Source organism: Pelecanus crispus, chromosome 5 (assembly GCF_030463565.1).
Source record: "Pelecanus crispus isolate bPelCri1 chromosome 5, bPelCri1.pri, whole genome shotgun sequence".
In the NCBI taxonomy this organism is placed as follows: Eukaryota; Metazoa; Chordata; class Aves; order Pelecaniformes; family Pelecanidae; genus Pelecanus; species Pelecanus crispus.
This window is the reverse complement of record NC_134647.1, coordinates 21,703,382-21,813,684: the sequence shown is the minus strand read 5'-3', so window position 1 is coordinate 21,813,684 and position 110,303 is coordinate 21,703,382. Positions and strand designations below refer to the sequence as shown.

The 110,303-nt window shown below is 39.6% G+C and overlaps 1 protein-coding gene across 1 annotated transcript; it reads right to left on the bottom strand.

The window, feature by feature from the left end:
- Window positions 1–353: 353 nt before the first annotated feature.
- CSRNP3 (cysteine and serine rich nuclear protein 3) lies at window positions 354–87,730 on the bottom strand. Its single transcript, XM_075711336.1, has 6 exons — window positions 87,654–87,730; window positions 74,334–74,497; window positions 26,110–26,280; window positions 10,320–10,579; window positions 2,940–3,236; window positions 354–1,397 (listed from the first exon to the last, which is right to left on the bottom strand). The coding sequence occupies exons 1-6, from the start codon at window positions 87,728–87,730 to the stop codon at window positions 354–356; spliced, it is 2,013 nt and encodes a 670-aa protein (XP_075567451.1).
- Window positions 87,731–110,303: the final 22,573 nt, after the last annotated feature.

Below are 110,303 nucleotides of genomic sequence, written 5' to 3'. Positions count from 1 at the left end.
AGTATCATTTTTAACAATCTTGCACAGGCCCGACAATCAAAAACGAACCTTTGATTCAGATAGCTTGGCAGGTTTCACATACTTTGATAGGTAGGCTACTTTGAAATATGTTGGGTGTGTATTTTACTTACACGTTTTATTTTTATCAAAAGACAGTTTGATTATTTTTATTTAAATCTTTACAAGAACTGGTTTTGTGCAATACCACTGCCAGTGTAGCTTGAGAAAACAAAATGTGTCTGGAACATTGACTATAGTCCAAGTGTCGTCTACCTCTTAAAAAAGTAAGATTCTAGGAAATCCAGTGTGAGTGCATTTTAATACAGGAAGTCAGTCCTAAAATAATTTTAATATTAAACAGGTACCGTTTCTACCACTGGTGATTTGATGCACTCTTCGTGCAGTCTGCTCTTTTCTGGGAGGTTTAGTGAATTCTCAGCAGGGTGCTCTTGTACACGACTGTCGCCATTCAAAGCTGAAACAAAGCCATCTTGAGAAGGACCTTTCAAGTATGAGTGAAATTCCACTTGAGGGTGACTTGGCCTATGCTCAGTGTATAAACTGTTACATGGAGCACTGCTATCACCTTCAGAAGATGAGCAGCAAACAATCACTGAGGGGTTTGCAGAAGGGTAATGAGGGCTGCTAAAAGTTTCCTCTGATTGCCGTGTGTAGTCAACAAACTGTTCTGAAGTCATGTTGTAAGGCACCAGAGAAAGACTACCGTTCTTGACAGCATCCCTTTCTGAGTAAGTCTCACCGATCTGGTTAGCCGTGCCAGCAACATGGTTCTCTATTTGGTAATACAGATTTGAAGAGTTAGTATAGTATGAGGCATTTTTAGAGTGGTTTTCATGCACAGCAGTTCCATCAGAGTAGCAAAGGACAGAAGGAAGAGGCACCATATCAGCATGGGAGCCCATGCCTTCTACAAAATCATCTGCTTTTTCTTCCTCCTCATCTTCCTCCTCATCTTCCTCTTCCTCTTCATCATCATCTGATTCACTAGGGGCTAAACTCTGTGTGCTAGAATCTGTAACTCCACTACAAAAGCTACTCCCATCTTCCTCTTCCTCCTCTTCCCCTGGGCAGTCCAAGTCCTCGGCTGACTGAGAATGCATAACCGCAGCCGGGGGTTCGGTTTCAATCTCAAAATTTTCTGCAATTGAATATTCAACCGGATGGGGTCCTGGACTCATAGAACTAGCGTGTGCACTTATCTCACTGTGGCAGCCATTTAGTGCCGGAACTTGCTGCTCTCTATTTTTCTCCAATTCAAGTTTCATTATTGTGTGCAAAAAGTGAGTCCGTACACGGATAGGATTAAATTCAATTCTACCTGCTGTATTGCTACACCCTTCTTTAGTGCAACCGCATGGAAAAGACATACGATCCACCTTTTAAAAAAAAGAATACAGATTAACAATACGTAGCATAAGCCTGGTGATAAGACAGAACCTAGACAGCCTAGAGAAATACAATAGTGAAGTGGGATTCACCTTGAGAAGTACCTGTAAGAATAGTCAAAGCTAACAATAATTCAGAGGGTTAGCCCTGGAATTTAGCACTACTGACAGGAACAGTAAGGGACCCATACACACAACAGTGTTGCAGAGTAGGAAAAATAAGTTTCCGTTCCATGGGTGAAAGCGTTGCACAGTGGAACAAAAAAATAGGTTTTTTTCTATTCATGGATCTGCTACAGCTTTACATCATGTTGTACTCAAATCCAGGCAAAAGCATTACCAGAAAGAGTCTTAATATTTGCTAAAAATCATGGAAACTAGAAACCTATTGAAACAAAATGAATTACATATAAAAACCTTTATGAAGTTGCCAGTGGGGACACCTGACCATAGAAAGTAGGAATAAAAACTCAAGTACATTTTAAAAGATATTCCAGTCAACTGTAGATGCAATATTGTAAGCAAGCTCAACAGACTGTGGGCAGAACTTACATGTCTAATAATAGCCATCTTAAATTTCTAAAAATGTGACTGAGTCCACAAGTCAGACAGTTCAATTAGATACCTTAAGGTCTATGATTTTCATCTACACTACAATACTTCAACATCAAATATGATGCAGAGGAGAACCATGTAACACAATCTAGTACATCTTCCCCGCATGTGAAGATGAAAACAGCAACAGCAAAGGGAATATATAATTTAGAATAGCAGAGAAAGTTTAGCTTGAATTTAAGAAATGATGAAAAATGCATTCAGGAAGAAATCAACTCAGCTGCATAACAGCGACTCAGGAGAATTAGTGGAAACATCTTTTAGGGAACATTTTGGGACAGTTACAGCTGTGCCCAGGACACTATGTAAATGTACAATATGAAATACCTTTTCAATCTGCAGAGGAAAACCTACCTGCTATATTATTAGCAGATGTATTTTTTTATTGCCTACATGCAAATTTGTCATGCATGCATTTTAAGTATCATGCATGTTAAATAAAGGACGGTACCACAGAGTTTCATTTCTTGTTTCTCACTGAGTTTGGACTATAATTCACATTTGGACAGTATGCGAATTGTCTCTAAAATGAAAGGTAATATCCCTTCTGAAATCTGCAGGCTACCGATTCTTCTGTTGTCTGCATCTGCACATTTAGATAAAGGCCAAAGAGGAATACGAGGAGCAGAATATTTGTGTAAGAAAGAACAAAAAAACCCCACAAAACCCAAACCCCTAAACAACGTATGTGCCTAAACCAAGCACAAAATAAAGATGTTTAAGGAGATTGTATTGCACACTATATACTCTTACACCTGGGCCTTAAAAAATGGTTTGAGATCCACAAGTGTTATCATTTAATAATTAACTTAATTAATTTCCAGTAGTTATAACTTCCACAACAAAACGTACACACGTGTGCGCGCACACACCCCCTCCCCTTGATAGTTATTTAACGACAATAATATAGACGCTTACCTGACATTTTATGCCTGCAAGACTGCAAGTGCAAGTTTCTGGATCACAGAACACACGGCAGTCGCAGCCACAGTCCTCTCTGGACAGGCGGATGGCCCGCAGCTCGTGTTTTTCTTCCACATCAATCTTCTTCACTCCAGAAGCTCGCAGCAATGCCCTTCGCTTTTTTGTCGGCAGGGGTTGTAGAAAGAAGTACTCATCTACTTCGGTGTTGTCCAGATCAATATCATCATCAGAAATGTCATCCAGCGTCAGCGTATTAGCTTCTTCAGATTCCACTGTACCGTTCTTTGTCATCTGTTGCATAGAACAATTAACAAAGTCCTTAAACTATACTCACACACACATATATACGTCATAGATGTAAATATGTGTAATGCATTATGAATGTGGAAAGCTGTATGTAAAAATGCTGCACGACTGCCTGGAAGTTCCAGAATATGATTTCAGATGGGGTGAAAAGGCAGTTCTTTCACATTTAACATTTGAATTAAATACACATTTTTAGTTTCACGTTTGTCATGAAGCTTATGTATTTTTTTCTAAATTCCTAATTTCTTATATGTTCTTTATGTCCTTTACCATTTGTCATTGTCTGCCAGATCTCACGCCTTTCTAAAATTCTAGTCTTTTCTATATTGTTTCATAAAATACTTTCTGAGCGCTTAATTGATTCTAGTTCCTGTCCCTGGGCTCTTTGAAAGTGTTCAATATCCCTTTTGAGATAGTAATTATACCGCCAACACTGTTTCAGATAACAATGCATCACAGATCTGTAAAATGGTGTATTTTATGTCCTATTCACTATGCTCTTCCTCTTTAGCCTGACAAGTTTGATGTTTGTACAGCTGAGGTCACAAAGCAGTATTTCCACTTAATCATCTGGGCAGATGCCTATATTTGCTCCTTGAGTTGACAACTTTAGGCCTGGAGGTCACTTAATTTTTGCCCCTTTCTACCTACATTACTTCATGTTTATTTGCAATGTATTTCATAGCGCTGATGCATACAGCTCTTCTGAAGTTCCTTCTAGTCCGCTGTGGTCCTGAAAATAACCCGTTTAGCTTCGTGTTGTCACCCATTTTAGTACTTCACTAACCAGTCCAGATTATTCTTAGGTAGTTAATGAATGAATGAACTTAGGGAAAAAGGAAATAAACTGTTAACCTCTTGTGGAAGATCTTGAGAAAGGCTTTAGAGGATTCATGCTCCTCTCCTAGGGATATGAATTTTTGAGCCTCTATAGATACAGGTATCCTAGCACTATATTATTACCTACGTGTCGCCTAGCTCTCAAACCTTTCAAAAATTCTTTCAAAATTAAATGGCCATGAGCATCAAGCACAAACATCCAGGGCCACTTTCATAACATAGCACACTTCTGTACCACACTCCTGTAACTCATCTCATATAGAAAGGGGTGTATATATTCAAGGAGAAAAGAAAAAAAAATTTCTGCACTGAAGGAAGGTTAATTTTTTCCATCCATGATAGAGCTCACTGGTTATATCCACCAGATAACACAACTAAAGGGTTTATAAAAGTTCTTGTACAGAGAAAACTGCTTGAGAATCAAAAGAATATCAAATAGTAAAAAAAAGTTCAGAGATGATGACACTCACTACAAAAAACGTATTTTCTCAATCCCAAGTTACTCAGAGCATCGTACTACATAACTGCACTTGCTTTACGTTTGCTATTTAGTCAAATAATAAATCTCTTTTCTTGTATTATTGTTCTATGAAATAATTTTGCTTACAATGGAAAAACAAAAAAGCAAGATTCCCAGTGTTCATCCCGCTCTATGTAATGTTCTCAATTAATGAGGCTGCCAATTTACACTAGCCAAGCACCTGTCTCATACTTTTGTAAATAAAACATGATGCAACTACGTGATAATTATACGCCGGTGAAGTCTCAAGTGTCATTTGCATTAACAGTTTCATCATGGGCATCACCATGACCTCAGAAACATGGCCCCCAGTGAATGTAATTTGAATGCTTCTTACCTATAGAAAAATAGCCATTCAAATTCTTTCTCTGTTTTGCCTTATTGCAGAAAATTTCAGCTTGGCCTGTTATCCCAAATAAATTTTTAGGCACCAGCTTTACATACAGATAAAATACTGAAATCGTATAACTACCGTTGCCTGTTCCTTGTTCATGTCAATGTTTAGACATTTAACAATTATCACTGTAAAGCTAACTCCCCTTTTTTCTGCTACTAAATCCTGTCATCTCTATCTAGCTACGCTTCTTATGTGTAAGACAGCAGTCCTGAATCTTACTCATTCCACTATTTCCGCTTTTATTATATTGCCAACTGTTTCATTTTCCCATTTATATTAACAGTTTGTCCTTTCCACAATCTTTTGGACTGTAACTGTCATTTATGGCACTACTGAATTACTTGACAGTGAACTACTGACTGCTTCCTCTTTTCTGGAATTGCAGTTTTGTGCTTGTAACAACTGTGTAAGACAATCACAGAAAAAACCTTGATTATTCCTGACTTGTAGAGTCAGGTTAAAAGCAATACTCTTCCCTTTGAAGAAGAGTCTCAGTGTCATGACTGGTAGTCCTGTGTACGTGTGGACATTGCAACTGCACAAAGAAAAATTCCCCTGGGATCAGTGATCATCCTTTCTTAGCAATTCAGCAGCGTATTCAGTTCATGCAGAGGCGTTCTGCCACTTCCACAACTCCGCGTTAGAGGCATTATTGTTTCCTTCTCTTTTCAGTGTATTCTCAATCTTTCTCCATAACTGCAGCCTTCAAAGTTTAGTGCCTTCATTTTATTTCACGTTTCAGTTTACTTACCATGTCTGTTATCCCTGTAACATTCAAATCCCTTTATGTGCATACACTTCCAACTCTTTCTTCATCTTAAACACAGGCATTTTCAAAATGTCCTCTCAAACTTCCTTCAGATTGTTTTCTTACTCTATTTTCTATTACTCACTCACTGTACGGTGGCTAGGAAAAGGGGGTAATAGCTCCTTAATCAGTTCTGCCTGGCCCTGGGGCAATGGAGAGATTATTTACACCAGGTATTTCAATGTAGGTTCAGTAAGGTAGGAAAGACAACATTAGAAGTCATCTTTTTTCTGTATAATCTACAGTGAGAGACAGGTAAATCCACAGAGTAATTAAATACATCTCGAATTAGCTGTCTGAAGCTAGTGGGAGGGAACACTCCGCTGTACAAGCAACTCAGCCTGAATATTCAAATCCAGAACGGCATCCTTCATTTTTTTTTTAAAATTTTTCACTTTTTGTTAGCTAGGTACAACTAAGTACAGTGTATTTATGGTTCTTTGCTTTTTTTTTTTTTTTTTTTATATAATAGGAGAATGACATACCTAAGAATTCTGATTTCTCTAGTTTTAAATACACAAGGGTCAAACCACTCCTTAAGCAGATCACTGTTATTTCATTGCCTATCAGAATTTAAGTTTGAAACTGGGGAAGGGGAAGAATTCTAATCCTTGCTTCTGTAATCATTTTAGTAATTTACTCAATTACTATTTAATAAAAATTAAGTTTCAGGGCTCTTACCCATGAGGTGAATGCTGTAACTGCTCAGCTTACAAAGGCACCTATAGTACCATACCGGACCTGTCATGTATTTCTCCTGCTTCTCCTGCAAATCTGAACTGCCTTGCTACACAGCGCAGAGCATTCAGGAATGGATTCCAGTCACGTGCTGGATGCATCCAGCAGCCTGTGAATTCAAATGCCTGGGCATCAAGTGGGATTAGACAGCAGTTCGCCATTTCAAAGCACCTTAGCTCCTGACTCCTTTGCTGGATGACTTCCTTGTTGTCTCCTCTGATTTTTTTTTTTCTTCTCAATTTTGTCACACAAAGCACAAAGGAACTAATAAAATGAAAGATTTGAACATTTCTCAAACAAGTAATTGGGTAACTACAGAGGGAGAAAGATTATCAAGAACCATCAAACACATTTTCCAATACAGAACTTCAGGGGAACATTAAGTTCTCTTGATTGTCATAATATTGCTCATCTGAATTAAACTTGATATGTAGATGAGTAAAATTTCTCTCATAAAGCTAAAGGTTAATGTCATAACAACAGAAAAAAGGCAAGGGCCAATGAATATGTGACGCCTTTGGGTGAAATTCACTTCAACTCTCCAAAACATGAAAAATTTAGGTTAGACACCTTTGCCTGCCCTAGCTGGAAATTATTCCTTACAATTTCCCCACACAGGAAACCAACTGTGTCCATAGACCCAGAAGCCTTAACATCACTAGGGTCATGCTAATCATTTTAATAGATCTTAATTTGAGGAGACGTTATGAGTAAGCAATAAGGACTCTTCCATCTAATTTATTGTGCTTACTCATAATGTTTTCTCAAATGACAACATATTAAAGTAAAGCCTACCTTGTGCCTTTCATCTTGACAAGATGGCTTTTATGTCCAGATTGCCATTAGAATTTTCACACTCTGCTGCTAAGAAGTGTTTATGCCACTGTCAGCAGTGTTTACACCAAACTGCTGGTGCTAAATGGCTAAAGTGACTTGAAGATGATTGTAAAATCTTTATCTGCTTTTAATTAAGAGAAGTTTCTTATTTGGCTCTTTGCTTTTAGCAAGTAAAATAATAAACAGCTAGCAAGTAAAATAATAAACAGTATCTAATATTATGGAGACTCAATTCCAACATATTCCTGTGTTTGTATTTTTTTTAACAAACTGTACAAGACAGAACGCTTGCTACCTACAGACTTCCATATTTTAATCCAATGCAAAAAATTAAAACAGGGAAACCGAAATTAAAAACCACACTGAAAATGTTTGCATAATGGTTTTCAAACAGAAAAACCTTTTTGAGCAAACTTTGCCCTACTTCATTTTCTCATTTTCTTCGTTTTTCTGTGCAGATGTACAGTAATTTAGATGAAAATCCTGATTAGTACATGTTCGTTAAAGATCATAATCCCTGTTATTGTTGCCTTAGAACTCTACAGCGTCTCCTTTTTGTGTTCATTTAGAAACCATGTGAATGACCCAGCAGCTCTCCCATCCCTGTAATGGGAAATCAGCAAGGCCCAGTTGCCTTAAGCAAATAAAACATGCTCAGTGCTTTACTGTGATTCTTCACTATAATTCAGTGAGTCCTGGATTTGCTTTTGGGAGGGAAAGTGGGGTTTTCTTTTATTTTTTATCCCAAGTGTATAATCAGAGATGCAACTCAGCTTAGAGTTTAATGATCTAGTTCAAAAAGGAAGTTTTCTGCTCCCTATGTTTTTATATATGGTCTAGAGTGAATTACTTTACTCTAGCAAAAGATTTAACACTAGTAAGATGCTACAATTTTTAAGCCACTCGCAGGATTCTGAAGACCTAACCACAGTTTCTTAGTATCTGAATGGAAACTCTGGAGTCAGCTTACCAGTCTCAAAACATGCTAGTAAATTATTTCCACATCAACTGCTGAGGATCAGTGAAGAAAGACTCCCACCACTGCTAAATTAAGTGCAGGGGGAAAGGACTTCTCTATTTGGTAAAAGGAAACAATTAAAATTAGGACAGAGGGAGGAATGCAAATCGGGCTTTTGTTATTCACTGAATACTTATGAAGAGATTTTGCAGGAACTTAACAGTCACAGTAAAGATTACCATCCACTCAAACAAGCGACTGGGGAGATGGAAGAACACGTTGTATTTGGAAGAGGAGCAGAAAGTAGAGTCTACGTCCCAAAAAAAGAGTGGGCTGGAGTTAAGTAAGTTAATGAAGAAAGGAGATCCATCCCAGTCAAGAGAATTACTCAAGCCAATCTCTACTCCATACAGATGAAAGCTAAAAGGCCTCATACAATCTTTAGCGGTAAATAGGACCTGTGATTTTTCTTGATGTACTTCCTAGCTATAAAAAGAAAAGGAAACGTGAAACATTTGCATGCCTTACTATTCTTTACTCACTCCACTGGGGATTCCTCTCTTTAAGCCGATTCCTGGAAGTCAAGCCAAGGGATTTACACATTGGTTGCACTGATTGGTTACACTGACACAGCTCAATTCACACTTGATGCTCTGAAGATCCTGTGATGTGAGATGTTTAGAGATATAATCTCTGCCTAGTGGTAAGTCACTAACACTCTAGCCTTTGGTTTCAAACCTGTCTAAATAGCCATCTTAAATTTGCCTTTGTCCTGCACGGTTTTATGTTTGTTTTCATTACAACAGTTCAAATTTTATGACTGTTTAAGAATCTATTTAGCTATTCCAATAAAAAACAATTAGGAGACTGAAAAAAGGAATTACAGTAATAAAGGTCATATACACTTCTTCAGGAATTCAGACATAGAACTCATGAACATAGTTCATTCTATGGGAAAAATGCTGAAAGGCATTTCTTAAAACTTGGAGGGTGCCAGTTTGCTCTGGGCAACTAACTGTAGTAGTATCTGAAACAGAGATAGAATATCATGAAAGAAGGGGCTAGGGAGCACAGCAGTTTGGTTACAATTCTTAAGTACTGTTCACTTTTAATTACAGGATTCATCTGAAAAAGAGCCCAAAATACATATAACACAAGCCATTTTACAGGAAGCGTTTGATCCGCTACAAAAACATAATAAAACCAGAAGTTTTGCCACCAGTTTTAAAGAGGCAGAAGGGACACTTCCAAGAACACAATCCCCATCTCTATTCTCCTCTACTCAAGTACCGTTTCTTTCCTCTCCTATGCTGTTTTTAAAAAGACATCTTCAAAACTGTAGCCAGGATCTGTTCTCAATAGCTATGCTGATACAGCCAGTTAATTTGTCTGACACATTTCTTCCTTAACACAGACATCCTTTGGTATAATATTAAAGACACACGATCGTAGAAATTGGTACCCTGAAAAAAGAAAACATATTTAGTATTACTGTTTCTTACTTTTTGCCAAATTTGCTCAAGTTGGCCATGAAAATAAGCTATTTCGCTTTCTGTACTTAGGATGTCACCATTCCCTTGTCTAATAGGGCATTGTGCAAGGGCTCAGAAGGCTCATTCTCTTCCGGGCACTTCCAGACTTCTGCTGGACACCCTGTTCAAGGCTACCTTCCACCACCCTCTGCCTTTGTTTTCCTCTCTGTAGAAAACAGAGAGTAAACAACCACCTCCCTGCAAAGCACTTTGAGGTACGCATCAATAAAAGCTACAGCAGCACTTGGTAATACTGAACAAAAATATGTCTTCAGTAAAATAAAACAAAAAAAGAAAAGAAAAATGCCACTCTGAATTGAAAACGGAATGATACAAAGGAAATGGTTTTGTTTAAAACACACATGTTGGGCATGTATAGCTCTGACACTGCTTATTTAAATAAATAAGGCAGGGATCAGTGTCTTGAATAATTTTTACCTTTAATTTTAGAGAATTGAGTTTTTCCTCCCTTAGATGCTCTCTTAACATCTCTCGGTGAAGCCTCTCCTGTTCCATCGCAAACTCTCCGAGTGTGTACTGGCGCACACTGTTGTGGCGAGTAGACATTCCCAGGGTGCTTCCCCCTTGGCTGGGAACACTGGTGAAGCCTTGCCTTCTCGTGAAGTAATACACCGTAACACAGTTAAAATGGACATTTTTTGTTCTCTTCCGCTTCTCTCTCTTCAGGATTGAAGAAGCTAGAACAGATGCACATTACAATATGAATGATAACGTGCAGCAAATTCGTCACTTGTGTAGTTCCATTTACCTTAACAATACCTACGTACACACTAAAGTTCAGAGGTGTGCAGTCTAAATGAGTAGATAACATTAGAAATATTTACTGTATATGCAAACCTAGAAGCCATTACAAACTGCTACAATCGTGAACACTATTGTGTACTTTAGAAGTGAAATTCTTGGCCAGGACAGTTGTGTTTTCCCATCGCATTATATTTTATCCTTTTACCAAGGAAGCAAATAAATCCCAGCAAAAGGAACTTCTTGCACAGTGTCACCTCAAAGCCAGTGATCCTCTGACTTGCTCCTCTTCAAAACCCTGTGAACAGAACAACGCTGCGTATGACAGCAGTGAGAACAGCAGACCCATGTCTCTCACAGGTCTGTACACACTGTTACTGTTCTATCGCAAGGCTTAGCTGTAGACATCTGTAACTACATCTTTAAAGCATCGGATCACATTGGCAGAAAAGATTCCTATCTCTTACAAATGAAAATGTGAGAAATTAGTGTTGTAACAACTATAAAGGTAATATGTTTAGTGTTTCAGGCTGTCTCAGAAATGTGTATCATCACCACCACCACCACAGAATAATACAGGAATAATGCTGATTAACAATCAGAACCGCTTCCTTTTTCTTTACCTTCATCCTTCTTTCTGCTGCCATCCACTGAATGCGCACGCACGTGCGTGCGTGTGTGTATACATATATATACTCTAATGTGTAGAATTTTGACAAAAAATTAAATCTAGTCTTTTCTCATTCTTTTCTGATTCCCCTCACACTTGTGCTCAGTTTTTCTTATACACATATACGGTATCATATGAAATGGATTTGTTTAAAAACAAATGCCAAATTTTAACTCTTACATATTGTTCTTTTTTCTACAGACATTTAATAACTCCTTGCAACAATACTGATCTATTGTTTCTCACTGGTAACAGTGGTGAGCCTTTAGAGGAAAAAAAAAAGACACACAATTGCTAGAGAAAGGTAAGAGACACTCCTTGATTTTTAAGATGAACAGCCTGATTTAGTTGATTTATTGCAAAATGGCAATAGGATGTTGAGAACGGAGATAATCAGTCATTGCTTTGCAGTTTACAGGCAACAATTGGGCAGGTGCGAAAAAGAGACCTAACTGCCAGAATTCAGACAGTAAAATGATTTAAAAGGTGCCTGACCACTCTCGAAAGACTTGGAACCATTCTATAAAAGCAGTAAGAGCAACATGATGTACACTGCTAATCCGAAACTGCACTGTCTCTAGAGATTGGAAGCACTTGGCCTTAAGCCTTTGTTTCATAACAGGTCTGGCTTATTGTCACAGTTACAATACAGTTCATTCTCTAATATTATTATGTAGTGAAACATTAATCACCTCAAATGTAAAAACCCCAAACTTGTACATGGAGTAATTCAGTCAAGAAAATAGCATACTCTACCTAACTATATGAAAAACAAGTGTATTAGAAAATATGGTCCTGTAACCAAATTACAGACAGTATGCCCTACTGACATAATGATAAAACTGTTTGGGGCTCAGTAAAATACTGTAATAGTATTTTTTTTCCTAAATACTGATAAGCAGCTAAAAGTATGGTTTATTATATAAATAACAGGCACTTCTCCAGACATGCTGCAGGTATGTTAGATTATAAATATAAAACAGATAAATAAGCTCAGGTCTTATATTCACTTGCATGCCTTCAGTGAAGGATGTTCCAAAAAAGGTGTAGGATGTACACAGAGGAATCAAAAGACAAGTTCTGTTACATTAGGCATGTTTAAACTTACATCCAAGTTTAAGCAAATCTCACATCAACAGAGCCTGTCAAAAATATTTATAGGAAGCTTTTAGTTGAGGAAGAGCGTTACTTCGTTAAAAGAGACTAGTTGATAGAGGTGTGTCAATTTTGCATTATATTAAATAATGTTTTAATGTACTGTTCTTTTTCGTATATACCACAGTTTCAAAACAAAACTATCTTTAATAAAACCAAGTTTTTAGAGTTTAGAAGATGGGGTAATTTTGATATTGTAACATTCTCTTTCAATTTAGCATGAAAGCAAATACTGAGTCGGAACCTGCACTGCCTATATGCTCTTACACACAAGAAAGTGCATATTAAAAAATCCTGCTTCTGCTGAAGGAGGTGTCTAAACCACTCTGGGATGTATCCAATTTGTGATAAAACAGTATTGATGTTATTTGGATCTCAACTGGATCTTGCCTCTATTTTGGAAGAAATATTGACAGCTACTGAAGGGTAAGCAGCTTTTTTACCAAGTGAAAGAAACAGCCACAAATGCAATGAGAGATAAAACTACAGTAAAATATTAAAGGAAAGAAAAGATAGAAGGTTAATCTTAAAAAAAATATATATATGCTTCATGAGGAAATAAAAGGTAATTGTGTCTGTAAATTGCACAAGCTAGTGAATGCCTTCGAATCTTCATCTGTAATCCCCAGTATCTACCACATAAAGTCTACATTTATAGTAATTTGTTTTAGATCTTAGCTATGGAACTCCTGACATGGCTGCTTACTGGCAGGAATACCAAATGCTGCAATAAAAGTGCTTCCGTTTTTTTAAGTCTGTCAATCTCTTTATGGAAGAGATACTACTTTCATACTACTTTCTATACATAAAAGAAATCAACCTTAAGTTTTATTCACACGTTACACACTAATATTAATAGTTAAATGAAGCTAGGCAGAAGACTCTGCAGTCTAATTACTTCCAGCTGAAAAAAAAGAATGTCATCTATGATAAAAACTAGATTACCTGAATAAGCTTTTCCACTATGTGGATTTTGGGGGACGGCTGGGGGTGCCCATGTGTGTGCTGCCAAATTTACAACATGAATTTCATACATTGCCACACGTTTATGCCCAAAACTTTGGTCAGCAGTCTCTCTGTAAGACTGTAGTTGTCATGAGCTGTCTTTAAAGAACCCATTAATGCATCTCTTCAACTTTTTTACAGTTCTTACCACTTTTAGTAATGAAATTATCAATGCCACACCACCAAAGCTGTTTGTTTGGGTTTTTTTAATGTATCACTGACAAAAACCGTGTTAAAGTCGAATTAAGCTGAACTTCACGAAAATGCTGGCATACTGTAACTGCAACACCACCAGCACTATCAATCCAGCACTATACAACTGCATTGAAGACCGCGTGAGAGTTGACATGCATTTGTAGTAAATGTCATTAAAGTTATGGTTTTATTAACCTTATAGGTCCAAGTCAGACAAATTATATGATGATCTGTATAAGCAAACAAGCATGTAAACATTCAGAGCCCTCAGATTATACCTGTTTTTTTTTTTTTTTCTGAAACACATCCTATCTTTTGGGTTTGCTTCTGTCTCACCCAAGAGCTCATTAAAGGGAAGAGCTAAGGCTCTGTGAGTAACTCTCTAGTCATCTCTTCTATGGTACTGCTAGGAAGTAGTCAGAATATATTCATATGTATGAGAATGTTGTTTACAAGAACAGATCAGGCAGGAACTGCAAAAGATTACAGGATTTTATTTGATTACCCAAAAGCATAGATTAGAGATGTCAGTGAGGGGACTGGAGAACTGCAACCACCTCAGTAACTAAGGACACGAAAGGAATCACAGTCGGCACCGCAAAGGCACCATGTTCTTGCTTTACTAAAAATTATTATTAGATATTGAATGGAAATGTTGAACATTTTCCAACCTCAGGGACAAAGTGCTCTATAACTCATTCAGTCCTTTTGCTTGAAGCCAACCAGAAGTCAGATTCTCAGATCATCTTATCAAGAGTCAGAGGCATATGTTATTTTGTGTACACATAGTACATTCAAATCAGTTGTAATTACTGCTAAGGACACTGCTTAACTCGAGACAGAGCAGACAGAACAGAAGGATATACAAAATACGTATTTTCTGATATATTGGAAAGCACGAACATATGCCCAAAGTTTACTGACATTAATCAATTAGCAGGCTCCTTTCAGAATGAGGGACACAGATTGTGCAAGGCTCGCGTGCCTCTTTGGAGGCAGTTTCAAAGGGTTTGCAGGGAAGCAAAAGCTTGTAACCTAAACATTTATCCAAAGAGAGTGTAAATGCCACACTTTTCCAGAAGAGATCTAGTAACGGCTTCCCTGCTCGGCCAGTCTCAAAAAAGTATTTACATGCCATCTGCCTGTGCAACAAGTGGTATCAGCGGATGCCCCCATCATCTGTTCTGCGCAAGAAGGGCGATACCGACTCCAGGCAGAGTCTGCTAGGCAGAGATGTGTTCTTCTAGCAGCTGCTGGACGCACGCTGTCAACAGGAACTAGAAGGTGGTTTTTGAAAACAAACGCCACCATCTCGGGTCTAGCAGTTCATGATGAGCAAGGATGCCAGAAGGACTAGGAATATTCATCACCACCTAAAACTGTCCTATGGATCACACGTGATCTTTAACACATTTATATACTACAAGTCTGATATATTCCATGGAAGGAAAAAAATACTCCATTCTCATGTATTTAGACAATTAATATACTTTTTAGTTCCATGTTTCAAGATTATATGGAATTAAATATTTCTGACAGATACATAAGTACTGTAATGCATAAAATATATCTGTTATCAGAGGGAAAGATGACACTGTTAGGAACAGAATTACCGCTACAGAACTCTCTCTCAGGAAAGGTCACTATAACTGAACAAGGTCTTCAGACATAGCTATCTTCAAACAGCACTGTCAAAATTCCTCATCTGAACTAATATCAACCGCTGAAATTTTGATTTTTAGCATTTGACATTTGAGTGGCCCAGTTTCTGGGTTTAGCAGAGCAGAGCCCAAGTTAATAACCTGCTTGCAACTGGCCTGCCTCCTCAGGGAGTCAAGCCAGGTCCTGCAGATGTATAAGCTCCTCGCCATGCAGAAGCAGCTGCTGCAGATTCGGGGCTGTATCCGGCACAGCACAGCCCCACCCGTGCAGCACTGGACCCGAGCTAACAGCCACCGCACCACATGTACGGCAAAACTGGCAACTGTCTGCGAACAAAATTCCTAAAGGTGAGGCCAAAAGAATTAAAGGAAAACTTTTAATAGCAAACAATTGTTTAACCCAAACATGGTTAACACATCCTGGAAACGCAACCTGCTCTTTGTTGCTTTTGCTATCTTCGTTCACGACATGCCTGCACACATACACAGTAGGATGTGTTTATTCATCTTTTTCTCGGTTATTAACCTCCCTCATAACAATTCTCTTTATCCACAGCAGTTCTAATTTATTTCATGACTACATATGACATTTCTGCCATTTCTCTTTATGCCTGGTTTATGCACTTCTCTGGCTATTGAACATACAAGGAATGTCTAAGGTTTCCAAAATTTAAGAACACCTGTGTGGCGAGCCAGAGACCTGCAGAATAGTGGGATGTCTAAACACTAGACAGCAAGTTTTTTTTTATTAGAGCGCTTCAGTTTTCAGTAAGGTCCTTTTTCAGTCATCAACCATAGTACAGAATAGAGATAATTGTTCAGCAGTCATTCAAGAAATTGAGATTTCACTGGTTTATTCATAAGGCTGCACAGTGACATGAAACAAGCTTTGTCTAATTCCAGACGACCTTTTTCTACACATTACCACCTCCCCACACCACCACCTCTCCAAATTACACAGATTAGTACTTGACTTGGTAAGCCTGTCATACCCAACGTGTGGTTTACCAGACACAGGGAGATCAACTGTCAAAAGACTAAAACCAGAATAAATACACAAACATCATTATGGTTGTTCCCACAGGTGGTAAATTACACACATAGCTGAGGACCATCTCCTACATCAGGGGACTAAGTCATAACTTTTGTTACTATAATTTTTATTAAAATGGTTGCAATTTAAAATGGTAACATTTTATTTATCAAAAGTACAACTTCTATTTCCCAGTGGCTAACAGTAATGGCATACAAGATGGTTTATGGATCCTTTTCCAGAAAGACTAAGCGTTCCTTAGATTTCTTTTTTTTTTTTAAGCTTATAGGTACTTGATCAAGTGCATTAAATGGATTTTTCCAGACACAGTGCATCCCATATGTCTGCATGAAACAGGAGGCAGGCCCCACTAATGCATTTTTCAAAGATACTCTAAAAATAAAACTTTAAAGTCAAAACTGAAGAATGTATCAATGTAAAAAAAAAATACAGCTATCATGAAAATAACAACAGCCTTAAAAAATAAAACTGTTCTGTAAAATAGCTTCCATGGCTGCTGTTCTTTCTCACTTAGGCTGCTGTGTCACATAAATCTCCGTCACAATGATGATTAATGGGAGAAGGGCAAATACTATGAATAGCAGTTTGACAATAAACCTTCCCCGTCAGATTCATCCTGGCTAAAGTACGTTGTATGAAGCATTGACCTGTGCTGGAATTCTGTCACCAAACAAACATAGCAAGTGAGGAAATACTTTCTGGGTTTGGAAAAAGACTCCTCAATGAAGAAGGTAAGAAAAATGAGAGCCATGTGAGGTTAGAGAATAAAGAAGGGCCTTTGTTCATCAACAGTTAATAAAACAGAAATAAGCAATTTATATGGCAGGAAAGTTTAAATATATGTCTAGAGGAATGTGTGAATAGACAAGGGTGAAGAAAGATGTAGCAATATACAGATTTGTAACAAATCAGTGTCAAGATTTTCATAATACATTTTAATGTAACTAGAATACTATGGTTAGAAGCTGTCTCCTCAGTGTTGTAGTTACATGGAAGAAACCACCAAGTTCTGCTGCTCAGTTAGTTTCAAATAATGGTTGCCACCACTTTATTCCTACCAACAGGCTCATAATTATAAGATTTTTTGCACTTACCTTCTGTACTGCAAATAAAATTTATTTTTCATTTTATGTATTATTGGGAGACTGAAGGATTTTATTACTAGCTCATTTTCCACAGGTTGTTCAGCAGCTCTGTAACTTCTGAAATTGTGCACCCTTCCTTCCTCTCCCTACCCCACAGCAGGGTATTTTCAAAGCGGAGTGGAAAGCTAGAAGAAGCAGAGGAGATGCCTACTGGCCTCTGCTCGCGGGGGTGAGCCTGCCAGCCCTTCCCACCCTCGGGAAGCAGCCGAGCTAGGAAGTCCCCAGCCCAGAGAGGCGTCCAGGGAAGACACTGGCAGGTGCCACCTGCACCCAACAGCCCCAGCCGCTGCCGCCTCCCACAGCTGGTACAACGTTCTGCAGCTGCTTCTGGTGCCCCTTCCCGCTCCACCTCATGCTGTGTTTTCTGCTCTCTCCCCTGAGAATAACTATTATTTATCTATCTGTGAAATACGTGAAAAATGAAAGACGCAACCCCCCCAAATCTTTCCACGTTTGAAAAATTCAGGTTTTATCGTATTTATTCATAATATATTTCTTGTATCTTGGTAGCAGATGTCATCATAGGCCCATCCAACTCCCAAATCCCAAGAAAAGTAATTTTCCAAAGGGGAAAATCAATATTTACACCAGCAGTCCAGTGTATCCTCACGAGAAACATCCAAGTCTCATCTGTATATGCATAAATTATAAGTGATGAAATAGGCAAGCAACAGGAATAATGTGATGGCAGGCGGAAACAAACTTTTCCTGAACTGCTCTCACATACATATAATGCATTATAGATCTGCACTTTTCGTTCACCTTTGAACATCCTCATTGTGCTCTCTGGGCAGTGGAGCTACAGCAGTGTGAAATCACCGAAAGAGCTTTTCCTTCTGTGTGTTCAGTGGCCACAACAGAATCCAGTCCCCCCCTGCATGAGGAGAGATCCCGCTGCAGCTCTATTTCTCTATGAAATGCAAAGCCTGCTTCCTAGTTTTACAAAATCCTGATAGGAATGACATCTTAAGCCCATCATGTTTTTCAAACATTTTTTTACCGAGAAAACTGGTAGTTCTTTGATTATGAAACATAAATAATCTCACTTCTGGCTGAACTCCAAGACATAAGCACTCGCTTCTGCTGTCTCAGCTATTCTCCTGATGTCAAAGACACATTAAAATAAATGTGAACCATATGGCTACCCGGCAGATTACTAACACTCTCACATCAATGAGGGCAAAGCAATTCATTGTCACCAGTGCAGAAATACCTTAGGCACATGAAAATTTCAAAAGGCTGGAAAAAACGTGTATGAAGCAGCCTTTTGGATTAAAGCTCTATCTCAGACCGGAGGAAATGCTGTTTTTCTTACATTCTACTACCCAATTGTCTGCTTTTTACATACTGTTAGTGCCATATAAACCACTATGGCAAGAAGGATTAAAACCATTCTCCACCTGCTCCATGACGTTCCCACGCAGCATTTCATCAAGTCTAACACCACAGAACAGCAAAGCCTAATCCATCATGGTAATCCAGGTCAGAGCATAAAAAAGCCAGCTTGCTTTGCAATCTTCATAGGAAACAAAAACTTGGGAAAAGGTCATATTCCAGAAATTGCTTCTACCTGTCTCCTACCTCTCCTTTCATCCCACTGCCTCCCAAAAGGTATTTTTCTAAGAGTCTACAGACACTACATTTACAAATTTTAAACCCTTAATGATGAAACACTTTTCCTACATGCTGGAAATCCACATTAAGAAGAAACCCTGTGACATACAATACACCCTCGCAAAGAAACATGTGGGATGGAGGGCAGGGAGGCATTTTCTGAAATTAAATTTGAACCTGGTTTAGTCTTGAAAGGAACTGCATACTCAGAAAGGCGTAAACTGAGTAGTGGAAATCAGACGGGACAGGGACAATGCTGTAGACCAGCAACACCTACCCTAGCAGCACTGCACTGCTCCATCCTTCTGGTACCTTCCTCTCGGGTAAAGCCAAAGCTAAATTCACCTCACAGGAGGGGCTCGATGGGAATGCTTGCCTAATGCTACATTTATTTATATCACGGTTGAAAAGGTTTTTGGAAAATACTAGCTCACAGACAAGTCTGACACGAATAGGAGAGGTTTTTCATTTGTATTTTAGTTAAACATTTTACCTCACTGTCAAGAGTTTTGTCTAAAATCTCAGAGAAATGTTAAATTCTTGGGATGCATGCTAAAAGCTGGAATTTTACTGCTAAAATTTCAGTGAAAGCTTTACGTTTATTTCCTCAGCACTGTCCATCTCCAGAACGCTTTTCTGTGACATTCATCATACCAATCCAGTTTCTCCATTCTGCAAATATAATCAGCCTGTGGGGACAAGGGGAGACGGTTAACTGCTCTCTGCCTCACCATTTACACTAAATGCTGGCTGCTGTTTTGTAGACGATTATTTCCGACCTTGGCCCCAGCTTTGAACAGTGTGAGGAGGAAAGCCACCACCACAGATCCTTGGAGGAACACGCATGCATAGCAATTGTATTTGCTGAACTCTCCTAAAAAACTACAGGCAATCCTTTGTCCCATCTTACGGGTGACTTCTGTGAACAGCCATTTGAGACAAATACAACTACCCATTTAGCTGTCTGTGACTTTGCACTTGCGAACATACTTTGTGCATCTGTCATGAACATCTTCAACAAAAAAAAAATTGTTTACATGTTATCTAAGGCAACAAAAACATCATGTAAGGCAAAAACTGTCCCTCTGTACAGTATATGAAACACACTAATTTATAGGAGAAAATTTTTCAAAAACACAGAAATAGAATTAGTTGCACAAATCCTTCTAAAACACAGCGGGAGCCTGCCTTCTAACCCCTCTTTACATTTTTAAAAAACTCCCTCTACAAGTCATGACTCCAGATGAAAGACAGCAGGCAAGATCCTGTCATGGCATACCCTGCCCTGTCATTCTGTATGAGTATTTGAGCAAAGACACTGCAATACATTTCACTGAATTTCTTTGCATTTCTTGGTTTTTACTGCCCAGATGAACTGACTTATTTTAAATCAAAACCAAGACTCTCTCAACCTGCTTGCATTTCATAACGTGAGTCAACAAATAATGACAGAACGTGTTCCTCATTAATAAGGAAATTCCAAGCCCGGTTGCAGGCAAAATAAATAATTGCAAGATGCCATGAAAAAAGAATGCCTGCTTTTAGCTACACCTTCTAAGTGGTTTCTCATAATAAGCCAGCATCACAACTTTAACTCATTTAGATTTCTATCGTTAACCAGCAATTAAACACACAGCTTAAGCTCAAAGCTCAGGTAATGCCTTGTGCTATTGACCTCACACCAAAAAAACCTTCATCCTTCACATAAAGATAATTCAAGAGAAGCTAGACCTTCCTAAGGTTTTCAAAAGGTTTGATACCTTCTTCCAAGTTCTGCATGCCACGTAGATGAGGCAATCTCAATATGTTAGCGACTCTAGAATATTCAGAAGAGTACTTTTAAGGGCATATGGAAAGAAGCGCAATGGGGATGTATCTGTATTTTCAAATTCCTCGTTATCTTTAATGGTAAAATCAAAAGATGGTGTGAGCATTTAAAGACCGAAGGGTTTTCTCAGAACCCTTACGGACCAGCCACGCTCACAACGACCCTAAGGCATCCAATACTCTTAAAGACCGTACCCTAATTAGCAGAATGACAGGACCTATGATTACAGCTGGCTGCAGGATAACCTTGCTAATGACAGTGATAATGCTACTGGCAAGATACAGATAATTGATGGAGGATATCAACTAGACTGTGCGATGGTTCTACCTCCTGCTGGTCACCTTGTCAGATGAGCTGGTGCTGGAGATTTCACGTGCCTCTGCAGGTGAAGAAGAGAAGCCTCTGCAATAAGGGCATTACTCTGAAAGTTTCAGCTACACTAGACTAAAGTTGAAATGGCAGTGGAAAGCTGCTGCTCTTCAAAGTATCTCTCTTAAGAGAGATGCGCCTGTGATTAATGTGGTATGAGGAGTTTTTACCAGCACCGAAGTGCAAAAGACAGGGCTTGATAAGGTCTTCTCACGTCTTTCAATTGCATGCTATTCTGCAACTTAAATTTGGATTGTTTTTCTTTATCAGGAAAACAGATCAAGCATTTAGGGGCAGGTACCTCCACAAGGCAGGAAGAATCCCCCACACCTGAGTGGGAGCTTGGAACCCAGCACACAGAGTCACAGGAACTGTCAGGGCATTGTACTGGCATCCTGAATGGCAATTCCAAAGACAACGTGCTGTGGAGCTGACGAAAAACAGCAGCGGGGTGCCCTAGCTCAACAGGGCAATTTAAAGGAGCTGAAATGGCATCGGGTGTGCTCCTGCGCTGTATTCCACATACCTCTAAGGAAAAAGGGAAAAACTCTTGGTCCTGACTAATATACTGTACATGCATGCTTGGACTGCTACTTGAAGATGAACCCCCCTCTTTCTGATATGGAGGAGAGGCCATGAAATGGGACAGGTACCTGGACTGGTTAGTAATATGCTTTGGCATCCATTAAGGTAAATCTGCGGTGTGACTAATGGCCGCTGAATCAAACTGAAATGACCTCAACCGACTGAGAAAAGTAAGTAAAAAAGATGGTAGGGATTATATCTGCCGGTGGTAATGAAGGCATTCCATCACCATTTGATAAGAGATTTAAAAATATGCAGAAGTAGGTACACACATACCTGACCAAGAAAACGCTACATTTTGGTTTTTGTTTAGGAACCTGGTAACAGTTGTCTATGCTTTATGGACTGTAATTTCATTTCCTGACTCAGAAAAATATTTTTTTTGTTGTTGTTGCTGTCTTGATTTATTTGAACAGATATATTGTTAAAGAAACTCTGTACTTATCCCTGGGCAGCACTCACAATGGATAGCACTTAGGGACATCTCAGTCATGTATCTTCTGCCATCACACTACAGGGTTAATTGGTGAGATCAAAGCTATCTTCTGGTGGTTCTGCCCCACCTGAATGATCCACAGCAGCTGTGTGCCTCATTTAGCTGCCAGGTTAAACTGACCTTGAGGCTAATGGAGCAGGATAGCTGAAAGGTTCTTGTTTATGTGACCCAACACATACTGTTTCAAGGGTTGTGTAAATACTGAGATGCATCAGCTATTCTAGATAAGATTTATACACAAACTGCCTGCTTGCTGAAGCACTGAAAGAGTTGTAACTACAACTGATTAAAAAATTATCTGTCAGGTCAATTAGAAAGGAAAAATAAGACTTAGAGGGCCACGTTAGGCTTTTTTTAAAAGCTCAGTTAAAGAATTGACATACAGATCTCAGTGTTGACTACAGGTCGCCCACAACCCACACACTTCCAGTCAGTAAAAGAGTTTGTACTGAACTTCAGATTTACTTATATGAAAATGGACCGGAAGACAGTAACACAGGATCTGACAATGTCTCAGAAAAGAGAAAAGCAAATGGTACAAAGTGTCAGGAAATGGCTTAGAAAGATAACCTCCATCAAGGAGGTACTCGGGCACATAACGGAGGCAAGGACTCTGTCCAGCCTTTCTTCTGCACTGGCTCTTTTCGGTCTGTTTACTGAAAACGTCTCACAGAACTCTTCCTTTCCATATGCCCTTAAAAGTACAGATTCATATATTCAACATAGGAAAGCTCTTATCTTTTATTTTGGGAGGTGAATGTGTTTAAAGAATGAACAAAACACCTTTCAATGTACACTGTTAACAGTTTCGTTATTGTACAACACATCTGCACATAGTTTTCAAGTGAGCATCACTTAGTAGCTCTGTAAGACACCTGTACTGACGAGATACGAACATTGACAATTTCCACATATTCTGCTTTGACAAGACAGGGCCAAGTACCTCAGTAGGACCAGTTCATTTTTCATCGCTGCCTAGAACTCAAAATATGCTTTTCCAAATAATACTGCTTAAAAAAATCTAGAAGTTAAAAAAAAAGAAAAATCTAAGTACCTACAAAGAAAAGTGCTCCTGCCATGAAGAGCATCCAACATCATACACACAACTGATGTCAACCAACTGATACAAACCAAAATGAAAACAAATCCTATGTGTATAAAAATGTCACCAATTGTTCAATTAAAACATTCTTTCCAGAATCAAAGCACATGAAGACTCAAGAAAATGTGAGACGAATAAAACAAAATAAAAATCCAATCTCAATAAACATCTGTTTTTTTCTAGACGTAGTCAGTTACAAAGTTAACTCATCTTTCAGCATTTGTCAAGTATCTTTACTCCCTTGCATTTATTTTAAATATAAACATGATTATTTTTTATTGCAAACACATACTAACTTCTACTGTCATACATCATCACTAAGACTCACCTTTTTAGTGCAGAGTTGTTCTTACATATAGCAGATGTGCCTAAGGCTAGCTAAGTGATTTTTCTAACACTACTCAATTCGTAGATGTTGGTTGTGTAAACATGTAACTGATATGCTTTAATATTAAGAAAGAAGAAGAAGGTGCAAAATCTCACTTGCAGCATTTTTAACAATAAATTAACAAAATCTGACTTCTCCATCAGATGCAACATGGAGTGTCCTGGATAAAGTTACAAAATACTGATGCACACCGGAAGAGAGTCTGGATGCAAGATGCAAGTAATGAGGTAGGGATAAAACCACCTTTCCATTCTGTACTTCATCTAGGCATCAACATCCTCCATTTTCTTACCAATAAAAAATTACCACCTTTATCAAGCTCCTGCAAGTACACTGCATTACAGTAAAAGCAAAATAGAATGTTAGACACTGAAAGATGCCATGTTCCAGTGGCATAGAAACTAGTCTCCAAAAGTCTTTTCCTTGAGGACCTTGAGATTTGCCTATTCAAATGCAGCACCAAGGCCACCTGTTCAATTCTTTTCTTCCCAAACCAGCCTAATACTGGGATTATTCTGTACTGATTTCTTGGAATTTAGGCTGCTGCATCTATATTAAAGACAATACTTTTTAAAAAGTAGTATCAATGCACATGCAAACAATTTATTCTTTCTATTTCCGTATCACCAACTGATATATATATGTATTTAAAAAAATGCAGTATGTACAATTTCTATATGTGCATTGTTTGTGAATGCGCGCACAGATAGATATTTGTTACTCTGGCCACAAAGATCTCAGTTATATGGATCGTTAATCATAACATTGAAATGCTATAGTTTCCCTTATAGATTTTATTCAAAACCTAAATTATTTATTGTGGCAACTACAATCAAAGCTTATTGTTACATGCATGTATTACAATTTCCAAGTTTCTCTCCTGAATTATGAGCTTTCTTTGTATTATCTGTATATTCACAATAAAATTGCTGTCTTCTATGTGGGTGGCAATGACTGTTTGATGTAAAAGGCCTGTTTCCAATCTATGATGAATAATTATCTAAGTCCATAAACAGATGCAAAAGTTAAAAGATCAGCATGCAGATAATATTGTCACCAAGCTATTTCTTAATACTACCAAAGAGATTTACTGGGTCACTTACTCCTTTGTGGCACTTCAATAAAATATGTCCCCTACTAGTAATGCATCTGAACTATAATATACCGCATCAAGATTGTTACACATAAACACATCTGAAAAGTTGTGCCTGCGTAACCCTTTGCACGGGAGTGTTCCATACCAGAGCAAAGAGGATTCAGGCACTCACATCCAAACCCTAGCTCAAACTGCACAGCAGCATTTGGTAGACGCATTAGTTGTAAGAACATTCATATCATATGCTACAAACATGATTTCTAGGTGCAATCTAAACCACATAGTTATTGGGATCACAATGCGTATGGGCAGCGATGAGGAGCCTCATCTACTCCTCGGCTCACAGTCTTCAGAAAACAGCTTTATAGCCACTAACTCCACTGGGGAGATCTATACACAATGGAGCTGAAGGAGGCAAAGCCCTGCTTTTTAAAACATGCAGTTCACTATTAAAACAGTATAACCACCTAAAACAAATATCATAAACTATAAATACAAACCGTAAATTCATTCTTCCTAGATACATATGCTGCACACATAGCTTTGCTAAAATAAAATCAAATTCTTATCTGTACACAAAACCATTGTCTAGTACAGAGATACCCTCCCCTACACGAAGAATAGAAACTATTGCAATAATGCGTCCCATACACAATGTTCCTCAATTCCAAATAAAAGAGAGCTTATTATTTTCTTTGGAGAACTCTCACCAATACAATAGTGCAGAGAGCTGACAGCTGCCCTTACCCTTATCTAAGGAAAATAAACTTACCTAAAGCACCTTCTCTACAGTACCCGCTTGAAATACCTTAAGCACAACTCCCAATGTTAACTACAAACACCTACATAATTCAAATAGCAAACAGGTAGGGGCTTCCAAGTGACTTCAAACTTTTATAATGACAAATGGTTTTATGTAGCTAACAAGAAGGCAAGAGGGTGCAAGTTTGCTAAGTCATTTGGAGCAAGGCACAAACTGAACACCACAGAGAGTCCATTTTATCATCTGTTCACTTTAAAATCATCATGTTTATCTAACCATAAAATTTATGTTATTTTGAGGAACAGGAAGAATTCTTTACATAAACAACTTTAGTACTTACGGGTAAAATGATTAGAAGTGGATGGATTGACACTATCACCACTGTCAGCACTTTCACTGCTAGAAATGTCATCATCCGATTCCCGCACAGAGGAACAAGGTGAGGAGCCATCAACTTCTTCAAACTTCCTCTTTAAAATTCCACTCATCGCTGCAATGCTGTCACATGCACCTGTAACAGGAACAGAGGCAATGAGGCAGTGAGGCACTGAAACATCCAGCTGCAGAATATGCAATCGTAATCTCCAAAGTCATTTTTACTTAGAAGTACCAATAAGTTGCCACTTCTGGTCTTGAATAACCATTTAGTATGAAATTAGATATAATTAACTAGGAGACAGTGAAGCCACAGGAAGGGAAAAAAACCCCATCAAAAGCCATACTCTAACTTGACATGTATGGAGATGGTTATTTTGCTAGAATAATGTGTAACAGATTGCTTTCAGGGAGTATTTTTCCCATTAGCATCCCTGATTTCTAGGTGATGATGTGAAATTTCAAACAAGGAAAAAATGGGAGTTTCTTTTCAAACACCCTCACTTGGTCCTTCCCTTGGCTGCCACGGGAGGAAGAAATGTTCACAATCAGGGATGAAATTAAATAAGAAGAAATCATTCTGAACAGTACAGTTCCCATTGCCAAATATATGTGATCTAATCAGTGTTCACATCACCCCTGTAAGAAATCCATCTGATAATTCCAGTATTACGGACAGATAAAAGACAACAAAGTCACAAAGACCATATACCAATTTAGTGCTCTAATAAATGCCTGGAATTCAGAAATTCCCCACTCCAGTCAGAGACATCAGTTGCCTCCCAAACTCTCTCCTTCCCACATGAAGACATGAGATGCCTAATATACTCCTGAGGTTGAGTAGAAGATTATAAAGCGAAGTATTCAAGCAGAAATTTAGCAGCAGAGGTAGAAATATAACATGAACTGCACATAATTAAGGAGGAAGTGTACCCTTAACTAACTGAGGAGAGATGAAGGACAGCTGGAGCTTGCTCAGAGGACACGCAGCTGCCACCGTGCCGCCCGCAGCACTGCAGAGGCAAGCAGTGCTGATACTCACCCAGGCAAAGAGTTTGTCTAGGATTGATGAGATGCTAAACTCGAGGATACACAACCTAGCGCTACGGACTTACCACAGGGTTCTGCCAAATCCCACTGAAAGCAAGAAAAAACAAATTGCATTCCTCACTGAAACAGAACTTTTAAAATCCCTGCAGCTACCTTCAGGACTCGTTAATGGCGAGCCAGCTGCATTCTGCTGTATCCAGGAACCTGGGCTAGAGAACCTCCAGAGCCCCTTTCCAACCAACATTTCTACGGTCGTATGTTTAAAAAAAATTAAATCTGTCAGGAAGCTAACATATGCTGGGTTAAATGGCTACTAGTAAGACAGACAAGGTTAAGGCAGAGATTCCAGGACAGGCGACACTGCTTAACAATTAGCACATTTCAGAGTTTTGGCCCAGGCCACCTCGCACTCTCCCGGATAACGCAGGATGAAGCAGCTGCCAGAACCATTCCCAGCAGGCAGGCTGGATGAGGGCACCTGGGTTTTGGCAGAAGGCTGACAGTTTTGCCACTGTGGACAAGAACCGTACCCTGCCACTTGGCAGCAAAAGCCAGAGAACGCTGTCCTTAGCCTGCATCTTTTTATCTTTTTAATTAATATAGAGGTAGTCTCAGTGATAGCTGCTACATTCTGACCCTGTAAGCACAGCACTTCAGTAGATCCTCTGGTATCTTTGCTCACACTTGGTCTAGTACCAAGCAGTTTCAATGTCTCCTATGCATCCTAATAGCTCCCTTCAATGCCCAGCACCAGTTTCCTTCCTGGAAAAAACAAAGCAACAGTGTGAAGAGGTTTGCAACCAACTTTTGGCCTGATACGAAGCTAGAAAAGGATAAGGGTGGGTATATGAAGCTGAGAGCTAAAAAAAAAAATTAAGAATTGATGGGCTCACCAGGTTACAGGTCTGTAGGACTAATTCAAAATCATAATTCAGCAAACATTGCAGTCTGTCTGTAGGAAATCCTGGGACTGAAGTGGCAAGAATATCATGATTTCATCCCAGTGCAACAGAAAGCTAGTTCTAATTACTTGTTTTGCTTTGCTGACAAAGCATTTTACATTGTCTGCCAGCTCCTAAACACACCAGGAGTTACAGGCAGGTTTAAACTTGCCTTTGTAAGTCAAAACTAGAAATTACGGATACATTATACAACATTTTTATGCTATTATTTACTTACAAGGACTAGAACAGAAGCTTTATAATAAGGGAGTTCATTCACCTCTTAGGAAGCAAAAGCTCCAAGCAGCACATACATGATTGCACCAAGTTTAATATCCTGTCTCCAGCAGCAGTCAGTATTTAACGCTTCAGCGGAAAGCAATGGGATAGGAAATCCAGCTACAACCGCTGCAGATACACGGCTCTGCTTCCTCATCCTTGCAGTCAATTTCCCCTAAGCATAAGGCTGAAATGTAGCTATACGACAGTGCACAGCCTCTTACAAATTCATTTGACTTGCTCTCCTGAGGCAACAAGTTTCATATTAGTTTATAGAATCATAGAATCGTTTAGGTTGGAAAAGACCTTTAAGATCATCCAGTCCAACCATTAACCTACACCACCAAGTCTACTCTAAACCAATCAAGGGTAGACTAGACTAAACCATGTCCCAAAGTGCCACGTCTACCCGTTTTTTGAACACTTCCAGGGATGGTGACTCCGCCACCTCTCTGGGCAGCCTGTTCCAATTCTTGACCACCCTTTCCGTAAAGAAATTTTTCCTAACTTCCAACCTAAACCTCCCCTGGCACAGCTTAAGCCCATTTCCTCTCATCCTATCGCTAACTACATGGGAAAAGAGACCAACACCCACCTCACTACAACCTCCCTTCAGGTAGTTGTAGAGAGCAATATTGGGGGGAAAAACCCACAACAAAACACATCTCCCAAAACTATAGCCACAGACCCTTCAAAATCACAGCAGTTTCAGTCTTTACGATATTTTGGACAGTTAACAGCAGCAGAAGCACGCCAGTGTCTAGCAGCACACTGTACTAGATAGAACTCCACACATACAGGAACTCCCCACAAAGTGGAAATAGCTGAAGAGATGTCACTGAGGTCTTCTTGCTATTTTATAGCGATATTTCCGTTTCAATCACCAATAGCGATTATATTACAAGGGAGGTTGCTGTGCACCTGCTGATCCTGTACGGAATTTTAGGAAATGCCTTTTTACTTGGGGGGAATGTGCAGGGAAGGAATGGCGATGGGAGACGCAAATGGAATTGCAGCATCGAGTTACTCATCCCAAAGCTGAGGAGTCTGTCCGACTGCTGCAGTTTCCGGAAAGCAGCCGGCGTGTTACTGCCTGCGCTCTCAATCTCACAGCTGTGCAGCCCTTAACAGCCTGCCTCTGGGGAAGTCCCCAAAGCAGCACAGCCTCTTGCTGACACTGTTCCACTTCTAATCTAGTAACTAAAGTGTTCACCAGCCAGAACAAGGAAGAGAAAGTGAACAAAAAGCTGTGCAGGTCTAAAAACACTTGCGCACCCAATTACTATTCAAACAGATTCTTCCCAATTCCGAGTTAATGATTCCCAGAACAAGACATGGATTCCCATCAGAAGGGATCCAACTCTGGAGAGTAAGATGCAGGGAGCACTGGTCCCTGATACAGCCATCTTGAGTCTGCTCTGGGAACCGCTGCCAGATTCCCTAGGGCCAGAAAACAAAAGCAGGGGGTGTGATGTGCAACCTCGACAAGTACGCGCTGCCACGCAACACAGTACGGCCACCACCAGTCGCAGCTGCGCCTGCTCCGTCTGCCCCCCGCAAGGGCACAGGGGCATGCAAATGGTTTATTACTGTCTGCTGACTGAGAAACAGCTGCTTTCAGTTGAGAAACCAGTAACTTTTACGGGACTCCAATGCCCTTGTCTTTGACCGGTCCTCAAATGAAACGCCCTTTCCTAGAAGGCTCTGCCCATCTGTCACCAAACTGTCTTCTTCAAAGACATCCGAGCTTTTTCAGGGTCTCACTTTCTCACTTCGAAGTTCCCCTAGCATAAAGGCTGCTTCTGCACATTAAGATGCCTGAATAACTTCATGTCCAGGTCTCCCCGGGAGCCTGAAACTTGGTGTTCTTCCAAGCAAGGTGTCTAAGAACAAAAGGAAAACGGAGTATGAGTGCCCAGCAAGTTGAGAAGGAAAAGGGACAGAAAGGTTGGGCCAGGCCCAAACCCACAAGCGATTGCTTATGTACCCCAAGGCTGGTTAACACAGTACAGCACTTGGCATGCCTCCTGTGCACGCTCTCTTTGGACCATGATTCATATCTTGGCATTACGTTCTATACAGTGAAAGAGCCTCCACCTAAGCAAAGGGCTAGGGTGCTCTCTGCTGAGCTATAGCTTAGAGGCGGCAATTACTGAACAGGGGATTCAGCTCCCCAGCGTCCTGGTGAGTTCCTTAACTATTAAACTGCTGTGTAAATTACAGGAAACCCACTCAGCAGCAGAACTTTACAAGAAAGATGTTTTAAGAGGAAAAGTGACCTATGCTCTGTTCTTGAAAGGGAAGGTTTATGCGCCTGCCTTCAGGAGCGGGCGCTTGGCTTGTGACTGTGGAGCACAGGGAGCTTCGACGGCAAACAGCTGAGCTGTGGCTCCATGCTGAAGGGTAACCACGAGGATGTTGAGGATTAAAACATTTAACTCTCAAGCATCTAACCTCTAATTGCCTTGCTTCTTATTTCATTAAGGGAGTGTGATTTAGGGACTCATCCTAAAACTTTACTCAGAAGTAAAAGACCTGTGGTCCTCAATGACCACAGCCTATCCTTAGTAGATTTAAAAAAAAAAAAAACACAAAAAACCAAAAAAGTATTTCTGCTCAAGGAGAGTAGGACAGGGTATTTTACAAGCATCACAACACTGCTGGGGAGCACACGCTTCTCCCTACAGTATGTTACTGGACCTCTGCATCAGTAAACGAGATCTGCCGGCGCTGTAATTTTGCCTTGTCTTCAAACACAATGGGATTCTGATCAATTCTAAAACACTTTAAAAGGAAATGTTTGAAAAACAAAGCAGAGGTATTAAATATAGGATCTCTGGGGGAATGACAGCTTGGCCTGTTAATTTTCAAAATTCTTTTCCTGAATATTGATCCCTCTCACTTTCAGTACGAGGCAATTGGATTCCTCTAATTTATCTTCTGGCCACCTTACAATCAACTTGGCTCCCTTAACACCCTTAATTACATCTTTAAAACATTAAGTTTGCATATCGCAGCTAACATAAGGTCAAGATTACAATTTAAGTATTTAGTCAGAACTTCCCTATGAGGAAATACACCTTATACTACACAATGCTTGCTTTAACTGAGAAAGCGTTAACACTTGGAATTAGAGTGACACAGTATTTAGTTGTAGCCTACACACTTTCTTTCAAAAATATTTCCAGCCATTATGACTTCAAACGCGGAGGAAGCGAAGTGTAAGTGTCAACAATGAGACTGCCAAGGGGATGGTCAAAAGAAATGGCTACAACAATTTAAATGGCTAAATAAATATAGGCTAAAAGTCAAGTCAAGGGTAAAGATATAAATTCGTACTGCCTCTGGCAGGAATCAATTATGCTGGCTATTCTGACCTCAGTATGTTCTTCTGGAAAGGGGAACATGAAGAGCTTGCTCTTATTCCTCACTTCTTGCCCATTTTTTCTCATCTCCTTTGCAAGTTTCATACGTACCCTCATTTAAGTTTAAACTTGGCAAAAATATTTAAAAAGTGAAAAGACACAAACTGTTTTATCTATGTGAAAAAAATCTTGCAACTACAGTGGTTGAAAAGCACTCTCACTCCCAAGAACTTTAAGGAAAAGACTTGAAATTTTTAGCAGAAACATCTCTCAAATATCAAAGATGTGCCTAAACACAGGCAAAATTGCCTAAATTAGTCCGGTTTTGCAAATGACAATAAGGACTGAATAACAGCACAATGGAAGAGGTAAAACTGGAGAGAGAAAAAAAGATGAGAAGGGATTGAAGACTGAAGTAAAAAGATACTAAAAACCCTCCTTTCCTACAGAAGCTGGACTCTGATCCAAAACCAGTGAGTTTCAACTTTCCTTCACTGTTTAAGAGAAATATAAATGAAACAGCAAAGCCATGCACTCTCATGATCACTGGAGGACAGTTATACAGGAGAATGTAAATAAAGCAGGTATGAAAAAATATGGGTGTCCTCGAAGTTGAGTGTTATCATGTAGTAGGTATTCATCTACGCTATGTAGCTGAACACATAGCTAAGGATTTGCATTAGCTCAGCTCACTTTGAACAAGGCAGCACCATCAGCAGAAGCAGACCAGTTGTACGAATATACCCAGCTTCTCAGCAGAACTAATTTGTGAAGCAGAATGCTGCCCTAATACAGTTGGACCATTTGCAGTACCCTTGTGAAATGTATTCTTAGCTTCAACAGGCATCTCTGAAGTGTAAATATACACTGCTTTGGACATCAAAAAAAAATACACGGTAAAGAGTCATATGATCGCAAAAATTATGCTATCTGCCAATTATTTATTGCTTAGCTCTGCACATTTTGTTGCTCTAACAGGTTTTCTTTTGTCACACACTGGTGAAATTTAATTATGTATACATGTTTAACGTAGATGTTCAATACGACTTAATAAATATTGTTAATAAGAATTCATTGCATAGGTACCATGAAAAAATGGTCTTAGCTTATTATGCACCAAATCCTGAGATATTAAAGAACTGCCTGTGCACAGCCAGCAGCCATTTGCGTGTTAGCATTGCTGCAGCGTGATACAATAGGCATGCTCAGCACGTTCCCTAATGGAGACTGTTTCAACTTTCCTCAATTCAGCATTCAAATTCCAGCATGGCAGAGGATTTTGCCCAACCTGATGCCTTTGCCTTGTCACATCCACCCAAGAAAAGGCACCGCTGCAGGAATACCTTCTCCTATGCCTATGCAAGCACTGACACAGAGCTGGGAGCTCCAGGAGCCTCCAGGTGTTCAGTGAGGGAGAACACGGAAACTGGTGCGGAGCCCTTGATACTGCAATGGTCAGATCACGTTCTTCCAACTTCAGTAACAAGTCATTTAAAACTTACGGTATGCATCTGACAAGTTACAAGCAACCAATAAAAAGATTTGGGGTTGATGGGCTTTTTATTTTTTCCTTTTTTTTTTTTCTATTTTTTTAAACACCAAAACCATAAAAATCTGCTATAACATCTTGTTTTTATCTTTGTAATAAATGTTAAAATTACACAGAACATCATTAACCCAATTCTCTAATACCCTCACAGGGCTGCGCGCATTTTTAGGACACCAAATAAATATTTGGCACAGCTATTACTAGCAACTTGGTGAGAGCTGGCATCTCTGGTAGCCCAAAACACTTCTTAAAAGAGGTTACTCTGTGGCTTTTTTCTACTGGGAAGTGGAAAGAAAATGGGAGAAACTAAACGGAAGCTCAAAAATACCAGAAAGCCTGTTATTTTCTTCAGCAGAAATATTTCAGGAAGAGCATATGAAACAGGCCCCTATAAACAAAACCAATTTTGGCCAGCCGGAGCCAACATTCAATTACCACCAATGACATGAATACAGCTCCATGGCATGAGAGTAAAATTATGACTTCATTCAAGGCTTGGCCTCAAGTGAAGCCAAAATTAGTAAAAAGATGTTTAAGTGCATCTTTCTCCCTGGAGAATAGAGTCAATAAAACTATTTGTACTGGAAGATATAAATTATTAATATCTACTGGAAGGCTGGGATGTTTTGAAAGTACTATCTTCAAAAATAGCTTTATGGCTATAATAATTCAAGTTTTCTATCTAAATCAAGGACAATGCACAACCAACACATAATGTTACAATCTGCAGGTTTAATGCACACCAAGACAGTCCTAAGTAGGCATTCAGGCCCACAAAAAATGACACTTAAAAAGACGTAAAATTAATATGTTTCCATTAGTTGCTTTTTGACTTTTCACCATACATGGTGTATCTATTCAACCAAGAAAACCACTGTGTCTATTTAAAAAACCCTGAGGATTTTTTGCAATAATATTATTTCAAAAATAAACACTGATGGGAAAAATGTACCAAAAAAAACCCCGTAACATGCACGACAAATTACTGAATGCAGGAAACAGTGAATTTATACAACGCAACAACTGATAAGATTCCTCCTGCCACTGACACATATGTAGAGTGTTGACCATTCACCTTCTCTTCTAAGAACAGGAAAGGTAAAAATAAGCTACTCGGTTATCAGTCAGAAAATACAGGAAGAATTTAATTTCAAGTTTTAAAAAAACAAAAAAAAAAATCTGAGAAACGAACGGAACTTGATTCTTTATAGATTTGTGTCTTCTGGATGTTATTACCTGAGGCACAGTAGGGGGTTTGGTTCACTGATGGTCTTCCCCAGCACTGCAGTGTTTAATGCATTCCTCTGTGTGGTTACTTTGATAATCAGGGCTTTAGTCATAGAGCAATTTTTTTTTCACCGGTGTGAACTAACAGTCTCTCTCTTTTCCATCTCACCACCCACTTGCACAATACTTGAAGAAGATCTACTACTTCTCTTTCAAGCTCAGCTGAAATGAGGTAATGGGTTAAAAAAAACTAGTAAGGAAAATACGATAGACATATCAGACAACATGATAGGCATAGAGAAAGCGTAAGTGCATAAGCCTAATTTCCTTAAGAAAACAGTCAAAAAGATCAGCTATACTAAGATTTAAAATTCCCAAATTTAGTGACCACAGCATCACAGAATGTGATGGTTGATTTTTATGAAGAGAGACAAAACATGCGTAATCAATAAACTAAAACATTTCTCTGTAAGCAGTAGTCTCCTCAGTAATTTCAATAACTAACAACGTCAAAAGCTAGGATTTTTAAAGTGCATATTCAATTACAGCCAATCTTTCCAATAGTAACTTCATACTTTTGGCCCGCAAAAATTACACATAGGTCCATAGCCACCTCTGCGCGTGTACCTTTGTATAGTCAACACGAAGGCGCGCGAAGGAAGAGTATATGGTGTTACCACAACACGAATGTGTAAAGCTACAGACCACAGTAAGACCGACCTAAAATTATATCCTCATTGTGTTAAAACTGAACGTTGACTCTTTTCTCTTTTTTGTAATACTAAAGAAAATGTGGAGTTTATGGCTGTAGTGACTTGGCATCATAAAAAAAAAAAAAGTCTAAAAATCCCTTTCAGTTCACTTTATAATTCAAAGCTGAAAACTCTTCCAGAAGGCTGACAGAAGAGCTGCAGGTCTAATAACAAGTACGTACTCATCCAATTCCCAAGGCGCTCTTGTCACCGAGACAGTGATGAATAGAAGCTAAGCAGCTAGCCCATTCCCACAGCACTGCCTGACTTGTAAGCACCTTATGACCATTCAACGACATCTCAGCCAGAGGACTCTGCCGAGACAAAATTAATTATCTGCCCTATGCTCTCCTGAAAAGCACTGCCGTGAAGGTACGGGGCTTCCACTTTCAACCTGGGGTATTTTTTTTTATTTGATATATGATATTTTGCTTTATCAAATCTCTGATTATTCTGCCTTTTCCAGAGGAGCTGACATGAGGTTAATACTCTGCAACCGGCACTTTTCCATTTTATTGTTAAAAGATGTTTGTTTAGAAATAAGAGAGGGCGAGGAGGGCGTAGCGGTAAACAACCGAGCGACTTAATTGACAGCGACAAAGTTAAACCTTGAGCTACTCTGAAAGTGAACGGTTCAATAAAGACGCTGGTACTACGGAACAATGGCTGCTCGGCACGCGCTCCAACTCCCCCCAGTGCCATGGGCTTTCCCTCCCCACGCCCCAATAAAACACTTGAAGGCAAAAATGTTTGCTGGAGAATGGCCTGCTCAGCTGTCACAGTTCATGGTGGAAGTAAGCAGCGCTATCATTCGTTATGCACGCCAAAAACAATGAATAAATGCGTTTTGGGGCTTTCACCATTTTTTTTGTTTACCCTCGCACGCCCACACAAATGGCATTTACTAGAGATTACTATCGCTTAGGAAGTACAACTGAAAACATCTGCAATCCAGCTTACTTTTTTTAACATATTCGTGCCGCATTAAAAGGAGACTTTGCTCAATTGTAATAAAGAACAGATTTTAAATCACAGAGAAGTTCATTATCAAATTCAGATCCCTATCCAAAAAAAAAACCCCAACCTCCTCCTGAAGTCACGGCAATGCCAGCCTATTTCATCCTCCCAGAAGCAGCAGGCAGCTGCTCCTCAGGAGGGAGATGCCTCACAGCACTTTTTTTTGCAGGGTGCTACAGGTCCCCAGGCCAGCTTCGGACCCGCTAGCCGAGGTACCGACACCACAACAGCTGCAGCAGCAGAGCGCTCAACACAGACCAACTTACCCCGATTTGCAGCGCAGATGAAAAACATGCCTTATTTATAGGCACACAGAGAAATGATTTACCAGTACGAAATAAATAAATGTAACACAACCCCAAATTCCTCTCGCAACCCTCAAAGGGGCAGCACGCTAATAAAAGCCGCAATTACCACGGAGGCTTATTTACTCTGCAGCCTTACCATACATAACAGCATCGCTTGATTGCGTTTCCACATCAAAATCCAAGGATTACGCCGGATGGTGAAGCTACAATCAGTAAATGATGTTCTCGTTCCTGCCCACATCCCTCAGGAAGACTGATGAGGGTCAGGCTCCACACCATGCAGCCCCTATTTCCTACTTCACACTAGACAATAAAATAAATATGCAAATCCCTATTCCTTATACTAACCATCCCCAAACTGAATCAGGACATGAACTGAAATACTTCATGAAATGATTTCTGAAGCAGTAGCCAAAAGCCATCTACCTTTTAATCAGAAAGCCTAAATGCAAGTGGTCCAATGCATTTCAATGTTAAGTTTTAAGAAGTATCCTCGCTTATAATTTTGCATTTAAACACACAAAAACCTGAAAAACTCAAGCAGCTCCTCTTCCTTTTATCCCTAATGTCACTTTTAGACAACTTACATATTAAGCGGATTTCCCACCGAGATTTTATGGTGATACACCTTTATGTTCTTTTTCCCATTTTCCCTATTTCATTGTGGAAAAAAAGATATGAAGCGATGGAGAACTGAAGCAGAGGTCCTAGAAATGCAAACTTTTTTGGAGGGTGGGGGCTAAGACTAGAGGAAGGGGAGTTGGAGAGAATTATGTGTAAATGTGAAAGAGGAAAAAGCTGACAATTTTCTAGAAATTCTTTTGTTAGCAATTATTTACAACTTCCATTTATCACAGGTTTCATGAGAACCCTGTACCCATATTTGCGGAGAGGTGGAGAAATTAAAGCCATGCTATTTATCCCAGAGCTGTTTTAACCTAGTAAGCATTTTTGGCTTGTGGGCATTTGTAGATGAGTCGTATCTGTCTTTCATCTACATTCAATCCCTTTTTCAGGGTCAAAAAAACCTACAAGAGAGCAATGAAGCAACAGTGATCAAAACTCACCGGTAGGACTTCAAATGGCATCGACATTTGAAAGACGTGATGGTGTTTGGTGATGTTTTACTGAGGGAATGGCATGTTTACAATCTAGTTTTTCTCAGCATCGTAACTGGTTCAGAGCAAGGACAAAGACGCATACTGACAGACTACATGCAAATTTATTTTTCAGACAGCTTTAGCAATCTTACAACAGATTACACTGCCTTGCTTCAACATGATCTTCCACCTGCTTGTTCAGGGGGAAAAAGCCCCTAAACTTCAAGGTTCAGTTACTAGATGTACCTTTTAAGAGCAAATCAGAGTTTTAGATGGCAGAATCATCTGTTGCTGTTTTGGGAAAAATATTTAAGCTTTGGAATAAATTGCCAAACATTTGGCGCTATGTACCCTAAACCATGACATATATGTCTTCAATTTAATATTAAACTTAATTTTCAGCTATTGCATCTGTCCAAATCGATGCGTTTTTCAACCAAAGTAAATTCCTCTTTCCAATAAACAGATGAGACCAAATATCTAAGATACACAATAAACATTGTGCATGCTCAACCCAAAATGTTACATGCCAGACTCAGGCTTCTCAGATCTAGAAGTAAATTAAGACTAGCAGAATTAACACTGAAATTCAGTAATATGGGAGATGAGAATCAGGTCTCTGTCTCCAAAATGTCTGATGCATGCAGAAAGATTTGGTTCCATTTCTGATGCTTAAAGGAGCTCAACATCCAGCATTCCACTGCGGCACAAAATGTTTATATAAACCATAGTTTCAGTGGAGTTTAGATGGGGGGAAAAACTGTATTTCAGAATTACTATAACTTGGCAGCAACACAGAACACCTGTTTGCTTCAGGAATTCTTTGGACTTTTTTCTTTAAAGTTCTTTAATTAACTTTACACTGGAAGCGCTTTAGAACATGAAGTGCCTGATCCACAGGAAAAATGTTTGGTTTTTGTTTCCTGTGTGCATATATGGAAAAAGCAGGTGTATTTCAAAGTTGTGATTCCATTACAACAGTGGGAATGCTGTTCCACAGGGATGCTCCTATTGTTATTTTAGTGCACGCTGTTAATTTTATCTAAGCACATACTTAGTGCAAGCACCTAACTGCCTCATAAATCTAACCTTAAAATCCACTGTACTCATTTCAGACAAATATGGTAATTATATGATAATTGCATGACTAGATGCTGGTTTATTTTCTCCTTTTAGATTAGCGTAGAATGACACGTTCAGTGTATCTTATGCAACCTGATGGTACCTACTGCAGGCGCTACTACAATTTTGCCAGCGCTCTCCGTTAAACAAATTGCTAGTTACGTGTGAGAAGTACGACGAAGCAAATACTTTCCCGCATCCTCTCAGACCTATTGTCTAAACCACGAACAAGCCTGTTTTCAGAGAGATGCCAAGCTACGGCTGGTTTTTTTCTACTGAATTACTTTTCACAGGAAAAATGGTTTGATGCTGCGACTGCAAAGCACCTTCACTTACGTTTTAGCAATATCTGTAAGCGGAAGATTCTGCGCTTGCAGACACGCCAGATTTCCCAGTGCAGAAGCGCGCGGGCTGAGCGGCCCCCGCCAAAGCGCCGCCGCGCAGGGACGCGCGCAAGGGCAGCGCTCGCTCGGCGCAGCCTCCAGCGCGGCGCGGCTCCGAGCGCTCCCCCGGAGGGCCCGGGAAGAGCGAGCGAGGGCCGAACCCCGCCGCCCCCCAGCCGCACGCCCCTTCAGCCGAGGAACAACCCAGCAGCTGGGTTCCCGCCGGGGCACCGCACAAACTCCGCTCCCCCCGCGCCCCCCCCCACCTCCCCCAGTACCTGCAGGCAGCGCCGGCCGCGGGCGGCGGAACAGCCCCCGCCGCGCCCGCCATCCCCGCCGCCCCGCCCCCTCATTTACATGGCCCCGCCCCCGCCGCAGGGCATGCCGGGCGCGGCCCGCCGGGACGGGAGCCCGCAGGGGCCGTCGCGCCCCCCCCTCCCCCCGCGGCGCGGCCGGGCCGTGGGCCCCCACCCGTGCAGGCGGCAGCGCCCGCTTCCACCGCCGCCCCTGCCCGAAAAGGCGCGAGAGCCGGCCCGCCGCGGCCGTTTCCAAGGAGACCCGCATCCCCCCACCCCCCCGGCTCTGCAGCCCCAGCCCGGGCTGCCTTTTCCTTTTTTCCCCTTTTTTCAATTAAAGAGGGCAGGCAGTTCGGTGGGGGGGGGGGGGGGGGAAGCGATGGCTCTAATTTATGCACAGCTTGTTTCGAGTCACCCACGTGAATTAGCATCACGCACAGACACAATAGTAAAACTGTACGAATATAAGGCGAGCGCATCTATCCAACCCGTGCGTAGCGCCCGCTCATTAGCATTCATAATAGTTATGGCCAATTCACCCAAACATTTGCCCGGTGCCTGTGGCTCGACTCAGATTTATTACCCATATTTACACGGGAACAAAATAAATGTCCTTAAACTATTCAAGGCGGTATTTGTGAAGAACATTTCTCGGTTGAAATCATAAGTTCACGTGAATCCTGTCCTCCACATTTCATTTTCCGTTTATTTCCTCAATCGCTTTTCAAGGGCTCAACCTCCCTACTGCCGAAATATTCTCCAAAAACCAACACAACTATTCCTTTGAGGCATTACCAGCATATCTAGATCATGATTTCCAAGTGCTGGAGAAGGAAGAAAAACACTACCGTAAAGAGATTTATGGATAAAAACTTTTACACGGTTAATTTCTATGTGATGTGATACGACGGAGAAATTAAATGTCTATCCTCTGCAAGACAAACACGGGCCACTACATTCTTTGGGGGCAGTTTTTAAATAAAACAAAACATTATGTATAATTAACTAAGAACTACTATAAGAAATATATACTTGCTTGAAAAACAACAACATATTGTGCATCAATACTAGAGTGAAATAAATGCAGAGGGTTATAATGTATCGTTCCTGTGTGTATACAATTGCATTAAAAATAACACAAAACACCACTTTCAAAATTATCCAAGAAAAATGTGGAAGAAAAAAACCAAATGCAAGTGCACTGTTAGAGATGCTCCAATGTTATATTCTTTTTAAGCAAACACAGACACTGCGAATTTCCTACTGAGAAAGAATTAGTCTCGAATACATAGCAGAATAATAGATTGTTGTTACTAAATATTTTATGATATTGGTAAATGATCCATCTAGCATAAATTTAATTTTACTTGCTATCCAGTTTTTCATGCACGACTGAAGTTCGAATTGCATAGGAATAATAGTAAAAACATTTTTACAATGAATCTGATCACAGAACATACACAATTTATTTAGCTTGGTATCACATTGATGTGCTCCCTTCCAATCCCACCTTACAAAATGCAAAAAACCCTGGCTTAACTAATAATAAGGAAATAGCAAAAACCCCACTTATATTTAAAATACTGAAGTGTGTGAAGAATCTATAAAACAACTGACCTGTTCAAATTGTTGTTTTTCCAATCCATGCACTGTTTTTATTAATTAGGAACCAAACCAGATTGATCATCATTTTATAACGTTTGACATATTCACTGTCTTCCTAGTTCCAGCAGAATCTTCTTAAATTTCCCAGCACTGTGTTTTATTGCTGGTACCATATGCTTTATTGTTCAGCCACAAGAGCTTCGCTCTGCACAAAGACTCATTACCTACTGCTTGCTGAGCAGCGTCAGGCTCACTGAGGCTGCCTGGGTGATCACATGGGAGTTTTGTCTGAGAAAGCCAGGCATGCCACTGATTTCACCGGCTATGGATATTTTTATCAGCTGAGGTCTACTATGAGGAAGGAATAACAAATTTTAAAGCTTCTTTACCTTATTAGGACAGCAGTCATTACGGAAATCCCCTCAAGTATTTTTTTTTTTATCATTATTATTATTATCACTCCCATTGTAACACAGGTTCAAGTAGAAATTCAAGAGAGTTGTTAAAAGTAATTTTTTCTTGTGGGGAGTGGCAAAAACCATGCATTGTCTGCATCGCTCCACATAAAACGCACACTGAAATTAATATTCTGAAGAGGTAATATTTTGCCAACACTTAGTCTGCCAGTGTTTATCCTTTACATAGAGGACGAGCTTCTGAATGAAAAATTGTTCCTAAATAGCAGCCCCTTGATTTAAATTTGTCTCATCAGTCAAGGGCATTATCCTGTAATCTTTGGTCATAAAATTAGTTTTGCTGGTTTCAGTGAGACTACTCAGGTGAATAAGAATTGGCCATTTCAGCAGGGATTAGTCTCAAATCCAAATGACAAATTATATAGTACAATGAAGTCTAACCTCTTCTTGATAATAGCTGGTGATACTCAGGGTTTGGGGGGTTGGGGGGGGGGGGGCAGTTGGTTGGTTTGGGTTTTGCTGAATTTTTTTTTTTAAAACACAAAATTCTATATTTAATTAACATTTCATATTGGTTAAAAACTTAAAAGTTTACCTAAGCATTTTATACTGGCATAAGTGAATAACTACATTCAAAATTACAAAAGCATTTACATAAAAAGATAAATATTTAATGATTTTTTTCACCGATACATTATCGGTATCAGGGATCCATTTTTTGAATATTTGGAGATAGCCTAACACCTACTGCAGAGTGATTTCCCAGAATATTCTAATTTAAAACTCTTAACATACAGCTAGTGATGATAAATGAACATCTCTTCTCCACCCTGAAAACTGGTACTGAACATGTAATTAACCATAATATTAACATTGCAAAGATGCAGCTATTCTATGAAATAGTCAATTATCTCTGGAATAATTCATAGCATTTTGAAGATATAAGATAGCAAAAAGAAACTGCTTTCTCATTAACATTCCACAAATGAAATGCCTACCGATTCTATTTAAGATCTCCCTCGTTAGAATAAACGACAGCTTGTTGCTCATTGTTGGCATTATTCTGGTCCTATGGAAGTCTTGCCACTGATTTGCATGGAAGAAGGGACAAGCGTGACGAACAGAGATTCATGTGCTTTACTGTGTCGTCATGCAAATCAATGACAAAACTCCCCGATTCTTTATTGTTCTCGGCATCTTGCTCATCGTGTATTACTAAGGTTTTCTAACAGTTGATATGCGGTCTCTATGATTGTACTGAATTATAAAAGATGGGGAGTAAAGGATTCGGAATTACCCACAACTAAATCCAGTGATTAATATCTTCTAGACTCTCACATTCATTTTGTTTAATAAAAAATTCCATTATCAAGAATGAGTGTATTTTAAAGTGCCACCATTTTTATCTACCCAAAGATACGGACTGAGCAGATGGTTCGTGGCTGAGAACCTTCTACACCTCTTAAGCAGGAAACACTGCCGCGTACACATTAATGAGAAGAAATGAAAGCAGACTAGATGGGTTGCTAATGAACAGCTGTTTTAGCTACAGCTATGCATATTTTTTTCCCCTGGCAATATCATCGATGATGTCACGATGCTAGTGTAGGAAGACATAAACAAAAGGCAGGCATTTTTGCTGCAGTAGCACTAGGGGAAAAAAGAAAAACCAAATGTTTGACAGATGGAAAGAACAAAAACTGATCAGGAAGAGAGTACTATTGTCATATTTTCTGCGTGTCATTATATACACATGGAGCACTTCTCAAATCCTGAAAGGATGTTAGAGGAAAACATGTACAAGGACATGATACAGTTAAACCAGTTAGCAGGAAAGTGCTGTTTCTGCAGGAGACAATAGCAGCAAGCAGTCTTCACGCTGTATGAAAGGCAGCCTCAGTTAATCAGTTCTTCAAGGTTGGGAGGGGAGGGAAGGGAGGAGGGAAGCTTCAATCCTCCATAGTGGAATTTGGGATTTCCTAATTCTAATCTGACATTTTTAGGTAGCTAAATTATATTCCATCCCATACTCTCTTCTTACATGTTTACTAAATAGAAGGAAGTCTTTGTTGGAGCCGTTTTGTTCAATTTCTGCCCAAACATACTATTGAGGAAGTGCCTTTTTGCCACCATGAAAGGAGTTAAAGATCACCCAAGAGTTTCACAGGAGCTAGAACCCAGACCTCCCTTGTCACTCCACAGTAGGAAGAGCTCCAAATGAGACAATACTTTCTGGTACCCCTCCTGTAACAGACAGGACTTCTTCAGGAGAACCCAAATTCACCTCTCCTTGAAACAAAAGTTGGAGAATGATATGCAAAAGCTTAGCAGTCTCTTCCACCCAAGGTCTCCCATGGGAGTCAAGGTAAGCAAGGGCCCTCTCTTCTCTAATAAAAGGTTGCTTGTGAATCCAAATTAAAACAGAATCAAGAACCTGCTGACAAATTGTAAATAAGGGTAAACTGTCAGATCCCACATCTGCTTTGTAGGAAAAGCAAATCACAGGTACATTCTTATGCTTTCCCATTCCACAAAAGCTACAGCAAAAGGGCACTGCTAAGGAAATTCGGACTCTGAATCATCTCCATCATTAGTAAGCAATAATTACGTAAAACCTGGTTTATTCTACCCTATATGCATTTAAACTTCAGTACTTTTACACAGATTATATGCACTGAAATACAGATCTTGCACAGAATTAAAAAAAAAACCCACAACCACCCAAAACCAGCCATATATCACAAAACAGACTAAGCCTATGATTTGAACTTCAAATCATTCCCACCTTATACAACTAAATTATTTTGTTAGGTATTGAGCTTAATCTGCTGTTCAGTAGCCTGTATCACAGTTGGATGAATCAGATATGAATCAAAACAATTATTGGGACAGCACCATTCAATTTCATGGAACAAAAAGGAGCAACTTGCACTCAATACCTTGTTATTCTAAAGGGCTGAACCCTGTACCTTGCAATAAAATGCAAGAACTCCTGTTTCTCCAAGTACACCAGAAATGCAACAACTTCCATACCAGCTGAGAAAAAGAAACTGCTGAAACTCTCTTTTGCAGTCTAGCGCCAAAAAAGATCTGAAGCCCAGGATTTATGAAACATGGTCAGTGGACCATACATGCTCTACCCCAGCTCTTAGAAACAGCATGGCTCACATGCCATGATTTGCGTTTTATGAACTGCAGCAGCAGCAACTCCAAATGCCTCAGCATTGGCTTTCGTGTTTGGAAGTAGACGGTTTGCGATCACTCCTTTGGTAAGATCTATAAACCTTGCCCATGCAAAGTCCTCCAATTTGAGCTCAGGATGAGGCATAGCTGCGAACTTCCCATGGAGCTCTACCATTATGGAAGTAGCTCTACAGAATTAAAAATGCACATCTGTGAGAGAAAATGGTGTAATATTAAAACTCTCCATCTGAAGTTACTGTCAGTAACACTGGGGTAGGATAATCTTAAGTATAAATTCCATATTTGGTCTGGAAAGAAATACATAATTTAATCAAATCAATTTCCTCACCCTGGCCCCAGATATCTTGCTTTCTCTGGATACATTACAGCCACAGCTAAACTATCTTCAAGTAGTGCCACATTAACTACTCAGTTCCAAATATTGGGACTTGATGGACGTCAATAGCCTGCCAGAAAGAATAACATACTTTGGGTTCCTGAATTACACAAATATGAACAACTTACTCATTCTTAAATGACATTTTCAACCAAGAAGTACAACCATATTTGGAAATAAGAATCATCGAATCGTTTAGGTTGGGAAAGACCTTTAAGATCAAGTCCAACCATTAACGTAAAACTACCAAGTCCACCACTAAACCAACTAAGGGTAGACTAATAATTAATTTCGTGTCTCCTGGCTTAGTGGCGGGATTATTTTTTAATGAAAGTACAACTAGAATAGAATCATTAAGGTTGGAAAGGACCTCTAAGATCAAAGTCTAGTCAGTGAAACGCAGGAAAACAGACAAAATCTATTTGAAATGTAAGAAGAAGACATTCTCAGCTCAACAGATGGACAGAGAAAGCAGCTTATAACTGAAGGACAGGCCTGCAAGAAGCTGTTCTGATTTCTGGCACATTAGAAATCTCATCTCCAAACTTCATACAGTGACCCCTCACATGTCAAGCTAAGGCTGCCAGTGCCACCCTTCACCCTACTTCTGGCACATTTGCCCTGTCACGTCAATTGGAAGGACACCATGTATAGTTTCCTTTCTTTCTGACTCTTAAACAGAAGCAACTTCCTAAATCATGTGGTGCAAAGCAGCCACAGAGCAACAGTGAATTCTCTTTACCCATACTATGAGGTATACAGCACCATACCACTTCCTAATGACTTTTAGCACAACAGGTCTTGAAAACAACCTTGTTTTTAATCATAAATTCTTGCTACGTCCTACAATACCTGCATTTTTCGAAGATAAACCGAGCCTTCTCACCAGGGTGATATCTCAGAAGAAAGTGCGCTTCCTTTCAGAAAATGCCACTGCGCATTAGAAGAGTTACTGTATGCAAACAAAAATACTCCTCTGTAGTAAACATACAAGGTTTCTTTCTCCTTTCACAACCTTTCTCAAAACTGCTGGTTAACTACCAAAACCAAAGAATATATTAATTTTGGCACACAAATTAATGTACTGAGAGGTGTATAGCAAGTGTCAAAAGAATCTCTTGACTGCTGTTGCATTAGATGATGTGAATAATGAAAGCAATTAATTTTGTGTTGCTGTAATGCTTGATACAGCCATCATTGGCCTTATGCAAGGTCCAAAATGCCAGCAGAGCATGGAGTTTCTCCAATAAAACAAAGGAAGTTCTATTTTAAAGAGCAAACTGCTTGTTGTCTTGTTAAAAAAAGGAAAAGAAACAAAGACTTAGAAGATACTTTAAGAAGAGAGATTGCCTGTGCTGTCTTGTATGTGCTTCATAATCTAGCTTTGCTCCAGCCAGTTTCCATGACAGCTCAGACACAGCAACATGTTCCATGCAGGGGAGTAATTCAGAACTACACAGAGCTATGCTTGGTGCAGTTAGAAGAAACAAAGGTGCTTTTTCGTACTGAGTTAACTGACATACTCCCTACTCCATCCCTTTTCTCTTGCTTGGTTACTAAGCACACCTCATAGTACCATTTTCCAACTTACAAATTTCATTTGGCTGTTGACCAGCAAAAAGCTTAAAAATAAAGAAAATTAAGAGACATTTGAAGCAAGCGTGACAGCTAGTATTTTCGCTCTTTCTCCAACTATTTGGTACTTCTAGTCCCCCTTATACCACAGTAAACCAAAAAGAAGTTTACTGAGTCAACACAGCTGAAACAGGAGTAAAATCCAATCAGGAGGAAGCAGACCGTCTTTCCTTACTGGACTTGTTGTCAATAGAACTTTCTAAATCACCACTGTAACCAGCAACATTGCTACATTTCTCACTTTCATGATTTCCATAGTGGAGCAGACAAGCCCCTTAAGATTCATCTTCCAGCGGAAGATAAAAACTTCATTGCTATAATCTTTGAATTTGTTCCTGTCTACCATAAAAAAATATTTTGAGTAGAAGCAGACGTAAAAATATAATAGACACACAGACAGATCTAGGCAGCAACGTAAACAGTTTTTTACATTTTATAGCAGTTAGTAAGGTGGGATGCTTCATAAACTACAACACAAGACATCTTCAATGCACTACTTAGAATAGTAGACTTTTATTCTTATAGACAAGAAGATACCTAAATTCTGCCTTGAATTGCTAACCATCAGTTTAGGATCTCATTCCACAGGAAGCGAATCCACTGCAACACTTCTTCCTACCTTTGTATATCCCACATACCACCTTAGACCTGTCATTTAAAGCTTCAAAGGACACTGAATTCTAGGTTGTATGGTAAATTTTCACTGTTTCAAATAACCTTTAAAGCCTAGAAACTGATTCACCTTTAATAATTCTGACCATCTCCATTTGGATGGCATTGATTTCTTTCCCTTATGTGTATCCAGCAGAGCTTGAAAATAATTTTTATTTACTTCTTTGTTTGTGCACTAGCATCACTGATAACGTCAGCACAGCCCTGAGAATTTTATTGCTTACATTGAGTCTTCTCTAATCACAGAACACCACACCTTTTTTCCCCCCATGCTGTTCCATGACAGCAGACTACATTAAGAAAGTAAAAGTATTTTGCAGGAAATTCCCTTCCTTATACCCTAAAGACACAGTAATGATTTCACTTCCCCCCAAAAGCAGTGTTAAAGAAATTAAATGAAAAAATCCCATCATATATTTTAGCATCCAAAATAAATTTTATAGTATGTATACAAGGTTGTATACAAGGTTTTCATCAATTTAAAACCTGAACTGCTATACTCTTATAGCAGACTTTTCACTATGTCATTCTAATGTTCTAAAGCTTCAGAGAGTAAGCCATGCCAATTCAGAAATATGCTTTCTAAAGAACACTGACTGCCATTTCTTTCATATAGGAAGAAGACTGATTAGCAATATTTAAATAACCACTAGGAAGCACTGGTATAAATCCATTACTTCAATAATCAAAATGGACTGCTGATTTACAATTTGATTACACAGTTTTCAACTGGTGTTCAAAGACACACGGTATTTTCCATCTAACTGTCCAAGAGTACAAATGGTAACTGCAGTAGTCACTTGACGGGAAACTGTGCAAGGATCAACACCTCTGCAACATGCTCAAGTCTGGAAGTTCTTTTGTAGAAGCGGCAATCAAGTGATTGTTTTATCCAAGAGTTCTATCTAAAAGACATCAGGACTAAAGACTTGTATTAGAGCCTTTTTATAGCCCAAATGTCCTTCAAGATTTCAGCATTTCAGAAACCTTCATGGTTTTTTTTTTTAATTAAACTCCTTGATACCTACCAGCTGCAGGACTTAATGTTCTAGTTAGATTTTTGTTCACAGTATTAAGTAGATATAGTTACCACCCTGACTGAAGTACAATAGCCACGGTTTGAGTATGTCAATACTACAGTTCCTAAAGATTGCAGTTCTTTCTGCCTCTTATGTTATGCTGGTGCACTTTCAGTGGAGAAAAGTTTGTTTGTTTAATCATTATTCAACATCTTTTCCGGTGAACAGATTAAAAAAATAAGACTTCCAGCCAGGATTATATTCAAATACTTTGAATAAGGCTCACCAATTTATGGCACAGACAAAACTTGGACTGTAGGGACCACTGATATCACCTGATAGGAAGCTGCATCATCTGACAGGTTCCTATGTTGCAGAAAAGAAGTTATTACTACCTCAGTGTGATTTTTGGCATCCCTGCATTCAATGTGGTTTCTGAACCAGATTTATCCTTTTGGCCCGGCATCTTTAAGCACCGACGATAATATTGTCTCTGTCACAATATTTCTCCTTTTAGGAACATGAGGACCTTGTTTATTTCTGCTGTATTAAGTGGAGATAATACTAGTCTTGTCAGATATTTAGAGAGTGTAGTCGAAGTGTCTGCTTTGACCTTCCAGGTTACAGCAAAGGTGCAAGCTGACAGCATGAGCTATCATTTGCTGTTAACAGGCTTCTACCAGATCAACAGCTCCAAGCTCATCAAGGAACTCACTGGTTTTGACTGAAGAGCAGGCAGTCAAGGTCCTTGGCTGTCTCATTCCATCTCCTGGGGTGAGTGGATTTCAGTGACCCTACCACTGCTCTAGCTGCCTGCCTGGAACTGCTCTCCTTCTGCCCTAAGTCTGCTGGCAGTAGCAGTTATATAAGTCTCATCATAAATGCAGACTTCAGCCATTTAAGATTTCAAGAAGTATAAAGATTTGCCAGGGCCAACTGTTCTACTTTTCCAGAGCAAAAAACATTCTCACTGCCCTGGATGTCTTGGATTGAGAGACAGGAGTGGCCCCATTTACATGCCAAAGACTTGTGTCATTTACAATGGCAAAGAGTTCATAACTGTCCATTGTGTATCCTGCAGTTTTCTCATTATCTGAGTTGCTGGTTGGGGCTAAGCCACGACACCAGTACTGTGAGAATTCCTGAAAAGTTGCCAAATTTAGCTTGTAACATACTTAAAACAGCAAATTGGTACATACTCTGTGCTGATCATCTTATTCTTTTCCTGCAGTTGCAAACAACTCTTAAAAAAATTACATTCATAACCATACTGGAACAGACCCATGTATTCATGTTTGTGTGTATGCATGTGTAAATCAGTTTAAGTAGTCGGTAGATCATAGATGTACGATTTAATTTCAAAGTGAGTCTATACTGCTGCATTATCCTTATTCCTGTAAACCGTTGACCAAGTCTGAGACTAAGATTGGACCTAGCCCCACCTAGACTCCTCTCTGAAAAGGAGTTTAGAAAGCAAGGGGGTCTATTCTGAACCTCGTGACTCAACAGGAGGCTCCTCCTTATCCCCTACATACACAGTCTCTTTGTGAATCATTCCCACTCGGTGTAACTTAATTTTCTTTTATGCACTTCCATGTAGTAATAGAGTGAACCTTGCCATCTTTGAATCTGTAACTAAGTCACTGTTTTCATCAATTTTGTCTAATCACTTTGTTAATCACTGATGACTGAGGGCTATTAAAATATTACAATCAAGTCCTGCGATTTGCTACAAGTAAATTCTAAAGTGCTACTAAAGCAAACTGTGTAAAGTCACTCGTTCACAATAAATTATCAGCGGGATTCACAAACCTGCATTCGTGACAACCCAGCAATCAACAATTGCTAGCCTTGTCGTGACATTCAGTGTGTCAAGCAACGACGGAGGCAGAATTTGCAGAGAAAAGCAGTACCTTTAAGTAGACAAGCCAAGATGACTAGGAAAACTGAACCCTTTGAAGACATGAGAAAGGGCTCATACACACAAAAGCCTGTCTATTTTTCTAACTGTAGAAGTTAATCTAATTAAAAACCACTGATTTCCCCACAAACCTTGCCTGGTTGTTATCCTTAGATTCTCATACCACAATAATGACAGCATTAACAGCCTTAAAAGCTATATATAGCCTGATATATAGCCTTAAAAGGTTCTCTGATATATAGCCGTAGAAGCTAAATATCTTAAATGTCAAGCAGGAAACAAAGGTGGATTCAAAGAGCTAGGATTGCAGAGAAAACAGAGAGACATCACTTGTCATCTCCTAACAGTTATTTTTACATGCCAACTGAAAATTTTATACGCATCATGATAAAGGTAAGTTTTACAAAACAGTTTAAAAAACAATGAAATACATTTACAGGAACTGCTGCAAAACATTAGAAACAGCATGGGAGTTGAAAATTTTAAAAGTTACCAATATTAATAAACACTGACAGGACGCTGACACCAAAAAGAACTTGCCTGTATTTCAAGAAGCAGAGGCAAAGAATATGCATTTATGACAGCAAAAAACTGTGATGCTAAAGGGGATACAAAGAGATGCATCAGCAGGTGAAAGTAACATCACCTTTGAAGCAGCATTACATATACATGAGAACACAGTAAGAAAGCATTTGTTAAGGCCAGGATTTAGTGATAGTTGAGATGGAAAATGCTAAAAAGTTTGCATAAGATTTTTTTGCTTCACAGCTGAGTTCAGTTAACTATCTTGGAAGAGAGATAAACTGCTCACTAGAAAATGATCTTATAGTAAAACTCAGAGGGATAGATCTATTATTCACATAGACATCATAAATTAACTTTTTTTTTATCCTGGATTAGCAAGAGAAAGTACAGCTGGAAACAAAAAGGCCACTAAAAATGTAACTGTATAGAAAGTTGTAGGATGAGGAAGGAAAAAACGAAGTGCCTTCTCAAAAATAAACTGAGCAGCAATTAGAGGAATAGAAGAACCAAGCAGGAAAAAACCAAAGGCAAGCCAGCATTTCAGAGGATGAAATATGGTAAACTCTTGAAGATGGGCTGTGGAAGATGAGGCCAAAATATTTATTTTGAGATCTAGGAAATACACTCGTATCTAATAGATATATGCAGAAAATAAGGCACATGGGTCCTGAAGTAACTGAATGACAAAGTACATGAATGAGAATACCAGAAATACCATACTGTGACACTGACTGCCAACATTTGCTAGGAACATAGTTCTATCCATTAAAAAGTAATAAAAAGCAATTCCCTTGCATCCAAACCCTCTAGCTAACTTGGAGGCAAAATTCATGAAGTGTAATGTGCACTGAGCAAAAAGTGGAAGATATGAAAGGTATCACTTTGCTACACAAAATCAGAGAATCTGGTGAAAATATAGCAGTGACTACTATGGATGGGGGTGGGGAAAGCCAAAACCCAAAATACTAGACAGGCTGACAGCTGAGTCAAATCTAGCCTGAACCAGAACTGGAGTGAAAATTCCTGTCTGTCCACACATCCAGCGTTTTAGTCAATCTAAGCGTACAAACAAGGTGACTCTGCTAGTGGTAGGAGCACTGGAACCCTCTATCCAACACCCACTCATCAGCCAAAGCCAAATCCTCAGTAAACAAAGCCAAAAATTCAGAGGCCCACATATACATTAAGTGTCAAACACAACATAGTGGAATTTTTACCAGACAGTGGGTAACCAATGAGGACTCTCAAGCCATAGCTTGACTGTGTATAATTCAACAGTAGGAATAAAAACTAGCAACAAATAGCACACATTCTTATTAGAGAAATACTACAAAGAAACTGCCAAGCACTTATGAATTGCTACACAACTGTTATTTTCACTATGCAGATGTTATTAATACTTTAACTAATGATTATAAGTCAAAACTTTCCTCTGGATCGTAAAATGGAGAACCTATCTAACTGCTAGCATCGGACTGGCAGCAGAGACCTGGAATCAGTTTCCATAAACAGTTAAAACCCTGAAAACCATTTTTAGTGAGTAATTTTGTGAGACCTCAAGCAGTTTAACTATTCCATGCCTAGCTTCTCCATATGGAAAAAAACAAAACAAAACAAAACCAAAAAAATACCCCAAACGTCATCTTACTGTTACTTATCCCACAATTGTGCTCTTAGCAATTAAAAGGTATCCTTGAAGACCGCCAGTGAGAGACAATCTGTCTCACTGAACAAGTCAAAATTATTGGGGGGAGGGGGGAGGCATCAATCAGGAGTTATTTTGCACTGTTGTCAATAACAAAGTAAAAAAAAGGAAAATTATAGTGGCAAGTCTGAAAATTTAAGCCTGATACAAACTTTACAATTCTATTTTTAAGTAATAGCAGTAAGTAGATGGGAAAGTACTGTTTCTTCTGATACAGGGTGATATCCTCTCACTTGAATTTACAAAAAAAAAATATTCTTCAGATAGAAAAAATTTAAACCATCTAGCATTATTTTAGTACACACAAAGCAGTTAAAAGCCATTTATTTCTCTTCTCAAAGATAATCCCTACTAATTGCTCTAGTCATGGAAATACATTCTGTGGGAAAGGATAATGAAGACTACTTGTCAAATTGGTCATGTCATTATTTTGCTGCACAATCCAAACAGCAGAGCCTGACCCATTCCCAGCATGCTGAATATCAGCCTACAGAAAAGGACCCATGCATAAGCCGTTCTGACCTTTCTTGCTAGTTTCTTCTGACCTTTCTGACCTCATTAGACTGCTATAAATAAAATAAAGGAGCTGTTGGGTACTCTTGATGGATTAGAAATAACAAGAATGTGTCTAGGACTTACTTAAGTACTAAACTGGACCACTGAACTACAATGCTTTTCAAACAATCAAAATAATAGGGATAATGATGAAGAAACAGAGGTAGGGAGAAATAGTTTGGTAAAATATTTTAAGTGGGAAAAATACACTTTTTTGAAATTGTTCATCAGTATCCTTAACCATTTATTCTGCTGTAATTTTAGATAGTTAGATTTTTAAGGCCCGATTTGAATGAGAACAGACATTAAAAAACAATGGTCCCAGCACAGTTATTCCCAATAAGCGTGACTATAACTTAAGCACCTTGCTAAAAGAGGGCTTTAATCTCTCCTGACCAGATTTATTTAATGAATTCTTCATGTTCCCAAAGGAAGGAAACTCTAGAGCCTAGAATACACATCTCTGAAGTCCCTGTGTCTCATATCAAACAATACATCCTATTATCAACAAAATCAGTATCTTCACAGACAAAAGGGTAGAGATACTATGAAAGTGCTTATTCTTTATATAATACACACCTTCTCCAGTGGAATTACTTAGGATTTTTAAACTGGTTCCCAGTCCCGAAATGGACAACTCATGCTTTTTTTTTTTTATAGCTTACATAATAAGTACAAAACATATAAATTTATCTTGCTTTCTAAATACTGGGTTTTGAAATCTCCAGTAAATAATTTTTTTTTAGCTAATACCTTTATCTGAGCAAAACTCTCAGAATGGAAACCACAGCCCCACAACTTACAATACTGGCCCCTAATACTAAGAGAAATTTTGCAGCAGTTGTTCTTGGAGTTGGAACACGTGACACAAGCCTTTTAATCTTTTTATTCTGTATTTCTAACTTCTAGAGAGAAAAGTGCTATGAGGGAATTTATAGTTACACAAATCTTCCAAGTTCCCATATATTGTGATTTCTGATTAAAAACTCTTGTACTGAACCACTGGAAAATGTTTAAGGGAAGAGAAGAACTTTTCTTCATATGCTTAACTACTAAAAGAAGACACTAGTAGATAGGCTGACCTCAGCCAAAGAGTTCAGGCTTTATTATGCTATGCATTAAAATGCAGGCACCATCACATAAAATTAAATTATGTCCTTTTTAAAAATAATACTATGCGATTTGTTCATGAAATATCCTCTGTTGAGTTGTCCTGCAGTTTTATGAATCCTGGGAAAACTGTTGCATTTGTGATAGCAAGGACCATCCCTTTCAGAACTTTATAGCCTTTGGTAAATCTCTGCATGTCTCACATCTCTCGTGTGCTAAGTGAGTACACACACTAGCACCAGCCAGTACCACTGAAGAGGATGTATATACTGCATGTGTGCAGTAACTCTCACAGGGGTTTATCTCCACCAGCTAAAAATGTCTTGAAGTGGCCACTGGATCCAGATACTGTGATACAGCACACAGAGCTAAGTTAGATGACACAGTGGTTAAAAAACTTAATCAGGTTTCTACTCCAGATTTCACCGTTGCTGTATCTGGGCAGCTGTTCCAGCACAATTAGATTAGTGATTTATGCTGTCTCCCCACTTCCCCCATTTAAGACAGTGCATTCAGATTTGAGTATGTACATCCCCATCATCATTCAGACCTTGTATATGCAGAGTCATTTCAAGAGTTGTAGATGGGTTTTGGTGTGGTTTTTGTTTGGGGGTTTGGTTGGTTGGTTTTTTGTGCGTTTTTTCTTCCCCCTTTGTTGTTAGCCAAAGATTGGGGTGTGGAGATAAATGGTGGACAGGAACCTTGTGTTTGGACATGGCAGGGGCAGGGATCAAAAGCAGAATTGTTCCTCCCTCTTATGTATGGTAGAGACAAAGCCTCTTTCATCAAAATTGTATTTGTCATCTTACAGGTATGCAGAAATTTCTGTCATTTGTCTGTCCTGTAACTGAAAGAGAAATTCAAATCCAGTAACACACAGAGAGGGGGGAAACCACTCCAGAAATGGAAAAATGGCTTTGCTTGATGCATCAAAGCGTACACCTTAATACACTTGCTCTTCTGAGGCTGATGACTGTTAACAATTCTGATGAGGGCTGATCCACAGAGAGAAATTAAGAGGAGGCTGCTGTGACACTGTATGAGAGGCGAGGTATAGAGGGGGTGTCCACAAAGCACGGAAAAGACAGGTTACTGCCTGAGGAAGAAGGCACAGAAGCGACAAGACGCTTGAACTGGCAGACTGTAGTCTGTCATGAAACAACTGCAGAATAAGCACTTCTAAAGCTACTTTAAACTTAACTGGTTAACACAAAAGCCTTTGTAAAAACTTTTCATTGTAATTCTGTGCACATCCCACCTATCTGAGGTTAAATTATTAATTTTCCCAGCTAGTCCTTGTTTCAGAATTTGCTTATTCCTGTGAATTAGCTACAGCAGTTAACCTGCCATTTAAAAAGCACATAGAACAAAATTCCCCTTCACAAAAGGGCAAGGAGAAAAAAAAATCCCCAAAAAAGATAACTTCTGTTATCATATTATTTATTTATGCTATTATCTCATGTATTAGATAGGTTACTTAGGTTATTTACTAAATAAAGCCTGTAAAAGGTAACCTCTTTTAACTGATCTCTTATGTAGTCCAGAAAACTAATTCCAAGTACCAGAAGGAGAAGCAGGGAGGGGGCGGGGCTCTTCTCCTTCCTCCAGATCTCAAGTCTGAACAATATGACAAAAGCTTGGCTTCACACTGCAGGATGACAATAGCAGATATAACTGGGAATTAGTAGTAGGCAGTAACTGTCTTCTAGTGTCTGATGATGACGCAGAAATTTAGGTATAATTGTATCAACAAGTTTTGCAAGTTCAGTAACATTTAGGCATCCACAAAATTAATTCCAGAAATCTGAGGCATGTTTTCATGCTTACTGAAATAAATGAAGCATTTTGTTTATTAAAAAGGCAATTTTTAAACAAGTCTAAGATTCTTATCAAATCACATGGTGAGTGAAGAATCACATGCTCTCCTCTTATATGCATTATTGTGAGAATTAGGAAAAACAGGAGGAAGAAAGCTGTTGTCTTATCTAAATGTTTATTCATGGCAATGAATTAGAATACAAACTCCTATACCCAGTCACTTTACGTTACTAGCAGGCAGGAGGACGAGGAGTCCAGAGTGCTACAAGAATTGGGGGCTCCTCTACGATGGCTGCTTAAGGTCCTTTTCTTTATCCACAGATTTGGCAGTGAGTGAAAGGCTCTGGTGGATATTACCTGTACAAAAGCAGATAACAATCTTTCTTCTTTGTAAATGTTTTTTGCAAGTGACTCCAAAAGTTCAACTCACTGAGTCTGCAACAGATTTTTCCATGTAAAATTGTAGCATGGGGCCTACCTATCATGTGCAACAGCATTTCACAAACAGTTCCACCGTTTGAATTTGGTCTAGGTTGCTTTGCGGGATTTTTTTTTTCTTTCTTCTTATTTCCATTTTCAACAAAACAATAAATACTAAAATATGATAAGTAAGATCAGGGCAAGTATTATCTAGCAAACTGAGGTTATGTTAAACACTGGTTCCTTTACAATACCTTTGAGCTCTAAAATACTACTCTTGACAAGAAAAGATTGAACAATGTGACACAACATTATTTTACAGAAATTTCATAAAAGTACACAACTAAATGACAAGCCTTCATTCTATTAAAAATGAGGCTTAGATTCCTAAATTGTGTACTTCTAAGAAATTCTAATACATTTTTCCTTTTACATAAATATCTATAAGATTTGAATTAAAATTAATTTATATTAAAAATTATGTTACAGTTTGTTGACAGAACAGAACTTAGTGCATTAGTTTTGGTGATTGCCAGTGTTATGCTCTGGAGGAACAGTGTAAAGGATTCTGTATGTTTGCACATCTGTTAATTGCCAAACCTCTTCAGGGATTTGTTACTGCTAGTGAGTCCTGGCCAAGCCTCCTCTGATCTCTAAAACCCATTAACAGTTAATGAAGTCGGGGAGGGGGGAGGGGGGATCACCAGAACCCTGAAAAGAAAGTAAACAAAGTTACACATACAGCATTATCGTGTAGATACTAAGTCTCATTTTCAAGAGTTTTCCTTCAATAATGACTGTATGATTAAGCCTTATGTTGCAAGATTTATTTATATACCACAATTAAAAAACAGTTGAAGTTGTTATACTGCCACGTAAACGTAAATGCTTCTGAAGATTTTCTCAAAATTTCACATATATCTCCCATCTGTCTGGAGAAGGGCACAAATTAACAGTGAGCTATTCAGTTTGCCTTAATGTAAATTACTTGGTACTTGAAAATTCCCTACAACCCCACTCTCTGATACAGCCTCTAAAGGAATATTGGTCTATTACTTTGCTAAATCGCATTTTTAATTGCGCCCAGCAGTGGAACAACGGTAACACCAAGGATCATTTGGAAAGTTTTCCTGCAGCATTTACCAATCTAACTTAATGGAGCACCTCTTAAGTCAACAGTACTGTTTTCTGGGGTTTTTTTTTTTTTCATTAGTTCCACCTTACTGCATGCTAAGCCCACAAGTAAGAGGAACACACTTCACATCACTTGCGTATAGCAAAAGAAAAATATTTCAGTATCAGAAGTGTTATTCTTTCTTAAATGAGTACTATGCGAAAATTCTAATTAATTCATCTTCATTTATGCACTAAAGATGAGGAAAGCTGGGCCAAATGAGCCTTCATTAAGCTGCATGTGTCCTCCTCTTCACTGTAGAAACTCATCAGATAATCCACATCAGACACAACATAATATAAGGCTTAAGCTACTGAAAGAGAATCAACTGCCAACTGCCTTCAGTAATGTGTGATAAGGATAATCCAGATAAGGTAAAAAGAAATCATATAAAAAGTTCATTTGAGTCAGGCTATAAAAACATTCAACAAGGTAAACAGGAAAAGGAGATCAGTAAATCTGTGGTCATGGAATACTGCCCTATTTATACATGTCCACATGATGCTGTACATAAGCAGCATACTACTACATTTAGACCCACAGTCATTCATGAAAAAAGAGGTTTAATGTTTGCATTCATATCATGATTAACCTGTAATCCAAACAGACCTTTCAGGATAAGAGTTAACTACACTTGTGCATTCCGATTTTTCCTTCACCAGTACACGTACCATTTAAAAATAACATTCTAATATCAAACACCTAAAAGATAACAATTATACATGTTTTCCAGTATTTAAGCAAAACTTATAACAAATTATGAACACATTATCCAAGAGAAGATGCTATCATCATTTTCTTACTATTTACCAAGCATTTTAAATTACTTTGTGATGCTATTAAAATATCATACCGATTACACACAGTTCTCTGAACATATTTACTACTTGAGATGTGTTGGCTAGCTCTTTGTAGCTGAATAAACCATACCATTACTTCCAGTCTTTGGAAAAAGTAAGTCACATCATGATGTGACAAATCAAAATACAAGCTTGGAAAATACCTCTTCAGATAGCCTTGTGTTTGCTTTTCCAAAATATTAAACAGCTTGTACTTTTGCAAGCAAGTGAAGAAAGATGCAAATATGCAATAATTAATTCCTTTACAAACACAGGCAACAAGTTGGGAACACTTTTCCTGTATAAATCTAATTACATTGGAAGCTGCTGATGTATAGTAATCCAATGGCTTTTAGCATGAATTTTAAGCATTTATGTTTAAGTTGCAGATGGAAATTGAAATTTTTACTAATGTTGTTCTAAAATTACTAATAAAAACTCTGCAGAGATGTAAAATATAACATCATGGTTTTGTACCATCAAATGGTACAAAATTGAAACTGGGCCTGCATAATTGTATAGATATATGCACGTGAATAACTGCTACTGTACTACTGACCTTGTGATCTCAAAGAACGCCAGTTTCTCTCAGGAGATTTTTAGACCTCTGAAATCATGTTTTCAGTCTGTAGACATTTCCTTAATCTGTCCTTAAAAAAATGAAATTCAAGTCTCATTACTGTTAAAATGATACCAACAAACCTTCAGAATTTCTATCAAAGTATTAGCGATGCCTTATGCACACTCGCAGAATAAACAGAAAATTCAGTTTGTTTGCAGTGAAACCAATTACCATATTAGGGGGAAAAAAAAAATCAGAACAGCATGTGAGTCACATGTATGAGTAAGCCACAGAAGTTTTTTTTACCAAAATATTTAATTATTGCAAACAATTATTGACTAACTTATAAAATATTTTGTATTTCAGAAGAGCAGAACCTGACTTTTTAGTGTAAATGATCATACAACCTTTGAGCACATAGCCAGTATGCACATTTGGTTTCTGGTATGCATGCCTGCTCTGACACAACAGGGAGTCTGAAAACCTCCCTGTCTTTCACTCGAACAGAACAATATTCAGTAACAGCAAGGACAATTAAACATTAATCCTGCTTACCAAGGCAGGTGACAGACTTGCCATCTGTTGAAGTCCTTAAAGCAAGGTTTGATATCCTTCTAAAAGACACTTTTGGATATAGGTTTTCAAAAAAAACATTTGATCCATTCTGCACACTTGTGGATGTGGCTGTGGCAAAGGGAGAAGGGACTGATGGCACAAGCAGCGACAGTTCTGGCTTTGCCATCACAGATGTCTGTTTGTGTCACTTCCCATGCCGGCCCTTAACACCTGTGATCCTGCTTTAAAATAACATGAAAATCTTATCTTGGTTCAGGATTTCAACTCAACTTGCAGAGGATCAGAAAGGAATATTCATTTCAACATTTCTGAATGTAGAATCTGGTTTCTATGACTTGACTGATCATTTTTCACCTTCTTCCGTGGCACTGAAAATTGAGCAGAGCTAGAGACAGGCTTACGGCCAGAAGCAGCAGAGAGACGCTTCAAATGTGCCTGGAAGGTATTTTGTGCTCACAGCTAGTTCATAACAACGTGATTACAAAGCAGCTTTGGTACAGACTCCAGTTAGACCTCTAGCGATTTTCATATCCTCCTTCAGCACAGGCCATGACTCTCTGGGCATACAATTCCTACATGCTGTCTTTGCTATGATCTCAAGCATCAGTGGTGCAATGCTTACTATTGCGCCATTCTCTATTTAAGGCATGCTTAAGATTTTTTAGGATCAAAATAATTTGGGAAAACAAAAGTTTTGATCATGATACAGGAAGTTTAGGTGATAAGTCGGCATCATAAAGGCAAACTAGATCAACTCCCCAAAGCATTTAGTACTGGCTGGTTTACACAAGTAATTAATGTTTCTTGCCAATACTACTGCTGCTGTTTGCATGTATCACAGTGTAGGCAGATGGACACAGTGCATACAACTCAAGCTTTCTAGAGCAACAGAAAAGGTAACAAACAAAAAATGTTTTTTTTTTTTGAGGTATGCAAACAAATGAGTTGGTAGCTAATCTAATAACACATGACTGAAGTGATGGAGCGCAGCATGCCACGCAGTACAGATCAAACAACAGCCTGTATAAACTTCAGAGCAATAAAGAGAGCTACAAAAGATGCGTGGGCAGAGAAAAGAAATGGGAAATATAGGAGAAATCAGGATGTGGTTCCATTATCAGCTGCAGGATGTATATGATCTTGTACATGTGAACAGTGAGGAAGGACTGCAAATACAGGCAGTTATGGATCTGCGTAGTCCCACCTCAGCCTCTAACAGTCCCACCAAATGTCAGGATAGGCTCTGATGGCTATGAGAGAGGGTTCAGTAATTAGCAGGTGGTCCATAAAGTAATGAGGGAAAATATATATGGTCCCAAACAAGTCTATATTTAGCTTTTCTCTGTCCTTAATTTCTGTGAAATTAAAGGTTCCTTCACATTACAAAGTACAATAAACAATTCCAACTAGAACAGCGTTTTTATCTAAATACCAAAGCCATCAAAATAAATAAAATAAATAAAAAAAAAAAAAAGAACATTAGATGTAAAGCCTTTCTCCAAGAGCCCTTTTTAACAAAATTTTCTGAAAATCCAGGCCTGGCTCATCTGCAAGCCAAAGTTCTAGACAAATCACAACATTTAATGAAGTCATTAGGCACATGCTCTAACCCAACACTTACCCTTCCGTGTTAATCTCATTGTGAGAAATGTATATTTAAAATGCCAACTCAAGCTTTATTTCAAATATCACACGTTGTCCTCTCTTCTGGCTGCTCTTTTCTCTAACAATGTCTGCAGTATATTCTCATTTTTTGAGAAAATTCTCACTTCCTTAAAGGCAACGACAAGCTGAATTTACTAAAGCCAGAATCATTTTTGATACCTACTCAAAGTCCAATACTTTGAGTAACTTTATTCATACAGTAGCCTACTGACTTGTAATGTTAGTCAAATAGATAAATTCACAAGAATGAGCCTTTCCACTGCAAGCCATTATAGACCATACACTTGTACCTATATAAATAATACATTATTATAATGCACACTGTCATTAATTAAATTGTGTTACCTTCTTCCTAAGAACATACAGTTAGAGATGACAGCAAAGGTAACAATTTCTACTAATTTTGTAGTGTAAACAATGAAATGGTATCTCTACTGCAAGATTTTTGTGCCCATTACACACTAATCATTCAAAACTAGCAATACTACTTGAGCAAAACAATGTGTAAAAGATTATAAAAAGTACTAGAAATCAATAGGCATGCTTCATTTAAAAAAGAAAACAAAGTCACAGAAACTTTATCACTTTTTGGTAAAATGTAGGTCACCTACTGTTTCCATAGTAACCACTGCTGCACTATAGCTCTACAGCTGACCAGTGCCTATGGCTGCTTTCTTTGCTAGCAGGTGATGTACAAATGCAGCCATACCTCAGTTAAAAATAAGAAAGAGCTAAAGAAGTGCTTGGAATTGCCATTAGTTTCCTTCCGAAAATAACTCCAGCTTTAATATTTTCAAAAGTATCCCCTAGTATCCTTTTGAGGATAAACTACTCTGCTAACCAGTTGTAAACGCACAAAAACTAATTTTCAGTACTAAAAATCTACTCTTTGTCTGTATTTCAAGCCTGGCGTGTCCAAAATTGAGAAAATCGACTTTACAAGAAGTTGCAAATAAGAAAGATATTTATACAGAGCAACCCACCAAACTTCAGTAATACAGAAGTTCAGAAAGCACTCCCATTATGTTAAGCTCTCTTTGATAAGCACACAGCGAGTTCTGCGATGGTGTATTCAGTACATTTATTGCAAGTGGGAGTTAATGGGTTGGCATATTATTATTTTGCACACAGGCATATAGTGAAACGCAGTCATGTAACAAGGCTGAAGCCACAGATAATAACAGTTAAAGCCTCACTTGGGAGGAAGTGGTACAGTCTTTAGTTAGTCTGATGGTGAAAATCCCTTTCTCACCACTGTTACTCTGGGGCATACATAGTTGATGATAAATTCATTAAAATACAGAAGACTCCACATTACAAAGACTAATTAGCTTTGATAGTGAACTGGGAAATAACAGGACAAGTCAGTGTCCTTGACAACTGAGAACTGGTTTTCCCCTTTAGAACAGAGTCATTTCACTATTATGTGAGTTCAGACTAAACCAGCTACTTTTTTTTTTTTTTTTTTTAAACAGGTATTATGAAAACTCTGAAATACAAGCTTTGAGGTCTGGATGCTACCCACACACGTTAATGCTATTAGTGCTACAAATACATTGTGGTAAGGTAGCACCAGTATTCACATACACAATCAAAACACCAAAAATGCTACGTATTTAGTCAACTGAAGAATGATGATCAATAGTGTTGAATAGCATCAATGAAGAATCATGTCTCCTCACTTGCTTTAAACTCTTGCAAGCTCAGAACCACTGGTAGATGAACACAAGACACCACAGCAAGACTGCTGGGGAGCCAAACAGACAAGCTGTCATGGAACAGAAAAAGCTTGAGAAAACTGTCTGGTTTCCATCAGACCTTTAGCAAAAATCAAATAATCTGTGTAACCGTTTTTACTTCACTGAATTGACAAATTCCAAAGAAGTTATAGACAGTGGGATTGAGTGCACCGTCAGCAAGTCTGCAGGCGACACCAAGCTGAGTGGTGCAGTTGACACGCCAGAAGGACGAGATGTCATCCAAAGGGACCTGGACAAGCTGGAGAGGTGGGCCTGTGCGAACTTCACGAGGTTCAACAAGGCCAAGCGCAAGGTCCTGCACCCGGGACGGCGCAAATCCCAATATCAATACAGGCTGGGGGATGAAGGGATTGAGAGCAGCCCTGCGGAGAAGGACTTGGCGTACTGGTGGATGAAAAGCTGGACGTGAGCCGGCAATGTGCGCTTGCGGCCCAGATGGTCAACCATATCCTGGGCTGCATCAAAAGAAGCATGGGCAGCAGGTCAAGGGAGGTGATTCTGCCCCTCTACTCTGCTCCGATGAGACCCCACCTGGAGCACTGCGTCCAGCTCTGGGGCCCTCAGCACAAGAAGGACATGGACCTGTTGGAGCGGGTCCAGAGGAGGGCCACAAAAATGATCGGAGGGCTGGAGCACCTCTCCTATGAGGCCAGGCTGAGAGAGTTGGGGTTGTTCAGCCTGGAGAAGAGAAGGCTGCGAGGAGACCTTATTGCGACCTGTCAGTACTTAAAGGGGGCCCATAGGAAGGATAGGGGCAATCATTTTAGCAAGGCCTGTTGTGACAGGACAAGGAATAATAGATTTAAACTAAAGAAGAACAGATTTAGACTGGATATAAGGAAGAAGTTTTTTTTACAGTGAGGGTGGTGAAGCACTGGAACAGGTTGCCCAGAGCGGTAGTAGAGGCCCCATCCCTAGAAACATTCAAGGTCAGGTTGGATGGGGCTCTGAGCAACCTGATCTGGTTAAAGCTGTCCCTGCTCACTGCAGGGGGGTTGGGCTAGATGACCTCTAAAGGTCCCTTCCAACCCAAAGCGTTCTATGATTCTATAAATAATAGCTTGTATATATTCTCCTAACTGGAGCTGCTGAAAATATCACTACGGTATTTTGGGGGCAGGGATTGATACTCCGTTTCCTTATATTCCTGTAAGGATCAGGATCTTCAATATACTTTATGTTTGGTACATACCAGTGGACTGGCATGAGCACCAGGACATCTCAGCAAACAGCAAGACTATAATACATGTGGGAGATGAAGCTTGTCTACAGAGTAAGAAGAAAGCAAGAAGTCAATACAGCCTCCAGAAGGCAGAATACTTTTCTTTTTCCCTAATGTTTCAATCAAAGTTCTTTATTTTTTGCTCACAGGTCAGTAATTTCCATGGATCCATTCCTCCCTGCAGTTCTGCATTTACTCTATATGCTTGCTGTCTTACAAGACTGTAAATTATTTGAGGAAATCTGCCTGTATTTTCTGTATGCAGATACAGGCCTTCATCTTAAGCAGGTCCAAGTCTAGGCCCAATAGGGCCAAAAAGCCCTAGTACAATAGAAATGACATAATAAAAATCAGAATATAAAACTCTTGATCACCAAAGGCTGATAATACTGAAAACACAGATAAGAAGATACAGTTGTATCTTTCTTGTAAGCATTAGAAAAAAAGTTTCATCATGAAACACCAAGGATAAAGCTAAGTTCATCCTTGTTAATTCTGCTTTGCAAGCACAGCTGCTAGTCTATTAAAAGCAAACCAACCAACCCAACCAAAAAACAACACACCAAAAAAACCCAAACCACACAGAAGGCTGTTCCCAGCTCACTGCTAGAGACTTAAGATCTCTTACAGCACAGTCACATGAACAACAGATTTGGAAGCTGTATCAACTGATAGGGGAAAAAACTTTTGAGCAGGAACAAGCCACTGCATGGAAGGAACCTCTAAAAGAGGATCCACTGCCAGTAGAAACTGCACCTTTATGTCACTGTCCTCCTGGTGTTAACTCCCGTCAGTCTTGCCTACTGCTAGATCAGTTGCTTGTGTGAGCAAAGAAAAGCAGAGCAGTGTTCAGCAAGGAGAAAACACTACCCAGTGGCTCATGTACTGAGGGTGGTACATACTGAAACTAGTTACAAAGTTTATAGTAATGGACAGTAAGATAATACAATTTGTTAACAGCAATAATTCTAACTTGGTTTTAAATTTCAAAACATCTTTACTACCAGTCTTTGTTCAGTCACAATAACCCCATGCAATGCTACAGGCTTGGGGAAGAGTGGCTGGAAAGCTGCCTGGCCAAAAAGAACCTGGGGGTGCTGGTCAACAGCCGGCTGAACATGAGCCAGCAGTGTGCCCAGGTGGCCAAGGCGGCCAACAGCATCCTGGCTTGTATCAGGAATAGTGTGGCCAGCAGGAGCAGGGAGGTGATTGTCCCCCTGGACTCGGCACTGGTGAGGCCGCACCTGGAATACTGTGTCCGGTTTTGGGGCCCTCAGTACAAGAAAGACATTGAGGTGCTGGAGCGTGTTCAGAGAAGGGCAACAAGGCTGGTGAAGGGTCTGGAGCACAGGTCTTATGAGGAGTGGCTGAGGGAACTGGTGGTGTTTAGCCTGGAGAAGAGGAGGCTGAGGGGAGACCTTATCGCTCTCTACAGCTGCCTGAAAGGAGGCTGTAGTGAGGGGGGTGTTGGTCTCTTCTCCCAAGTAGCTAGCGATAGGATGAGAGGAAATGGGCTCAAGCTGCGCCAGGGGAGGTTTAGATTGGATATTAGGAAAAATTTCTTGACAGAAAGGGTAGTCAAGCATTGGAATAGGCTGCCCAGAGAGGTGGTGGAGTCACCATCCCTGGAAGCATTCAAAAAACAGGTAGACGTGGCACTTTGGGACATGGTTTAGTGGGTATAGAGGTGTTGGGTTGATGATTGGAGTGATGATCTTAGAGGTCCTTTCCAACCTTAATGATTCCTAGTTTTTACTTTCATTATAAATGATCCAGCCACCAAGCCAGGAGGCATGGGGTTGCTACTCTACCCTTAATTAGTTTAGTGGTGGGCTTGGTAATGTTAGATTAATGGTTGGACTGGATGATCTTAAAGGTCTTTTCCAACCTAAATGATTCTATGATTCTAAAACACAGAATATGTACTAAACGTATGAAAAAACATGGCACTAGGTAAGAAAAGAGGATATTGTAATAGCTTTTCTGAAGCTTCATTTGCTTTGTAAGAGCACATAAAGCAAATTCAAAGAAAGCTGCTGAAGGGCCACTGGAACTCTCACTAGGAATAAAAGCTAGTGTTCGGATAGAGCAGTCTCGAGAAAGCAAGCATGAAGAAAATTTTTCAGACAAAAATGAAGCTATTAAACTTACAAACTGCTAACAGAAAAATCCATTTTTCCCTCCTTTATGATTTGATTCATCAATGATTTACCTACAGAAGCTAGCTTAATGGTATGAGGCCACCCACAGCTTTCACTGGTATCCAAATGTTGTTATGTTGTTTCTTCATGTCTGAAGAGCAGGACAGCTACTTTTAGTACCGAAGACATCTAAGGTTTTTACATTTACAAGTGCATTTTAAAATTCTGGTAATATTTGCCAAAGACCATGGAGCAAGCCTTCACTAAGTTAAAGCCCATCTATATCCCAACCTTATGGTTTCTCTAGAAAAGGATGTTGGGTAAGACTAGTTCAAATCCAAGCTAGAAGTTAGCTGAAAAGAAAAACTTCTGAAAGGATTTTAAATACTTTGGGCTTAGGTACATTCCTCTTTACCAAGAAAGCCACGGTTATCATGATTTTGTGTTTCTAAAATTGCATGCACGTATCACAGCTGAGAAAAGAACTTCACGTTCTATGTCTATAAATTAGACTATAAAGTTACTAAAATTATTTTGCATATTGTGATGGCATCTAAACACATCAACTGCTGTAAAAGGTCTAAAACTAGTGGCTAAGACTCAATCTGGTATACTACTCCAATTGTGAATCTGATTTTTATTCTGCACCACAAATCAAGGACAAAATCCAGCCATCATGTTTAATCTTTAGCAAATCTCACAGACAAGAGCCGATCAGCAAATATAAGTTCACACATTGTGTTAGCATCATTCTGAACTAGGGATCCCAGATTTTCCTGCAAAAGATGGTTCCAGACCCAATGACAGTACATACTCCTGAATACAGACCAGGATTTATACATACATTCTTAATGCAAGGTGCTTTAACTAATAAATGCAGAACAGATCCAAAGTGCTACAGAATCCCAATCAACATTTCCCAGTAATTTTCTAATGCATTTCTGAAATATGTTCCACACACATCAATGTAGTGAAAGAGGATGAGTCACTTTCACTGACTAAGAATTTGCAAACTGCTGGAGCATTAAATTCCTTTGATCTTGATAAGCTGGCTCATTCTCTTTCTCTTCATTAGCCCTCCCTCTTTTCCCAGTTATGAGCCAGCCAATCTGTAGCCCTTTCTGCAAACTGACATATTTACCAAGTAAAATATGTTACCACTGCTTTCTTGCTCTTACTGAAAAACACCCTGATGCTTGTCAAGCTTCTCTTAGGGAACTTCCTTCTCTCTTTCCCTTCATACGTGACAGTCAACAAGCCATCTTCCCACCCTGATCAGCTCTTTATTAGCTCCTCTATTACCCCAGTAACCACTAATTGCTTACCTGTGCATTCTGACCCCAACTCTGTTCTCTTATAATTCAGCAAGTCACATTCTTGTTCCTCTCTTTTCTTTTTCTTTTCTCCTGACTCCCACCTGATGAAATTCCACCATTAGTTCCCAAGTACCATTTTCCTGATGACTTGCAAAAATTGCCAAAGAATGTCAGAAAACAACCCAGTGTGCTACTTTGAGCCATGTCTTGATAAGTACATTTCTTTAAGGGTTAACATGGGAATGTACATATCTACATGATTTGGAAAATAAGAATGTCTTAAACTGTAAGTATAAATTATCATTAATTTTCCAGAAAGTTATTTGGCAGCTGTAATACGGCTATTTTCTCATCTGTTCTATTTGAAAAATTAGTGTATGTAGAATCTGCCACAAACAGGTATCCACATTTAGGCAGCAATTCAATTACAATACTGATTAGCAAAAAGCATCTTGATGTTTTCACTCTAGTCCTTTGATGGAAAAATACTGTACAGTCCAAAAAAATCTTTTAGCACTTTATTCTTTACCAATCAAAAATCACGGTTGTCATAGAAACTGTAAAAACTGAAGTCAGTCATGACATAACAACAAGATAATGGAAAATGTCTGCTGGCTCAGGTTTTCATGCTGGAAATGCTTCAGTGAATTTAACAAGGGAGTCAAGCGGTTCCCCAAATCTAACAAAGATCTTATAACAACAGGTATGATTATTGTTTTTAATAATCCAGTCAGAAATCTGGAAAGTAATAGTATTTATTACTTCTGCCTTACGCATTGGCTACATTAACAGCAGACAGACTCTTCTGAGAGCATTCAGTACAGGCTTCCGCTTAAGACGACTGAGTTTCTTTGATTACACGTCTGAGATACCCTGGAGGGACTTTTGGTCAGTGTTCTTGGCATTCCCAAGATCCCATTTTTGGCATTTTAAACTGAGGCAAATCACTTAAAAAAAAAAAAAAATCTGTATTGCCATTGGTTTCTGTCTCTTACATATGCTGTTCAGAAAAAGAATTATAATCTGCAGGCCTCTGCCCCAACCCAAGGTGGTCCAGCTCCATGCCAAACATTATTTCAGGTTGCCTACAATGTGAAGCTCAGTAAAATAAAACTCTACTCTTGACTAACAAAGGCTACAAGAGCCTTTCACTCTCCATCTCCCAGAGCCAAATCACAGACCAACCCCACACCCCAGAGTTCTTCCTGCCTTTTACTGGAACCACTTGACACTTCATACTTAGTGACAGAACTGGCTTACTGCGACCATTTGCCCTTTAAGCAGAGACCATCCTGCTGAAAAGAAAATAAACATAATACAGAGGAATATCATTGCGCTGGCCTCACTGTGGGTGAGCAAACTGAGTAGCTTAACCATGAATAATATGAAAAACAGCAAAGTGAATGTGGAATTATTCAGATCTTTAAAAAATCTCAGAAGCCCTGAATTGAGTTTTATGGAGAAATTTAAGCAACTTTTTTTTGTTTTCAGCTAGTTTCCTTAAGACATTCACTCTGTAGCTTTGATTTACTCTTTCAAATAAGTAGGTACACGTATTTTGAATAGAGAGCAAACAGGTACCCATGTTCCCTGTGCTTTCCTAGAATTATCTTAAATATAAAACTGTTTTATCGTGATTGTATCTAGCAGTTTCCAGACCTGTTAAACAACTTCACTGACACCACCCCCTGCCTTGCTTAAGAATTATATTTAATGGCAGGGGTGAGCATAATTGGTCTGTAACATGCTTCAGCAATCCACAGAGGTTAACTGACATAAATTAGAGAAACTTTCCAGGTGCACACGAGATAAGAGTTTGGGCCAGCACAGATCCACCTGTCAACTTCCCTAACCATAAGTTTAGAAAAGTTCTGATTTAAAACAAAGTGAAATCCCGATTCCAGTAAAATGATTAGCAAACAATCCAGGAGTGAAATAATAAATTTTCTTCAAGGAACAAAGAAACAACCACAAATCACCTCTTCTTAACAAGAATGGCATGAATTAATTTATTTCCTGCATATATCATGCAGACTTCTTACTAGAAAAGAAGTGCCTGATTCACACAAATCCCTAAACCTTAGGGAGAGAGACACAGATATATTTCTTCAGTTACCATGACTGGGACCCTAGTCAACAATATGTATAAAGCCCTGTAGCTTCTCACTCTCCTCTTCAGTTCTGTGGCATTCTGGCAGAAGCTTTACATTCAAAATATCACTCAACATTTCTGTATGCCATTACCACATTCACTGCACTTGTACATATATATGTACACAAATATATATGCTTTTTCAAATTACATATATATACACATATATAGTTATGCTTTTTAAGCTATAAATAGATGCACACATGTGTACGCATGCACACAGATCTATATCTTTCTTCATTATAAGAGGCATATTCATTCCCATGGATGCATTGAGAAATGAAAAGCACTATAAAGTTACTGTAATAATTTAACCGATTTGGATATGCCCAACTTTTATTTTTTAATAAAACATGCTACCACAGGAAAAGAAATATAAAGATTAATGTAAAATGTTGAGTATTAATAATTAACAACAGTCTTAATCTACATGCAGCTTATAAAACCCTGTTACAATATTACATTCCACTATCACAAAGAATTACTGTGTACTGACAGGGATTACTGGAGCTCATGGCATAACAGAGGATTTTTTCAATTGCTGTTGTGTATCTCAGCAGTCCCTTGGAGAAGCAGTGAATCTGCACATGTATTGATAAAGAAGAGTGAGAAGAATTTCTACAAATCTTTTTAGGTTTTTCTGAGCAGCAGAGTGGCTTTGGGCACACAGTAGGAGCCCAGACTTCAGGGAACATGTGTACAGAATAAACACTTACTGCATAAAGTGGCCTGAGGAGGAAAGAATTTGACACTGATCTCAGATGAGGCTAGAGCAAACATCTTACATATTCTAAAAGCCTGCTGTTAGCATGTAACATATGCTAGCGATGATATAGTTGTCTGCAACAGCAAGGCATGTTTTCTTGTTTTGCCCCGTATTCAAATATTACACAACCCAATCCTGCAACTTTCTCACACAAATAATCTTTATGTGCAAATATTCTTATTGGTTTTCATTTTACATCTAGATATTTCAGACTGTTAATAAATTTGTCATTTGGTTTTTGCAGAAGCTGATAACTAATAGAAAACAACAATAATGGACAGGAATCTGAAAACCACTACTATGAGTATCTGATTGAAAAGAAATGAGTTCTGATACAAAATATGCAACTCCAGATCCTCTGAAAAAAACTTTAGCAAGTAGTAATCCGTTGAAGTAATCACTCCAATAAACCCACTCTCCCCAGAAAAATACAAAAGTATACTTAAAAAAAAAAAAAAAACAATGGGTGCTAGTAAAATTGGGAAAATTGTTATATAGGAATTGCCAAATTTTCTTTGAGGTAACAAACAGGAAAATAGCCAGAAGTTCCTCAGCTAATTTACACAAACTGTTACATTTTCTTGGGCAATAAGTCTTATTTTTCACCACTGTATATAAACACCAGTATAAAAAAAAAGTAGATATGGCTTCTATTTTGACATTGCTAAATTGTACAAGATTCAACTATGGAGAGGCAAGCTCCTTAAATTCAATCTCTGTTGTTTGTTTCTGTTTTACGAAAACACTTGAACTGGTTTATTTACTTTGTGATTTATAAAGTCTGCTGTTGCAGCAGTCAGGGATGTTTTAGGATTTTTTTTCCACAAAAATCTTACAAAAGTACTTACCTAGACTGAGCTGCATTAAAAAAAGTACTGCCATTGCCTACAGAAACATGAGCAAATAGGTTGTGGCTTTGTGAAGAATAAAACAATGAAAATGAAAGCACACCCCAAAAAACCCCAAACCAAAACACACATAAAAATGGAAAACAAATGAAAGCTAAGCAAAAATAAATGTATCTGCATCATGCCCTGAAGCCTATTCAGTAGACAAAAGCACTGGCAGACTGCCAAGTGAAAGAAATTCCAGGCTGAAAATCCCATCGCAGAATTTGGAGAGTCCAAGTTCAAGAGCCAACAGCAAAAACTTCAAACACAATCAAAGCAGGGTAATGAGTTGGGGAGGGGAAGGGGACATCTCGCATCTACCTGTGTCTCAAATCATCCCAGTCTTTGTTCTTCCCACTAGCACTCTAAATTCAGCAAGAAGCCTCCAGAAAACCTGGGCTTTTCAAAACCCCTCAAGTACTGGCTGCCATCTGCGCTCACAGAGGTGAGGCAGCAAAACTGAAAGTATCAAACCAGAACACAGGATGTACACACACATTTGGCAGTGGAAAGTAGCAAATGGATCCCAGAGCTAGCAGAGATTTGAGCTAGTAAATTGATGAAGCAAAACACAGCTCCCTACAGACTTATCAGAACAGGCCCAAAAGCAGCCTAGTCAAGGTTTCACAGCACTGTACAAACCGCTTCTGGACACATGCTTGCCGCTACCACTCTCTGCTCACCAGTGAGCGCGGTTCTGGAACAAGAACAAGCAGTGCTATTTCAGCTCTCAATCTCTGACGCACACAAGACATAAACCCACAAAATAATTCAGGTTGGAAAGGACTTCAGCAGGTCTCTAGCCCAACCTCCTGCTCAAAGCAAGGTTAGCTAAGATACCGGACCAGGCCGCTCACAGCTTTAGCCAGTCAGGTCTTGAGAATCCGCAAGGACAGAGACTACATAGCCTCTCTGGGCAACCGTTTCCGGTGCCTGGCTGTCCTCACGGTGAAAAGTTCCCCTTACATTCAGCTGGAACATCTCTCATTTCAGTCTACATCCATTGTCTCTCACCCTCCCATCACAGACCACTGGAAAGAGCCCGCCTACATTCTGCGTAGGCTCCTCATAGGTACTGCACTGTTTCTACCAGGTCCCCCCACAGCCTTCCCTTCTCCAGGCTGAACACGGGCAGGTCCCTCAGCCTCTCCTCACAAGGTGAATGTTCCAGCCCCCTCATGACCTTGGTGACCCTCTGCTGAATTTGCTCCACTTTATCAGTGTCCTTCTTGCACTGCAGGGGGGGGCAAAGCTGGACACAATATTCTAGGTACAGTCTAACGAGTGCTGAGCTGAGGGGGATAGTCACTTCCCTCGCCCTGCTAGCCGTGCTTCTGTTCATGCAGCCCAGGAGGCTGTTGCCCTTCTTGGCTGCCAGGGCTCACTGCTGGCTCACCTTCACCTTGCTGCCTGCCTGCCAAGACCCCCAGTGCCTTTCCTGCACACCTGCTCCCCAGCCAGTCAGCTCCCAGGCTGTGTCACTGCAAGGGGCTCTTCCTTCCCAGGAACACAACTCTGCATTTGTCTTTGCCGAATTTTATAAACCTTCTGTCAGCCTGCCTAGGTCCCTCTGAATGGGTCCCCCTTTTCCCTTAAGGTCATCAACTATTTCCCTCAATGTGGTTCTCTGCAAACTAGATGCAAGTCACTCTGTCATCTCCTTCAGGTGATTGATAAAGATGTTAAGCACGACAGGTTTCAGGACCATCTCTTGTGGTGCCCCCTCGAGGTAGAGTACAACCCCTTCACCACTACCCTCCAAGCCCTCAGTGTGCTTTTGAAGAGTCCACTCAAAGAGAAGGTGGTACAGAACTGTCCTTTACCCAGAAGAGCTTTTTTTCCTTTTCAGATAAGGAACTACACTAACCCTACTGCCAGCTGTAATTCACAAATAGCTCTAGCCTAGCTTTATTAGACAGACAATCAAAAGCTGGAGACACCCTTCTAGCTGCTACATGAGTTGTCAGATAGAGTCCAGATCACTTACTGTTACTCATTTACACACATGGCTTACTGCAGATAGGAGGCTTTATGTACATTCCACAAATTATGTGAGTTTAGTAACCGGTAACCTCAACCTGAGAAGTCAAAAAAAAAATATGCTGTAAATTAACTATTCATGTTCAGCTGGTTGGAACAAGAAAAGGATTTCTGTTCTTCAAGTGTCTCATGGAGACATCAAATATGAATCTAACATCTTCTCAGGGAGAACTACACATTTCTTCCTCTGTTTACTCCTGTAATGTGTGGAAGAAAAGGACTGAGGGCTGTGTGGTTGCATTGACTTAGGTGGCAGGATGAATGGTCAGAGGGATCTGCTATCCTGTCACAGACCGTGCAGGCTACTCTCAACTCTGAACAGACAGGGTCAAGCAGAAGCACTGGCCTTCTAGCTTTGTTACTGCTGATTTTCCCGCTTCCCCTAAATCATCACCCAAAATGGAAGATATTCTTCTATACACTTAAAACATTTCGCACTATCTACATGTTAACAATATAGTGTAAAAGTGGAGTTTCCTCTGAAACTCACTCTGACATACTAATTTTTACATAAAAAACAACTACCAGAGGAAATAGTTCTTTTTCAAAAAAAGAAATACTTCCTCACAGTATCAACATTTAAGTGTAATAAAACAGAAAAATGCTTCAAAATTAAAGCAGATAGCCTACACTGTATTTCTTCCAAGTAAGATGAACCTTTCTTAGCTTGGATAAAAAGGAGTATCATGCCTTACACACCACTTTTTAGTACTTACGAGTAAAATGATTAGAAGTGGATGGATGGACATTACTGCCACTGTCAGCACTTTCACTGCTAGAAATGTCATCATCTGATTCCCACACACAGGAACAAGGTGAGGTGCCATCAACTTCTTCAAACTTCCTCTTTAAAATTCCACTCATCACTGCAATGCTGTCACATGCACCTGTAACAGGAACAGAGGCAATAAGGCACTGAAACACCTGCCTGCTGTCCAGGTCTTCAAATTTATTTATCATGGAGGTGTTCATATATCAGTCAGATACTACTACCTGTAGCTAAATGGCTCCTTACCAAGGGTTTTAAACAACTTTTCCAGGAAGGAGTCAAAAATACCTACCATCAGTATATTCATCATCTTGCTGACTTTCTTACAGGCAGTCTTTTCTTCTTAAGACAGAAGGTAAGTGCTACCTGTATTCTACCAACACAGATAAAATTCTATAACCAACCTCATGCATAAAAAATTATAAATATTTCAGTTATGCAGCAAATTTGGGCCAAGAATAAAGTATATCTAATCCAATATAATTCAGTAGAAATGCACGCTTATACAACACTTAAGCTTACTTGGCACCAAGAAACATAACATGGCAAAAATCAGCATTCACTAATAAATATAGTTCAGAAAGAAAATGTTCTCTCTTTTATTTTAAAGGTCTGATTTATGTAATACTCAGTACTATCAAATGCCCACATTCTCAATTAAGATTTCAGAGCATGAGATAACTTAGCATCTTTTCAGGCCAGGCCCTGCAAACAGTTCTGGCTCATTTTGTCATTTTAATTTATGCAGAAGTTTCTTGCAGAGCTTTTGTGAAATTCAGATATGAGTACTGGCACACACGTAGACTATTTCCATTCACACAAGTATCAATGGACTGAATCTATCCTTATGAACTTGGCTTCCTAGTAACACTGCCCAACATGGCCAGAGTCATGTTGAACATTCCTTACTGTTTCCCTTTCATATGTAACAGCTGATCTTCTTATCTCCATTTATGGAATACCAAGCAGAAAAAGATCAAAATATTTTGAAAGCAATTTCTAGATCATTTTAATGCATCTGATAGGCTGAAACAATTTTTTCCTCTATCTTTAATTAAGAAGAGATCTTAAGTTTACTGTCACCATCAACACTGATTACATCATACTGAAAACTAATTCTAAGATTGTAATTTAAAAGTTACAGATAATATCTACTCTCTGACTACACTGATCAGTGGAACATTGCTGTAAATAGCTGGGGAAAAAAGGTTGCTGTCTGATGCTTTCCAGCGTATAGTATCAAAAAACTCAATTCTTCTGAATGCCACTTGCCTTCAGCTTGTTAAGCTGCCAGTTCAATTCGTTTTATAACAAAGTTGATTTCCTCCACTAAGTTTCATTCTACCCTTATGGATGTGTCTAAATTAGAGAAAAGATTTCAGTATAGACATGGAATCACAACATAATGCTAAGAACAGATGCTGCATAAGATGATCTTCAGCACCAAACTTGTTTGTATGCAGAGCACACTAAAAATTAAGTAACAAATGTATTAGGTTTTAATACTGTCAGTCACACAGACAGCTTTAAATGCATATGCTTGTCGTGATACTACCAGCTTGTTTTACTATTTATGAAAAAACTGTTTCCCTGAAAGGAATTTCTTCAAGCTAAGGATGTGACTTAAACAGAACATGCTTAGATCTCAACTTTTGCCCTTTTGTCCAAAAATAAATTACTATAAACTGCAGAGCATTGCATTTTTATTCTGAGGACAAGGAAAGGAGCATTTAGCATCACTTTGTAATAACCTTTGCAAAAACTGTAAGAATACATGAAATTGTTAAGCATCAACCTTTAATAAAATCACATTTACAAAAAAGAGAGAGAAAAAAGAACTAAACACACCCTGAAAACCCACAATAATAGAGGGGGCAGAACCCCCCCAAAAAACAGGTTCAGAAACAACTCCTCTGAACTGCCCCCCACATCCTCGCTGTATCTCTTGCCAACCACCTTTTCCATTGCCTCCTGCAGTGCTTACAGCACTGAAATTGTGAAATCACCATTATTTCCATGGCAACAGCCTGCAATATCAAAACCACAGGATTATAGCTTGACTGCAGAAGAGGGTAAAGCAGCAGCTGGAGTGTGAGAAAGAAAATGCTTACACTCAAACATCTCAGTGAAGAGAGTGAGAAATGGGCTGACAAAGAGTTTATCGTACAAGTGAGACCTAGGTCAAATCCACATCTGAGCCCATTGAAATTGTGGCTACAGGGGTCATGAAGTTCCAGGTCCAAAAAACCTCAGTCATAACTGCACCGCAAGGCAAACCTAATAGCTGCAACCATCACTAGTGTGCAGACCATCAGAGAGCAAGAACTAATTTCATAGCCTGAGATGATTTCCAGACAAAAGCCCTTTTGTCAGACATCGTCTTCTGCAAATATACTACACAGCAACTAGATGACTAACACGCATCTTGCACATCAGTAAAGTCGCTGCAGACAGTGAGAGTCTCAACAGCCAGAACTGTTTACAGCTAGTAGCAGAAACAAATATTTTTCACCCCAAAGGGGTTTAAATTTGTTTGCACTTAGCATAGCCTACATTTGCACCAAGTGTCACAACCTGGTAGCAGCAAAGCCATTTCATTAAGATTTATGTAACGAACCATAACAAATGATTCCCAGGATCCTTGGAAGTGGCATACAGGTTAGCTCCACACCCAGCTAGCCAATCAAGATAAGCCAGGAGGTATGGGAATACTGCAGAACCTGAGTATCACCACAACACATGATGAAGGCATAGCTATCCATTATATATATTAGTATCACTGCTGCCCAATTCTTGTTCTGAATCTCTTCCGGGAATACTACCAAGAAGGTTGTTTGACAAAGTAGTCGCGATAAAATTTAGGTGTTGCCACTTGCCTGAGATCTGTTGATTCTAGTCTCTCTGCTATTGAGTCTCCCCAGAAAACACTACACAGGGGAAAGGAGACTCAAACATCTCAGTGAAGAGAGTGAGAAATGGGCTGACAAAGAGTTTATCGTACAAGTGAGACCTAGGTCATTACTCAAGAGCTTGGCTATCACAGAGATAGATTAAAGAGTATCTAAAACTGTTTGTACACACTATGTACCAGCAGGAGATCCCTTTAGAATAACATCTGTATAAACAGCTGCCGCTCCATAAGCCAATATTCTTCAGAAAGAGGCACATCTGCACAGTAGCATGAGGCATGTTCTGACACATTTAACCCATACCTTGTTTACATAGGCATCCTGCAGTACCTGACTGAGATCCACATCTCTGGGAACTAGGAGATAATAAGCACGGTGACACACAACCCACTACTGTTTATGAAAGCATTATTTTGCACTCTGTTGATCATGTGATATATCCCAGCGGAAGACAGAGACCAACAGGAATAAGGAACAGTCAAACGTCTAACAGCAACGAGGCCACAAAGTTTGTGGTATCTCTAAAGGATCCTTAAGTCCAGAATCAGGGAACCAGGACAGGGGACTTGAATTGTCCCTTTTTTCCCTGGACCATAGCTACAGCTGAATCAGTAATTTCAGATTTTGGGGAATCAAACTGAAGCAACTGCAGTCACAAAGAAATCTGAATCCAACTTCATCTGAACTGAAGACTCTACAGGTTTAGGGGACAAGGCAGGAAAGACACAAGTCAAATTTTCAATACATGAATGGAAAGTAAAACTATAAATAAACCTCAAATCTGATAACAGAGCTCATAAGGGTAATATAACTAACTACACAGCGGTACAATTTTGCTAACACAAAAGTCACTTCTAGCATGTAAGACAGTACATCATTTAGGATGGGAATGATATCAAACACAGAGAAGTACTACAGCAATATGTATATTCTGAAGAAAAATGAGCAAATGTGCGTGTTTCAGCATAGAATCCAGTACACAAAAGTCCACAACTGACTACAGGAACCAAACAACATCACACAACTAAGAAAAACAAACCCATAGAGTGGCAAGTCAATATTCTTGGACTTACAGTAGGACAACAGGGAGGTCCAGCTTTCAGAGGCAAACTCTGGAAAAACAACGGCCAGCCACAGTTAGAGAACTGCTAGATCAAACCATCAGTTTAGATGAAAAAGGGAGAAAGTTGGCTTGAGAAGTTCAATTAGAAACAGACCTTTCTGGATAATTATTAAATAGCTGTCTAGCAGCTCAGATTGATTTGGAGCAGCATCCTGCCGATTCACACAACTGAGTAACAAGCAGGTACTGGAAGCTTTCCTGTTTGTTGATATATCCTTCACAACAAAAAAATCCCTGCACAGCAATGTGATACATCATTCTCTGCCATGCTCCTCACCATGCTAATGTGGCATTAATCCACAGCAAAGCAAAACAAAGTTGAAACAGAGGGAACAGTATTAAAGCAAGGAAAAATCAGCTACACACATTGTTATGAGCTCTAGGTCAAACTCCAATTGCCTGACACAGTTAAGGATTCTTCAAGGAAATGGCAGCTTACCACAGCAGAAGTGTATGATGGATATGGGCTGGGAGAAGGATGTATCTTTCTTAAACAGCCCCCCCCCAATCAATTTTTCCTCCTCTCTTTCCTAGTTTTCCTCCACCCTGAAGAAACTACTGCCACGAAGAGATCATTTAACCAGTTCTCTAGCTGCAGGTATGCTGACTGGCAAAGCAAGTCCTCAAAGCTCCATGGCAACCAGCTTTGCCTTGCTACGATGCCAGATAATTGGCAGGCACCATACATTTAAACAGTTCAGAGGCAACATGTTATTACTAGAAGACAAAAATACCATGTAAATGTGGGGGATGTATTTAAAACAGTCACAATACTACCTGGAACTTAGAAAGTAAAATAATGTAAAAGCCTGGCTGGATTGATTTTCTCTTGCACCTGAAAAGGATGGAAATTTTAGAAAACCGTGGTAACGATCTCATTGCAGCAGTACTTTAGAAAGCAGGTATCTCCAAATCCCAGTGAAAAGCTCCAAAAGAGCGGTGTTCGAATTACTGAGTGAGCAGAGGGGTGACAGTGCATTACCTGTGCTCCCAGGAGAAGCTTCTTCTCCATAGCATACACTGCCAAACTTGCTCTACAAAACCTAACTTTAAGTTGCCATATCCTCAGTGTTTCACTGTCAACCATGGACAGAAAAAAGTAAAACAAAAATAATCCACAAAACAGAAGTGCCAGGACCACACTGGATAGGCCCTATAGGGAGAGGTAAAAGTATTTCTCTTAACTTGCACTTCAGCGATTGCTTTGAAATGTGCTAAGAGATACTAATAAAACAGACAGCAAGCTGCAACATGGAAATAGGGAATTGACAAAAATCTTTGTGCAGTGACAAAGACAAATCCAAAGACATTTTCATCCTGGTCAAAATCTTCAAATAAATGACTGCTGCAAAATACAACACAATAGTATACAGCTCAAACAACATCACATGGGAAATCGAACAGGTATGGAACATACCTGTGAAGACATAAACATGAACTATGTACCCTACACAGTAAGCATAACAAAACAGATATGAAATAATAGAACAGGACCCTGCCTCAGGTTATATCTCCTCACTATTTAGAGCAAAGCCTCACTGTAGGAATCAGTTACTGACTACTGGAAAAACTACTCAGGAAAAACAAGAGAAAGAGTCCCAAGAACACACTGGCATTTAGGGGGAAAAAAAAAATCCTATTAATTGCTTCTTTCATTCATTCATCAAACTTTATTTTGTACTAATTCCTTCTTGAGAGCTGATCACATACCATGATAAAATCCACCTGGATAAAAATTCTTATCTGAAAATAAAAATTAAAAGGCAGGCAAACAAGGACACTGTATTTTGCCTTGTCTCAAATGTATCAACTGAAAGTACAGGAAAATTTAGACAAAGTCTGTAGTAGCAATACAGATTTGCTTCCGAACTAAAAACACTTCTATGCAAATGACTGCAAACTGAACAGGAGGACACGGAAAACAGATGTTACACATAAAACATTACTGCAAAGTACTCATCACAAACAACTCCCACCTACTGGCCAGTCAGTGTGTACTATAACATGCTAAGGAGACTTGGCAAATAATTTCACAGTTAAATCATGAATATTGATGCTCACAAGCAGAGATGTTTGGATTATTTGTTATGATTAATATTCTTTTTGATTTTAGGTCTTTTTCTTAGCTTGCAAACAAAAGCTTGATTTTTTTAAAGACATTCTTCTTACCTGCTAAATAAGTGTCAGCAGCAGAAATGGTTGTGAACTAATCAAGGTGTTTGCTTGGTTCCACATATTGCACTTAATTATTTTACTCTTTGTGTAACTGGCAGTTTTAAGTGGGGGGGGGGGGGAGGGGTGGGAAGAGTCAAAACCAAAAGCATCTACAGTGACAACATCAGTCACACAAAGAATATCATTTGCTTGTGAAAATGACTATTCATGTAAAGGACTGCATTAATGCATACAAAAATCCATTTGCATGAATGCTTGCAAACAGCGAACAACAGAGGTACATGAACATGAATCAAACAGCTGTTCAGAATTCAAATTAATGTTTGCAATACACGTTTTGCTGTATTTGGCAGCTCTAATCACAAGTGCCAGTTGCCAGAGGTAGGCTCCGATAGTTTCACAACTACGATCTGTAAAAATTAAAAACACATAGCAAACTAATTCCACTTAAGAGACTGCCCTGTATAGGTACAGGGAATACCATTAGTATAATCATACTCATAAATTTGTGCTTGCAGCAGTGGTCAAGTTACACAGACATAAACTAGGAAAAGTCTTTCTCTGCCTTTTTGCTTCAGTCTAGCTAAATCCATAGCACTAAGTAAATCCTGCAAGATAAGGCTGCACAATTCAACCTGGGGAATCTGTTGTGGCATTGCAAGCCAAATCCTGCCAAGTCTGCTCTTTGCAGGGTTTCTATACCATCACATTACAGCACTCCTGATTTCACACTTGAGTACTAATCCACTAATCTTCTAGACTGCCTACATATTGTTGTACACTCTAACACATGCCAACTAGCTCCACTGGCAATGAATTTAGAATGCAGAAAGGATGTTGGTGTATGCTAACCTCCTGTCTCTACATGCAGTACAGATGCAATGGTGGTACATCTGGCTCCCTTAGTCCTCCAGAAGCATCTCATAAGGTCCTACATGCACCAAGCATGTAAATATCCCCCTCTCCATCACCCAAATATAAAAAATCCTGCACACAGCAGCAGTGAAATGGCCTTCAGATGCCTGAGTTCATTTAACTGTTGACATAACTAAGAATTGAAATGCTCATATAATTCAGCCAACAGAAGAAAATTCTAGGCTAGTTCTCCCAAGTCTTCTCTCAGCATGCTCCCCAGAGAGCAAAATGAGATAAGAGGCAATGATAATTCAACCAGGCATTCAGGAGCTTAACATTCAGGTCTCCAGTGACTAAGGCACAACCTGGTAGAAGGGGATTCAGAGGCATTCAGCAAGAGGGCTTTCCTGTCAAGATGAGATTTGTCCACGCAAGCTGTTTAGTTTGAGCTCGTGTTTCATTTATAACAATTTTCTAAGCTTGCTGCAGCAAGAACTGCTTCTACAAGAGTGAAAGATGCATAAGCGACACTGAGTCCTAGAGGCAAACAGGAGATTCAAGAGAAAGTCATGCTGAAGCTGGGTCACAAACTCAGGTTCATAATGCCTAACCTCCACCTAAGTCATATAAAGCATTTTTAGCTGGGCCTGTCATGAAGTCCTTTCCAAAGTCTTCAGGTAAAAGACCTGGTATTGGCTACTTCTCTTCTAGGTTTTAAGCTTTAATGATGAAATTTCATCAATTAAAAATCTCTTCACCCCAAATCTCTGTGGAAGATTTTATCTTGCTTCTGTTTGAAGAAAAAAAAGAAAAAAAAAAAACAAACCCACAGTGTAACGTATTTGGTCTCCACTACCGAAGTATCTGTATCTCAGAAGAAATTTCTAAGTTTATATGTGGGCTCCCAGAAAAGACTTACTACATTGTAGACTGTATTGCAGGACTGCTTGCAGCAGAGCTCCAGCTAGGAGATGTCACAACTCTTCATAAAACGGAGATGTGAAAACAGAAAAACACTGCTACCGGTCCTACTGACTTCTACAGATTCACAGCCTTTTAGAGAAGGGTGAGCATGCAGGTGATGGGAAGAACTGGTCCATCTGCTATATGGGAGACAGCATACTAACACCACACCCTTATTGCACTTCTTTTTACAAAGACAGAGAACATTTGGCTTGCTTAGCCCCTCCCCAGCAACTGGAGTGAGGTTCTGAGACTAGCAGTACTGTTTTCAGCATGTTTTTGGCACAACTGCTTTGCATTATGCTGCTCCCAGCTACAAGAATGGCAGTAGGGTCCAGCTCCGTAGTGGAGACTGGAAATGCCATCAACATACACAGTACTGGAAATAAGGAGGTTTTAATAGAAATTTTGCCCAGATTAGCCCACACAGTAATATTAATTGGCACACTGCGACCTGTCCTCATACTATTTCCATACTGATCTTCCACACTGTTCTTTCATGAACATCAACCTTGTGCACTGCCTGCAGAGGAACTGCACAACATGGTAAGATATCTTGTATATCTCAGTATGCTCCTGCTAAAGTAAAGCACGGTCAAGATTGGTATATGCCAAAGGGGCCTTCACACCTCTACAGCCCTGATACATGCTACTTCACTCCCAGTTGCATGCTATTTAACACAAAGCCTGGGTGCTCCTTCACCATTGCCATCAAAGCCAGCAGGGAGAGCATGAATTCAACAGCTCTCCCCTTCTGCCCCATGATCCCTACATCTTGACAGAGGGTTAGCCATGCTGTCCTCTGAAATCCGCAGTGTTTAACAGAGTTCCAAAAAAAAAAAAAAAACAAACCCAAAAACCACCCCTGACGACAAACCCCAACACCCCCAAAACCAGAACATCTGAACTCTAAGAAGTGCAATATGAACTTGTGACACAAAAGTGTACTGGAACATACTTGCAAAAGTACCTCTGAAGTAGGTTTTCCTCTTTTATCTGAAAAAGACAGGAGCAAACTCTTCCAGCTTAACCATTTATGTATGGAGGGGTATGTGCATGTGTTTGAGGGGGGACAGGGGAGTGTATATGCAAGTTTTAGATAATGAAGGACCACATCCTTCAGACCTTGCTCTTGCCATAATTTTTGACAAGAATGGTACTACTTATATGTGGCAAGATTAAAAATGTCTAATTTTAGGAGATTAGAGTTTAGAAACAAGACAAATGGATAGTTTGGGGTTTTTTTTTTTGGAGAGTGACGAATGTGTAAGACAGTGTCTCTTCACCTACATGGTCTGATACTCGCTGTATAGCACAGAACTCTTTCTTCAGCCGTGAACAAATAATGCTGAAAATTGCTGGAAAAACCTAGCCTGGCAGAAACCTCAGCTCATCTGCCTGTAACTTGTTATAAAAAAAAAAAAGCAAACCAAAAAAGCAGTACTTTCTCTGTGTTATCAACCCTGTCTTCCACAACCTAGACATAATGACAGGCAATGTGCAACAAACTTTCTCATTACTATTTTCAGCAGATGAGAACTTCTGCTTCTATATCCAGAAATCAAAGGATTCATGTCAAATTGGCACAACTTGACTACCACTTAAAATACACAGATGCTACTTCCAGCAACTTATCCCACCTTTACTTCCTCAAACAATGTTTAGATGTACTTACCTTCTCCACAGAATCTTAAATTACGTACTATAGGAAACAGGTCTTTAAATTAAAGCAACCCAGGTTTGTTAATCTTAATACAAACCAAATTATTCTCAATAAGAAGGCTTGCTATGATTAAATTTTATTGTCCTCACAGAAAAGTTTCTATAACCCATTTAATAATCTGCCTTATTAATATCTTAATAGTCTCTTATAGAATGAAAGATACCAGATCCTTTCCTCTTAGTCATTTCAATTAATCAAAACCAAGTATTTAACTTTTACTTTAAATGACCTTTGGTATTTGTCTTGTCAGCTAAAAATGGATTTTAGTACTAATTTGCAGAGGATTAATTGTTTATATGTGTAACAGTACCTTGTAATATTTAAATGTTGTCTTCGAGACACTGCAAAACAGGAAAAATACCTCATTCAATAATGGAAAATTTATCATCAATTTTGATCTACGCTACAACAAATCACATATATACCAACAAAGTAAAAGAATAAAAGAGGTATATTTAGCCCACTATTTAGCACATATGCAGCACTGAGGACATGTTTGTCATTTGTTCTGTTCTCTGGGCACAAGCAGGAAGCCATCCAATGGAAACAGAGAGATCAAAAAAAAAAAATAGAAGTGGTTATTTTTCATATATACTGAATACCAGCTAACAACAAAAGAAGTTGTGGTATGTGGAGGGCATAACTAATAAAGAACTGAATAAAAGAGCAGCGGCTATACTTTCTTCATTGAAAAGAATTAATTCTTTAAAGGATGAAATTTCTTAGTAATGCTAAGTAATGTAATGTTATTTCTTGCTTACAAGTTCTTTAGTAATTTAGGTTTTGGCTTTTGTTTAAGATAATTTAATATTTGACTTAGAATGGTTTGTTTGATATTTAAGTCATCTACACTTACAACTGCTAAGGAAGCATTCAGTAAAGATTCTGCAATAAATAAAAGAAAAAGACCTTCTTTTATTTACAGATTGTTACCTTACAAAGGCAGGGCTTAAGCATACTCTTCCTACCATTTATGTCACTGGGAGTAAGCCTGTATCCTCAAATACCACACAGCATGTACCCGCACCACCACCACAAACTTTTTTTCCAACTTTCTACCTGCTTTCAAACTCTACGGCTATCCTACCTCCCACTCACATGCTCCCTCCTCAGCAGGGTCTGCAACCAAGGCTAATGAGCTTATCATTTCCACCGAGCTGGTGAGCACTGGCAGCAGCTGATAGGGAATATTGGACAGAAAATGCAAATCTGCAGTTCACGTAGAATACCTGAATCATTAGGGAACTTTAAAACTAGTGACAACACAGTAGTTTTACTCAGGATCTTTCATGCTGTCATTATTAAGCGGTAGATATTTTTAGCCACCAAAAGCCAAATCCATCTGCAGCAGCAGCGTTTCCAAGGAGACAGAATAATTTAAATACATGTGGAACTAGATCTCTGTTTTCATCAACTCCTCTCTGTTACTGGAGCTGCTTCAAGTCAGATTTCTCATTTGAGGGGGGAAAAGTGATTGGAATACACAGATTTAAGCTTGTAATTTAACAGTTGTGCTTATGCTTTCAGATAGATATCCATTCCCTACAAACAAGAAATGTTATGATGCAACTCATCTATTTTTCAGTCAGTATTATTTAGCAGTGTTCACATTCCAGCACAAAAAAATGATACAATTCATCAGTCTTTTAGAATAATTTTAGGAATCACTGACATTTGCTGTAAGTTATTAATTTTTTTATTTTTTTTTAGCAAATACATCAGGCTCCATTCTCTGAAGAAACAGCTAGGAGAAAAGGACACCACTCCACATGCTTGCAGCTGGTAAGGTATATAAACAAGTGGACAGAGGACAAAGCTTCTTCCCATCCTCTTTAGTACTCAGTAAGAGTTTTATTGACCTTGTCCAGTTTTTCTTTAATAACATCACTTTTTAATCATTTTGGGTCTGCTCTAAGGGCATTCACTCTCAATGAGTACAACAAAAAAAGGATACATGCATTTACTGATTTTAATCTCCGAAATCTATTAGAACTAAATTGCAGTATTTTAGCTTTATAAATATATAACTATATATTCTCAAACCAAGCAGAAAGCTTCTAATCTTTTCCTTTATTTCAGTGCTATATAAATGGACTGTGAGAATTAAATAATCCCATTATTATATTTTCAATTCAGTATAAAGATGAACAATTACTAATTAAAAACTATTTGTTCACAAAATAATATTCCCAGTTGTTCTATCAATGTATTAATTTAGAATACAGCATTCAAAAGACATGGACAAGTGTCATGAGAATTAGCAACTGCTCTACATTATTTTTAAAAACGGACCTCTTCCATAAAATGTATATACTTGTAATTGTTTATAGATTAGATATTTCTTAATAACACATTAGAATTAACTTCAAGAAATTCCAGGAAAAAAGGTCACATTAGAAATATATAGTGGTTACTTAATTATCTTAAAGGAGCTACTGCAGATACTCAAAAGATTAAATACACTAAACATAGTTATCTAAAGCAAATTACTTCCTACCGTAGTGCTATTTCCATCACTAATGTGAAGTAATTAAGATTTCTGCTTCAAACCAGCAAAACAGGGTCCCATAGTATAACAATTATTTGCTACACGTATAATGTAGAAATAAGTCAATAGAGAACTGACACGTTGAAATCCTTGCCCCAGTGAGGCCAGTATTAAAATCTCCAATTCCTTCAGCGGGGCCAGGACTTCCGCCTGTAGTCCTATATCCTCAAATAACGTGGCTTGATAAACAAATCAATTTTCTGTACCGAGCAAGTTGGATAGTTAGATGGCTACTCGCCATCTCCAGCGCCTTGTGAACTAACAGCTGCTGATAACACATAAACTCAGCAGAACAGGTTCCATACAAGCTATTTCAACAGTTTATTAAAACTGGTATGTAACCACTGTAGGTACTACAAGATTTATCTGTCTTGTTCACATAATTTAATTATAAGCATCATGTTTGTTTCTTTATGACAAAGACAATTTTATGACTGAATTATAAGCCACGTTCATTCCCAACCTAAAAATAATGCAAAAAACCACAAAAAGCCTTTAAGAGTTGCTCTGAGAAGCCATTATTACTGTATGTTCAACACTAAATAAAATACATGCAGTTTTAGAAGCAGTTCGTTTGTAAGTCCTCTTCCTATCCAAACTCAAAGAAAACATTTTTAGATCTTCCAGCGCTATTTTCCTGCTGGTAGCATACACTGTATTTTCGACAGTGAGTATTTCCATCACACAAAAGACCTCTCTTTCTACAGCTTACTGAACAACTTCAGCATCAATGAGATACAATGCCTATACTGTCACATGAGAAAGTTGTCAGACAGTATCAGGCATGCCTATGATTTCACTGTCTATGGATCTCACATAGACACCTCCTAGGCAGTAGAAATAACAACCTGAAAAGCTGCTTCAAAGTCATTAATGAGGAACAAACATAAGATGCTTGCACATGCATTTTTACACCCAAGAAATGTTGTGGCAAGGATCAAGAATAGCTATTCAGAACAGGAATTTTTTTCACCCTTACCTGTAAATCGGGTTTCTGTATTTCAGCTCCGTCAGTGCAGACTGGAAGGTTTACTCCTCCTTTTTCCATCCATCAGACAGCAGTCATCCAATAACTGAAGTCATCCTGGCATCCTCTGAAACATGCTCTCTCCCGTATTTCCTACTCCCCACCCCCATCTGCATGCTAACAAAATGGGAAAACAGCAAGAAAACAAAACAAAAAAGCACATCTAAAAACCAGCTTTAATGAGCTACTTGCAAATCAGCACTTGCTCTGTACTGGAAGGTAATGACAGAATTTAAAGACAAGAAAAAAAAAAGTCTCTCTATTAATAACCTTCAGCTCCACTAGTGAATAGCAGTTCTCCTGTTTAGCTCCTTTTTGTAAGGAAAAGACCAAGCAAACAGCTGTAGGAACAGAGTTATTGCCTGCATATATTCTTTGAGACTGACTCAGCTATCCAGACCTTCAGTGAAGAGTGCTGCTGTGTATTTAATAAATTTTGTGATTATCAAAATAACAGTGGTGCTTTTATAGAAACCAAGAATCTGAAATCTCAGTGCAAATTAGAATAGTTCAGAGACGGATGCCAGTAATTTCCTACTAAACACAGTTGCTTTCTGTTTGAGGCAGTATTTAAGATACCTGAAAGAGAATAATTACTAGATACTTCTTGAAGTTCTACCTATATAAACCTCTAGCTGTATAATCACAGTGCGTATGCATTTATTTTAATATTTTAAAAATCCAGTGTGCTGCGTGAACTTTGTCCACACAAAATTTTCTACCTAAATAAGAATTCAAATGCAAAAAATGACTGTGTGAACAATTTTCAATTCTTGTGCCTCAAATATACCATTAAGTCTATTTGTAGCCTCTTAAATCTAGTTGAAAAAGTGTTTTCCAAGATAGGGAATTTTTATTTTCTGTATATCCATATAAATCAGGTATTAGCTCAGCGAAAGACAACAGCATCAGATTTATTTTATGACAGTTTAATTAAAATTAAAATCAAAATAAGGGAGTTTTCAGTCTTAGCTAAGGTAATGTTTACTGCCACATCAAAGCATTTGTACTCCAGGATTTCCCCTTGAAAGGAAAAAGTTACACAGCAAAAGCTGACAAATACCTCTGTGTTTACAAATTTCAATCTTCAGCTATGGCGTTCCACTAAAATTAACTGTGAATTCCTTTAAATAAGAGGATCTATCCTCTTCACTGAATTATTGATCTTTAACCACAGCAAGACTATACCAATTAGCATACTTTCACTATAAAGTAATAGCTGTTTTAGCTTCTGAAAAAATTAGCTGTCAGTCTTATCATAACGAACTGCCAGTGGATCCTGTGCATAACATTCAGATTCTGTCTTAACAAGTAAAGTAGGTGTCTTTTTAACCAAATTACCTCAGTTTAACATAAAACCTCTTCCTAGATGCCTAGAAAAATGGAAATCCATTCCTGCAAGAATTAAAAAAATTAAAATAACTATTAGGTTTCAAATCTAGACAATCAATACAATTTTCTTTACTGGGAAGGAACTGTGGGGAACACTGAAGAAAATCTAAACAGACATTTTGCCCTTGTAAGCGACTGGCTGGAAGACATCTTCAACTTTTTTTTTTTAATCTGCAGAAAGAAATTTGGAGTTGAGCTTCATCTCTCAACCAGGCTGATTGCTGAGGGAGACGCACGGACATACAGAATTGTAGACTCATAACTGGATTTAATAAAAATCTTTGAAACACAGATGCAAGGCGCAACACTGTTCCAGCCCTGAAGCACTATTAGACTAACTAATCACAGAGAAATAGGCAGTACAAACAAGAAAATCAGAATGCCTTGCAAAATCTACTATGAAAAGAGGAGGTTATTAACAACAAAAAACCCAACACCTCTAGAATAGTCGCAGTGTGAAGCAACTCTGATACAGTCAGTGTTTCCAAAATAAAACAGAAATAGCCTTGCTACAACAAATGGTTATCATTTGGCAGGCTGACGTTGCCCCCGCACTCTACAAGCGCTGCACTCGCCAGCCTCCCCAGCAGCGGTGCCTGGGCAATCGCCGTAACCCGCACTCGCCAGCCTCCCCAGCAGTGGTGTGCCTGGGCAATCGCCGTAACCCGCGCTCGCCAGCCTCCCCAGCAGCGGTGCCTGGGCAGTCGCTGTAACCCGCACTCGCCAGCGGTGCCTGGGCAATCGCCGTAACCCGCACTCGCCAGCCTCCCCAGCAGCGGTGCCTGGGCAATCGCCGTAACCCGCACTCACCAGTTGCTTCAGAATTCTACGTAACACTCAGACAGCCCACGTGAAACTTGCCCCACTTCACACATCAAAAATTAAGTCATTTACTTGACAAATGCATTTTAAATATATGCAATTCACTTCTGCTAGTACCTCAGGGTGCTGAGGACATTCCCCTGTGCGGGGTGGGGCGTTCAGCCGCCTGGGCACGAGGCCAGCTCACCTGCAGCGCAGCTGGTGGCCTTGGAAGAGCCCAGGAGCAGCAGCTCCGCCGTGGGCCTGCCCACCCTTCGCCGGGACGCTGCTTCTAAATTCAGCCGCTTGCCCTCGGCCCCTGCCCGCGCTATGCTACCGCTCTGCGGCAGCCATGCCCGGACCTGGCCGGGCACCCCCTTGGTCCCGACCCTGAGGCTGGCCACAGGCCTGCCTGCCTGCCTCGGGGGGAGCTCAGACCTGCCCCTCACTACAGACCAGACCACCGGGCTCCTGAGAGCCTGGCAGCCATGCCCAGGCCTGACCCGCTTGGCACTGCTGGGCCGCCCTCAGCTCCTGGCTCACCTGCCCTTTCCAAGCTGCCTGCTGCCCTGGCCGCTCCCTGGCACCGTGCCTAAACCCAACCGTTCCCTTCCAGAGCCAGCACCTGCAAAGTCTTAACAATGCCTTCCAGCTCCAAAGTGTTATTATTGGACTAATTAATCACATAGACACAGAGACGGAGAAACGGAAATTGGGTCCTTTTTGAATCCAGGTTTGTACCTAGTCCCTGCTGTGACTCAAGTGATTAGTGGGTGTGCTTATATTCATTTGACTATTACAGCTTTTTTTTTTCCCCCCAACTTCTCTATACTTCATACCCCTTACAACATACATTTTAATTTTTTTCTCCAGAGCTATTACACTGGACAAAATGAAGGCTTCATCAGGAAGCAGATTCCTGCAATGACTTTCTTCACTTCTCCTTTCCCAGATTATGCCCACTGCTACTAAAATATTTGCTTCCAGAATGAAGCTTCTTTTGGCAATTCCTTTATGGAAGGATAATATGCTACAGGATCACCTCCTTCCTGAAAAAAGCTTCAGAAAAAAAATTAGAAAGTATATATAAATTACATCTCAGTAATCCACTCTACCTTACCATATAACGGTACTGGCCGAGTAAATTAGAAGAATGTAATTAAGTTGAAATCAGCAACTGCAAGGCTGCCAGTGTCCTTTGACTAAACCTACATATCTACACCATCAGGGCTGAAGGCAGCTCCTGACTTGGTTTGGTTCATTACAAACCATTCACAGATCCCGGTTCAGGTTTCACTTGCAACTCACAGCTCTTTGTAACATCCAGTCAAGATTTTTACTTCCCCCTCCAGAGTTAATGATAAGCTATGGTGGACACAAAGTTGAAAGGTGCTGCACAGGCCCATGGGAGACAAGCAAAATGACACTCATATAGTACAAGTTATTTATGATGATGATTAAACCATACACACTTCCACACTCAGGGATGCTAGAAAAAAAGCAAATAAAACCCATGTTTATCTTAAAACTTTAAACAACCCTGAAGGTGAACTGGCACAGCTTGGTAAATAATCAGAATGTCAAACAAATCTCTTGTATTTCAAAACATACACTGCTAAAACTAAACATGATCCTTCCCATGATACCTGCTTGCAGCCTCTTCCTTTAGCAGAGCTCATTGTTCCACTCCCCCGCCTTGCTAGGCTCTATAAGTAGTCCAGTTACCTTTCTCTGTAGGCCTGAAGCTTTTTTACTTTTTTTTTTCTTTTAATAAAAAAATATTTGCAGCTGTTCTATTTTATCAGATTATTTTCCTGTCTCTCGCCTTTATTCTATCCCATATCTGGTCCACACTTGCTTCTTTAGTGCAAATACCAGTTTCCTTCCTAGAACCATGAAGGATTTACTTAAAGATAGACGAGTTAAAATTCTTTAAAGCTAAATCAATACTAAAACCTGTTTGCAATAGTGTTCAATATCAAAGAATCCTTGATTTGTTAAGTTCTGTATCCAGTTTTCTGTTAGTGGCCCTTATTTCACATTTTGGAAAAAAAAAAGGGGGGGTGGGGGCTATATAGTGAGATGGGGATGAGAGCTCATCAGTAACTGTAGTTCCCTATAGTTCACATGTACATTCACTTAAATACTAGACCACCTTTTCTTTCTGCAATCTGCTATAGGATGTGCTGATTTCCCACCCCACTCATGTTTAGGATACAGGGCAGCACCTTCTGCACCATTTTAGTTTCTTCTGAAATGCAAATCGTTGCAAATAGGGGAGAAGGAAAGGGAAATGATGGCCAGCGGCAAAAGGTATTTGTAGATTTACATAGCTCAGAGAACTCTGATTACTGTTAAGTAACATCTCTCTTGATCTCCACTCGATGATCCACACAGGCATTCATTCATACAGCGTGTGACTCCCAGCAGCTATCCTCAGGTTATGGAGCTTTGCGACAGTTGATCACATAGTCCTTCATTAGAAACCAATTACTGTAGATCTCTTCTGTCAAGCGTGAGATCAGCTCCAACATACCGCTTAATGAAGGCATAGGTGGAGCTTGGTATTTAGAGAAAGCTACAGGCAGGCATTTGAGACTCTTAACACCAGGCTACTGACTGCAGGATCAGGCATTTGCCTAAGAAAAACAGCGGCTACTGTTCGGCTCCAGGAACCAGAGAGCTATCACCTCACCTATTAATGCTGAAAGAGGTCAGATCTCCTACAGCATAATCAATCTCGTGAAAGACTGTTACTAGGATGTCAGAACAAGTTTCTCACGCATAGTCTAGAAATAAGGATCTTATTCACCATTCTGTCACATTCCACACATTAGATCTACCAGATCTACGGAATGGGGAGAAACATTGTAACACCTTGTTTGCCAGCATCCCACATGTCTGTGGAAAGACCCTTCAAGAGGGAGGGGCCAAGCTTGTAAGGCAGCAACACGACTATCTGAATTTTACAGCCACTGCCAATTCCATGCAGCAACACAGCATGCAGTGTCATTAAGAAGTGTGCCAGCATGGTCCCCAAGCAGAGTAAACGCTGATAGAGAAAAAAGAAGAAAGTGACGAATGAACAATGCATGACTTACTCAGGGCTGCTGCCTGGAAAAATCCTGCATGGTCAAAAGAACTGGAACCCACTGATGTTTGATTATGAAATCCAGGCCAAGGTTTCCTTAATTTGAAGCTGCTGCCATTGCAAGGAAATTACTTATGATTTACGACTGCAAACAAATGGAGACTTGAGGCTTCTTTCTCACAAATGGTGGACAGATGCCATCACCTACTAGCCTTAAAAATCTCTCAAGGCACAGAGGATTCCAGTAGTCTGAGGTTTAAATAGTGAGAAGCTATCAAATAGGACATGTGTGATACAGTTTCCATGAGTCTCTAAACAAACCAAAACTCCGCAGTGAGAAATAGCAAAGTATTAAAATGCAGAAGCCATACAACAAGCTATATTGGCTTCAATGCCCTACTGACTGTATTTAATGAAGCCTGAAGGGATGACTGTTCGGATCGGAGAAGAAGCTAGATAATTATGGGCGCTGCACAGTAAAAACACATCACCCTATAGTTTGAAAATCGAAACTGCTCCGGGAAAGAAGAATAGGATTACTTTACCACAGCATTCATACATTTTTACTCTTTAATAGAGCCTAGAAGACTCTGCTGTCTCTGAAGGAGCTGTAAAAACTATTCTAAGATTGGGAGGAGGGGGGGGAAGACTACACTGCTTGTTGTGCAGCTGAAGGCTGAAAGCAGAGTGCATTAGTTCCTTCCTTAGTTTTAAGAGAAACAGTACTGCAGCACCTCTGTTATAACAGGTAAGTTTTTCTTTACTCCTTGATAAACAAAACCAAGCAAAATCAAAACAAATTCTCCTTTCTTAAAAAAAAAAAAAAATTATAGCTTGTGTAAAAAAACCCAAAAATAATGCCATGTGGGAACAAATCTCAGGGCAAAATTGAGAAACATATTCAAGGCAGACTAATTTTCACCTCTTAGAAATGCAAGTTACATAAATTTCAACTTCCTCAGACTCCCACCCACTTACCAACATCCATTTATATTCCTTCAATCAACTCAAGAGTACAGTCATCTGCCTTCAGTGAAATCAAAAGTGGTATAATATGACACAAAAGAGAGAAAAGGTAAGCAAAGAACTTCTGCACAAGGGTATACATGGATTTCCATTAATTCATCTGTGACTACCTTATAAAGCAGCTTTCTAGCATGAAAATTATTTCCAATTCTAATTATTCACATACCAACAATGAAGTCAGGTAAGCTCTTCCCAAAATCAGGAATAGACCTAAATAAATAACAGTACACAAGCCTACACTTTAAAAACAAGTTTCTTTTGAACCGTAATCTAGACTTCATGACCGAAAGGCAAAATTAAGCAAACTTGAACAAGTTTACTAACCCAGTTTTTATTAGCTGTAAAAAAAAAAAAAAAAAAAAAAAAATCATCTTGGTTTTCAGCCATATCTGCTCCAGCAAGAAGCATAATGCTGGCACAGCACAGTAAGGAAAAAAAAAAAGAAGTTAAGGTATGACCCCTTTTGGAAGGAACACAGACACAGACTGACAGCTAGGTCAGGGAGGAATACCACTTTTCATTGCTATGACAGGTGCCTTATGAGATCTCACTTAGTCACCACAGCTGAGTACCTGAAAGATTAATAAGGGTTCTTTTTCTTTCTGCTTATTTTGCAGGTTAGACAGGTTTCTTCTTTTATTTATATTCCTTCTTCCTCTACTAAAGCAATGACTTGATGAAACCTTTAAGCTGATTTTGAGTCAACCCAGTTCTGACCTAGCTGGCAATTATGCATAAAGATGCCGGGGAAAAAGAAAAGCTTCCATGTGTTCCAGGCTGCCTGGAAATTTTAATTCTTTCGTTAATAATTACTTTAATAAATACCAGAGACCATACATGGAAAGTGTAAGATATATTCCCCCCCTCTTTTAGGACCATGAAGAAGGGATTTTATTGATGAAAGAACTACAACATCAGTCTTCAATACCTATATTTCTGTCATGGGATCAAAGTTTCTATTCAAAAGCAAGCATGGTTTACATGGAATGCTCATGGCAATTGACTCCCACAGATGTTATTACTGAACCTACATTTAAAGAAAATGCTTGAAATTTGATTTGCAAGATCATATGTGCATGTGTGTATTCAAACATTCTTGAAAGTTTATTAAATAAAAGATATCATAAATTTTTTCCTTTTTTGACAGTCTTTAGTAGCTCTTTCAGAAATCTTCATTGCAGAGAGTACTACAACATAATAAAAAGTCCAAAACCATAAGTGTGCAAAGCCAAATATGCAGCTATACTGCAGTTGGTTACAAACATCTAATTCAGACAGGAAAGGTGGAAAAACATTAAGACAGGGGATAACAACAAAATACATTTCCTCCAAACATTTGATGCTGACCCCCAAGTTAGTATTGTGGACAGCTCACATTTTTCAAAGATCAATTTAGTTTATATTTGATAAATTTTGCCCTGTGTGCTGCCATCCTGATTTCAACCATATGCACAGTGTCCTAGCCCTCTTAATTTGTTTTTTCCCTACAACTTTCTGGTCTCTCCACCCAGCCCAGCTTCACACGTGGCTCTACAGCTACTCTGTCCTCAGCCTCGCATATTGGTCACGTTCGCTTAAAAGCGGGCTTATACTCATGCACAGTTAATATCGGGAGATTGCCCACAGTCAGTCCACATACATTACCAGAAAGCTGACGAGGCTACACTAATATCCTGAAGTCACCCTTCTTCTGTCTCAGATTTTGGATATTCTGCACATACATATGCCAACCAGTGATCAAAGAGAAGGGACCAAATGGTGAATTTGGTCCTCAAGTACATTATATAAGCATAAAACATGTCTTTTTTCATAAACTAATTTCTGATTAAAAAAACCCGTAACATTGCTTTACATTTCTACCAACACAAGTACTACATTTTTAAATACACTTGTGCAAAATTTAATTCCAGAAGTCTCTGAAGGAGAAGCTCCTCCTTTACCCCATGCATACTTTTAAGAAAGGCCATGCACTGTTGCTATTGATCATACTCATTGTTTTTCCCCAGTGCTACCGATGCACAGCTCACCAAAACAGACACGGAAAGAGAGCATCTGAGGAAATCGTGTCCAGTCTGTAAGGACGTGTAACTAATCAGTACTTACCGGCCTTTCAATACTATTGCTTTCTTGGGAGGAATTCTTTCACCTGTTCCATGTATGTTTTTTCTAGTACGTATTTTCTTTAAAACCATAATTGGCTCTTTAAGGCAAAATTCACCATTGTACATGCAACATGAAAGGTCTTTAATCTTAACAGATGATGAGTACAGCATTATATTAAGCTATTGAATGAAAAGTAAACAGATATAAAGCTTGTAAGCAGTAGAGCTCTTAAAAAAAAAAAAAGGGAAAAAACCCTAAAGAAATTATATGAAAGATCAGTTGTCTTTTCAGAAATTCACTGGGTGCCTGATTTGTCATGCTCCTTTGAACAAGAAAGGTCATTATTTACCTTTTGCTCTGTCATAGCCAAGGTGGACTTCAAAATGTCAACGCACAGTTTTACTGATAAATTAAAATGTACTCATTCCCCAAGTGACATGAACTTCAGCCGCACCAAAGAAAACAGTGTTCTGCAAACAATCCACCTGTGTCTTCACATATAGATTTGCAAAAGAGTTCTAGAAGAGAACATTCAGGAGGGAACCAGAGTCTAGTCCCTATTTCCAAAACAATCTTGTGAACAAGAAAGCCCAGATATCCCTCTGCACAACTGAATGACCCAGTATTAGGTTAAAGTGTTACGCCCCTTTTTGTCCAGTATCACCCAAAAGAAAAGATAGATCCCTGCTTAGCACTATCTTCCTCAAATTATTTTATAGCTTGTCAATTACAGTGCGTTGCTGGAAGGTGAAGGTGTGGATTTGAATACTTTCAGGCTGAGGAAAGAACAGTAGCCAGGTCTCTCACTTTCTTAGGAAGCACTCTCAACTACAACAAACAAGTACATGTGTATCATTGGTAAAAGAGAAAATCCTATTACCTTAAGAGTCCACCTGTAGAAGAGGGATCACTGCTTTGGATTCTTAGTGCATGCAGCTGCCTATACTCTAAGGAAGCTCACAACTTCAGACACCCTACTATGCTAGCATGTCATAGAACACTTTGGGTTGGAAGGGACCTTTAGAGGCCATCTAGCCCACCCCCCCTGCAGTAAGCAGGGACAGCTTTAACCAGATCAGGTTGCTCAGAGCCCCGTCCAACCTGACCTTGAATGTTGCCAGGGATGGGGCCTCCACCACCTCTCTGGGCAACCTGTTCCAGTGCTTCACCACCCTCATTGTAAAAAATTTCTTCCTTATATCCAGTCTAAATCTGTTCTTCTTTAGTTTAAATCCATTATTCCTTGTCCTGTCACAACAGGCCTTGCTAAAATGATTACCCCTATCCTTCCTATGGGCCCCCTTCAAGTACTGACAGGTCGCAATAAGGTCTCCTCGCAGCCTTTTCTTCTCCAGGCTGAACAACCCCAAATCTCTCAGCCTGGCCTCATAGGAGAGGTGCTCCAGCCCTCCAATCATTTTTGTGGCCCTCCTCTGGACCCGCTCCAGCAGGTCCATGTCCTTCTTGTGCTGAGGGCCCCAGAGCTGGACGCAGTGCTCCAGGTGGGGTCTCACCAGAGCAGAGCAGAGAGGCAGAATCACCTCCCTCGACCTGCTGGCCACGCTTCTTTTGATGCGGCCCAGGATACGGTTGGCTTTCTGGGCTGCGAGCGCACATTGCCGGCTCATGTCCAGCTTTTCACCTACCAGTACCCCCAAGTCCTTCTCCGCAGGGCTGCTCTCAATCCCTTCATCCCCCAGCCTGTATTGATATTGGGATTTGCGCCGTCCCGGGTGCAGGACCTTGCGCTTGGCCTTGCTGAACCTCATGATGTTCACACAGGCCCACCTCTCCAGCTTGTCCAGGTCCCTTTGGATGACATCTTGTCCTTCTGGCAAAATGTCCATTTCAGCAGGGTGGAAACTCCAGTAAAGTGGATGACTGAATTTCTCCTTGCATATTTTGCAGACACAAGCTCTATTTTCTATGCTAAAAACACAGTATGTATTACTTTAAAAGTTGCAGCTGCAGAGAGCCACCAAACTGATTTCCAAGGTTGCAAATGCCTTTTAGTCACCTTCAGTGCAGCAGTAGGCCTGCAAGAAAATGCTTAGCAGAATCATGAACTTCAAAGGAACCATACTGACAGAATGTCACAGATGGCAATCAAAAGCAGGACAGTAGAAAGCAAGCATCAGGAATAGTTTTACACAAATTTCTCAAGACATGTCAAACAAGGGAAGATAAAAATTTTGTCACTGGGCAGACAGATCTCTTTTCAGACAGATGAGCTTCTGAAGAGAGGTCTTGGAAGAATCCCAAGGTTATCATTAAAAACCAAAATCAGCATTTCTTATACATAAATTGTTAAGCCTTAGTTAGGAACAATTTTTAGGACAGCAATAAAATCTGCTCTCTTTTGCATCATTGTGAATAGATAATAACTCTGGTGAAGTTAATGAACAACTGAAGCTAGAGAATGGGCTTTCATTCTATGTTCAGAGACAGTCAGACACAATAAGAAGTCACTCAAGCTCTCCTAGATTTAGAACTTGTTGTATGTGTATATATTCAGTATGTCTCTGTAAGGGAGAGGTGTATGTTAGACAATGGTCTGTTTTAATCTCTACAGTCTTCCTAACATCTCTCTTACAAACCTTCTTATACAAGCTTGATCAGAATTTGTCTTAGAATCTGGCCAGGCAGGTAGCTGTGTCCCATGATGCAAATGTCATTGCATGATGTAACTGGAGGGACACCAGGGTGGAAGAAGTACACCTCTGCCTGATATCAGATAGTTTCTATCTGTTAAGTGGTATGAATAAACAAAGATGGCACCAAAGATGGTCCTCTTATACAGCTACAACAGTAGGGAAAATACTGAAGGTTGGCCATCAAACAATCACATCAGTATTTCTGCTACATACTGAACATATAGCAATATAGTGTTACGCATGAGTGAAAAAAATGTGTATTTGTAACCAAACTAACCTCTCTTATCTATTAACACGAGTATTAACACTCCCTTAGGGTACCAGCAAAGAATAGTAAAAAAAGGCCTCACTTGTCAATAGATTAGGTACAGAAGGGTAACATGTAAATGTTTTTACCATTCACTAAGTGCTATGGATTAAAATGTAACAGAAAAAGTTCGGTATGATCTGGAAGATGTAGGAGAGCCATTTCAAATATTTGCATTTATCAAGTAAATTAATATTTTTGCTATTTTAACTTACTAATGTACAGTTCTCACCAAATACTTTCACATACAAGACAGAAAAAAAAAAATTATGCAACGATTTAAAATTCTACATAAATGCCGATCACTCTGTACAGATTGAAAAGGTACATTCCCTAATCACCCATCACTAAAACTAGGCTAATTATTATGAATTTAAATCTACTTAAAAATAGTAATAAAAAAAAATTAACATTGAGATGCAAGTAATACAAGATATTCTAATAAACCTGACATTTCATTCTAGTGACACAATATGGCAAGAGAAGATTTTCTTAGCTATATTAATTGGGTTTTCCTCCACTTCGACTCTCATTTACAGACTTGATCTTTCACATTCCTTAAGTAAAACAATAGTTTTGCAAATAATTAAGTGAACGTGGTTATTACAGATAATGTATCACTAAAAACTGTAATTTTTCCTCATCTTAATAGGAATTTTAGTCACACCCAGGATCAGCAGCAGTATCATGTGGAGAGTTTGATCAGTAATATACCAGATATTGGCAAGAAAGCCAGATAATGATCAACACAGGGGCTAATCTAAGTCTTTAAGTTACCTTTATTAAGCACAAAACACGTTGGGTCTTTTTAAAATCAGCATTTTTATCAGACTGCTCCTAAAAACAAGACTGAATTACTTACTTTTAATCATTAGTCATTCTTAAATTTAAACCACACTACATTCTGGAGACAAAAAGTAGGAATTTTCTTTAAAATCCCTATCCATAAGGGAGGTACCACGATCATCAAAGAACGTCTCAGCGAGAACATCAGTTGGGTGCGATCATGCACTGACACCTAGTGAATACTTGGAGTTAAGAAATCCTGGTGCTTATCTTCTTGTTGCCCATGCAGGACAAATGTTACCAATATATTCATGCTGACAAGATGTTTCACATATGGACTATGTTTCCCTTTTTCTAATTAGAGACACATTAGGACATGCAGTATTTCTTGTACACAACCATGAGAACACACATATAGTATGCAGTACTGACCTGCTCGAAAAACATTTATGTCCCTGTAAACGAGTCACTACCTCGTTTTATTTTTCATCTATAATGACAGCCTAGTGACTAGTACACCGTATGCCAATGAGACCAACCAGACAAACAAGTTCTTAAAGGCAAGATGTATTTTGTAAACCTCCATTTCCACTCGGGGAGTCAGCTGGCTCCACACGCCGCACAATTGTTTTGTTTCCATTATGTAGCAGATGGTGATGGAGATGATCTGAAAAGCCCTTAAACATGAACAGCACATGCTGAGGAACAGTGGAGACTGCAACCAGAGGATTTATAGCTGAGAAGAAACTGGGGTCAGCGATTATGTCATCGCATTGTCACTCCTCCTAATGCGTCTCAACAGAGACGCAGAAGCTAGCTGTTTGACCTATTCATCCAGCTTCATGCAGAGTCACCAGCCCCACATCCTCTCCATATACAATGCAAGATATCTGACATTGGAACTCACAGCTCTTTTTATGCTTTAATTGTGTGTAAGGGATCCCTTCTCCTAAACTTTACACGTTTCTCAAGCATAAAGCCCAAGCTAGCAACTACCTTTTCTCTCGAATTCTCAGGGAGCACTGGACAAATTACTCAGTGGAAAAACTGCACTGCCTAGTATTACAAGCAAAGCCAGAAAAACAAATATCAAAATAAATCTTCAAGTTCTTACAAAGGGATTGAGGTTGTGCTGGGAGGCGGGGGAGGAGGTGGTATACAATACACTGCCAGATGCTATCAGTCACTGCAAATCTTTGCAGACCCATGTTCAAAATTCCAGTTTTCATACCTTAGTTTTCTTGAATTCCCAAACACAAGGATGCTCCAGAATCACATACAGCATTCGGAATGATACACTACTGCAGGCTATAAGCTTTTTTCAACATAAGCGCTGAACTGACTTGAAAGTTATTCGTTGTGAGAAGGGTGACACAGAGGTCTTAACCACATGCACCTACAATGTTCAATCCATCTCCTAGAAGGCCATTGGGGGGTGGGTGGGAAATTAGTCATTTCAGAACTCCTAGCTCACTTGAAAAAACTGATACTGTCGCACACTACAATGCATCCAGGGTATTCATGCCCGGGTATGGGTGCGAAGCTTGATTTCTCTTTCATGTATATGTAAGTTATTTTGTCACAACTATGACAGACAGGTGATAGCAGTAGTGAAAGATCTTTTACAAACAGCTGTTGGGATTAAGTTATTACCTAAATACTAGGTTGCCCTTCTCCTGTGCAATACTTCTCCAACAGAACCACAGGTCTTTGGATGAGCAGCTTCAGTTGCAGAGATCAGTGCGGTGTTTTTTTGTTTTCATGATTCCATAATAATCCTACATGTGCGTGTGGTGACAGTGGCAGAGGGAGACAGAGGTCTCCCAGCCAAAACCACACAAAGACCAGCAGACTGTACTTTCTAAATTTGTTTTTAACGCAGCTTTAAATTGCCTTTCAGATGTCATGAAGATTTCTTTCTTAGTTGTACTAGTCAGAGGCTTTTACAAAACAAACAGCAATTGCCTAGTTTACCTATGCTACTTCAGTAACTACATCATTCCCATTTTTTTAACAGTTACCAAAAAAAAAAAAAAAATAGAAAAGAAACGGATGTGGAGGGAACTTGACAAATCTAAATTGGCTTCTTTTTTTGGAGCAAGTGCTCAAAAAAAAAAAAAAACCAACAACCAAAAAAACCTAACAAACCAACACCAAAACACCCAACACAGAAAAACCTATCTAATTTAGAAAAAAATGACCCATGCCCTAAGCATAGTTACTCTATCAAGGCTTCTCCTATAACTATTTGGTTCAGGATACATCCCAAACATCCCATACCACCCAAGTATTCATCCAAGAAGGTGAGGGATAGACACACAAAACCATACAAGATTACTGCCACGGTTAACGAATTTTAGGAACAGTATTTTGAGACTCTTTAGTTAAAAGATGTAAGCCCATTTAAACAGTATTTTATGAATACATCTTGGAATCAAGTCCAAGCCAAAGTAAACATTAGCAGAAACCCATGCAAATCCTGAGCCACTTTAACCATCATTACTTTTTATACACACATACAATGTTCACAAATACATACACATACAAATTTATATGCATATACAACAGCCCCCTGTTTGTCAAGACTCCACCTGGAAGATGACATGTTTTCCATGCTATCACTACAGTAAGCCTTTAAAAATTTTCCATCTCTTATACTATGTCAAAAATTAGAACAGGTACCTGTATTCTTGCCAAACAGAAATTCACATTTACGTCTAATCTTATGGGCAAAACACAGATTATTAAGGGGAGGAAGGGAGGGAGGGACAGCAGGGTGCCTGATCAGCTTTCATGGATCAAAATTTCTTTTGTAATAAAGAAAATTTATACCCCCTCAAACCATATACAGTATTCTGCTTCGCAGATCAAAAATCCTCGTTGCCATGGGAACTGCAAAAAAAGGCCACTCATGACATAGCAAGGCTATAACAGAAACACATCTGCTGGGATATTACCAGTAGTCAGGTTTTCATATGAAAAATACTTGGGTATTTTCAAACTGAAAACAAAATGCTTCCTCAAATCTTACTTCTAAACTCTCCTTCCACAAATATTTTGAGTTTTCCCTAAAACCTGATCATATATATATATATTTTGTTGTTTATACAAAATAAGGTAAGCAAATTGGTGTTTAAGATGTACTGTATACAATGCAAGAATACCAACTTGTATTATGTCTTTTCCAGATCTACTTGGTACAAAGTGTGCACTAATGATTTACATTGCTCAGTCCATCTACACATAGGACAATAAACAGATCTTTCAAAAGGAAAAAAAAACCACTTGATGAGAAGCACACAGAAAAGAATATAAATCTTGCTTAATACAGTCTGTCTTATGCAATAATGCAATTGTTTAAAACAATATTTCAAGGTTAATTATACATGCAATATGCCCTTTGTATCTGTGTTCTCACTAGGCAACAAAAAGTAACCTTTGATCTCTACAATAAAATATCATGCCTTTTGAGAAAGCTGTTGGCACTTCAAAGTGAAGTGAAAAAATCAGTGTCAAACCTAGAGTCATGCAATTCCCACTTGAACACAAACAGTTCCCAGAAGTGTGAATAAAAAAACCCAACACACTGATCAAAGGGTCCATGTAATAACATGTAATTCATACTATCAAACATACCCTTTTCAGCACCCCATTAATCTTACAGAGGTGCTAGATTTATTTTCCTGTCAAATATGTATATGATACAAAACACCTCAAGAACACCAGGTGAAAAGTACTACACAGAAGTGTTGTTAAAATGATGTGACCTCTAGGCCATGTGCTGATTTGCAACACAACAATGAAGTTGGGAAGAACCCTGGAGAAAACAGTTTTGCAGAACAGTATCTGCAAAAATTGCTTTTGCACATCGAAGCAGTCTCAATGTATGTTTTTAAATACATTTTTCTTTTAACAAAATACATTTTTCTTTTATCATTATAACGACTTAAGTATCTGATCATGACAAACTACCTTAAAAAGAAACCTTGGAAACTACATACAAGTCTTATGTGCAGTCTGGTTCATGGTTCCAGATGGCTCTGCAGAACCGTTAATACATTCTTTTTTAATCTGTTCTTAAATACATACTTTTTTATCTGTTCTAACAACAGTTGCTTATCAGACAGCACATTACACATACTCAGGATGTAGTACCACTTAAAGCAATTAGTTTTGATTAACTCTTCACTTCATCACCCTCCCTGGAATGCAGATTAGGGCAACTATCTACAAGTTAGCCATGCCCACTCGCCTTTTTGACCTAGCATGCATACCCCGGCATAGAGCGGCACAGGTCTTGTGAAATGCTTGGATAAATCATCAGGTAACTGAGGATATTCAGAGTAATGGAAGGCACTTCCAATGGAGTGTGTACTCATGTGCAAAATGCAATGGGCTTTTTTTTTTTTTTAACCTGTCAAAGCTGTACAGTAAAAAGGATGATGGGGGGGGTGATACCTACATCTTCATTATGGCTTGAAAAACTACAGATGTATTTAAATCGGGTCAAGGAGTCAAGCAATTTACAATAAAGTGAAACAATTAAGTGTCCAATACTTTTAAAGGTAAAATTTTATATTAATAATAGCGTGGCATTAGTAATTTGACAAGTTTTTAGAATCAGCAAAAATATAAGTGTCTTTTCCTCAGAGGTGACTGGTGAGGAAGAAGGGCTGCGGAGTAAGAAAGTAACCGATATAATACAACAAGGTATGCTACAAGTAGTAAAAAACACATGAAAATATTTAACCTTCTAGATAATTTTATCTGCACATATCAGTCCTTCACTTAACACTGCATCTGTTTGATGAGTCATTATTTCGGTAAGACAGATGCTCGGCATTTCTCAGATTCGTACAAACTTTTGGCAGATGTCTTTGCTGCCAGGGACATCCAACTCTCCTTTTCCTCTGGCTCACTGTTTCTCTAAATTAGTCACCATCAACCACCTGTAGAAGATTCCCATCTTTATATTTAGCTGTTTAGAAAAGAAACCAAAACCACAGTTCAGCCCCATTCACCCCCCTCTCCGCTTTGAACAAATAGATCGATGTATTACGTTAGTGCTGTAACATCTGTCTGTGGTGAAAGCAAGCTGCTACTTCTACTACCGTACTACCAGTGTGACAAATACCAAACCAAGCTGTATTCCCATCTGTAGCCTCTCTACAAGGCCCTTTGTTTCCAAAGTACAACAATTTACAAGAGTGGATGTGTGTTCTAACACCACAATTACAACCTCCTGCAGTTGTTTATTGCTTATTTCCACCCCACAACCGTTGCTATGCCATCACAAAGGCAGGAAATAATTTTAAATTGTCATTAGAACGACCTGACGGACTCCAAAATCTAAACAGTAAGGCACATGACATGCAGCAACCGTAAATTCACAGTAAGGTAACATCGCATGCTGCAAACACTTCTCAGTCTATTACGCAAGGAAGGGTCCCCCCAGAGTGCAGAAGCCAGCCTACATTCAAGTGCTTTATATTCCAGAAATCTGAGACTACTTAACTCAAATGACAAATAGATTTCTCTAGGTTCAATCAAACTTACATCACACGCTGCAGAAAGTTGTTTATTTCATGATAAAAGCTAAATAGATCTAAAGAGCTATCTAAGAACATTTTAAAATAAAGGATGCTTAGTCACAAAGAAAGACGAATAGAAACAGTCTCTGCGAGTTCTCTGGTTTTCCAGCTCTTTATTGCATTCTCCATCTTAAACAAACAATAGATGAGATTTTTAGTGACTCGCCCTCAACTAGGGAGGTATGTTGCTGGGCTAGCTTGAACTGTGCTTCATACAATAAACACAAAAATAATATATTAAAACAAAAATCACAGATAAGAACAGGCATGCAGAAAGGGCAGACCTTTCCTTACAGTCAATTTTTAAAAGCGGTATTTTAGAGATCACAGTTACTATCACTTGCCGTCCTCTGACAAGACTCAGCAGCACAGAAGTCGTCCTGCAGCCACCCTAGGGCACACCGCTCCAGCATCTTTGCCCTTGTGTCTTTACCACTTCCCAGAGTCAAGAGATCAAAATTCACAAATTTCTTAGAGCTTTATTTTTTTTCCACACATACTATGTAAAAAAAAAAAAAAAAAATCCATTCTCCAATTTGCACGCTGATGAAACGAAGGCAACAAATGGGGATGTGCGATCATTTGTGGTGGACCTTAGTCAAATCTTCCCCCAGTAAAACACATCCTCACTTAGAACGCTGCAAAATCAGGTGGGTACAATTCACCAGTACGAGTGAAAGAACATGGGAAACTGAGCATGCCTTTCACCCTGAAGCAACGTGCTTATTCTTTCAGCTCTACCAGTCTGTGGCAGCCCCTGCCCCTGCCCAGCAGTCTGTCTTACCTGCCTACTTAGACCAGAAGGTGTTTCAGGCAAAGAACGAACCGGTGGTACCTGCCGCTGCAGAGTTTGCTGCGCTCAGCAGATTCAGAACAGTTCCTCTCACCGCGCCAGCACAGCCTTGCAGCAGCACAGGGTACACAGAAAGCCCATCTGCAGGCAGCCGCTCTCTCTGGGCAGCTCACGAGCCCACGTACCAGTGGAGTTTGCTCTCGTCCTCGCTGAGAACCCCCCTGCTGCCGGGCTAACAACGGGTGCACCCTCGCGCCAGAGCCTGCCCTGCGGTTAGAAACCCCCAGCGCGCTTACGGGCCCTCACCCGAAAACCCGGCATTCCAACTAATCCTGCCGCCGCCGCCCAGCTTATTGGGTGCTACGCTGGCAGTTACAACGGCAGTAACGGACCGCCTGGCGCCCTGCCGCCCGCGGCCAGAGGGCCCCGCACGCGGCGCTTCCCGAGCCCCGGGGCTGGGTGACACCGCGCGGCTGCCCAAGGCCGCCGCCGCCGCCGCGCCGCCCTCACCTGCCGCCGGCCTGGGGCCGCCCTCGCCACCTTCCCGGGCCGGGCCCGCCGCGCAGCGCCTGCCCGGGCCGCCCTCACCTGCCGCCGGGCTGCGGCCGCCCTCGCCAGCCGCCGGGCCGGGCCCGCCGCGCAGCGCCTGCCCGGGCCGCCCTCACCTGCCGCCGGGCTGCGGCCGCCCTCGCCAGCCGCTGGGCCGGGGCCGCCCGCAGACGTGCCGCCCGGCCCCCGCCTGCCGCCCGGAGCTCGCCGTGTGCCGCCCCCCCCGGGCCATCAGCCGCCCCCGGCCTGCCGGCGGCGCGCCTCGCCCGCACCGCCCGCCACCGGGCCGCCCTTCCCCGCGCTCCCCTCACCTGTCCCCGGCGGCTGCAGACGCGGACGGGCCCCGAGGCAGCCGATGGCGGCCGGGCTCGGAGCGGGCGCTCGCTACCTGCCCGCCCGGCAGACAGCCGCCAGCCGCCGCTCCATACCGCGCCGCGCCGCGCTCGCCGCCCGAGCGGAGGACGGGGCGGCGGGGGCCGAGGCGCACGGCGCGGCGCGGCCGGGCAGCGGCGCTGTGCCGCGGGGCGGCGGGAGCTGCGTCCCGGCGGGGAGGAGCCGGGCGGCCGGGGGCCGGTCTGTGCCGCTCGCCTCGCCGGGGGGCCCGCTCCGAGCCGGGGGGTCGCCGAGGGGGCCCGGCCTCACGGAGCGCCCGCTGCGGCGTCGTGAACAGCCGCAAGGCCAGGGCCGGCGGGGCCGCTCGGAGCCCCGTTTCCGCGTGCCTCCGCCCGGCCCCGATTGCCGCAGAGGGCGGGGGGGGCAGCGGGGTCCTTCTGCAACCGAGCGGGTAAAATGCAGGAGATTGCTCCGCTGAGGAAACCTGTGCATAGCTGGTCTTCAACGCGTTAGCAGGTGGTTTTAGTAAATCTACAGATACGTGGGAAAAAAGGGGGGGAAGGGAACCCAAGCAACAACACCTGCTTTTCAGATTTGAGTTTGTTTTTTTTTTTTTTTAAATTGTACTAGTCTTCTGTTAAGTATAAATCCCTGCAAGAAGCATACTGATTATTTTCAGACTGGTCTAATTCATACAAATACACGTATCTGCATTTTCTTCAATACTTTTCCCTTGACAGAACCAACCAGCCAGTCATAACTTTGGTCCTTAAATTCCAGCATTTCAGATTTTCTCATCACTTCGTATCTTAAGACTTCGTATCTCTGACAACTATTTTTTCATGTGCAGAAGTAAAGAATCAAATCGCAACGCTGCGGCCTAGGAGCTTGCTACATTAGTATAGCAATGCTCGGTTTTGGAGTAAACGATAACAGACCGTTAGTAGTTGAAGACTCTTAAAATAAGCACCATCCTGCTGCTCCGTTTGGAAGTGTTTCTCCTGGTCTGGGGTCCACACCCAAAGCCAAGACTTACACATCACATACATGATTGGGTATGTCTGGCTCTCCTGATAACTGCAGTGATGTAAGTCTGCACATCTGTGATGATTATTAGAGTTTGTGCACATTTTCCTCAGCTTTTAGTTTGTTCAGTATATCCTACCTTCAAGGCATTACAACAGAGAAAACTTCTTTTTAGAAATAGCAATCAAATGTGATTGCTACCTAAAAATTTGTCTCTACTGCTTTCAGTGTCACAAACACTATGTTATCCAGAACCAGTTTTAGCATGTTTTACAGGGTCACAGATGACTTTGCAACAATGTAAATGAAATCTCACTTTAATGCGTTGGGAAGATAGTCATATGTCATAGTCAAAAAAAAGCCTAATGACAAGTTCTTGTCTTTCAATTTTCCAGGAAACTGCTTTGTGTCTCGAAGTATAGGAAGCCCTGCTAGGGGACAAAGAAATACTTTGATACCAGGCATTTTTCCAATATGCTTCCAAGGATCTCACGAGGGATTCTGTGAAGTGGAGATAGATTAGGTAATTTGCATGACAAGACTGACACAACAAATACTTGTATTTCCCCCAAAATTCAAAATTCTTCTCAGTTCCACTGCCACCCCACACCTACCTTCTGCATTCTGGTATCAGCCCTTCCACGGGCATGTATGCGTCACTCGTGTGTGCCAACTCCCTGACAGTGAAAAGTACTGTCTGTTATTTCACCACACGAGTTTAAAATTATAGTATTTTTCACATTATAATTGCATTCAGTACCCTAAGATTTAAAAAAGCCTACAAATTTGACACTTTACCAAAACTTCCAGCAAAGTTTCTGCTGACTTCTACACCTCATGTCTTAAAGCAAAATAATAAATTATAAATATTTTACAAATTATGTAGCAAACAAAATTTTTCTTATAACACAAAGCTAATTCTTCACTTCAAATGTAAAATATCACTGAAATTACACATACTGGTTTGCAGCCTCGATAGCTAGTTTCTTTAACATCTGTTTTTCTAGTTGTCTCAGAATACCTGACATGAAAAAGGGGTTTAAGCATCATGGACACATAAACGTTATCCTACTATAGAGTAATTTGAAATAGGATTAATAACCTGAAGAGTCTAAGTGCAAACCATATTAAAGATCTTTCTGAAAGCATACGGCTTCAATCTTTTGCTTTTTGCCAATCTTTTACCATGAGTTTTAATCACTACTCCTTATTTCTAACATTTTATATATTCATATTTTATTTTTATAGCACCTCTTGATAGCCAATAGTTTTTAGTGATGAAAACAAAGACAGAACAATTAAATACAATAAAAAATGAAGTCTTTATTCTTTTGGCTCAACTGTAATGTGGTTTACTGTTCTTTATGGTAATAGCATTTTCCTGCATGCAGTTCACCGACACACAAGTCAATATTTTTGTAAAAGGAGGAGTCAACATCGAATTTTTGCTTGTGTAAGAAACACAAAATATCCTGATGTGATCAATTATACAAGTTTGCTATTTAATTCCTGTGGAAAAAAAACATTGTGGATCCCATATTATATTTAGAACAGTTCTAGTGCAGCATGAATCAACAAGAATAAGAATAGTCTATGTAAACAAACACTGGTAAAGATTTCATGAATAAAAAGACTACCTTGAAACTTCTGATGCAGGCAGTGCTAGAATTTTAAACAAATCTTCCCCACCACATTTCAATTACAAGTTATATCTATTTGGAAGCAAGTGCATTTTGGACTCAGTTTGAAACTTATTTCACATTAAAATGTGTGCAAAAATACAGTACTAATAAAAAAGCAGAAACCTAAAGCTACCCCATTCTTTCCTTTGTTTCTTATTTTGTGAAGTTCTTGAATTAAAAAGTGCTATGGATAGAAAGTAACAAAAGTGACAGTGACATCAACCTGAAGATAATTCTCATTTCTTATTTTATGTACAAAACGCTGAAAAATAAAATAAAATGGTATTTTTTACAATATTTATATTTTCTTAGAAAATTCTATCCATGTATTTTTTCAACAGATTAAGCAGTTTGCAACATATCCTGTACAGTCTGACTATACACCGTACAGTAGTCACTTAAAATTTTAGAATGCAAAGCAAGAAGCTCTTAAATAGCTGCAAACTATTGCTTGATGTCA

Coding starts and splice junctions, on each gene's coding strand:
- CSRNP3 (XM_075711336.1), bottom strand. CDS start 87,730: ATGGAAAAAGGAGGAGTAAACCTTCCAGTCTGCACTGACGGAGCTGAA. Junction 74,498..87,653: donor CCCGATTTACAGGTAAGGGT/GAAAAAAATTCC, acceptor TACAGGTGCATG/TGACAGCATTGCAGTGATGA. Junction 26,281..74,333: donor CACTTCTAATCATTTTACTC/GTAAGTACTAAA, acceptor TTCCTGTTACAG/GTGCATGTGACAGCATTGCA.